This window comes from Balaenoptera ricei, chromosome 3 (assembly GCF_028023285.1).
Source record: "Balaenoptera ricei isolate mBalRic1 chromosome 3, mBalRic1.hap2, whole genome shotgun sequence".
In the NCBI taxonomy this organism is placed as follows: Eukaryota; Metazoa; Chordata; class Mammalia; order Artiodactyla; family Balaenopteridae; genus Balaenoptera; species Balaenoptera ricei.
In genome coordinates, this window is record NC_082641.1 from 77903543 (window position 1) to 78047721 (window position 144179).

The 144179-nt window shown below is 38.8% G+C and overlaps 1 protein-coding gene across 1 annotated transcript; it reads right to left on the reverse strand.

The window, feature by feature from the left end:
* Positions 1-16755: 16755 nt before the first annotated feature.
* ELL2 (elongation factor for RNA polymerase II 2) lies at positions 16756-91061 on the reverse strand. The gene is made up of 12 exons (XM_059916818.1): positions 90809-91061; positions 71645-71692; positions 47295-47416; positions 42374-42537; positions 34644-34903; positions 31437-31561; positions 31187-31274; positions 28855-29422; positions 26286-26352; positions 22808-22979; positions 20775-20819; positions 16756-20683 (listed from the first exon to the last, which is right to left on the reverse strand). The coding sequence occupies exons 1-12, from the start codon at positions 90953-90955 to the stop codon at positions 20567-20569; spliced, it is 1923 nt and encodes a 640-aa protein (XP_059772801.1). The 5' UTR covers positions 90956-91061; the 3' UTR covers positions 16756-20566.
* Positions 91062-144179: the final 53118 nt, after the last annotated feature.

Sequence of the window (144179 nt, forward strand, 5' to 3'; positions counted from 1 at the left end):
TATGTATACGTATAGCTGATTCACTTTGTTGTACAGCAGAAACTAACACACCATTGTAAAGCAATTATACTCCAATAAAGATGTTAAAAAAAATAAAAAATGTCAATCCCCATTTCATGTAGTGGGTCTTATGGGACCTAATTAAAATATGCACATAAGTCTTTCAGGAAACATGAGAGGTAAGAGTCATGCACTGTTTTACATATGTGAAGAGATAACCTTGTATATTTTGGTGTTCATCAACTTCATGAAAATAGATCGTGAACCACCACCAAAAATATCATTTGGTTTTAAAGACTGAATGTACTGGGTTTCTACAATTTCCTTAGGTTATTGGGGTGGAAAGGTGGAACCAGAGGAGGTAAACAGTTCATATTAAGGCAGATTGAGGCTCAGCAAGTCCCAGATTTCCAGCAGGATTGAACTCCCTGAGTCACATCCACTTTGGGTGGAAGATTCACTGGGGAGTGGGAGGAGCAAAAACCAATCTGTCAGACATGAGAAAGCCGGGCCTGACGATGGCTATAGAGTCCCTACAAATCAAAAATATTAAGATTCATTCTCCCTCAGCATGCATAATTCAAAATAAAGACTACTCAAAGCCACAACATAAATGTAAAAGACTCTCCTGTGGTAACTACCTGATTGATTAAAATATTTTTAATTTTTACTTTCTCTCTCTGTTGCTGCAGTCCTAAACACGTACTTGGTCTGCCTGTTAGCTACCTTAGCCCTCCTAGTGAGGTGGGGAAGGGCGGCTATGGAGATGGTCATTGGAGAGAATGGAGGTGCGAGGCTGGGGACGGCTCGAGAGCAGTGCTCTTGGCCAGTCACAGGGCAAACAGAATAAAGAGACACACGCAGCACGAACTCTAGAGTGGGTGGGTTTCAAAATGTATAGAGCAGTTCCTTGTAGGTCCCAAGCACTGGGTACTTAGTGTATGATTTACACACATTTTCTGGCTGGAAGGCTGGAGGCAAACAGACAGCTCATTAGGAAAATAACTGAAGAGCTAAATATAATGGAGGAAGTAGGCAGCAGATCCCAGACAGATGAGCACGGCTCACAGTCTGTCATGGGAGAGCAGAGGCCAGGCCAAGCCAATGCGTCTGTCCCTCAAAGGCCAGTCATTCTAGGGCTTTGTCAGACTAGGAAGGGAAAGGAATGTTTTCAAAGGGCCTTTTGTGGAACACACACAACTCTGGCCCCTGAGATTCAAATCAGGATCTGGAAACCTGTGTAGCAACCGCTTGTATGCACAATGCTTAGAAACCAGCCAGGGCCCGCCATCCTTTTTTTTTCCCCCTTTTCTCTTTATGAGCATTAAGGTTTCCCTGTAGTTGGGAAAGAGATCACTAAAAAACAAAACAAGATACAAATAACCAAAACCTGAAGTTATTCCCTTATTTTTGAATAAAATCAAAGAACGTCACATAATATTTTTTGTTAGATGTTATTCAGAAAACTATACAGGAAATATATTTTAAAAATTCAAGACATTATTATTTGTATCATAGATCATACTGCTTAGTGGGTAATGTAATTATAATAATAAACCAAACCTATGAATATATCAGCAATAAACTTGTTAAAAATTGAAATATAACTTAAAGTAGATTCTCAATTGTTTTTGACCTCTAGTTTCTTTTGCTGGATCCTATCTTCCATGTACATTATCATTTCTTTCTTTTACTTAGAATGGCCAATAATGCTTCTCTGTCCTTTTCCATCTTCAATGAGTGCTATAAACATTAGGAACTCTCTCAAGAAAACATGGGATTTGTGCCTATGTTTACAATTTTGCACCCCCCAGTGTCATTTAGTTTTCAATCAGCACACAGTTCTTGTTTGTCTTATTGGTTTTCCTAGATCTGCACCCTCAAGGGCTCTGGGCTCTTCAGATTTTGTGTTGTGAGGAGAAGCCCATGCCCCAAGGGTAGAAAGCTTAACCCCCTTCCCTGGCTGGTGCCCCACTTTTTAGTCTGGGGCCTATGGGTTTTCTGAGATTCAGTTTTTGTAACTGTTTACAGAGTTGTTTTGGACATCGAACAAAACAATGACTATAAAAGCTCTACTCAGATGCAAATTATGTGTTATTATTAGTAAAGTTTCTATTTTACTCCAAGACAGAGGAACAGTGGTAGTCATTCATTTGGTATTTCTTTTATTCCTGTCACTTGTTTTACATGTTTTCCCCATCTATTTCTGTCCAGGGTTCTCTTCAAATTTCGTCAGTTTAAAATGATGTTGTCATTATTGAGTCATGACTCTGAGTCAGCCATTGAGAATATGTATCAGCTGAAATTAAGGGAAGAATCATCTCAAGTCCAGTAGGACCTGACTATATGGAATCAACTTCTGTTGAAGACAAAGAACTGTCTTTCGTTGTAAAGTTCTAAGTAAAACTATAAGTCAGAGTAATAAGCCAGAACTTCTAGGGCAAGGGACTAGGGAACTCAACAGACAATGAATAAAGAGTCAGAGGGATTTACGAATAGCTGCAGAGGGCAGTTTTGAACCTGCAGGCCTAGTAACCTATAATCATCCTTGAAGACAGGAATATTGTAATCTCAGCAAGCTGAATAAAGGAGGCCAACCAGTGAATCAAGCCTATAGTTATGCAATGGCTTGCCTTGCAGTTCCGAAAGCTTGCTGACAATAGGTTCTCTTTCTCTCCACCCTTTCATTGAAGTTTCTTGACCCAGGAAGGTTGAACACCTGGTAGAAGCCCATGCCTAAATCAAATTCCATAAACATTGGTCATTATCGTCCATCATGTTTCAGTTGTGATTGATGTATTTATAAATCAGCGATTCAAATTTGTCTGTGAAACCCTAGTGCAGAGAGTCTCAATCTTTGATTTTAAGCCATAGCCCCTTTGGAAGTCTGGTAGGGCCTATGGACCACTTCTTGGAATGATGTTCTTAAAAGTATAAAACAGAATTCATAGGATACTAAGGAAACCAAATATATTGAAGAATAGTTATCAAACATTTAAAAAATGAGTGATACAGTAACATAGATGCTTCTTAATACATTAAATAAGATGTATTGGTGGGTTTAATAAGTACTGTACCTTCAAAGTAGTGATGAATGTTAATGATATTTCAAGGTATTGACAACAATGGTTGGTGACAAAGTCACAGGTAACTATTATGCTTTGTTGCCTATCTTCATAATTGAAAGAAATACTAAATTTCAGCTACAGGTTAGTGAAAATAAATGAGTGAGTCTTTCTCCCATCCAAATATATAGATCCCCGGAATACCATCTAAGAGCCCCCTGGGTGTCTGTGGACCCAAGGTAAGCACTCCCAGCAGAGTGGCTTCTTTGCTTCTGGTCCAAAGGACAGACACATGGACTAAGATGAACAGCATTACTTGTATCTTCTTGGTGTATCTACATATAAACCCAACTTTCACAGCTTCGCTCCAAATGGCATTCTTCTGTTTAATGGCAAGAAATAAAGGTGAAATTCATTTGGGAACTAGAGGGAATGTATACTTGTTTTGTGCTTTTGCTAAGGTGACCAGATATCCCTACAACAGCTGGTCAAGGTTTTAGAGTACGTGTCAAAATAAACTCTTAGAGTCATCTTGACTTTATGTGAGGGTTTCCAGGGCCCTTAGGGAAGCCAAGAAGGCTAGTAAAAAAGTGGGCTAACAGCACGATAAAGGTAAGCTGAGGCCCACATTAAGATGTGACAGAGGGCAGAAGCAGGAAGAGGCAAGGAATGTTTGGTCTCAGGCATCAAAATAAGCCCAGGTGGGGCAGTTTTGTACAACTTCAGCCCCGGGTCCCAGGCCTGGGGCAGCCGCACGGTGTGGGCCAAACAAGGTGTTTTTACCAATTTCACAGTGAACACATTTTCAGTCACTCCCCCACATGAGTAGAAACAAAAACAAAACCTACTATTTTGGTTTGGGGGAGCTAGTTTTATTTTAGGGGCTTAAAGGAAGCAAAGAATCTACTGATGTCCACAATTAGGCAATACTGATATAGAATGTATGCTTCAGGAAGCAAAAGGATTTAACAGATCTTAGAAGTAATATACTTTAACCTTTCAGTGACATAGGTTTTAATGTTGGCATCATTTTTTTTAGGAGATGTTGCTACAATGTTTTTCTTCTAATGTGTACAACTTTTGCAGTAAATTATATTGGCATCAGCCAAATTTTATATACATACATATACACATACATGTATTATATGTGTATGTGTCTATGTATGCAGATACATATAGTTTTGTTTTTGTATGTGTTACTGGCTAATACCTGGAGAAAGAAGCATCCCTTTTAGAAAATAAAGGATAGTAAATCAAAGGGATGATACCTGTGTGCTCATGTTTACTTACTCATTTGTTCCTGAGTCACACACACAGTATTTCCAAACAAATGTCTGAGGTTGTGGCACATCCTTTGATAAAGGTTGAGTCAAAACTGGATGAGGGAACTGCTATGAGTAGAAAAAAGGGAATTCAAGTTGTATGGTAGGTTTAGGAAATGTGGAAATGAGATCATATTCAGAGAACAAAAAATTTACTTCTGAAAATAACTGCGTTTCTGAATACTGTATCATCTAACTGGGGGACAGTACTCTGGGTGATGGAGGAACTGCCAGTGTCTCTGGGAGATGGACTTGGTTGGCTGAAGGCGGAGATCTGGGAGCAGCTGCTGCCCCTCATGAGAAGTGGGAATGCCAAGGGGGCAAGGGGGCAGCTTTCCAGGTTGGCCTCGCGGTTATCTGTGCCCTTTGTTCAGTGCATGTCCTCATAGCAGTCTGAGTGTGCCCTGTGGCATTCTCAGACTTCCTTTTGGCTTCTGTGTTTCTGAGAAGTGCCGTAGTCTCACTTTGGTCCCAGCTCAGAAACGCTCCAGCCACGCTAATACCATTCTCTGCACATGGGTGTGGTGACACTGGCCCATGGAATCCTCTCATTTTCCATCCCCTTTCACAGAAGGATAATGGTTAAAGTCCCAGCCATGGTTCTATCCAGGGATGTGGTCTCAAAATTTAACTATAGGAAAAATACTACCATGAAGTTTCCCTAGAACTCATCTTTGCAGTGTTTTAAATGGAATTGTGAAACATTTGGTGTCCCTTGTTCCCAATAAAAATGTGTTCCCTGCTTTTCTTTAAAGAAGCCATTTCCTTCCTGGAATATTTTTAAAAAACACACTGCACACGGTGTTCTGGGAGCTGCAGGAGGATTAAGAATGACCTTTAGCCAAGGAACCAGGCGGCACAACTACAGGAGATTTTGACCTATTTTCTTTTTTATGTGTATAATATTGCACCTCTATGGAAAACACTGGCGAGGTTCTAAACCAGCCTCAAGCAGATGCTAAATATTCTCAGAGAGATGGCCTTGAAATGGTAGAGAAATTGTCTAAATACACACCAGGGTAAGCCCAGCTCAAATCTGTTACAGGCATGTCCCATTCAAAGGAGGGGTTGGGATTTCTTTTAAAAGGACAGAATATAAGATAAAGTGTACATTATGATAATACCATTTCCTTACACCAGCTATTACTTGACAGTTTGAGGAGCACTTTCATGATTGTCTCATTTGATTTTTTTAGAGATAAGGTTAACAGAGCAATGATAATAGTTGCATTATACAATTATATAGCAGATGGAATTAACAAGGGCATAAGAACACTCATCTTTAAAAAAAAAAAAATCTTCCTCTGTGTTAAATAGTTAATATGACAGAACAGATATGGCAATGAAAGGATGAAGTATGATAAACAGAGTTAATTCAGAAAGGAAATAAACATTTATGAATCACTTACTATGAGCCAGGCACTGTGCAGGGACCTTGGCATGCATTATTCCACTTGATTCTGACAACAGTTTGGAAGCATTGAGTATTTTAACAAAGACAAAACTGACGATCAGAGAGGAGTGATTTCACTGACGGCGTAAAGTAATTGTACAAACTGAGAGGTGAGCCCATGTCTGTATTGTAAAGCCCATTGTCTTGTCATCATAACACCCTACCTCAAGTTACTTAGGATGAATGTTGCCCACCAATTCTTCTCTTTCCTTTTAACTCTTACCATCCCTTCAGAGGGTGTGATCACACTCTCCATAGGGCCTTTCATCATCATCATCACCATCATAATAATGGTGATCATTCACTGACCCCATTTAATGCATCTTACTATTGTTGCTTATAGATTTCTCATCTTACCCATGTTATACTATATGTTCTTTGAAAGTAGGTCTTGGAGTCTTACTCATTTTTATATCTTAAGCAGCATCTTACATACTGTTCTGCATCTAATATCTACTCAATAAAAATTTTTGAATGAAACTTAGTGAAGCAAAATGCTTGTAATCCAGGGAGCCTATTAACTAAAGAGTTTGAAGAAAAAAATAATGTTCTAGCTAAAGGATGGTAGTGTAAAGTTATATATTCTTTACCTCCTTCCATGAAACCTACAAAGGGGATGAAATTTAAAACGATAAAATTTTGATAGAAAAAGTCCATCTGCAATGAAACTAGGAAATAGCTAAAGTCTCAAATCACATTATCTGCCAAAAATAGTGAATCAGGACCGAATCAAGGGAGGCTATACAAAGCTGAAACACACCTTCTGGGTTCCAATTAGGATTCAGATTTCTCTCAAAGTGAGTGCTATAAGGGGCCCAGGTGCTGCTGTTTTACTCAGAGCAAGGACTGAAGGTGTGGTTGGGACACAAGAGAAATGCACCCTCTGGGGGATTGTTCTACATAGTAGAGCAGAGAGGATGGTAGACAGATGGAAGGATGTTATTGGGCAAGACATATTTATTTTTCCTCTAAATAGAATTCCTATTTAGGAGGCAAGGCAGAGAGGATGAAAAAGTGGTAATGGCAACCAGATTTGCAGTGGTTGATCAGATTCAAACAAGGAACTACAAATAAACAGAAATAACCAAACAAAAGATAGAGCCAGAGTCTCTCATGATCCTTACTGACATTGTGCTTGGGTGATCCACTCACTCGAGAGAATATGATGAATATGGCTAAAAACTGAGGAATCAGACCCAATCTGAAACCTGTAGCTGCCCTAACTTACCCACTGACTCCCCTCCATAACTACCTTCCTCTCCAAGCCAGGAGAGAAGTGCATTCCCTTCAGAGCAGAGTCTATGTTTTCATGTAGCCTTAGGCATACTAATAACATCAAAAACAAATTAAAAAAACAAACAGAAAACGAAAAGGAGGCAAGAAACTCAACAATCAGAATGCAGATGAAGATTACTGTTAAAAAGAACTATTCCAGCAAACCAAATCATCTCAGATGCGTATTTATCTCCACTCCCAAAGAAATAAAAGAAAAATACATCTTTTAAAAACAATTTGAAAATGGAATATAAGAGATCAAAGAAGAATAAGCAAAAGAAGTTAAAGTAAGCTGAGAGTTATGAAAGAAATTGAAGATAATAAAAACATCCTAGAAATGAGAATCACATTAGAACAGATGTTGAAAACATATTCAGCAAAGCAGAGGTCAGACTAGAGAGAATAAAATAGCATTTGCAGGATGAAAAAAACCTCAAATAAATGAAATTAAGTAGAAAGAAGATGACAGTTATTAAAGACAGCCAACATCCAGTCAGCATATAAGATAATGGTATCCCTGAAGTAGAGAACAGAAAAAATGCAGCCGGAAATAAAAACGTCAAAAATAAAATTAAAGAAAACTCTACTGATAAAAAGTATGATCTGACTCTGCAGATGAAGAGATTCAGGGGAAAAAAACTGATCACAGAATAATCAACACAATGACATGTAAGTCAAGTTACTGAAATTTAAGGACACTGTAAGAATTCCTAGGCATCTACGCAGAAAAAACAAATTTCCTAGAAGGGGGGAAAAGAGCAGGCTGACCTCAGATTTCTCAACAGAGGTATTCAATTAGAGAAAAAAGTGGACCACAAAGTCTAGTCAACCACAAGATGAATCCAAATTAAGTCTCAGGAAAGGGGAAGGCATAGTGTTAAAGGATGAGGTAGAGCCCAGAATTTGTTTACTATAGAGCTAAACCAAGCGCACATAAAATTACGGTTAAAAAACAGAATGTAACTATTGTAAATCCTAAACATATAAACATATAAAATAAACATACAATATAATATATAATATGATGTAATAGCCCAAAATTTTCCGTAGGGAAATTAACATTTTTTCTTCTCTCCTCATTCATAGCATCAAAGTTTGCTGAATTCAAGAAACAAAATATCCTTGATCACTTTTAGAAACTGATTCACAATATTTAAAATTTTTACATTTGTAAATTATTTCTGAACATCCTGTAAACAGTCTTTGTATTTTGAGCTTTTCTCATGCTTTAAGAGGATTTAGTGAGCGAGGCAAGGTAGGGATTGTCAGCAGGGATAGTGACTAAAACGTTAAACCGTTCAGTTGAAAAAAGAGCATTTATTTGGCTATTGTTGGTGATGATTTCAGTTTTTCCTTACTAGGAATAATCTGACTCTCAATCAGGAGTGATTAAATTATAAAATTATGATATAAACAGTGGAATACCATACCGTTGTTAAAAAGAATGAAAGAAGTCAACAGGGACTAACATGGAATGTTCAAGCAATGTTGTTAAGTAAAAAAATTAAGTTGCAGACCTATAGTTTGATATCCTGTTTGAACAGAAGAAAAAACTGTGCATGCATATGTACCGTTAGTGGCCCCCTCTGGAGCCTAAGGTAGGTGAGTGAGAACAGGGGTCTTCTACTTTTTATTTACTAGGTACTGTTTGAAATTTTTGCAAGAGTAGAAATAATTTTTTTTTAACAAAAGAAAAGACAAAGGACAAATTTTAATTTTTTCATCGAATGACCGTAACATTCATGGTCAGTGACTTAGAAAGATAATCTGATGAAACTGATTTGCTTAGAAGTGTCTTTTAAGATTCTGTTCCCACTCAGGTGGACACTTGGTCCGGCTCTGATGCCGTGCACCCCATCTCTGCGCAGAATACAGATGGAGGGGATGGTTGCAATAGTGGAGGAACCCTGGGAGCACCATCAGTGATCTGTGCAAAGGCCCGAGCTCAAGGGTGGTGGTAGCAGAGAAGAAGGCATTTGCAGAGCAGATTGAGGTATTTACCTGGTTGAAGGAGCCCAGGCAACGAGGAGTAGCTGGCCCAGAGCACAGCTAAGGAAATGGATATTTTACCTCCTGTAAAAAGAGGTTCGTTCACTTCAGTACTCTTAGAGGAAAAACAGTTTCAAGAAGGCAGAACATGAGTGGACTGTGAGGAGGCCTTACGGGGGCTCCTCTGTCGCCAGGTAAATCTTGGGGATCAGCACCAGGTCTGGGAGGGCAAGGCACACTGACAGGAAGTGGGGTGCAGTAGGGCAACAAGATTTGCATTCTTGTCCTAGAGCTGATACCACGTCACCCTCTGGCCTGTTCTTGGTGGGATGTCCCACTCCACGCTATACAGGGTTTAAAGGGAGGATCAATTGCGAACAGCTGAGAAAGTGCTCGGACAAGGCACAAAGCACTGTACATCGTAAAGTGGTCTTTAAGGAGGTGTTCACCTCGCCTCCCTGCTTTACCTCATTTTATTCCCAGAAGTGCTTTTTCAGCTTCCCCGTCCTTTGGGCATCTTTCTCTCACCACTCTTGTTTTGGTTTCCTGCTTGCCCACCGATGCCCTTGTTAGAGTCACACCACATGGATGGTTCCCCTGGCTGCTGACAACAGAGGTGACGGGTTGGTAGTTTTGATAGTACAGATGTTGTTTCTTTCTTCCTCAGAGAACCTGCCTCTAGCTGATAGGGCTCTATCAACGTGGCCAAGGCTTCTTACCAGAGCCCCAAATGCCTCCAGTGCTGGAGGGCACCTGCCAGTCGTGGCGCCCCGTGTGCACACTCTGCACCAGCCTCCAGCCTCAGGGGAGACGGCGGGCTCGCCGACCCCTGGGAGAGCAGCCACTGTTCCTCCCCAGCCCAGACCTTCCCACGGGAAAACTCACGGACCGCTTTGGGAGCCACTGGCTGCTAAACTGAGGTCTCTCTATTTTGGAAACTTTCCTCAGAACTTAGCAGCCACATGAGAAGGCCACCAGGAGAGAACCTCAAGTACCCAAACGCCTCTGATAGGCGATAACCTCCAGTGGTTCGCAGGAGGGAACCATGTCAGGGCGTCTCTGGGCCTCATCTCCCCAGAATTGCTTAGCAAGGACAAAGCAGCACCTGAGGGAACAAGTTCAACACCAAAAACGCCGGACCCTAAATGGCTCTTGTGAATGAGAAGCGATTTGCATAAACATGCATTCAGTGAGTGCTAAAGGCCTTCCTCTGGGGCCTTTCCGGCATGTTCTCTCTTCCTGGTACGTTTTCCTCTCTTCTGACTCCTCTCATCCTTCAAGTATTAGTTTCCATGCCAGTTCCCCAGGGAGGCCTTGCCCCATTCCCTCACTGCCCTATGTCCCCTTATTATTCATTCTCAGAGATTTATTTTGCAGCATTTACCACAACTGGAATCAAATAATTTGTGTAATTCGCATCTGTCCTGTTCACTGGTACATTCCCACCACCTAGCACCATGCCTAGTGCACGTAACTACTGGATGAATGCACCAGAGCTGTGACTGAGGAACTCAAGAGCATATATGACAGGGTTTAACACAGGACTCTTTCTGACAGCTTTGGATGAAGTCACAAGACAATAGATGGCATCTACCCCCATAACATAAAGCAAGATGCTGGGCTTGTAGAGGAGGTTATCAGAAAACCCAGTTTTGTTCCCCTTAGCTCCTGGCTCCACAACGGCATAAGGGCTTGATGTTGAGCAGTCAGCTGATGTGGGAAATCAGAGGGTTTGTATGGAGAGTTGAGAGCGTGCTTCCCCTCACCACAGGCTAATGAGAGTGGCTTCGTGGAGACCACTTAGATGTTGGCAAGGAGGCAGAGAAAAGGGAACCTGGCGCACTGTTGGCAGGAATGCAAATTGGTGCAGCTGCTGTGGGAAACAGTACGGAAGTTCCATAAAAAATTAAAAGTAGAACTACCATATGATCCAGCAATCCCACTTCTGGATGTTTATCCAAAGGAATTGAAATTAAGTTCACAAAGAGACACCTGTGCTCCCATGTTCATTGCAACACTATTCACAATAGCTGAGATATGGAAACAACCTAAATGTTTATAGACGAATGAATGGGTAGAGACAATGTGGTATATACATACAGTGGAATATTATTCAGCCTTAAAAAAGAAATCCTTCCATTTGTGAGAACATGAATGGACCTGGAGGACATTATGCTAAATGAAACCAGCCAGACAGAGAAAGACAGGTACTATGTTTTCTCAATTATGTGTACAATCTAAAATAGTCAAACTCATAGAAGCAGAGTAGAATGGTGATTACCAGGGCCTGGGGTGGGGGTGGGGTGGAGATGGGGAGGTGATGGTCGAAGGGAACACAGTTTCAGTTATGCAAGAGAAATAAGTTTCGAGATCCGCTATACAGCATAGTGCCTATAGCTAACAATACTGTACTGTATACTTAAAATTTGCTAAGAGGATAGATCTTCTGTTAAATATTTTTATCCCGTGCGTGTGCACACACACAAATAATGATAATAAAGGGGGCAAGAGGAAACTTTGGGAGGTGATGGGTACGTTTGTGGCCTTGCTGCTTTCACGGTATACACTTGTCCTCAAACTCATTGAATTGTACACGTTAAATGTGTACAGCTTTTTACATGTAATCATTCTTCTATAAAGTCAAAAAGAAAAAGAAAACCTGCTTTGTGACTCTGCAAGCTTAGGGGTCACAGAGGGGGCTGGAAACTGATTTACGTCTGAGAAACCTCCAGCCCTCCACCAGAGTGGAGGATGCATTTGGAGGTCACTACACCTGCACAGGTAGCAGGCCCGAAGTGCTTACTTTTGTTTGCGGCTGGGGTGGGAGGGTGATGAGAGACCAAACACCTCTAGTTGGCATATGCTGGCCTGGTTCTTCAGAAAAGGGCTCTAAGCTGCTAGTTTCCTGCCTGAAGAGGTCGGGGCTGTGCTGTTGGAGGGCCACCCCAAGGAGATGCCCTGAAAACACCCTGAGAGGCTGGAGCGCTCAGCAGGGTGCTGTCCCAGGCACCGGGGGACGGGCTCTGACTACGCCCAGAAGCAGCCAAGGGCAGATTTCAGAGGCGCCGTCAAATAGGCCCTCTCCTTCCCCTTATGCCTCCCCCCTGCCCTCTGTTCCTTCAGCCCTGGGAGGTGCCAAGAGGTGGGAGGAGGGGGCAGGGTGGCAAGAAGCACTTGGCTTCCAGCCTAAATCAGGCCTAAGCTGGAAGAGGGGAGAAGATTTAATTTTAAATGCATTTCAGAGTTTTGGCTATTACACCAGACTGGACTTACTAGTTCCTGAAATGAGACCTATGCTAAAAGTGACCACAGGACTTACCACCTAAAAGTAGCTGTCCTAGAGGAATTATGAGACTTGCCAGAGATCTCATCTCTGGGGACAGAGAAACAGCCACGAAAGTGGGTTTGTGAGATTGCCCTACCCAGTCCCTCTAGTTGGATGCAACAATCTCTGTTTCATCCTAATATAACCATGGTGTGTAGGTATTATCCCAACCTACCAGTGATGATGGAAGGAAGATTCAGGAGTTTAGGCAAATTGCCCTGGGTCTCAGGTTGGTAAATCTCAGAACCAGGTCTCAGCCCCCGGGGTGCAGGACTCCATGTTCCATTTTTGGCTCTCTACGCTGCAAGGCATTTTCAACTTTACTTCCAGACTTTGCATGTCTTGCTTGTAGGTCCCTGGTTCTGAACTGGCCTTCTCACTATTGATAAGCCAAGTCATCTTTGACCAAAAACAGAGGAGAAATGGTAATACGTGCAGGTTAACAGAAGGGAGGGGCCATAATAGATCATTCAGGTGAGAACAGTGAGTTAAGAGAAGGGAAGAGCAGGTGGGGAGGTGATAATTGGCTACCGCAGCAACAAAGGCTTGTCAACAGGGGCCGGGAGGGGAAGGTGGCACGAGCGGAGACAGGAGGAGCTTTGCCCACTGTCCCTAGTGCCCCCTTACAGTTGTTCTCAGCTGCAGAGTCTGTAGCTCAGGTGGCCATGAGAGCCCTGGAGACCCTCTTGGCACCCCTTTGACAAGGCTGCCTTAAATGAACTCTATTCCTTGGGAGGAGAAGGGAAAGCTTACAGGTGTAAGAGGGGGAGTCATTTTCACAGGAGACTTTTCCCCAAAGCATCGTAACTGAAATGAACGGTGTCAACCCCCTCCGGTAACTAGATGGCGAGAAGCACTTACAGACAAGGCTCTTTTAAAAACTCTCCCCTATGAAGACACGTGGAAAAGAGAGTTAATAGAGAGAATATTAAAAGTTAAGCTTTAGTCTGGAACAAATGCATCAGCACTGTAAGTTACTGGTAGCTGTGATGTTAAGAGGAGCTACTGTGGTGCTTGAAAAGGTTCACAGAGAAAACATTCTGCAGAGCAATCAGGAGCAGAGACTTTGAAATGCTCTAGGTTGTGTTTATCTACCGCAGGGACTCAATCACGGTTATGCGAAAATCTAATAGGCTTTTCAGTTCTGGGTGGCTGCTTGTTTGTCAGGTATATTGCTACAAAACTCTCCAAGTCGAAAAAAAGATGGAAAGAAATAATTAGAAAATAAACAGCCAAAAAATACACATAGAAAACTTACTAGGTGCCAAGCACCACTCTACATATATGTGATCACAACAACCCTCTGAGGCAGGTACTACCCCACTCAGGGTGGGAAGCTGAGGCTGGAGGGCTTTGCAGGCTCGGCCACGCTCTGCAGCCTGACTGTGCTCGGAACCGCTGGTGGTGTGACGCCTCTTGTTTGGCACTTTCCCCCTCCTCCCTGTCTTGTATCACTTGCCAGCAGTGGCTGCTGGGCTGTTCTCAGCTCCTCCCTTGGAAGAGTGTAAGCTCCTGGGGTCTCCTCCTGCTCTGGTGGGCTGTCATTTAAACATCTTCATTTCATCATCTACGAAATGAAGACAGTTGTTTGTTCTCGGTGCTGTTGACAGGCCCTGCTAGCTCTATCATTACAGGAATCCCAAAGTCCTTTGATTATCCTCAAAATGTCTACTGCTTGGAAGGTTATGGAAGCACTAGGCATTAAAAAAAAGGTCAAGAAAAGCACATGTCAAATTTAAAGAAACATCAGGCTAGAGACGCTTAGACTGCCATCCTCTACCATGTCCCTGAGAAGTGGGGAAATGAAACCAGAACCTGTCAGTTATGATAAACAATAAAAATAACTTTTTAAACCATTTCATTTTATGTTCCAAACCATTATAGACCATGTAGATGCTCATATTCCAGAGGTGCCTAGAGGTATGAATGCCAGTGTTGGAAAGAGCTGTACCCTTTGAAGGTGTGCAGTTAGTTATTCAGGGCAAAGGGATTCCCAAAGTCAGTCTGCCATCAGTAACTCATTCCTTAATCACGACTTCGGGAAGATAAAGTGGCAAGGCACACAAACCTGAATGATATAGCAGACTTTCGCAGTAATCCAAATTCTCTGGCCACATGAATTTTAAATGACATATATGGATAGCCTGCCTCATTCATTCTTTCAGTAAATTACTATCGAGCACCTTCTCTATGCCAGGCACCAGGCTAGGAGCTGGGGACACACTAGTGAATAAGGCAGTCTCTACTCTCATGGAACTTATTTAATTAATGATACAATTAGTATTTAATTATAATTGTGACAAATGCCGCAAAGGAGAAGTATAAGATGAAAGTGAACATATACTAGGGTGACCCAAGTTAGTCTGAGAGGTTAGAGAATGCTTCCTGGAGAAAGTGATGTTTAAGGGGGAGATCTTAGGGGTGAGGATGCCTTAGCTAAGTGAGAGAGGGATGGAGGGTAGAGCTGGTGGTACAGAAGGGTTACTGGAGAACCTGAAGGCAGGCCCTTGTGACTGGGATGGAGTGGGAGTAGCAGGAGATGAGACTGGTATCTCATGTGGTGGACTGCCTATCTCCACCACAGTGGAATTCTGTAAGCCCCCTGGAATCCATGAAGTATAGAAAGGCAGTCCGTCATTTCTTAGAGGCCCCAACTTTCGAACTCAAACATGGTGGCCGATAATGTGGGCTCAGTCTTTAGGAAGCACTCTTCTGTATTTCACAGACCAGATAAGGAATTCTTATCATCCTTCTCCAGATGCCCAGATTGTCCCAAGTACCTAATTACAGCAAGACAAACCAGCCTGGCCGCTCCACTGAATTAAACAGGCAGGAGTTGTAAATAATAACACATCTCCACCGTCATACAGCAGAATCATCTGACCCCAACTGGAGAATTAAGCAATCATAAAATATCAGAGCCACCTACTGCCACAGCCAGACTCCGGCCCCAATCTCAGAAAGGTAAAATGAGTGGGGCAGGTACGTGTAGGTCTACATCAATAAAACCCCAAACACTCCACCTCGAAAACTTAAGCAGAATTCTCTCAACCTTTGTCCCCTTTGTAATCAATCAAAGCAGACTCATCCTCACCTAGAAAAATAATGCTCCTCCCTAGTGCATGCAGCAGATGGCTGGTCTCAGAACCTCCAAGTGCTTTACAAACAATAATTGAGCCTCTGCCATACCCCAGTTAGAAGGCATATTTTCACTCTATAGCTGAGGAAAGGAGTTAAAAGACAAGCACAATGTCAAATGTCCAGTGGGGGAGGGCTGCTGAAATAATTACAACATTGGGAACCTCATTCATTCCTGGGGCTCCTCATAAACCCAACCAGAATCATGGCTGGCACTGAGCATTCTGGGTTTTTAATACTAGTGCTTAATTGAGGCTTGCTTCCTTTCCTCCTCCATTAGGCTTTCAGAAAACTTGTAGAAACTGCATGTTAAGGATCCAACTAGAATGTTCTTATATCTAATTCACACTGGATAGATACCCCTTAGAGCTGGAGTCTTTTACTGAGACAGCCTTTTAATATGAAGAGAAAATGATGTGATTCCACGACTATAACCCTGCTTCTTCTCTCTACCTGCACTGCCACAATCTCCTTCCAATAGCCCACTGTTAAGATGGCACACATTCGAAAATAAAGGACACACATGTTTTCTCAAAAAGTATTTTGGCCTTCCTTCAAATTTAGTTATCATTTCTGACAAAATCAACTCACTGAGAATAATCCATTAGGTATCACCCCAACACCCACATTCTAGTCTCCGTTGAATCAAAAGAGTCTAGCCCTGTGTGGTGTTACTGGACTTGTCACTTTGTGACGGTTACCCTAACCCTAAATAGGTACCAACATATGAATGGCAGTACGGAAAAGTGGTTAAGAACAGATACTGGAGTCAGGCTTCCCAGGCGCCACTGTTTACTAGCTGTGTGATGGACAAGTGTCTTAACTTCTCTAAGCCTCAGTTTACTTGCCTATAAAATGGGGATAGCAGGGTTGTGCTGAGGAGAAATGGGACAATACATACAAAGTGTGTAACTCACAGAAAACCCTCAATAAATGGTAACTGTGATTATTGTTCCCCTAGGAGATACTGCCTTTGGAGGGCATGTCCTCCACTTGTAAAACAGGCAGCAGGGGTCCTGGAGCAAATACCCTGTGTTCCCACTTCCTAGAGTCACCAACAAGTAATCTTCTCTGTCCCAGGAAGATCATTTACATTACGGCATCAGAGAGAACTTTGTTGCGGGATGTTTTTTTCTAAGACAAAATTAAGAGCCTTGAAATGAGACAAAGGAAAAACGAGTACCAGAATTGCAAAGTTAACATTTTTATTGAACTGAAATTGGTGTAGAACAACAGGGGCCACCACAGCTGCTGAGCTCAGTTAACTGAAAAGTCTCTGTGACATTTTACCTTGCTAACATGGTTTGGGTAGAACAACTGAGAAGCAGCGTAGATATATATGTATATATTTTTAACACTTCAAAATATTTTGAAATGAGCCTCATAGCCTTGTTCAGTTTTCAGGTTACAAAGAACATTGATAACATCTTCTGTTGCCTTCATTTAGTCGTGTCAGTTAATATCTTTTCCCAAAAGGTTCCTCTCAAAGCTGGCTATAATTTTTCCCCATCTGGTACAGAATAAAAGGATTTAGTAACACTTAGGCAAGTAATAAACAGTAAGAACTTTAAAAGTAGTAAAGGCAAAAACCACTCATACGTGACTCAACACTCACACGGCTGGAAAGACGATGAACTGGCTGAAGAGTTTCAGCCAAGTTCCAGAAACAAAGGACGCACTAGTGGAAGGGGTAAGGCAACCAAGCAGAGTGTCGGAACTGATGGACCATTTGTGTCTAAACCTCATCTCAACACCTTGCTTCAAACATGAAAATATGCATTTGTTTTACAGAATAAGGTGAAATATTTTAAGGGAAAAGAAAACTATTAAGGTTAAAAGATCAATCAGAGATGAAGGAAAATTAATACTGGATTTTTATAATCAATGCATGGAGCTATGATATCAACTGACCACACCAATTACTTTTGTGAGAGCAAGTACTGAACATCTATCACTACTTACAGTTGAGAGTTAACCCCTCTAAAGTATTCCAGGGGAAATAAATAACCAACGAGATAGGAAGTGAAGTCCTCACATAAAACAAAACCACATCTAGTTAATGTTATTTTGGGTTTGTATTAAATCAGCTGCTCGCTCATTCTGGAGTTAATTTATGGTTGTTGGTAAAAATCATCAAGAGTGCTTCAAATTATTTTAGATGAAATGTGATGAGCAAATAATAACAAACTCATTATCTCATCTTGACAATGCTATTTTACACTTACTATTTCTCTCAAGAAAACCAAAAAAACAAAAAACCAAATAAATTCTACCAGAGTAACTGATACTAAGTGGCCACCCATTCCTGCAGCAATTATTTGAGAGAATCTAAAAATCTTGCAGTAGGAGATGAAGAATGATTATAAATATCTTAATAGGCTCACGCCCATCTTTAAAAGAGATGCAGCCTTAGGTAATAGATGCAGAGATTCACAACTCTCAAATCTGCAACTGATGATAGATATACATTTTGCAAGGATCTGCCCAATGTACACAACAAACATCTAAATTAAGGCTTTTATAGGTAGGTGGTCAAGTCTACGGGTGTGCAATGCTGGATTTTCATAAAGCATCTCCAGCTTCCATTATTACCCAATTTGTAAACCAGAAGATGTGCTGATGTAGATGGGTAGGAGCTCCAAGGGCTAACAATTAGCCAACTGGAAGGCTTGCCTTGTTTGTAAACAAGTTCTAAAATAAGTGTTAGCAGTGAAACAACTGAGAGGGTGCCACAAATGATGTAGAGAGGAAAAGTGATTTGCACCTGCTGACAGGGAGGGGCTTAAAAAAAAAAAGCCAATAGCCGAACTTCTTCAGTTCAAGACTTTGAGATTTAGAGACCTAAAGGTTTAGCGTTACTTCCAAGCCAATTGTTCTCACACTTTAGCTTGCAAAATCACTTGGAGGATACTTATGAAAATGGGGCTATGTGGGCCCTATCCCCAGAGATTCTAATTTGGGTGATGCAAGTGGTCCAAGCACCTTGCTTTTGAGAAACACCACTCATAGCAAGTAGCAGCACACTATCTTTGATTAAAAGGCCATGATGTTCTAAGAAATGACACCCATGAGGTCATTACTTACAGACAAATCCCTCAGGAGACTCTACCATATGATATGAGGACCAAATTTATCCCCAATTAAGTTTCCTTTACTGCTTTTTTTTTTTTTTTTCCAACTGAAAGTTTGATATCAGTGAACGCTGAGTAATGATTGTACCAATTCTGAGGTAAAAGGAAGAGCACCAGGGATCTCAATGCTAAAAGAAAATCGAATTCCCTAGGAGGTCCATGCTACGCAGAAATCAAATTGCTGTGGTAATGTTACAGAGTTATAGTGCACAGGGTCTTGTTTCAGTCTTTGTATAGTATACTTTTGTATACTTTTACTATATTATCTACTCTTTCCTGTTAATGTTTTAGAAGAACTCCAAAGAGAAAATTTCATCTACATGCTCTCTCAGGTTTTCTAGACACCAACATTTTCTGGTTTACAGCGATACACAACAAAGTTATTTATTTTTTTATTGTTTTGGATGCTGGAGACAAACATCTTTATTAAAGATACCACCAAAATTTTGGCAAACATTTCAAAACATATTTGTAAACATAATGCTTCCCTTTTAAACTGGCAGCACTTTGAAAAACAATACGATAAGACAACACAACTTGAATCAACATTAGTTCAAAATCCTTATATTTTTGACCACATAACTTATGTTCCCACATGATAAAACAAATGATAGTTTAAATCAACGTCAACAGATAAACTCCATGAAATGAAAGTTTGTGCTGTTTGATGAATCACAGTATGTTATGGTTAAATATATCCACTCTTTTTTATATTCCTGGCAGCCAGGATGAAAAAAAAATCTTTAAATATACATTTCATGTAGGTAATAGCTTCTTTGCATATCTCTCTTCAAAAATACTTTATAGCAGTATATAAATAGGTTACCTACACGTTTAATTTTATAATTTTGCCCCAAACTATAGATCTGTTTCATTTTCATAACATATCAATTTTGCCCAACATTAATAAAGTTGACAAACTGTTGAAATGGAAATGCTTTTGTCTTCCACGATAGAAGTAGCAATTTGATAGGAAAAAAAAACCTACAGTAACACTCATCAGTTGTTTCACCTGAGCGTTTGGCCTACTGAGAGTAGCAGCTTTTTTCCTTCACGCACGCTCACATCCACACCACCTCTGCACACATACAGGTCGAGCACACGCTTTCAGACGCTGGTAGGCCACAGTGTGCTTCCCATTGCTCTAATCAAGTGGGAAGCAGTGTAGCTAATGATTAACCACACTAGGTACACAACTAGCAAACACCTTAAGGCAACCATTGCAATGGGGGTTAATTTGCAGGGCAGATTTACTGTTCTAGATCAAGTCAGACTATATATACACATGTGTATATAGATCTATACACATACTCACACACCTTTCTATTTCTTAACCCTCCAAAACAATGTTTTAAGTTTTTTTGTATTTTGTGCAAATTTCTAAATGTTCTACCATTTAAGGCAAAGAGTTCGTATTAAGAAAGGTCAGAAAATAGGCTTATGTTTATCCAAAAGCATTTCACCTTGTACATTACTGTTGTTTTTTTTTTTTTTAAACACACATAACTTTGAAGTGTGGACACTAGATCTCCAATATCTAAAAAAAAATCATTTCTAATGACAAACACAGTTTTTTAAGGAAAAAAAATTGATTTGAAGTACAGACACTGGATCCCCAATATCTACAAAAAAAATTATTTCTATTGACAAACACAAGTCTTAAGAAGGAAAAAAGGACCAGAAAAAAGCAGCTTCAAAAATGCAAGGAAACAAAGTAAATGGGGGTTGGGGGGGAAGGTAACTCAAGTTTACTAATACTGAAACTTCCAACAGGCAAAGTTTCATTTTTTAGAATTTGAGAGCAACTCATTTGGAATTTTAAATAAATAAGCTTAAGTTTATTCACATCTTCTGGTCCAAGCAGAGCTCTAGTGCCATGACTCTGCCTGCTGTTGGTCAAATTCACCTATTAGTCTTTTGATGTGAGCCAGCTTGTTATGAAGATACTCGCATCTGTATTTTTCTTCATGGTAATTGGGACTAGACTGTGGATGAAAACAACAGTGAGGAGTAAGACTGTGGAATTCATAACACTTCTCAACTAAAGGTCAGAAAACTAATAGTGATGATACCTACCTGTTTTATCTTCTGATATTCTTGTAAGACTTCTTCATGAACATTCTAGAAAATTAATAATTAGAAATCAGAAGAGAACTTTTTTCTTTGCAATGTAAACAGATAACACACAATTGGCAAGGGTGTGGGAAATATTAATGATGGAAATGTAAATTGGTACAGTCTTTAAGGAGGGCAATTGGCAACTGCCGTTAAAACTGCAAATGCAAAACTGACTCAGCACTTATACTTTTCTTTCAGATTTAATTGTGCCTGAGTGAAATGACACATGTACAAGGTTACTCACTGCAGCACTGTTTGTAAAGCAAAAGAAAGTAAACAAAATCTAAATGTCCATTAATCCATACAAAGGAGTACTAAGAGGCCATTAAAAAAGGGGGAAGTGCTTTATGTGCTTACATAAAAAAATTCTCTAAGATATATATTGTCTAGTGAAAAAAGCAAAGCACAGAACAATTTATACAGTTTGGTATCATTTGTTTATAAGGGAGAAATAGAATATTATATTCTAGGAATTGTTAATGAAATCTGATAAATCATGTATCATACCTTAACTTACTGGAACATAAGACAATGGTGCATCTTATAAATGATGACAGCTTAGATTCAATTACATATGGTATATTTGTGAATTTGCTTGTGTATATATATCTTATACTCAAACAGACCTCTGAAAGAATACGATGGAAACCAGTAATACTGATTGCCTCTAGGGAGGAAAATTGGGTGGTAGGGGAAGAGAGCTAACCCTTATGTACTACATAACCTGATGTACTATGGATCTAAGCAGTTTCCAAATGCTAACATTTATTCTGCACAACTCTATAATCACCTCACTTTATGGATGGGGATTTTTAGAATTTTCAGTCAAGTTAAGTAGCTTGCCCAAGGTCACACAAGTAGAGCTGGGAATCAAATCCAAGCAGTCTGGCTTCGGAGCCTGCTCCTAACCACTCAGCAATTCTTAGAATTACATTTTAGTTTAAATATAATCATGGTATACTGGTAAATAACTATATAGAAAAAAATAAACCCCAAACCATATCACTGACCTCTTGCACTGCCAACCACTCACTCCTCTGGTAAAGTTTTCTATAACTCTAGGCAGCTTGTTTAAAAGATTAAGGCCCACTAATAGAAGACACAATGAGTCTCTAGGGCACGGATGCTCTCGGGCTGTTTTCCCCATTGTGGGAAAACCCACCCCATTTTCTCGTGTAGGTTCCTGTCAGAACAACAGTGGGCTAGGATGGAGGCACCATTTGCGGCTGTGAAGTGTGACAAAGTTATCTGTCATACACAAGGAAGGAAACATACACTTATATCAATCCTTTGGCTAAGAGCTCTACGAACAATCAGTAGGCAGGTCAGGCTTCTACTGCTCTTTGTCAGCTGTACTAATATTACCACTTAATGTAGGCAAGTGAAAACAGATTAATACCTGTTAACAAATGGCAGTCTTGGGAAGCTGGAAGCACCATGCTTTTCTTCACTTAAACCCCAAACCTGAGTGGTATTAAGCCCCCTTTATATTCTATGCCAGACTGAGGTTTAAAAAAAATTTTTTTAAAAATGTACTTGAAATAGTAATTTTGGGAATTAGCACCAGATGTAAGAGCTATAGCCTGAGTTGAGTTGGTAATGCGGTCAAATATTTTGATGCCAAATCTTGCTTTTTGTTTTTCCTATTTTGTTGTCTGTATTTTTCTCAGTACACTACACATTATGTTACAGTAAGTATGTAAGTATATATTATACATTTTATACATATTGTATTATATGAAAATATAGTTTTTCCACTGGAGGAAATATAGGATCATCATGTTTACTTATTTTCAAGAACTATTTCAAATATTTATTTTCCTAGCTAATTTTAAAGGAAGGCCTTTAATTTTGAAGGCCAAAAGCTGCAGAGAGGCTGGTCTGCGAGAGGACTTGCTCTGAAGGCTGGGAGGATGGCTGGGGACGGGAAGGGCAGAGAAAGAAAGAAGGTAAAATATGAAAGTCAGTCCATCTAGGAACAAGTGTGTTACCTGATACTCTCTTGAGCCTGGAGAAAGGCGCTTTCGCTGTGCATCCAGTTTGATAAATCGTCTAGCCACAGTCTCCATCCTGGCATGCAAGGCCCTATACTCGTCATACTCAGCATTGAAGTCATCCTTGTAATTCTGGCGTTGCTCATAGGAGACGATAGCAATATATTTTCTAGTAAAAAAGACAAAAGATAAACGGAGAGTGGCTACAGAATAAACACGATGCAGAAGTCTGAGATTTAACACAAATATTTGGAAACTATATCTATGCGTGTTTCCCTAGACTGAATGCCACTCTGCCACTGCTTGCTGCTGCCTTGTCACTCCCTCAAAGACCTTCCTGGTAAAATTATCCCACAGGAGAGTTTAAGAACTTCGGGAAGAAGAATAAATGTGAAAAAAACATGGTGGCAATGGAATTAAAGTGCAACTAGAAGACAACACTTACACACGTGTAGCTTCCTAAACCTTTCTCTACCCCAAATAATTTACTACCATGCTAGCGGCAGAGGCCAACCCATCTGTTACGAGTCACATGGAAACAGAAGGATTGGAGGGGTAATGTGAAACCAGGAGAACGTCCCACAGTCACTAAGTGCTGAAGTCAAAGCTCTTTGTAGACCTGCTGCTTTGTTTTATCATTTTTTAAAAATGAGAGTTAGACCAGAAAAAATAAAAAAGGGGGAAAAAAGGTATATTTCTCTAGTTCTTTTCAAACACTTAATGTCATACTCTGTGTAACAGAAAGCCAGTTTTATACTATTAGTTTATTTTCTTAATAAAAAGGCCACAAATGTTTTACTTCAGGGTGTGAATATCTCTCGGGACCTAGTGAATGAAGGCCACCTTCCCAGAGTGTCAGTTTATTCAGTGGTGGTAAGCCAAAACAGCATTTTAATATTAAAGTTAATATTATTTGTTTTTGGCTCTGGGCCTGGGTCTTTGTACTCTGTGCTCCTGTCATGGAATGCAAAATTCCCTTGACTTTTTGAGATAAAAATTGAGATTTCAAAGCAATTTCAGGCAGGTGGCAGGAGCTTCAGGGTGCCCCAGTGGGTATACATATACTCTTCATTGTGGAAAACTTTGGGAGTTCAGTCCTTTCCAAAATGGTTTTAGACATTCTTACCAGTTTTATTTAAAATGCAATAGCACAGATGCCTAGTTGGAAATGTGAGAAAAGTGATGCAGTGAGCAACCTTAATGTCCTCATTAATATTTTTATTCATGCTGAGTTAGACAGTGTGGAGGTTCAATTTTCTAAGTGTAATTGAGACAGTGGTAGTATGCTGATTTAAAGCTGCCCTGCTAGTGTCCTTGCTATAAAAGGAAAACTACCAGCCAAGCAGTGAAACAGGCCTCTCTAGACATGGGCTGTCCTGACTGCAGACCAGAGAGAGCCCGGGGGAGAGAAAGAGGTTCCTGGGGATAAGCATACATAAGCAAAATGGCTAAACTGATCGTGAAACTCAGGTTCAATTTGTTATATAAAATATTTATCCCACTTTCTCAAAATCACACCTGAGGCCACACCCTCCATATTTTATTTAATAATTCCCTCAGGGAAAAGTACCAAACTGGCCAACAGTTGTGCTGCTATTATAGAAGATTATTTGGTTATACTGGCATTTTAATGAAAAGAATGTCACTATTTTTAATAAAAATTGTTATGGTTCTACAGCTGGCTCTTAATGTAGTGATGGAATAAAACGTTAAATACTTTGGATAATTCACAACCACAAGTAACAGAAGTATTCTTATTATATAAAAATTAGGAATACTGTGGTTAAGTATGAATTATTCAGAGGCTGATCATTAAAGGTTTTATAGTATGTCCTTTTGGTTTTCTTAAGAAACAAGTTTAAGTTCTGTATTTTTAGTGATTTTTCTGAAAATTCATGCTTTCTCATCATTTTAAGAAAATTTGCAATGTTTATATAAGATAGCTTTTGTTAAAATAAATTGCTCTTAAGCAAACAATCACATAGGTTATGTACTTTCATGATTTTAAAAGAGCTAGAAAATAACAAACATACAGAAATGCACTGAGGCAGATGCAGCAACCATCCGTAGATCAGTACGTTAAAAACAAGTTATTAAATATAGAATTAACTGCTTAAGTCGACAAAACACAGCAACACTGAATCCATGGGGGAAAGGTTAGAATCATTTTTCAGTCTCCCCACATGATTTTGTCCTATGTAACACGTATACAGCACTATTAGAAAAAAGAGAAATTCAAAATCCGTCATAAGAGAACGAGAGCACAGTACTGCGGCTGTTATTTGAGGGGGCCGACTTTCACAAGACTTTTCAGGAAACGCATTTGGAGAGGTGAACGCCCACGTCAGTGGAGCCAGGCACTGTCCCCCATCCAGCCCTTCCGGGGCCAACGCAGTGGCAGCAGCTTTTCCAAGCTCCCCAAAAGAACTCTAAAACCATACACCACCTCAGATGAGAGAGTGCTCAGCATGGCTTCTTGGGTTCCTTTTAGTTAAGAGATGATAACTAGCATTACGGTTTCATGCTATATCATTCCCCAATGAGCATAGCTTTCACCATTACTGTTAAGCAAAAGTAACACATTTTTAGTATAAAATGTTCTCTACTCCGGAAATGAACATTTCATGGGACATGGAGCGCTAAACTGCATAGTTTAACTTTGTCCACCATGGGATGCTACTGATTGATAGAGAAAAAAATGTTCATACAGCCCAGATTCCATTTCCAGTCTACATTTAAGCTATTTGTATATTTGTTCATTTTCAAAGCTATTGGTAGGCGAATCTGTTTGCTCTTTCACTCTCCATTTTTCCAGGCTTTTGCAACTTGATTATTTTCTTCTTACAGAAGCCTTTGAGTCTGTAAAAAAGCTAGAATTATGTGTCCAAGTTATAATTTCTGTGATAACCAGTTACAAAAAAGTCCCCAGCTCAGCACTGAGCAACTTGTTGTCATAACAAGAAAAATATAACCGGTATTAAAGTGAAATGATCAAATTTTAATGCTCTCTCCTCTTAAAGTTAATTTGACGGCAAAGCTTTATTTAAATAAAAATCCATCTGTCTCTACTTTGTGTTAACTGCAGAGGTTTAAGTACTTTATCACTAATAAACTGTCCCTTTGCGGGGCCCAAGTGAATGACTGTGCATTGATAAACTGCTTTGACTTTGAAGAGTCAGATCCCTGAAATCTTCCATAATCAAACGCTTGGCCTGGCCCCGGAACAAAGGACAGGCTTCTCTATACTTAAAGGCCACCGAACAGAGCTCACAGCAGGGATAGGCACAACCTGCTCAAGCCGACAAGGGTGGACTGGGGACGAGCAGGCTTAATGGCAGCCTTTCAGTTGCAGGGGTGGCTCCAGGACTCTATTTCTGGAACTTCTTACTTCTCTGATTTGCAAATCATGGGAAAAGAATTTGCAAACTTTCTAAAATTAAATAGTTCTCTCCCATCAGCAGACATCTGAACTTACATCAAATAATCTGGGAGTTCAATTGTTGAAGAAGCTTCCGTGGAGGCAGTGCAATCCTCTTTAACTCCTACAAAGAAAAAAAATTCAAGTGTTCACCAAAGGGTATGGTTACAAAATGCCTATAATTCTAAAATAGATCAGAAACATCTGGAACACTTTTCCTCAAATTCTATTCTTCCATCTCAATAAGCAATAGTGAGCAAGGAATACAATTGAACAAGAACAATAGAGGCCCTATGACCAGCGCCAGCAGAACCGACGCCAGGCATTGAAAGCACCCTGGCTACTGCAGTGTCTGCACAATAAAGGAATTCCATCTTAACCCAAGGTCAATCTTCTATTCTTTCAACAACAGTTGTGGCATCTGCCCAGCAATTCAAAGATTGTGGTGGCAGATGCAGCCAGACAATGGGAGATACAAACTTTACATCAACATCTACTTTTCATAGGATTCAAAGGCAGATAAGATAGTGAAGTCAGGTAGCAGACTATTTCGATGGCTGTATTTTTGCTGCTATTCTTTTTGTATGCAGACAGTGGAATTGGGCAGGAAGTTTTCCTATCAGTTTAAAGTAATTTAAAATAAGTTATTAGTGAACACCAATTTATACTCCTCTAATATCTAACCCTCATAATACTACACAGATTTGTTTTTAAGAGGACAAAATAAAGTGCCAGTTGCTCAGGACTACACTGTGATAGTGTAAAAAACCCTCAAGTAGAATTAAATTAATAACTCAAACCCAAACCCTGCCTGCTAGCAAAACATACATGTTCAATATAAAACGAGTGAGAATTTAATAATTTCTTGGTTTAATATTTTAAAGGACAAAGCACACTAAACAAATTATGCAGACTCTGTGGGCTTATTTTGTGTGCGTGCGTGCGTGTGTGCGTGTGTGTGTGTGTGTGTGTGTGTGTGTATTTGATTCAGGCTTAGGTAAAAGCTTGTTTTTACAACAGCCTGAGCCTTAAAGGAAAAGGCATCAAGTGCACATCACCTGGCTTCTCCTTTGTCACAGACACCAGATAAATTCCAGTAGAGCAGAGGATGTGGGTCTGAATCTATCCTCAGTTTGTGATAATCTCGATTGGCTTTGAAAGGTACTACATCCTCAGTGAAGGATTCAGAGACCAGGCCTGCTTCTCTCGGCTTCCAGCTCTGAGAAAACTTGAACCCTGCTATAGTTCTCAACATTCTGGGATCCAGTCTCTGACTCAGGATTACCACCTGATGGTGGGAAGTGTGGAGAGTGGGGCATACCCAGGAATCTGGCTTACTAACTCTGAACATGAAGTTTTATTACCTCTTTTTCTTTTCCTGATCTGGCAAATTCAAGTATGATAGTGTTTGAGGGAAAAAGCTTACACCTACCTCTTGGGCCACTATATACTACCATGCTGATCTACATATTTCAACAGATATGCTTTGACAAGCAATATACTCAATCCAGGTCAATAAAGGCACTGCATCATACTATTCCATAATCAAAGCTTCTCTCCTATGGTAAAAATGGTCAGTTAAATCTAAGGATTACAGACTTTCAGTACTGTGGGCAAATTACAGAAAGATAAAATTCCTTAAAGTCTAATCATTAAAGTACTTTTTTCTAAAGTTGTACTTTCCTGGGAAATTTTACCTTAGTTATGCTGGGTTTAAAATTGGCAGCAGTCCTAAATGATGGGTTTGGATCTTCTGTATGTTGGTATGCAAGATATTAAGTTCTATATATATATGAAATAAGAGAAATCTAATTGTGTCATTAGGTTTTAAAGATCACTACCCTCAGGTAAGCAGTCTTTCTACTGATTAGCTTTTCTTTAGAGGTAAAGCATTATTTTAGGCTTCTTTGGGTCTCTAGATATTTGGCTTTGAAAGCTTCCAAAAGCTTGAAATGGTTAAATTTATTAATAACAGTTGATGTTAGCTAACTAAAACAGTGTTCTCAAAATTGAAAAAAAAAAAAAAAAATCCCAAGATCTATCAAGCTAATCACCAACAGCCTTGCAGAAGACAAATTGCTTTCACTCTGAATGAAGATGATATTATGGATCTGCATATATAATTTTACCTTGCCTGCTTTATAAAGAATTTGACATTTCCCCTGTGCTATTATTAACTAAAGCAGGGTTGACCCTGCTTCTTGGTAAAGAAGGACCTGAGTACTTTTATTGCTAATTGTGTGTCTGGTTAAATCAGTTCAATAATGGCATATAATAGGTCATGTTGAGGTTGCACAATACTGTGACAGCTCTGGAAAAGCGCAACAAAGTTCACCTTCTAAAAGGGGGTCTCTCTGGAGGATGACAGGGTCATTTTCAAATGTCACCATCTTAAGAAACATAGAAACCATGTTTAATAGTTGGCTGAAAAGAGACAGAAAATGACTGCTGTAAAATGCAAGAAAAAAATTTGCTCAAAAGGACAATACTAAGATTAATAACTAAACGGAAGGTCATTTGATAAAAAAAGCATTACTAATTATAAACAGCATAATCTCACACTCAGGATAGTCCGCTCTTCCCATTCATTTAACCCATGTAGTTGGTTTTTACAAATGTAAAATACCTTCATTGGAATCCGGACTGGAGTTGTTCAGCTTGGCAATTTCCTCTTCTCTTTTAAGGTCCTCTTCCTTTTCCTCAATCATCTCAATGTCGTGCTTTTTTATTTGGTCCTTTTCCTTGTGTCTTTTAGACTTCTTCTTGGACTTTTTGTGAGACGAATGGTTTTCTTCTATAGGCTTTGGACATTTTAGTAGAACTGAACCAGGTGGTAAGGTTTCCAGAGAAGTCCTAGAGGTATATTTGTCTTGCTGGTCCTCATAGATACTACCGTTTTGACTAAAACTGTCAACAGGTAGGTCTTGAGTCCCCCGGCCTTCTGGAGTGCTAGGGGAATTGGAGTGAGAATTTACAGTCTGAGGAGGATTGGAGACAGGCAGGTGGGTTGAAGGCAGCGGTGGAGGCGTGGGGATGGCAGCGGCTGCAGGGGGCAGCGGGGGGCCTGCAGCAGATTTTTCACTGGTGGGATTCAAATGACCATTTAATGTTGGCGGCACTCTATTTGTCAGGTGAGATATTCGAGCTTTTTTATTCATTAAAGGATCAATGAAATCTGAATCTAAAAGCCGTTTCTGGGATGGGGGGGAACAGGGAAAACAGATGAGCCAGTTTGCACTAAAATTCAATACATGTGTCACTCGTTACTAGAAGAACAACTGAGTAATTTTATTCATACTTAAATTTATAACCAATTTAAATTCATTACCGGCGTTGTGTTAACCATCCTCCAAGCTTAAGCACAATCTACAATAAGTTTTCATGTCTAATGTAAAAAAGCAGAATCTGGCAAATATGTTTCTTGAAGTACTTATACTTTCTGATCATACAGACCCACCCTAAGTTCCTTGAGAGACTAGGCCAATTTATGTGGATTATACCACGCAGGAGTGTATTAAATAGAGGTGGCCTCCTTCCTCTGCTGGCCACAGCTGACCTAGTTATATTCAGTGAGAGGAAGAAGCAGTTTTTAACATTATTGGTTGTCAGAACCAACAACGGTAAGTACAGGGCAATAAGCCTACACTTACTTGATCTCTTCGAATGTGCTAACATGCTCCAGTTATACATATTTTGGCTGTCTTAAGATGGAAACAACCAGCACATTCAGAATAATTTCTCTACATATCTCTATCATTGCTGAAACGCCATCCAAGTTTTTTCTCCCTTAAATATATCTTTTCACTGGATTGGAAGGTAAGTCTGAATAACTAGTCCATAAAAATTATATGGAGTTACTATTTCAAAAAATTTCAAAAATCATGCTAATATTAGCCCAATCCAGCAACAACAATAACAGTATTTAAAATAAAAAGGAAAGTCAGATAGTTGAAAAGTACAAAGCATACATCCAATGTAATACTGTGGCTAAAACTTGAGCTTGAAAGAAAATAATAATCATCACATTAATTTATTCTGTGTTGAATTTAGGGCCACTGATCTCACACCCAGTACATAATTAGATCAGAGTATAAGTAGCTTTATAGTAGTTGGCATTTGAGGCTTCTGTAGACAACATACATGCAAGGACAGAATTGCTTTTATTTTGTTCCTCCTCTGTTCCTCACAATAGGTTTCTAACATTTTCTGACATGTGAATAACCTTTTGCCCAGGGCATGCTTACTGTTCCCCACACATCTGTCCTGTCTCCCTAAGCCTTGGGAGGGGGGTCCAGAGAGAGGAGCACTCTGTCAGCAGCACTGGGGTAGAGCGGTCTGTCTCACTGCCAGTCTCAAAGACCTGAGAGTTCAAGGTTGTCTGAGAACCAGGTGGGCTTGACCTCTTATGTTGCCCAGGATCTCCCCATCTTTTTCCAACCGAATCTTTTGGGGGAAACTCTAAGCTGGAATGGAGTCTCACTGGAATATTCTGACTGGGATCTAATCAAAAAGTACTTTAAGAAAACATATGGAAATAGCAGAGTTTTTTATTTGCTTATTTTAAAAACATTTTTACCCAAGAATATTTTTCTAGAACGTGCTTCAGATAAATTTAAATATCTTCTATTTTCTATATAATCTTAAGACTGGATATGGGACTGGATAAATCAGTGATCAAATGGAAAAGCAGATAGTCTTATAACAAAACGTGAACTTCAAGGATTGAAAATCAGAGTAGACATTAAGTACCTTGACTTAATGTAGTGTTATATGGTTAAAAAGAGTTCTGGGCTGGGAGCTGGGACCTGAATTCTAGAGTAAGCTCTGCCATGAACTTTGGGTAGGGAAGCTGTGTGACTTTTCTGGGTCTCATTTCTCTCACGTATAAATCAGAAAACCTGAACAAGGTGGCCCTAAAGTCCATTTCAGGGCTATGATTATATAATTTTATGCAATACCTGAGGAGAAGATGCAGCGTCTCTACTAGAACATACAGGAGATTCTGAACGGCTGGTGCTGGCAGCATTCTGAGATGGATTTAGTTTTCTGGAAAGGACACACATGTTCCAGTTAGGGGGACAATTTTCAAATGTTCATGATAGAAAGCCTACCCTTGCTTCTTTTTTCCCATCTCAACACTAAAATAACAATGACTATAATAATTACTTATTTGCATAATTTTTAAAGGAAAAGAAAATAAGAACGTACCTCGAGAGCACTGACTCTAATGACCGTCTGTCTATTTCATTATATCCAGGCCAATCTCTTTGGAGCTCTTTAAAAACATAATCCTTTAAGGTGTATGAGAGGTCCTTAGGATTCAGATTGGCTACCTGGTACATGGTTTGAAAAGAGAGCATTAGTTCTTTTTGCTATTTCTTAACCTAAAACAGGCAACCTTTTGGATTTATACTGAAAATAACTATATCAAATGGCTCCAAAGGGACTGCTAGCTTTGCATATGCCAGATCTCAATAAATGCTTTTTGACTTCATTTGGGGAATTAAATAAAACTTTATATACATAGTTAAATATTTTTTTCCTGGATGGCCACTGCATTTGTTAAACAGTAATCCTACATTATGCAAAAAGTGGAGGAAGATTTTCTTTTTTTAATCATTGTTTTTTCTAGTCAAAGGACTCCAAAGCAGTTTTCTTAACATCTTCATTATTTATTTCTGGCTATTAATTCCATTACTTTTGAGTTACAATACAAGTCCTTGATCACTTGTATTAAGTAGAAACCAAACAGTGCCCATATGTTGGTTTACAAACTTCCCCTTCCAGTAATCAACAGAAATTATCTCCTTAAACAGTATCAATTCTGATAATCTTGTCTGTCATCTTCTTGGCTTGCTAAGCTTGCTCGTTATAGCTGCCAGTTCTCCTGAAGAACCACTTTTTCAGTCCTTGAAATTCCCCCAAACCAATAAACGGAAACAGAAACCAAAATAACCCCCAAATTACTGTTATTATTTGCAAGTGTAATCTTTTCTTATCCCTTAACTACGGTTCCTTGCGCACCCAGGCCCAGGCTCCATTAACAACATGAATGTATGGATTCTGGGGCTGAACCAAGAGTCATTTTCAAGGCTGGCAGAATGGTATTCTTCTTTTCATTTCCTACTGGAATGCTCTTTTTAAAAACTTCACTTCTTTCTGTGTTTTTTAAAAGTACTATAAAATATAATATGATAGTTTATGCTTTTCTCACAGCTCAGCTGAATACTAACATTAATGTTGATATACAGTAGAAAATGATAGGCTTATCTTAAAATTCAAATTTGCAAATAAATTAACATGAGATACAACCAGATTTCTCAAAGTGGAATAAATACAACGATCTTACAATCCATATTCTGCTAGCTCCTAAGTTATAACTCCAGCTTCAACTGTCTCTAGACACCAGACTCTTATATATATGTAACTACCTACTGAATATCCATCTCCATTTGGATATGTCTAATAGACATCATCCAAATAGCATGTATGTAAGACAGGATTCCTGATTCCTCTGCATACTTTTGTTCCTTTTCCATCCCTCCCCATCTCAGTCAATGGCTCAATATCCATTCAGTTGCTCCATTTAGTTGGTCTGGGGCGAAATCCAGGAACTGGCATTTTAAAAAAGTTCTCTAAGGGGTTCTAATATGCAGCTAGGATGAGACTATGCTCTAGATTCTATCAAATAAACAACAGTAATGACACTCATATCCCACTTGCTCAGGAATTAAGTATACCTACACTTAAAAATTATATCTAGGGCTTCCCTGGTGGCGCAGTGGTTGAGAATCTGCCTGCCAATGCAGGGGACGCGGGTTCGAGCCCTGGTCTGGGAAGATCCCACATGCCGCGGAGCAACTCGACCCGTGAGCCACAATTACTGAGCCTGCGCGTCTGGAGCCTGTGCTCGGCAACGAGAGGCCGCGATAGTGAGAGGCCCGCGCACCGCGATGAAGAGTGGCCCCTGCTTGCCACAACTAGAGAAAGCCCTCGCACAGAAACGAAGACCCAACACAGCCATACCATACATACATACATACATAAATAAAAAAAAGAATGTAAGCAGACAAGAATAGCATTAAAAAATTAAAAAAAAAATAATTAAAAAAAAATTATATCTATACACATATTCATGATCACATGACTACTGACATACATCAATAACAGCCTCTGGGTGAACTGCCTCTGCCATCATTTTGCCCTCTCATCCTCTAACCTAGGAGGTAATTTACAACCTTTCTGGAGATTCAGTCACCAAATATTTTGACTTATAACCTGAACCTCCCCCCTTCCCCAAATAAAAAACTGAACACACACACACACACCTATACCCTCATCCTCATTAATTCTTTCATCCTGTCTCTTGAGCTCTTAAAATTGCTATGTGACTTATGGGTTTAAATTAAGTGTTTCCAAAAAGTGCTCAAATGACTTAATAAGATCCCTGAAATTGCCAAAGATACCTTGGGGATTGGTTAACCCAGAACTGGAGATTATGGTTTTACTCTTTCATGACATTTGGTATCATGTCTTGAATATAAGAGAAAACAGATGAAAAGGACTTAAAAATGTTATTCTTTGAAAAATACATGAAAACCTGCAGATTTATTTTATTTTATTTTTTAATGATGAAATTTAAGAACAACTTTGGAAATGTTACTGCTTTAGAAAAAAATAAAGAGAGCAGACTTCCATTTCTGGTGGACTTGAATACTAATCAACATTTATGACACAAAGTCATTCTAAAAAATACAGGGAGCTACAGTCTGATGAACTGTTGATTTTAACAAAATTACTTACTTTTATACTTAAGCTTGTGATTATACAGTAACTGATTAGAGCTAATACTTTACATATTCATATCCTTTAATGAAGACAGGTGACTGATTTCAGCATACCCAATGGTTGAAAAAGGCAGAGTATTACAGGCGAAAACAGCATGCAGGGCAAGACACATTCAAAACTATTTAGTAGGTAAAAATATTCTAGCTTATACTGACCAAAGACTGATAAAAACACATTGTATAACTTCACCTACATAAACCAATAAAAATTATGGCAATAGTTTAGCAGATTCAAGACTAAAAGCAGATAACCAAAACTTCGTTTACTTTTTTTTAATGGAATTTCAGGGCAAAGTTTGTTTAACCCAAATGAAGATAATGACTCGAAACTTGATAATTCAGAAGGCTCTAACTTATAAAACCTAGTATAAATGTCTACATTTCAATTAGTTTTTAATTAAATGTTTAAATCAAGATGATTTAACTTAATATTCATATACCATTGATCAAAACGATCCTGAAATTTCTCTACCTCAATAATAATAACAACAACAACAGAAACAAGCCTTCTTAAATGAACTCCCCAACAAGAAGGTAAGCAGAAGGAACTCTCTCCAGCTGTCCTCACCTGTTGCAGAATTGCTCCGAGGGAGTTCTTGTCTTTCTGATTGACACCGTCTTTCTGCAGTCGAGCTAGCAGCTCAGGTTTCTTGTAGGCCTTCAGTGCCAGTAAGTGAATCACCCTGTCCCGATATGGCCGCTGAGAAACACTGCTGCTGCTATGTATCTTTCGAATGGTATTTGCAGGGTTCATGGGGGTTGATCTTTTCCTCTCAGGCACTGCATCTGAAACAGCTTGAGGTGCTTTCCGAATTTGCACTCTTTTCCCTAAAGTCCAGTAGAAATGACATTGTTACACATTTGCGGGTGACAATATAATGAGCCTCTCAGTTTCCACAACTCTGATTTAGGTACCTCTTCATTCTGGAAGGAATAAAGACTTCATATTTCAGTTTTTACTTTATTTATTTATTTATTTATTTATATTTATTTTTGGCTGGCTTGGGTCTTTGTCTCTGTGCTAGGACTTTCTCTCGTAGCGGTGAGCGGGGGCCACTCTTCTTCGCGGTACGCGGGGGCCACTCTTCTTCGCAGTGCGCGGGCCTCTTCACTATCGCGGCCTCTCTTGTTGCGGAGCACAGGCTCCAGACGCACAGGCTCAGTAGTTGTGGCTCACGGGCCCAGTTGCTCCGTGGCATGTGGGATCTTCCCAGACCAGGGCTCGAACCCGTGTCCCCTGCATTAGCAGGCAGATTCTCAACCACTGCGCCACCAGGGAAGCCCCTCAGTTTTTACTTTAAAAAGATATGCAAACAGAAAGCATTCTGAATAAATGGCCTAAAATGTGGATTCAGAATTTTTTGACAGAAGCATTTATTGGAATAAATATGTATTATAAAAGTATTTTGGCCACTTAGCTATACACACGGATGATAATTAGTGACACACACCATAGCAACACACTGGAAATTTTAAGGTTGTAGGCATTTGATGTTAAGTGGAAATAAAGTAATCTCCATGCTCACCTGTGCTACTTACAGAACTTAAACCTACATATTGTATGTCATTTCGTTGGCAGATATGAATACAACGAATATGTGAAATGTGAAAAATACCTGTCTATCTCACTAAGGACACACTGTTGGCTGAGCTCAGTCATTAGCTTAATTTCACAGATTCAGAAGCCACAAAGAGGAGAGTCAGGCATAATTTGGGGTCAACATTCACCAGGGCATTCATGAGTGATATTCTTTTTCAACAGACATAACATACTCTAGGAGTCAAAAAGCAAAAACAAACAAAACCAACCAACCAACCAACCAACCAACCAACCAACCAACACAGTCTAAGAGGGCCAGACAAGCAGATCTCTCCTCTGTGGTGCTGAGACTACAAGGTGAGTTAGAGGAATGGAAAGTGGTAAAAGCAGGCATTCACACCATTTCTGCACAGGCCAGTGCCATTCACATAATTAACCCACTTTCTGCTTAAACTTAACAATGACAAGTGTTTGGCAAGTGGCTATTTCTAGAAAATACTGTGGGCTGTAGTGACCTGAATACCATATGGATGTGTGAAGCCATCAGTACATGGCTGGTCACTGACAATACCTGGTAACCATTCCTTGCTGAAGAAAGAGAGATTAGAATGAAATTGTATTAGACCCTCACTTTATGATTTCTGAGGTGAAATCTCATACGTCACTACTAAAGCCTCCAACTCTATGCCCATTGGTTAAAGAGGAGGAAGAATTGGTAATGGCATACAAGGTGGAACAACTGCATTAGGGACAATACTATCAATTAGAAACAATGGATAAGTAAAAGCAGTCTCTAAAGTGCTGTTGGCTTGGGTGAAAACAGCTTAATGGGGCAGGAGCTTTACTGAATAGTACTTCTGTCCATGCTGGGTTCCCAAGGCCTGGCCAGAGGGGCTGTTTGTTAGATACAATCCTACCTAAAGGAGAAAGGTCTCACTGGCTCTTATATTTCTTTACTATCTGGATGTAACCAATTGTAAATATCAGATCAAAATACTGCACAACAAAGGAACTCAACATTAAAGGGTCATTGCCCAGTGGTAAGAAAAGCTATTAAATTAAGGTACAATTAGAGCTTTGGTAATAGATTTAGATCTGTTTTCTGTGTTTTTCTTAATTCAGAGATAGTTAGATCAATGTCAGATGTGCAGGGAACTAATATTTATCTTGCACCGATTATGGGACGGGGGAGGGGCACTGTGCTGAGAGCTTTACACATACAAAGTCTCATAAAGTAACCTGATGAGGTAGGCCTTGGTCCTATTTCACAGATGAGAAAACTGAGGATTTCAATGGGATAAGCTCAAATAGTAGAGTGCTGACTTAGCATTTGGAAGGTCCTGTGATTAATACCCAAGTTTTCCTACTTGTACTTCTTTGTTGGAAAGGTTTTATGAGCAAATGCCTAATGTCTGCCCTTGCTTCATGTTAGGCTGCAAGCTTCCTGTAGGCAGTGCTATGGCTGCTTTGTCTATCAGCAGACCTAGATTTTGATGACTTGCAAAGTGAAATGACCAGCAAAGTGTCAAAGTGAATGACAGCAAGTAAACAAGCAGACAGCAGAGGAGCAGAATCAAGGTGGCCTGTCCTGTAGTTTTGCACATTACCAGGCTGCCAGTCTGAAGACACATTGAAATTTCTAAAGTGGCAATTGCAAACCTTCCAACCCACCACTTCTCAGTTGCAATAGTGTTAGCAAACAATACTATTTCCTTGAAATTTCAATAGGAATTTTTGGAAAGAAAGAATAGAGTTAGGTCAGACAAGTTTAGGAAACGCTATAAATTCCACACTTCCCTCCCCCTTGAAACCTGTTCAACTTCCACTTCCCCAAACCAAGCTGACTATGGATCCCTCTCCCACACTCCTCTCTGGGGAGGGGGATGAGCAGAGAATGGTTTTTAACTAAACTCACACACACCATGACTGGTCATTTAGAATGAATTCAGGCCAGCAAGGAAGGCAAATACAAATAAAAACAAAAACAGGACTATCACTGTGTTGCAGGCTGCCCTACCTCTTCTGTAGGTCTCACCAACCTCTGGTCCACAGTCTCAGGAGAGCCCCAAGGTCTCCTGAGTTTACCCCACCCTCCCAAAGTAGACATAGGGCTGCCAAATAAGGGAGGTTCACTTTGCCCTTAAAAGGGGTCAAAGTATGATGTCTGACAAGAAATTAGAATCTGGGCAGGGATGTGACAGCACTGGAGTCTCACCTGGGGCCTAATGCTAGGCTATCATTGGTCCATGAATCTCCTACCCACAAAACACTCACTTCACCTTTACCTCATTTTAAACAGCAAGTTGTAGAGTAACCCATTTCTTTCAAATGATGAAAGAAGAATCCAGCCACACTGGGCCACAGAGTTTTGCACAAAGATCACTTGCTCCCTGCCTCCCCATCAATTTGTGCCTATTCAACCAGGAAGGAGTCCTCTGATTTAAGGTAAGAATGGCTATAAATGAAGAAAACATTAGTACTCTAAGCAGTTACAGAATTGAGATGCTAAAGCAAAAAAAGAGCAGGAAAATGTGGTTCAAAGTGGGAAGAAGAAAGGCTTTATTTTTATTTTTTACATTTGCCTCAGAAAAGCCCTTTTAATAAAGCCTGTGGGAGAACCTAATTCTCCTCCCAGACCCAACTGCTAATCAATTCCCTGGGCTCCTTATATAAACAGCAGCAGCAGCGGGTCGGACAGAGTTGGGTAATCTGGGACTATATCTGAACCATTTTGTTTCATAACAAGGAGTCCACTGCTAGCTTCTCCATTTAATATGAGATGGTAAAAGTACTTAGCTCTCCATCTAATGACTCTGAGTAAACAATCTGAAAGAAAGGTGTTAAAACAGACCATCAGAAAGAGAGCAGGGACGGCAACCGTCTTCTGCAGTTGTTTTTCTGTTCTGTGGAACCTAACTAAAAACCCTGGCAACACTGACCCAAGGTTTTAAAAACCCTGGCAGGACCTCGACAGTGGTGTGACTCTGTCATGGTTAAATACATAATCCACTGCAATGGAATCCATCTCCACTACTTAGCATTTGAGATCACTTCTTCAAAAGGTCTACTATCGAAACATATATAAACAGTCATAGACTGTTAGAACTACAAAGGACCTTAGATGTTATCTAAGTTCAAAACCCCTTATTTTATTTATTTTTTATTTTTTTATAAGTTTATTTATTTATTTATTTATGGCTGCGTTGGGTCTTCGTTGCTGCGGGCTGGCTTTCTCTAGTTGTGGTGAGTGGGGGCTACTCTTCTTTGCGGTGCCGGCTTCTCACTGCGGTGGCTTCTCTTGTTGTGGAGCAAGGACTCTAGGTGCACGGGCTTCAGTAGTTGTGGCACATGGGCTTAGTTGCTCCACGGCATGTGGGATCTTCCCGGACCAGGGCTCAAACCTGTATCCCCTGCATTGGCAGGCAGATTCTTAACCACTGTGCCACTGGGGAAGCCCCAAACCCCTTATTTTAATATTTGAGAAAATTAAGGTCTCCGGATGTTAATTGATTTGTCCAAGGTCACTCAAACATGTACTAACATCAAAAATAAGGAGGATGGGGGGGAAAGTTGGGAAAACTGGAAAAAGGATCCTAGAAATTAGGTTGGTTGGGTTATTTTATATACCTAAATAGATATTAGGTATATAAAATAACCAAAATTTACAATTCAATAAATTTCCAGAATTTAGATAGGAGTCAGTGAGCAGACTTAAGATACTGGTAAACTAGAAATGATAAGTTTTTTTTTTTTTTTAAACAAAGGGGAAGGATTATAACAGCACAACAATGCTCATCATTGATATGAATGGCATAACTAGAACTGGAAATATTACTGAAGAAATAATAACAATGTTTTCTAGGTTAAAGCTTCTCCTGTGCTCCTCTCCAGGCAAAATAGGCCTTCCCCCACTCCCCGCCCCAAGCCCACTAAAGGGTCACAGAAGCTCACATTCCTGGTTGCCTAGACAAGCTGACCCCTAAGAGCACAGCCTTCCCTTCCTTAAACTGGGCTTGTGCCCTAATTCAACTATCAGAGGCCTGGATGATGCCACCACACCCCCCACAGTGAGACCAACATTATTCCTATTTGTCCTCTACTCGGGCTGACACTATTAAAAGAAACCTTCTCTGCAGAGGCTTCTAAGCTGGCAGAGGTCAGCTTTTGGTATCATTTTATATGATATATTCAGTTAAGAACTAAAGAGGTATCTCCTATTGTCTTATGAAAAAAACATAACTTGTTAATGAGGCCAAACTCTTATCATTTGCTACTTGCTGATACCAACAACTTGATATGTAAAATGGAGAGGTAATCATAACCCAGCTCATGGGGTGATTGTGAGATTTCGATGAATAACTACATGTAAAGTGCTAACCAGTGCCTTGTGCATCACAAGCACCCAGGAAGTGCTGAGTAATATTAGTATTGAAGGGTGACTGACTAGCATTTTGAAGAACTGAATGGGTCAGTTTTGAGATACTGAAAAAAGCAGGAGGATACAAACTGAGCTGCCTGGAAGGAAAGAAACATGGTAAGGGCCTGGCAATGGATAAAGTTAAAAGAAAAAGACCAAAACATGCCATAACAAAGAAGAGTAAAAAAATCAAAAAGAAACACCAGAAAAGCCAATCCGGATACTAGTCTTTTGCTCTACTGTATTCAGAATTGATTAGTCTTTTCTTAGGCGTAGTGTGTGCAGTTTGGAATTCTGAGGTGAAGAACTGGAGGCAGTCCAGAGGAGAGCAGTAAAAATAATTAAAGGCTTGGGATACAGGCCATATTAAGGAAAGTTAAAAGGAGCTGGGGTTACTTGACCTAGAGAATAAAGGGCTGAGGAAGTTAATGACAAGATTTAAGACCAGAGAGGAACACTGCTGTGATGGTGAGTAGCCCAGGGCACAGAGGACACAGCACAGAGGAGAAGGTTAAACAGAGCACTTGGCTGGCAGAGGTCACTGTGGGGCTCTGCAGGGGGGAGCATATGTGTGCTCTTCATAAAATGGCATAGATGTAATCTGGTTCAGATTTAAATTTAGATAACCTCAAATTCTATGTGGTCACTCTAAAAAATGTATATAAATTATTTGTAGTGCCTATAAGAAACCCTGCAAGTTCCAAAATTCCCATACCATTAGGGCATGTATGGTCTGCGTGATTCTGGGCGTTGAAAAGTCTCTTGTGTAAGCTGGGAATGAACTGTACTGACCCTATCAAAACAAACAAAAACACATGAACATAGGGGACGCCCAAGGATCTTTCAATGGAAAAGTACGGTGATCATCGCTAATTTTCAAGCTTTGGAATAAATCAAGGAGAAGGTTTTCAGATAGTTATATTGGAAAGAAAAAAAAATCATTTTGATTGCTTGAGTCTTCTATTCCTTTGTCAAACACACCAATTCGTCTTACTGTTTATAAATTGGTGGTATTGGACTTAAAAAACACTCTCAAAGCAATAGGGATAGCAAATTCATAGCTTGCACTTAAATTTAAGAGCAGCAGATCTTGTACATTTTAAAAACAATTTGAGATTTAGCCTACTAAAGTTAATTAAGTTACCTGTGAGAATAAAGAAGAAAGAAAGGAGGTTGGAAGTTGTTACCTCATTCAGCAGGAAAGAGAAGATGAAAAATCTCATTGCTAGTAACTTACTGGGCAGGGAATTGGGCCCCGTGGGTACAGATACCTGGGGAAGCCATGAATTGTTGTTAAACCAAACTAAATGTATCTAAGCTAAGCACCAAGTCCCAGGAGCACTGGCTCTGTTCCAAAGAAATACTTATTAAAGATACTAGTGGAGCTTCTCAAAGCTGAATGTATTGTAGCTGGGTCAGCATGGGAAAATACAGAAGTAGAATTATACCAAACCATGGAAAGATGTTGATTAAGGGATCTGGTTATTCAAGAGACTTTTTGTTAGCATTTACATTTTCAAATTAATATCCTTTCATCATTTACTATCCAGTGACTTGTGTTATTAAACTGACCGAGGCCTCATAGAGCTCATCCTCACTCTGGGTGATTCTCTCTATTACTGTTAATAGCCACTGTGAATTAACTCTTTAAAACTGTCAGGGTCACTGCTCGTAAAGGAGAGACTCATCTTGCTGGTCTGGTCTTAATTCCCCTTGATTTGATGGATATTTGAGTGAGCTGATGATAAAGGTGATGGGGGTAGGGCAGGTTCTTAATTAATGGAGAGATGAGGATGAGGATCCATAATTGAGATGACATCACAATTGAGGTACCAAAGAGGCATCACCCTAATGCTTTGCTATAAGCACATTTTATACTTTTGCAATAAAAATTCTTTGTTGTGCAAAGATCCTTTGAAATTCTGCTAATAGAAAACTCATAAGTTCTACTAATAGATTTTACTATAAAAATAACTCTCCAGAAGTACAAAATAAGAACTATACTGTCCACCACTGAAATTACATCATCCAGTGACAAAGAAAACACAACAGTACCACTATCACAATCTCACATAGTAAAGTAACTTGAGCAGATCCCAGTATTGTAAAGTAATAACAAATAGCCAATAGAGGATCTGGGATTTATGAAAGAAATAAAACTTTTCAATCTCTTCAATTTATCAGCAGTATGAAGAGAATAAATGACTTTTGACCATGTTTTTCAAAGTGTTCTGAAAACTAATTTCTGTGTTTTCGTTAAGTAATATTATCGATATTTACCTAGAGTGATCTTGAATTATTCCAATCAATCAGCAAGAAGGAGAAAGGTATCTATACAAACCTACATATGGTCCACCAGGTTTGATAACTTTTGTGCTTCGGTTGCGGGATTCCTCCTCTGCCTGGGTCATTCTTTCTCGTGTCATCTGATACGAGTCATTTGTTGCACACACTGTAATTTTATCTTGTATAAATCCCAGGCAATTGAGCTGGGATGCTCCAGAGCTGTCAGGTAAGATGGTGCCTTGTTAGATATGTCCCACATTTTGCATAATATAGGCAAGCAGAAATTGTATAATCCTAAAACCAGCAGCTTTAATAATAACTTTGCAATTCAAAATAACTAATATTAGTCATTTTAAAATGTAAAGCTTACTTAAAAATTTTTAAGTTTCTCCTCTTCATTTGATATCACATTTTTTTTTTTTTCCATATTCTGGATAGAATGGGTGAAATGAGATCTCAGAGACCAAATCCATGAAATGTTGAAAAAAAAAAAAAAAAATCAGTACTTGGAATGAAGACCAGAGTCTTCATGGGCACTGTAGTTCTACTGTCATTTTTAAAAGAATTACCTACCACTGATGTGAGAAATGTTAAAAGTTTACTTTTAATGGAACCATAATATGTATGCTTTAGAACTGACTAGATGAAACAGACCCACCATAATAATGCTTTTTATTTTTAATAAGCTATTAAGTTTAAGGCTAAAATACTGCCAAATATCATAGTCTAATTTATTACTATTCACCCAAATACCCTAAAAAATTGTAACTTTATATTTACCATTGTTAAATCTCTATAACATGATCTTTTGGTATAGCAAATACTGAAAAATACTGGACAGGAGATTCTTGCAGAAATATTAAAAAAAGAAACTTTTTATTTACACAATCACAAATATTAACACTGGCCAGGAAGACGGCTCTGTATTCAAAGTATTATGCTAATATTAGGGGATTATGGTAACAGTTACGCTAGTATTTTAAAAAGAAATTACTATGGCCTTAAAACAGACTAGAATGTAGAAGTAATGAAAATGTCACTACAGCTCTGATATTCTATTTCTAAACTTAATTGGAAGTAGCTTTGTTATGATGTTAAGAAATAAGGGTTGATAAAATTTTTGTAAATTGCTAATAACTGTCTGTACAAATGCTATTTTAAAAAAATCAGTTCGTTCATCTCATAAATATTTATTGGGCAGAGACTGTGCCAGGCAATGTGTGAGGTACCTGGGCTGTGACAAGGACTGACAGATGCGGTCCCTCCTTCAAGGAGCTCTCTGTCTAATGGGTGACAAGGATGAGCACACTGGAAATTATGATGCAGTGTGACAGGGGACAGGGAACCCCCAAGAAGGTACTTCACCTGGACTTGTGGGCAAGGCAAAGGCTTCCTAGAGGAAGTGGTGATTGAGCTGATCTAGAGGGATAACTAGACAAGGGGGAAGGACAAAAGTGTTCTAAAGGGATAACCAATATGTGCAGGCCCAGAGGGAACAAGGAGAAGGTTTTCAGCTTGACCAAAGAGAGCTGGCAAGAACAATTAGAGGTGAGGCTGAAAAGAGGGTATAAGAAGTGCATCACACAGGGCTTTGGAGGTCATAGTATGAATTTTGGACTTTTCCCCAAGAATAACAGAGACTGAAAACAGTGTCATTTATTCCGTAGAAAAATCAATCTGGATGAAGAACAGATTGGAAGGAAGGGGGCACTCTTGTGAAAGCAGGAGACCAGTTAGGAGGCTATTGAAGGATTACAGACAAGAAGCGATGGCTTGAACCAGGGTAGGGCAGTGTGAATGCAGAACAGTAAACAGATTCCAGAGATAGTGAGGAGGCAGCATTGACAGGATTTGGTCAGAGATTAGCTGGGGGGTGGGGTGGGGTGGGGTGGGGTGGGGGGGTGGGGGTGGGGTTTCGGGTGGGTGGTGGTTGAAGATTGTGCCCAGGTTACTAGGTGTGTGAAGCTGCCATGTGAGACACCGGAGTACAGGTGGGAGAGAGAAAATGAATTCAGTGTTGGACATGGTGACTTTGAAGAAGTAAGGAGCAGTCTCAGGAGGGAATGGACTGTGAATAACACTAATATTTAAAATAATCAATAGGAAGATAAAAAGACCACAGGAGACCAAAGAGGTAGAGGGAAATTAGAAGAGCAGTGTGTCATGGAAGCCATGGGAATAGAATACTTCAAGAATCAGAGAGTGGTCCACAGTGTGAAATGTTGGCAACAAGTCCAGAATAATAAGGAACCAATAAGCATCCCCTGGGTTCATGGGCAAGGAGGTAAAGGCTCTCTTCGGGGAGCATATTTCAGTGGAATGGTGGGGACTGAAGCCAGACTTCAGGTCCAGAAGTGAGTATAAGGGAGGCGGTTTTTGTTTTTATTGTCTTTTTTAATGAGGCCTACTTGAGCTGAAAAACCAGTGAAAGGAGGGAAAGGAAGGGGTAGAGAGGGAGGATGAGTAGGAAGAAAAGACTGCAGTAGAGAAAAGTCTGCAGTGTGAAGGTCTGGTGGCAGGAAGTTTGAATTTCAACATCTCCCCCTATTATTTACTAAGTAATTTACATAGTGAGAATAAGCTGAACCTATTGCCAATCACAATGAAGATACAGTTTTCACCATCCAAGGTCAAGAAACAGATCTTTACATGAAAACAAAATAGAGCTATAAACCCTGTGGGCAAGAAGGTACTCTCCAGAATTCTCCACTCATCCCTTTTGAACTTAGTTACCTTAAAAGTTTAAATACTTTGACATATGTGTATAAACGTTCCTACAGTCCTTCTCTAGCCTAGCTCACTGTTTCCTATACTTGAGTATGCATTACTTACAGAGCTGTATTATGTATTTTCACTAGGCCTGTGAATGGGCAGATTCAAGGAATTTTTGAGTGTGGGATTTCCACCATCTTACATATGAGAAAAGTGAGGCCCAAGGAGATTTAAAAAGAAAGATAAGAAAGGAGACTAGTTGATATATTTGTTTTGAACATCTATTTATGGAGCTCAGCCAGCACTGTAAGACTGGAAAATGGGTGTAAGAAAGCCCCTGCCCTTAAGGAGCTTGCACAACTGTAGGAGAGACAAGATATATGGAAAATAAAAAATCAAACTGAATAGAAAAGGTGGAGCCAGATTATAAAAAGGTTTTCTTGCCAGTATGAAAACTGGAACTCTGAGTGCTTTTGTTTTTATAATGGCAAATTTCAATTTATAGTCATACCACACTTGGATCATATGAATGTATTTATGACAATTTTCTCACAGTAATTGTTTCTTTTCTGTTGGCACATCATGTATAGTTTTGTAAAGTGACCTTAAATCTTTCTCCAAACAAGGTAGAAATAAACACACAGGGTATTTATGATGTAAGGGAGAAACCGTATTACCTATAATGATAGGCCTGGTTTTGAAGAGGGAATTAAGTTCCTTAATGAAATTCCTAATGGGACATAGTTCAATTTGATGTCAAAACGTTCTCACTATACTAAAATAATTCTCTTAAGACAAGTGTTACAGGTAATGGCACAATTAGAAATCGGTGTGCCCTGTGGTGTGTAAAGAACACTGAAGTAGGAGTTAGGAGAACTCAGTTCTCATTCAGCCATCACTAACCAACCAGCTATGTAACCTGTGAAGTGAAGGGGTGGAACTACACAATCACCGAGGACCCTTGTACTTGGTGATTCTATAATCTATTACAATGCTGTCCCACAGAAATTTCTGCAATTTAAAATGTTCTGTGTTTGTGCTGTCCACTATGAGAACCACTAGCCATGTGGTTATTTAGCCTATAATACGTAGTTAGTGTGAGTGAAGAAATAAATTTTAAATTTTATTTCATTTTTATCAATTGAAATGTAAATAGCCCCATGTGGCCAGTGGCTATCACCGTGGACAGTGCAGAAAAGTCTACAGAGTCTAAAACACATGCAATTTATACCAAAAAATATAAGTTTGGGGGAAGGCAATTTTTAGAAAGCAAAATTAACATATACTCAGGGAAAATGGCAGATTAAGATAAAGCAAAAAGTTATTTAGTCGCCTTAAATGGGAGAAGAAATTTAGACCTCTCTCAGTGAAGTGTCTTTTGTATCTCTGCCTCCCGTGCTCACTTGGAACACAACTTTCCCTTCCTTTCTCCCCGACACAGCAAGCACTTAAAGTTTCAAGTATGACACAGAGGAGAGATAGGGATGGATGGCCCTGGGGGCCTTGGGGAACTTTCAGCCAATGTCAGTGTTTCTCGGGAGGCTGGGGGCTCTAAGGCCTTGTCTTTATCCACAGGCAGAACAAACTCCTACTCGAGGGGCCCGTTCTTTAATCAGAAACAACCACAGCAAAGAAGAGTGAAACAAGTAGCTTATTGTTTACAGAGGACCTAAGTAGATAAGGGTTCCAATGGGTACCCTGGGCTATGGGTATGTATTTTTGTCTTCCTTCCTCCTTTTTTCCCCTGAAAATCAGAAATGACTGCTATACTGGGGTTAATTTCTAGTTTCCATTCTGCTGCAGAAAAAAGATTTTTAAAAACCTATCTTAAAACAAGCCTTGCACAGCGAAGGAGGAAGGGGATATATAAGACACATGTATATTTTCCTCCTTTATCTATGTGAGCTCTGAGGATACTATAAAGCACTCTTATTTATATTCAGTGAATAAAAACTTAAAAACCCCTCAAACTTGTCTTTAATTAACATAAACAAAATAAACCATGTTTTATAGGTATAAAATCTATACCTTAAAAATTCCTCAAGGGCAAGAATCTTAAAATTTTGTGATTGTATCCCACAGTGACAAATATAATTTCTAGCACATAGTATGTGCTCAATATTTCTCAAATAAATAAACGAGCCCTACAATTCAAGTCAGTAAATATTTACAAAATGACTACCATGTATTTTATTGTAGAATTAAAAAAGAAAACCCTCAAAGAAAAATCATTTTCCCTTCAGCATACCTTGGAACGCACTTACCTGGAGAAGGCTTGCTGGATGCAGTCAAAGCTGCCTTGAGGGTTGTCTTTACCCACATTTGACAAATAGAAGTTAAAGGTATGCACTTCATTGAGGGGATCATTTTTAGGGATTTTGACAAGCTAAAAGGGGGACAAAGAGAGAAACACCTCAAGTTATAAATTTGCTGTAGAATGATCTGATGACTGACTTAACTTTTTCAAGCGACATTCATTTTTTACTGAAGCCCTCTTGAGCATCTAAATTTATAGCATTTATATTACCAAATCATTCAAGGAATCTGACGAGCATGCTTGTAACTCACCACGTTCTTATTTCCATTTTCTACCCTAAAGTGTCAGTAATAATATCGGCTCAGTAATTAGTTTATAAGAGGAACCCCCTTCTTTTCAAACTAGAAAACGGTTACAGTTCACATGGAAGAGTTATTCGTGAACTTGCTAAAAATCTCTTCCTCTTTTGAGATACACAGGTTCTGCCTTTGGCTACATGACTCGCTGCTAAATAGCTTCTAGATATTTAGATGGTCTCGAGATAGAGTCCATATCCCAATCTTTTGCTGTCTTATTACATACACATTTCATTTTAATTCTTACTTCTTGAAGCAATATTTTTGAAGAATAACTAGCAGCATAAGGTGAATACCATAATTACATTCACACCAAAACGCAGCTGGGTGTTTCTCCCTGCCCTATGATTCTTGTACTCATCCTCATGTTTACAGAACAAAGTCAGCAGCCTACAGAGATTATTCTGCAGGGCACTCCAAGGCTGAGCCCTAGGCAACACTGTGGAACAGGCAGATGTTTCCTATGCTCTTGCTCAAGGTCTGGTTTCTCTGCTAGATGGGAAGCCCCATAAGTGAAGGGACAGGGTTACTCTCGATTACTGAACCCCTGTACCGGGTACATTTTCCTGGCACATAGGAGGAGCTTAATAAACATTTGTGAATAAATGAACTGGAAACGTCTGTCTTTCAACTGCTCCACTCTTCCCAGCTCCCAAGACCTTTCTTCCCTTGGGTCTGCAGGGGCCACCATGGTGTTAGAAGATAATTATGAATAGGATGCATTGGAAAGAAAGTAAAATATGACCTCCTACTCTCCAGCCTCCAAATACATGGTCTTGGCAATTTAGTAGACAAGCAAGGAGGGAGAAAGTGTTTTCTAATTCTCTTTCTTCTCCAAATCTGCCCTTTACATCAATGGAAGATTAAGACTCAGAGCTAACTGGCTGCCAGATATATATATATCTGGCATATATATATATATATATATATCTATATATCTATATATATATATATATCACTCATGAATATGCTAGTAAGCATAAGCGTGTATGAACTCTACTTGGCCCTGAGGACATCCTGCAACTCTGACTTGCTCACTCTAAAAAGACTCCTAATCTTTTATCTACAGAAAATAATTTAAAGCCACCAATTCCATCCCACACCCCTCCCCCTAAAAGAGTGAAGAAGGCTAAGAAGGGAGACAATTTGCAGTGTCTGGTACATAGCAGACATGCAATAAATGTCTGTTGAAGGAATGAACGAGCAAGGAGAAGAAAAAAGAAAGAAGTCAAAGGTAAACATCTTTTCAAAGGAGATTCATTCAGAAGACCCATGTAGAGCTTGAGAGCCTAAATTTCACCAAAGATGTTGAATATTAGATAATACTCCATAGATCCTCCATCACTCATGAATTTAAACTATCTTTGACTCCCTTTTTTTTTTTTTTTTAAGAAATTCACGTTCTTTTTTTTTTATTTGTTTATTTATGACTGTGTTGAGTCTTCGTTTCTGTGTGAGGGCTTTCTCTAGTTGCGGCAAGTGGGGACCACTCTTCATCGCGGTGCGCGGGCCTCTCACCATCGCGGCCTCTCTTGTTGTGGAGCACAGGCTCCAGACGCGCAGGCTCAGTAATTGTGGCTCACGGGCCCAGTTGCTCCGTGGCATGTGGGATCTTCCCAGACCAGGGCTCGAACCCGTGTCCCCTGCATTGGCAGGCAGATTCTCAACCACTGCGCCACCAGGGAAGCCCCTTTGACTCCCTTTTTAAATTAGTTCTAATTGCTAGGGTAACAAGCTTCTACATTAATTATCCACTCTATAAATTATATCTCTGGGGGGCCCTAAAGTTACTCTTTTATTTCCCCAAATTTCCCCTAGTTCTAAAATGCTGGAACTTTGTGAACAAGCCTTAATTTACTCTGTAAGTATTCATCAGGCTGTCTTATTGGGCATGCAAACTGAACACCCAGTCAGCAAACACACATTGGTGAAATGAAATGGAATGTTTTACTTCTTAATCCTATAGAGGTGGAGCAGAGCAGGAGCCAAAGGAATGCTTGTGTGAGATGCAAGGGAACAGCAAGTCTGTCCACAGGCTGGTGTAACAGCATTCACTGACGTCTGCTTTTGTTTTCCTAATAATAGCAGGGCTCTGCTGTCAGAGAAGGGATGTGCCCGGTAGCCCAAAGCTTCCTTAAGTTCTAGGACAGGAGGTAGACAGGTAATGTAGGTGTGAACACTTGAATGACATCCCTTCCTCAGCCATGACTCACTTAACTCCCATTCACCTTCCCCCTCAACTGTCCCTGTAGATCTGCAGAACCTGGTTGGGGAGATTTTCCACAGTGGTTGTAGGCTCATCTCCAGGCCAGGCTCTGGCTTCAGTTTAGGCCTAAGGTCTTCCTTCCTGTGCGGCTCAGGTCTGGGAATGCAGGAGCACTTTACGTATCAGAGTATGAAAGACTGTCCGTTTTGGGAGATTCTAAATTGTATTTTAAAAAAGTAGAAGCATATAGTTTTTTTGTATTTTGCAGGAGTGACTAGAGTCTGTACTCAAATTCTACAAATGTTCGGTATTCTTTCACTGAAAACTTTTAACTTAATTACTGGAGTCCTTAAGCTCAGACATCTACTAAACAGAGCATTTCATTCAGGAAAGTTCTTAACGAACCTTTATAATACTTAAATGTAGAGTTTTCCTTTCTTATCATCTAAATTGTGATTCCTCTTAAGTAACATTTACACTTCTTAAGGTGAAAGATTATCTCCCTATACATTTTTTTTCATTTTTAAACACACACACAGAATGTCTTTGTGTAAATTTGGAGGATTTAATAACAAAAATACCTTGTATGAATTAATTACTGTGCACACCACTCAAAGCATTAGGGTCTGGCCTGATGGTGGGCAAAGAAGACTTTCATATTCTTATTCTTTAAAAGAATCTTGAATAGAAAAAAAGCTATAGTCATTTAAAAAATATCATAATGAACAGAATAGGAAAGAATCAGATCAAAAAGAACCAAAATAAAAAAAAAATACACAACCCATGCTATGCACCCACTGAAGTGTTTGAAAGTTTGTATCCCACATAGATTAGAACAGCAGTTTTCAACAAGGGGCAGTTTTGCCCCCAGGGGACATGAGGTGTGGGAGGGTGCTACTGGCATCTACTGGAGGCCAGAGACAGTGCCCAACACTTTACAGTACACAGCACAGTCCCACAACAAAGGGTTACCCAGTCTAACATGTCAGTAAGGCCCAAGTTAAGAAACTACGGATTAGAGCTAGAGGTAGAAAAGAAGTCAGGGAATTCTGACTTTATTGACTTCTGAAAATTAATGAAGAAGTGGAGGGGGAAATGGTATCTTTAAAGAAATAAAAGTACCCGTTTAAGAAAAAAAGAGGTAGTATCATGGAGAATGACAGCAGGACTTCTCAGAAGTCTCTCCAACCCACTGTCCCACTCTGTGGTGTGTACGTGAGCAGTGAGCAGACAGGGGCAGGGGCAGGCATCAGGGCAAATTATGTTCATGATGGAACCCAAAGGTGAATCTTGATGCATATCATGGTATGTTTCTCCAACCGAGGAGCTGGGGTGGGGTAGGAGGTTAAGGAATGATGAGAACATGAAGCTCTGAGTTGCCACAACTAAGTTTCTACATCTCCTTTCCTCGGTGGTTTTCAGATCAACAGCAATGCAGATGGTACAGCCTGACCTAACCTCAGGCTTTTCCTGTAAAAGATCTGAGAGCAAGATGTTGCCTAGCAATATTCATATCTTTAAAATTTCAAAAGCTTAAATTATACGGTCTATAGATTTAGTATATCTAATTTCCTGAAGGAGATGGTACAAATTAGATACAAATTTTATTTGCATTAATGTCTGAATACATTCTTCAGAATGAAATGTATGTACAAAGAGTACTTATGTTTACAGCTGGCCTAACAGTTTGGCTCCTTGGGCAGAGCCTTAATGGAAAGAGCAGGTTGTGTATGACAATTAGGGCAGGCAGGAGGGGTGAAGGATTGGGGGCTTCAGAACTAAACTATGGGGGCCTCTGAGTGGACCAGAGCCTGTGGGACTGTTGAGGGTCACAGCTAAAGTGTGATCGGAGTCCCCACTTCAGAGACTAGACTTTCAGAGGAACTTGTGGATACTTATCGCTCCTCTCTCTAATATATAGGAACCTATTCCACAGCCTGTCTAGATAGCGAAACAGGAGTCAGTCTTTTCTTCCAGAATGGTTACGAAACATTTTCTGATAAACTGGCCTTTGAATATGGAATATGAAGAGAGGGAGTTAAAAATGAAATGACTGTTATTGGGGGGCCTAGGATCAGCTTCTGGAGACAGGGCTAATCACCATGGGAAAAGAAATTCTGAGGTCTGATTTGGAAACAGTCTTGGAGGAGCATCCCTTTGTATGATAGGAACTTCTCAATTTTAATTATAATATTTTGAGCTTTTCCTATAAGTCAGTGGGAATACCTTTATATTTAGCAACCTATGGTCTACTGGAAATTTTTAGCTAAATGTCTTAAGAATGAAATATTATTTTAAAAGTATCAAAGACTATGATTCCAAACAGTTTCTTATTCACAATGAAGAATATAAAAATATACTACCATGTTCTGGGCAACTCAAAATATATATTTTAATTTTCATTCCAAATATGAGAGCCTGAAAATCAAAGGCTTAGGACCACAATCCACAACCCTCCTCCCAAACTCCAGTCTGTCTTTGATAAAAAGCTACGAAGACAAAGTTTCAGGAAACTTTCAGACATTTATAATTAACATAAACACTGTATACCAAGATGTGTAAATCAAAGCTTCTAATTATTCTGAGACACAAGTTCAGGCATGTGGCACTGGGATCCTGCCTGAAAGGTCATTTCAATATCAAGTCACAGACCTCCTATTTACATAAGGATATAGGATAGAAGTGCAGTGTGCACATTGCTGCAAGTTTCTTCTCATAGAGGCATGCTAACATCTGCTTAAAAGCCACTGGTACTTTTACTGCAGAGGTTTCTCCACTGGACTGAGGTACACACTAGATTAAAAATAGGACCATCAAGGTTTTTTTTCCCTCATTTATTTAATATAAACACTTTGTTCTGTTGTGGGTATTACAAATGATTTAAACTTACATAAGCTTTTATTTGACAGCAATTCTATAAGTTTTAATATCCAGCCTTTTCTACTAAGGTGACTGCAAATGCTCAGTGAGATGTTCATGACCCAGCAATACCACAGAGTTTGACATGACAACTCTCGGTCCTTAAAGCAGACCTGCTGGCAGGGCCTTTGAGATCATCTAGTCGAATGTCTTCATTTTACAGATTTGAAACAGAGAAGTTAAGTGACTTGCTCAAGGTTACCTCTCTATTTAAAATTGTAACCCCTGTACTTCTGACCTCCTGACCCTGGCTCCATGTTTGTCTAAAACACTTAGTACCTGCACTACTTACAGATTTTGTTTGTTGTCTTTCTCCTCTGGCTAGAATATAATCCTTAGAAGGACAGAGGCTTTTGTCTGGTTTGTTCCCTGTATTGCCAGCATCTTGAATAGTGTGTGGCATAAAGTAGTCACTCCATATGTACTTGCAGAATGAATAAAAATGGTGATTAAAGCCTCAGCCAGGACTAGAACTGAAGTGTCTGCTTTCTTTCCACCAATATTATAAAGCATGTTGAAAAGTTTCCTTATATTAAAAAGGGGTTCTATCCTCAAATAAGTTTGGGAAATGCCATCTTAAACAAAATCATTTACTTTGCTGTAGGTTCTTTCATACTGAATAGCGGTTTCCCAATTTTTATGACCTCAGAACCCACTTCTTCCATTCCTATAGTATCTTAGGACGCCAGCCTGTCTCTTAATATTATTTGACTAAAATATCTATTATTTTACTATAGATAAACTATATATCTTAGTTTGGATACAAAAAGTGCTACAAACACTTAAACATTAGAATTCTCCATTGTTCTCAAATCCTCTCCTGACTTTTAATAATTCTGTAATTTCTGAAAAAAAAATAATTCTGTAATTTCTTAATAATCTAGAAAATTTGGTTTAGCTAGAGAAATGTATTGATATTTGCATGTACTGTTCAGGTTCCAGAGTTTAGGGACAGAATAAACCTAGAATCAGAACAGAAAATAGAAATCTCAACCTGAAAGCCGCAAGTCCTATTTTTCAAACTAGAGCTGCGGTTATGACTTTAGGCCTAACATTATGGGTTTAGGGAAGGAAAAAAAACCCTCTCGGATCAGTCCAGATGTAGAAACCAATGCTGCGGTGGAGGTGGGGGACTAGGGAGGGGAGGGGAGGGTATCTTTCACTGGCAATTGATCAAGTTTAAGTATTAGAGAAATCAGTAAGAGATAAATATTCCTATTGACAAGGAATGACAGGGAGTGGAGAAGATCCCACACATATCATAAACATCTGAAATTTCCACATGATAGAGGCTTTACTGAGAGTAGTGCAAAATGCTAAATTTATCTGCACAAAGGGAAATATTGGCAGTTATCCAAAAAACGCAGGCCATGTACCAATTAATATGAATAATTCAGGACAAAGTTAAGTCCATTTATTTCCTTGCATTCTTCCTCTTTGGCAAGATGTATAGTATTAAGGAAAAAAGTAAAGTAGTATAGCTTTTTCTATTAAGCTTCATGTAGCTCCTTAAATCCAGTAATAGAACTTCTTAACAAATTCTCGATGAAAGGGTACAGTAGGCCAGCAACGAGACTTCTTGGTTCTGTTACTTCCATAGGATATAGTCTTATCAGAAAACTCATTCCTTTGAATTGCATTCTCATCCCTAATGTATTCTTTTATATTTATGGCTGTTTTGGGGATAACATCATTGATGGCAACATTTCAAAACTAATTTTAATTGGTTACAAGTAAGCAATACCACCTACAGGAGTAAAGTGCTAATTTTTAAAAGTCAAATATACCCAAGTTGCTATATAACTGAAACTGAAAAAAACTGCCTTGAGTAATTTCTGGCTTTCTTAATATGGTTCTCTTTAATATGAAACCAACCTTCTAAATGTTGGTATATCCAGTAAGGTGACACTGATTGATTAATTTGTTCATTTAATTCATTTATTCCACAAATATTAACTGACTGCCTGCTGTGTCAGGCACTATTCTAGGTTTCTGTGACACATTAATGAATAAAACCACAAAGATCCTTGCCATTGTGGCACATATGTACAGAAATTCAGGAGCGAGATGATGAGGGCTTCCAACAGGAGATGGGGAGAAGTGGAGGAATCAGGATATATTTTGCACGCAGAGGCAGCAGGATTCCTAGACATACTGACTGTGAGGAATGAAAGAAAGAGAGAAATCAAGGATGATACCAAGGCATTTTCCCCTGGAAGAATGGAGTTGTTTGAGTGTGTGTGTGCCCCTATATATACATGTATGTGTATATATACTCATGTGTGTATGTATGTGTGTGTATATTTATTCTTGGATATGATGATGAGTACCTTAATGTAACTGAATCCATATTAGCTAAGTGCACTAAAATACAATTGACCAATGCTGGTTTCACTAGCTAAAAAGGGGCTTCAAAATGAGTTTTGTTATGACTCATTTTGTAACTTCACGGCCAAAAATTACTTAGAAGGGCCCAGGTGGCTGGGTGTAGTTGGCTGGTAGCTCAGTATTTCCAGGAAAAAGGGGGGGGATGACAGTTAGTGGCAGGGGAAAGATGCAAATAGCAGATACTAGAGAACAGGGAAAAGGTATACAGACTATGGAGTGTGAGAGAACAGAAAATTTGTATTTAAAAATGACTGCAAAATTGAGCTAAGTGCCAAAGTAGCTTTTAGAAGAAAAGTGAGAGAGCCACCAAGAGAATCTGAGAAGTTTGTTCAGATTTCATAGGACACATGTGGTTCCTTCCCAATAGACTTGGGCCTCACTCTCCACCTTGTATTTGATGTCTCCACTTCTTGTCTTGGCTTGCATTAGCTTATCCTTTGTTTAACACTCAGTTCAGGAGCCTTTCCCTTCCCCAGTGGGATGGGTTCCCTTTTCTGTCCCCACAGCCCCTTGGGCTCACTTCTACTGCATGCTAAGTACTTGTTTGTGTCTTCCCCCCCACTAGACTATGAGTTCTTTGGTTCTTTGGAGGCAAGGACCATGGTCTTACTTTCATACATATCTGGAACATGACAGATACCTAATAAATATTTGTTGGATTCATCTGAAGAAACTTGGGACTAGATTAAATTCACTCTGAAGAAGACTTATGCCAGGACTACTAAAAAATTAGAGATATAACTGAAATAGATCAGAGGAAAACCAGGGCTCTGCAGAGCAGGCAAAATAAACAGCGAAATGAAAGTAGGAAAAAAAAAAAGAAATCCCAAGCAGCATGCACTGTGTGGTACAAACATCAGGATGAAAAAGTTTTTTACCTCCTTGTGCTATGTTTAGCCCACAAACCTAGGTCAAGTGGTTGCCTGGTTTGTGGAACTTAAATTTATTATATATTATACATTTTTCTTTTTTTAAAAGTATCTTCATCTTTATAAAAATACTCACAGAATACTCTGGCCTTACCAAATTCCATTGAAAATATGATCCAGCGTCTTTAAAACCACTTTGCATTTTAAAGGACTTAGGGAAACCACACTAAATAATTCTAAACTTAGCAATTCTCCTGGTCAAGTAGGAAGCAGAATTTTGTTTAAAAAAATGGTTTGTTTCTCAGAAACAAAGCCCAAACCTGAATTCTACAAGGAAAAAAAAAATCTTAAGTATGAATGTCAATTTCCAAATTCATTGCTAATCTTCTCTCCTTGTTCTACTGGAGTCTTGAGAAGAGCTTTCTGTAATATGCCAGGAGGAACTGCTGGGGAAACGTGGGTGGACTAGAAGTCAGGTATGGCAGTCAGCAATGATTGTTTAAACCTAGGGAGGAAGGCTGGTACTTGACAGATGTGAACGCTCAAGATTAACATAAATTGGTAAAAGTGGCCCAGGCCTTAGATTTTGCAAAACACATGGTTTCATTCCAACTCAATCAATGTTGCCATGAAAACTTATAAGTTCAATAACATAAATTGTATTTAAGTCTGAAGAATATTTCCATATAGATTTGGAAATAAATTCAATTCTTAATTTTCTGTTTTCAACATCAACATCTTAAAAAACTTTTTTTAAGCTACAGAATGCTTTTTTCAAAGTAAATCTTATGGGGAAACCCACCATGTATTACAAATAGAGTCAGAGCCGCTCTGGTTGAGCGGACTGGGACTGGGACTGCTGAGGCAGCCACTGTGGTAACATCACAGAACCCAGGCTCTGGGGACCAAAGACACAAAACCATGGCTGCATGTTAAGGAAAGAGAAACAGCAACAACATGTACGATAGTCAGGGGATATCATTTTATTAATTACATTTTAGTCACATCTTAAATGACAATTACAAAAGAATGTGTATAAATATGAAGTCTTATCTGCCATTTCTTGATGGGAATTAGTGCCAAATATTTGAAGGATACCAAAGATAGGAAATGGTGTCCTTCTGCCTTATTCCCTTTCCTTTTTATTTTATTTTTTAAACAAAAAAAAATTGTTTTATTTATTTTTGGCTGCGTTAGATCTTCGTTGTGGTGCATGGGCTTCTCATTGCGGTGGCTTCTCTTGTTGTACGGCACAGGCTGCAGGCACGCAGGCTTCAGTAGTTGTGGCTCATGGGCTCTAGAGAGCAGGCTTGGTAGTTGTGGTGCAGGGGCTTAGCTGTTCTGCGGCATGTGGGATCTTCCGGGACCAGGGAGTGAACCCGTGTCCCCTGCATTGGCAGGCGGATTCTCAACCACAGCGCCACAAGGGAAGCCCTCCCCTTCCTTTTTAAAATGCTTTCTTTACTATTGGATCCCTTTGTATTTCCAGTTCTAAGTTGGGTATACCTCAATGGTTTGAGAAGAAAAAAGTGAGAACTTCTCTCTTACACACAGATGACAAGGGAACAGGGCAATCAAACCACATCTAGTATTCTAGATTACAGGCTCTGGAGCAACCCTGCCCAGTTTCCAATGCTGGCTCTGGAATCTACCATCTGTTACCTTGGGCAAACAACTTAATCTCATTAATTCTCAGTTTCCTCATCAGTAAAATGTGGATAATGATATTATTCACCCTATATGATTGTTGGAGTTTAAAGAGATAACTCATCTAAAGTGCTTGCAAATAATGATGCAAATAATGATCTATTCTTCAGCAAATAATGATGTATTTGATTTTTAAAGTAATTTAAAAATGGTAATGGACTGATAAGCGCCCTGTGGATAATCAAAAGTTGATAATATACTTATTCTGAATTCTTGGTATTTACAAAAGTAAGGGGCTAGAAACCTTCAAGGTCAAAACTTACGTATTAGCTTAAATAAAAGTCAAAGAAGCTATCTGGGAAAACAAACAATCCAAAAGACTAGCAATATTTCTAATTGTTCCAAACTCAACATACACAGAGATAAGGTACAAGAATGAATCAGTGGGCTTCCCTGGTGGCGCAGTGGTTGAGAGTCTGCCTGCCAATGCAGGGGACATGGGTTCGAGCCCTGGTCTGGGAAGATCCCACATGCCCCGGAGCAACTGGGCCCGTGAGCCACAATTGCTGAGCCTGCGCGTCTGGAGCCTGTGCTCCGTAGCGAGAGAGGCCGCGATGGTGAGAGGCCCGCGCACCGTGATGAAGAGTGGCCCCCGCTTGCCACAATTAGAGAAAGCCCTCGCACAGAAACGAGGACCCAACACAGCCAAAAATAAATAAATAAATAAATAATAATTAAAAAAAAAAAAAAGAATGAATCAGCCACAACAGGTGTCCATGGAAGGCTGAAAAATTACAGATGCCTGCTGCTACTCTAGAAGGGTAGCAAACACTCCTTGCTTCCCAAGTGCCCTATGTGTTAAAAAAAATGCTGCCTTCAGTAGCTACAGCACAACAAAGAAACAAAATAGAATTAAGAGTCCTTATGGAGCCACAACTTTGTGACTTTAAAGTACTCACTCTTCATAAATGCAAACAATATTTTAAAGTTTGTGGGGTTTTTTTGTGTGTCAAAGCTACAGATAGTTTTGAAAAATGAATAAAACCTATAGTATTCTAATTTTTATAGATCTCTTTCCAAACATCTACCCTGAAAATATGTTCCTAAGGTAGGGTCCATTTCAATAGAAAATTTATTTCTTTTCAGTTTTCATACGTCAAATTCACTTGTTGATTTCCTTCAAGCCTTCAAGAAGTTTATTTCTGATTTTACATTGATATGCACAGTAGATCAAGAACTAAATTAGAAACTGCAATTCTCATTCCTAAGACACTTAGCAGTTCTGATGTAAATAAGAGGGCCTGTGAAGTCTCTTAGATCAATTGATTTATTATTGTAAGAAATACAGGACAAAAATGATTCATTTTTAAGGATGGTATGCCTGGGCCACTGGCAAAGCCAGAAAACCCATCCCCTTCAAATAGAGAAAGAGACATGTTGGTAAAGAAAGGGTGAAGATATTTTACATATGAACAACTAAGGTAATTACTGTATTTTAATAATTTATATCATAAAACTGTTGATTGATTATCTTCTACATAGTTATTTGATTCTGCTAGGAGGCAGACAACATGGGTCCCTCTAGAACAATGAAATTATACAAGATCGCAAAACATTTTATCCTCTTGGCAATAATTCATTGCATTGCCCCTTAAAAAAGATAACCATATCACTAGGTTTCATGAGACATTTGGCTCCTCATGACTCAATTGCCTTAAATATTTTTGAAAAAAGTTATATACATAAATATATATTTTTTTTACAGATTCTGAAATTGTGAAGTTTAAGACTTTATCCAAAATTAATCCTGGATTCACAATTATCTTATTTTTCAAGTTCTCTAAGGAAGGAACAGAACACTATCTTCCTGAGAAAGTAAAACGAAACACCAAGCATCCCTAGTAGAAAGTTTTTCTTTACAGCCAAATACAAAACGTTTAAACAGCTGTGGAAATATGTCAGCATCATCTTACTGTTCAGTGGAAATGGAACACCTCAAGCTCCTGTCCCTCCTTCCTAATCTGTGAAAACTGACTTTAATGAATTACTAATACGAGATTAAGAGAAAACTAAAATGCATTCAGATTAGTATTAAGAAAGAATTTCTTAGTATTGATTAGTAGAGTATTACTATATTCATAAATACGGCTATGCCTTACATTCTCACTCTAAAATAAGATATCCCCAATACAACTTATTGAGTGATTATTAGACACTCTCAACTTTTTAAGTTCTATAAAAGACTGCCCTTTTCCTATGGCTGCTTAATTAAGTACCAACCCTCTAACACTGTGAGCCCAATTTAGCTATCTTTAATCAGTTCTCTACTGCATTCTGAGTTTTATTGCCTGAAGCTCCCTAGGAATCTTATCTTTTTAAATTCAACTGACTACTACTATTCATTCCCATAATCTATTCTTTCTAGACTGGACCCATTCCCAGGACACTTCACAAGACCACTGTTCCAAAATGTCAACTGTTAACTCAGAAAGGAAAGTGGCCTCTTCTCCCATGTTCTTGATAACACCAGCAACTCTGCCTTTACCTTCCTCCCGCTGGGGAGAAAGATCACAGATGGGAGAAAACTTTCTTTCCCCACTGATAGATGACAAAGCAACTCATTAAGTAGCTGACTAGAAAGATTTTTAGCTGGTGTCTAGGTATAGATAACTTCGAGACCTGCTTTCTCTTTTTCTTGTCAACCTGTTTTTAAACCTTGAATATTCAGCCTTTCTCCTAGATTCCTGACATATTTAAACTTGGCATCTCAAAACATTTCTTTTATGTTTATAGAACAATTAGAAAATATAGGGCTTCCCTGGTGGCGCAGTGGTTGAGAATCTGCCTGCCGATGCAGGGGACATGGGTTCGAGCCCTGGTCTGGGAAGATCCCACATGCCACGGAGCAACTGGGCCCGTGAGCCACAATTACTGAGCCTGCGCGTCTGGAGCCTGTGCTCCGCAGCAAGAGAGGCCACGATAGTGAGAGGCCCGCGCACCACGATGAAGAGTGGCCCCCGCTTGCCACAACTAGAGAAAGCTCTCGCACAGAAACAAAGACCCAACACAGCCATAAATAAATTAATTAATTAAAAAAAAAAAAAAAAAAAAGAAAATATAGATAAACAAATCTATCTCATTAGTAGGGTAATTAGTAAAGCAATGACATTCTGGTGTATAGCATTTCATTTTCTTTTGCAGATTTCTATTTGTGTTTGTGTATTTATTTTTTTAATTAGTATAATGGTATATATGATATCTTATTATTAATTAGGAAGAAGAAATGACAACTTCAAAAGTTTCCAACCTAAATCCATGGACAGTCTTGCCATTTACCACTTATATATTCTCTTATACCCATCAGGAAAATCTTTAGACAGAGTAACTTGACTACACTTAATATTTGGTATTTTATAATTTTTTGTTGCTACCATAGATGAGATCATTTTTACACTGAAACTCCTAATTGCTAGTGCTTAGGGAGGCCAGTGATTTTTTAAAATTATATTTATCACTTATTGGGCACTTTCTGTGTGCCACTTTGCTAAGCTCTAAGATAAGACTTTGGCCTAGGTGTTTTCACTTTAGGTTTGACATACAGCTAAAGAAATGGTTTAACAAACAATAAGAATTTCAAAATCTGCACCCATATACATACCTTCCCACTAGCTACCATACAAGAACTTTCTTTGCTCCTATCTAAAGCCTATCTCCTCTGAGCATCTAGACCCCATCTCTCCAACCTACTCGAGGACATTGCTCCAGCAAGTCTTGCTCTTTCTCATATCAACTTTTGCTTTCTACTGGATGACTCCCATCAGTTTATAAATGTTCTGCTATTTCTCCCATTTTAAAAGAAACACCTCTCCACTCCACCCTACCACTATTAAGCCAGTGGTTTTTAAACAGTTATTTCTGAACTGACCACCTTGCTGAAGGAAATCCTGTAAGTTTTTATAGTTTTTCACTTGGTTTATCTGCAGATACTGGCAAATTTGCCCCCACTTATCTATTATCCATAGCTTTTAGTTAATTTTCTTTTTCATTACATTAATGAGCATTCTCCAAACAATATTAAACTACAGAGATGAGAGTGGCCATGTGTATTTTATTGCTAACATTAAAAAGGATATTTCTGGGCTTCCCTGGTGGCACAGTGGTTAAGAATCCGCCTGCCAGTGCAGGGGACACAGGTTCGATCCCTGGCCCAGGAAGATCCCACATGCCGCGGAGCAGCTAAGCCCGTGTGCCACAAGTACTGAGCCTGTGCTCTAGAGCACGCGCTCTGCAACAAGAGAAGCCACGACAATGAGAAGTCTGCGCATCGCAAAAAAGAGTAGCCCCCGCTTGCCTCAACTAGAGAAAGCCCATGCGCAGCAACGAAGACCCAACACAGCCAAAAATAAAAACAAATAAATAAATAAAAATTAAAAAAAAAAGGATATTTCTGTTGTCTAATCACTAAGTATGCTAACTGGCTATTAGATTGATAAAGATAATTTTCATCATGTTAAGAAAGAATTCTTCTTTCTATTCCCTACTTAAGTTTTAATCCAGATTTAATATTGAATTTTTATCAAATGCCACTTTGACATCTATTGAAATATGTTCTGGTTTTTCTCATTTAATCCATGAAGATGACAGATTATAAATATACAAGTATATATGTTTATATTATTATATTTAAAGTTAATGATAATGAGAATTTTATGTAACATTTGTTTCTACAAAATCAATACAGCTTGTTATGAAGCTTGACGACACAGTGAACACCTGTGAATTCACTGTCCAACTTAAGAAAACATTAGCAATAATATATCTACCCATTGCTCCTCTCCTATCCCTTCTGCCTGCCTTTCTCTACCAGAAATAACAACTATTCTAATTTTTGTGATTATCATTCCTTTATTGTTTTTAATAATTTTATCACGTGTGTACCCACACAATATATTGTTTGACTTTGCCTGTTATTAAACTTTATAAAAATGGTGTCATACCATACATATGTAGTCTTCTACCCACTTAGAGTTTTCACTGCCATATTGCACAGAGCTCTAAGTCACTGCTTTTCACTGTTGCGTACTCTTCCACGAAATCAGTATGCCACTGTTTATCTCTATTAGCCTGCCATTGTTCTTAACTAGTGTGAACAAAATTTGGCAAAAAGGGCTTCAAATCCCCTAAGTGTTAAGAATTAAAAGTATCAACACTCATAAGTATTCACAACTAAACCAGTATTCTTAACAATTGAAAAAAAAAATAAGTCTTTAAATAGAGCTTTATAACAGAATTCCACTATAAATACACTTTTTGTCTTCTCACTACTGGACTGCCAAGTATAATTAAATACTATAAAATGTCCTTTGGAGCAGTTTCTTGAAAATCCTTTTGTTCCAAATCCCCCAATACCAATGTCTCCTGGACAGCTCCATCTTGATAGAACAAGGTATGGAGTTATTATCTGAACACCTCATGGACATCATGTCCCAAATTAAACACCCCATGAGTTCTGCCTCAGTCTGTTCTTTCATCTATTTTAGATCTTGAATAATGGCCTCACCATCCAACCAAACGCTCATCATAAATATGGCGCCATCCTCAACTCCTCTCTTTCCTTTCTCCCCATGCAGAAGGAATAACAAAGTTAAGGTAGCTACTGGATAAACACGTTAAAATGCAAATCTGATCACATGACTCCCTGGCTAAAATTTCTAAAATTAAAAAAAAAGAAGATGATCATCTTCTGTAGTGTTTTTTAAACCACAGACTGTGACCCATTGGAAGGTTATGACACTATTTTAGTGGATTGTGATCAGGATTCTTTTAAATTGAAATAGAAAATGTCAGAGTATACTGGTAAAGGATAAATAATGTGCTGTGAAACTTTTATTTTAGCTGTGTGAATGTGTACACTGATATCTGTAAAGGGTCACAATGTAAAATGTTTTTTCTTACTGAGACTTGTTACTAAATGTGTTTGAAAGCATCTACTGTAGTCAGTGGTCCCCTTCAGAAAATGATGAAAATTATGAACCTTCTCCTGAGAAGAGAATGTGTATATACCTACATATGTGCATATTCTTATCATATTCTTAATTATAGTGAACCTAGCTATTAGAATGAAATCTAGGGGGAAAAATCTTAAACGCCAGACTTCCAGACCTCATCATAGACCCCCAGGGAGACTTTATAGATAAGAAGCACTGATCTCCAAGGTGAAATTCAAGCTCCTTAAGAAGGTGGCAACTTTTGCCACATGTGCTTACTACATCTCTGAGACCTCCTTGACTGTCCTGCTTCCTCTTGCTAGCTGGGGAGATACTCAACAAATGTTCATATGAATGTCAGAATAAAATGCTCATTGAACATTTATTACAGGCAGGTAAATCAGTGTAGTGATGAAAACAGGCTCTGGAACTAGATGCCTAGGTTTGTGTGCCGGCTCCTTTAGTCACTAATTGTGTGAGCTTTTACAAGTGGTTTAACTTCAGAGCCATAGTTAGCACACTAGCAGAATGGGAATATCTGCTTCATGACATCCCTGTGAGGATTAAATGAGAATAATATACATAAAGTGCTTAGTATAGGATTCTAAGCATGTAATAAATATTCAATAAATTTTAGCTAAAATTATTGAAAAAAGTTGGAATCTGTAAGCAAAATAATAGAATAGATGACTGTGCATTTATGGTAAATACAGTACAAAGACTAGTTAGTGAGATTTGAAAATTCCTAGCCTGATAAGGGCAAATTCATTAGCCTCAAAGCATGTCTATGAGCTTTTTAAGTCTTTAAGTCAGTAAAACTCTTTTCTTCTAAACTTGTTTTCCAAACAAATTACTTTTATAAGTAAAGGTTTTTAGCCTAAAAAATCTGAGAACATTTTAATTTCATACTCTTGTTCCTTCCAGTTTAAATCACAAGAATAGTTATAAAAATTTACCTTCCCTATAAATTCTCCAGATTATCTAACACATGGAGCTAACAAGCAAACTAGTCAAGGGTGGGGTCAGGAAAGAAAACTTTTGAAAAGATTCTAGTTAGATAAAATCTTATTGCAGAATACAGGAACTCTCTAAATACTTCCACTGCATTGCTGTAGTTTAGGTGCCAGCAACTGTATGGCTATGTACCACTGCATAATATAAAATGCTGACAAACTATGACACAGTACTAATATGCTGTTGATACTGAGATACATTCTAATTCCAAAGACGTTAAATGTTAAAAAGAAAACAAGCCTTGGAATCAACAACATATAGTAATTTTGTTGTTGTTGTGTTAAATATTGTTTGAAATAAGATCTGGGGCTTGGACATATTCTGCTAAATTGTTTTTCCTGCTTTAAATTTTGACTTTTCTTTTTAATAGAGCTCTTATAAGCTCTTTAATAAAGCTCTTATAAGGATAAGGCCTTGCACAGAGTAAGAGGTCAAAAGATATTTACATACTGCTTGTGGCTCAAATTTAGGGGTGGGTTAGCTATAAGAACCATAGGTGTTATAAAATGGTTAAAGATTATTATTTTCCAAGCTTAAATAAGTGAGTGCTGTTAAGTGACAATGTCTGTAACATAGACAACTGAATTTCACAAGTTTCAGTTTTCGGTGGGAAACAAAAAGGCAAAGCCATCAGTGGCAGATTTTATTGACAAACAGATGGTGTCAGGAACAAGAGCTGGCATTTCAAGGTCTTATTTACCTTTGTCCAAACACTGTCTACCGTGGTGCTTGGTACAGTGCAAATATTCACAAATGCTTGTTGAATGAAGATAGTAAGCTTAACTGACTGCTAAGAATGCAGTTAATGGTATTTGTAGCAAATTCAGATTTAAATCATAGTTCCAATGGCTGCTTTCCAAAGTGACTGCAGTTTGGTGAAGGACAGAGCAGGATGATTTAGTCTTCAACTCCTTTATGAGTGTGTTTTGGGAGGCTTGTCCTGCTGTGGCCCACACTGGATGGAGCCTGTGTGGCGTACACTGAGATAGCTTCCTCAGGCAACACAACCATACAGTCAAAGTCACCCTCCCACCCTCACCATTCTGCACGTCTCCTTTATGTCACTGGTGTCTGTAGTGGTACCTGGCCATGATTTGTGAACTTAGCTCTCTACTCTTTTTTATTTAGAAACCCCACAGGTAATTCTTATCCAGAAAGAAAAGGAGAGCAGAGGTGGGTGGCAACATAAAATAGAGAAGTTGGTCAATAGCTTCAAACTATTATTCAGTTATTGTTTGAGATAATAGGAGTTTCCAGAATGTCAGCCCATACCACTGGCCAAATGACATTTTACATATATATACATATATATATATACACATACACACACACACACACACAGTATACTATATACATAAATTATATAATCTTTGATATATATCAAAGTTAAATATTTCTTTCAAATTGGGTAATTTACTATTGGATTAATACCTTAGTAAATTAACATGTGGTTAATGGGTTATAATTCAATGCAAATATGTTATCTACACATGTTAACCACTGTAATATTAAAAAAATTAAAACAGAACTGCCATAAAAGGATTTAATTTTAACACCTTTGTAGTATTAATTACATTCAGAGCTGAGTGTATAAAGGTAGCTGTTAGTCAGCAACCTTTGAGCAGACTGACTAAACACAACCGTTGGCAAAACCAGTGGACTAGCCAAACCAAAAACAGCAGGGGAAAGCAGAGCGCAGGCATATCATCTAAGAAGGAATGACAGTGCTGGGGATTTATTTTTATCTCTGCTGCTGTTTCAAGCAGATAGTTATCTTTGCTTCCCGAGTATCAAGTAGATTAGAGAAGGGTAGTCTGTGGGAAGTATTTTCAGGTGGGTTGAAATTGGCTACTAATTTCAAATACTGTATAATTTAGTTTTTCAAACCCAATCTTCTCTCCAGCCCCCCAAAAGGAAAATAAATAATTAACAAAATACTTCTGAATGCTTTGCTAAGTTTGGAAGTTAAGAAAAAAAAAAAAAAAGAAAATCCAACTCTGTTCTTTAGAGTTTATGGCTCTACTGCAAAAATTTTAACACTAATCAAGCCTTTAAAGTTAGCAGTTAAATGCTGATTTCATCTTCAGAAGGTCAGTGTGCCTTTTTGGAAGACGTACATCTAAAAGCTGTTTGACTGGCTGTGCCTTGCTCATTCTTAGAAAAGTGTGTGTTACTCAGTATTTCACAGGAGACATGACATGGTACTTAGAGACAATATTTTCTGTCCTCATCTTAAGGTTAATTTCTAAATTACATATGCAAAGCGAACTTCTATGTTTTAAAGCCTCTGGGATTGCTGAGTCTGAAGTAAGCAATTAAATTAGAGAGAATTTTGGAACAACATTCTCATAACAAATACTGAGTTAATACTGAGGTCTGGAATCCTATTTACTGTGACAAAGTTAACATTATTTCTCACTGCCCTGGGACAATCATTTCCTGCAAATGAGTCCCTGATGCCACAGGCAAGTCCACTCTGCAAGGCTGCCACAGGCCAACAGATGTGGCCATTATTTGCTGTTGAAAACGTTGCCATTTCAGATTTTATCTGAATTATAAACATACCACAGATCTACCTTTTTGTGTATGAGTGTGTACATAGATTTTAATAGACCTTCTGGTATTTTACATACCTATTTCCACGATATAATATTTTGCATCTACCAAAACCTTTGTTTAAAACCCTGATTCATACCAATCAGAAATACATAAGCCTTGTTCCTGAGAGTCCCCTGTACCTATAGAAGTTCTGAAAGGAGGGTTCTGGATAAGTCCTACATTATTAATTCTTTCCTGAGTATTAGTCTATATATGTTTGTCAGATTCTGAGTTCCCTGAGGGCACACCCCATGTCTTACCCATCCCTGTATCTTTGCACACAAAGCACTTAGCAAAGTACTTGGCACCAGTAAGGGCTAAAAGAATGTTTGTGCAATAAATAAGAAACAAACAGAACAATAAAGCTATTAGCACACCCACTGATTAGGCACCTGTTTATAGTTTACTGAATAATTATTTTAGTAGATAACTGCATCAGTAACAACTGCCATTACTTGAAAATACTGAGTTAACTTACTTCCAGTACCTCTCCTTTTACAGCTGTTTGGTATAGTGGGGAGAATTTTCCCTGGCAGAGTGAAGACCTAGACAGTAGTTACAGCTGTGTCTCCATCAGCTGTGTGTCTTTAAATAAGAAACTTTCAACAAACATAAAAATAAAGAGTAATTCGTTTTTAAAACTTTACTGAAACACACATTTTTGGAAAATTTTCCCCTGCCACATTTTCAGTATCCAGTTAAAATATGAGACAGAACTAACCTGATTTGGATAAAGCTTGCTCAACAATAAAGATGCAGCTTTTGGAAACCATGTGCATTATACCATTACACCCCTCTGAATGTTATAACTCGAACACCTCAATACTGTAGCCATGTGAATCTTACCAGCTACCTTTTCTATTCAATTAGAATGGTCTATAAAAATGTACAATCCTAGTAAACCTTTAGTTATGAGTATCCTAGGTATGTATTAGAACTGCAAGGATAATTGGTTGAGCCATACTCTTAAAAATCAACAAGGTAATTTTGGCTGATTTATTCAGCTCCTGATATTTATGAGTTTTGAAAACATAATTAACTGTTCCTATAGATATTTCCTCGTCTTTTCAGAATCCATAAAATGCCTTCAATGACCATTCAGTTTCCTGACTACCCTTTTCCACTAAGGGAAAAGGGTGAGATGAAGTGTGAAAGACAAATTTTCATTTTTTATGCTATAAAAGCTGCTGCCCAACTGTGATGATAAAAATCCAGGTAATCAATGATTCTCAGAATTTTCACTCTTTAAGAGCATATTGCTATACTTCGTTTAATGGTCCAGTCTGCATTTTTTTTTAGAAGAAAACTTCAATTTAAGAGAACATGTTCAGGGCTTCCCTGGTGGTGCAGTGGTTAAGAATCCGCCTGCCAATGCAGGGGACAAGGGTTCGAGCCCTGTTACAGGAAGATCCCACATGCCGTGGAGCAACTAAACCTATGCGCCACAACTATGGAGCCTGTGCTCCACAACAAGAGAAGCCACTGCAATGAGAAGCCCGCGCACCGCAACAAAGAGTAGGCACCGCTCACCGCAACTAGAAAAAGCCCGCGCACAGCAACGAAGACCCAACGCAGCCAAAAATAATAAATAAATAAAATAAATGAATTTATTAAAAAAAAAAGAGAACGTGTTAAGGCACAATAGTAAATATGCTTAAAAGTTAACCTGCCAAGACCCAAATTCTGACCTTCTAAAAACATTACAGAGGGGGAAAAAAATCCTATAATTAGTAACAAGGAACAGCATAAACATGCAGTGCTTAGCATCAGGGAAAGAGGAAATAATCTTAACGCTAAATGTTCACTTTTTAAATGATATTTTAACAATATTTCAGTTGTATTTCAAATATGTCTATATAGGACACTATCATGACAGTTAATGTATATTTTCAATCACATTTGATGTAAAGCCTGTAAATTTGTTAGACTTGCCACATTCTTTCTAGAGAAAGTTTCAAAGTGTCTGAAACACTATATTAAAAGACAACTAAAATTTCTCATTGGGAAAAACTCTTTTGTGGGAAATCTAAATTAAAACCTTCCAATTTAAAGTCCTAAACATTTTCCATGTAGGAAAACTCTAAGTATACTTCTTCAGATAGTTTTTAAAGCAATCAGCACCGGCAATGTTAAATTATCGTGGCTCTCAAGAAAAACAGAGGAACACTGTACAGAAGACCCTCACATTTGTGGCTCTGTGTATTCCCTGTGGGCTGTGCCAACCCACTCTCTCCCCAGTAATGACTCTTTGTTTTTACTAAGTCCCAAAGGGCTGGTGAGAGCGCTGCAAAGAGAAGGGGGGGAGGGGTGGATGGAATGCAGCTGCAGGCTCTGAAACAATGCTGAGTCCATATATTTTGTTCCCAGTTAGAATAATAAAAAGGGGACTGCAGTGGGGGGTGAGGGGATGGAGAAGACAGAATCCAGAATAAGCAAGGTAGGGCCAAGTATTCCATAGCTCTCATTCTGCAGCACCCCCTCCTCTCCCTACACTCATACTATCCCAACTCTAATAACCATTCATTTGGTTAAAAAGCTTATCTGTTAAAATTCAAACACCCATTAAGATTTAAACCTATCAGTCATTTATATCTAAATTACTTTTATCAGTGAACTATACTCAGACAAAGAATAGAGTAGGTAGAGAGAATGGAGCTTGCAAAGATAAACTGGGGAAGCATGGACACAAAGATAGGAAAGTTTGGGGGAGGTACGTAGGAGATTTCTGAAAGGGAGGTCCAAGGTTTCAAACAGAAACTGCCTGCTTTGTAAAGGTACCTAGGGCCTGGGGGGTAACTGGTATGCTACAGAAAACCATATTCCTTCTAAGACTGCTAAAAGCTACATGTTTCTGAATCAAGAGCTTGGAAGCCTGCACATATTGGTTCCTCATTATTCAGTCTAACCTAGTGCCTCCTAAGAAAATGTCTCTCACTTGCATTTCCCTGGCCTCCAGGTCCCAACTGGGAGAATAAAAGAATTAAGGGAAGAGGGAAGAAGCAGACACCAAACAAGGTGTCAGCTGCTAGTGAGGGAAAAGCAGCTCAAACCCTACTCTTCTCCCCTGGGTACTGCCCTCTCTTCCCAGATAACCCTTTACTGAAATGCATAGCCCTGCTGAGCTCAAGAAGTGAGGCCTGCCTCTCGAACATCCCTTCAGATATTGTTGATGCTATTAAAATTTGTAAGAAAATTCAAGAAGCCTCAAGTAAATAACTGACACTAATACCTCAAAAATAGTATCAGCATGCACTAGAGACTATCTAAAAAGCTATGAAACAAAATTCAGAAGAATGCTTGTTCCAATTAGGATCCCATTCATGAACACTCAGTTACTGGGGGGAGAAAAAAAAGGACTTCATTGTAAAGCTATCATGTAGAAGCAAACCTCTGACATCCACACACAAACATCTCCTTCAGGTTAGCATTCCACAAGATTTAGAAGTACTCTTAGTTGGTGTTGAATGATACAATTAATCTCTTGACTCTTGAAATGTTTTCAAGTTATAAAGTTTAGAAAGACTGTATTTATTCACATTGAATTTTTGCATTTTGTGACATAGACAAAAATTCACAAGTGTATAGATTTATAATAAACAGGAATATGATCTTCCCCCCTCAGGTTGCCTTTTCTCTAGAGCTCTAAAATCCATTTACAGATATTCCAAATCTCCATACTGTAGACAGTATATAGAGACAAATTCAGAAATGCATATTAATTTAAATGAAGGAATGATTGAGTCTATTTATTTTATTAATATTAAATAGTAATAATTATGAAATAATATTGACACTATTCCTGTAAAATTTATCATCTATTACAAATACAAAATTCATAGGTGCATTTTATTAGGAGTTATCATTTATTATACTTTTAAATCCAGCAATAAAATAGACAATACTCTGTTTATTCTGTGTACTAGAAAAATTCAATTTTCTATATATACATTTCATTTCTTAGTATGTACAATCAAAGAAATTAAGTCCATAGACAGCAAAAGTTTGTTAATATTAACAACAATCACATAATTGTAACTTGCCTGAAATTAATAATTCTTTATGGTTACTTAATTGTGGTAAACAAAATATAATCTCATAATACTATGATGTATGATACGCTTCAATAAAAACGTTAAAAAATCAATTATCTATGACTTGGAAAAAAACTACTCTCAATATCTATACCTGAATTACTTAGCTAAATCAAGAAGATAATTCAAGTCTTAAAGGTGTCATAAATTTACATTTAGTCACAAAGTTCACAAAATATGAGCGACATTATATTAAGAGGCACAGGTGAAAACAAATTTTAAGACGTAAATATAATAACGTGTAAGATTAGATTTTCTTGCTAAAACAATAAGAGTACTCACCCCTTGGAGCCCTTGGAACTGAATTGAAGGTCGAAAAGGAATTAAATTCTATTAAAAGAAACATAAGAAACAAACACGTCAACCTTGGTTACTGGGACACGGAACTAAATGATTAAACTCTAAATCTATGCACTTGGTCAGTGCTATAGTCTGTGAAAACCTTTTCATTACATACTTAGGTTTATATGTCATTATATTAAGATGCCTTGATAAATGATACTGCACTACTGACATTTCTCTGAATACACAACCGAAGGTATCTTTTGGCAGTGTAGCTAATCAGGTTTTTGAAAATGACTGACATGATTTGGCAAAAAATGATTAGTGTACTAATTCAATTCTACATGAAAAAGTATTATTGCTTAGTTTCTTGATATGTTTTTTAAAAAGGTAGGGGAAAGCAAGAGATAGTCAAAGAAACTTTGCAAAACTCTTAAGAGGATGCTAGAAATATAAAATTAAAATATTTGAGAATGAACTGTGGTTTCCATTTTCTCACATTTTACCAGAGATTAGTTTTTAGTTGAGGGTCAAACAGGTTACCAATTTTCTCACAAGATTCTCCCAGGAGAATATAATTTCTAGAACAATGTTTTGTTTTATTATGAGCTTTGTCCTGTTCATAATTTTTATATTTTCTCATAGAGTTGTGTATTTAGAACAAAAGCTGAAACTGTAAACATCTACCATAGTCTCAGGCATGATTTCCTGTACCTAAAGTCACCAGTATGGGGCTGGTTCACCACTATTGGAACGCTTTTCCAAACTTCTAACAGAAATTCATAGGGAAATCAGATTTGGGTAGCATTTTAATAGTAACACATCAGCCTGTAAACTATTCTTCATACCCTTGTATCCAAACCCAATACACAAAAACAAAAGCAGTGGTTTCTGGTCTCAACTCTACTTTAAAGAAAAATACAGAGGCACCCATGTGCCCCTCCCTCAGCCACTGCACATTAACTACTACCTACCAGGTACTTCCCAAAACTTCTCTACAGATTTAAAAGTTTACTAATCACGATTACAATAAACTAAAGAGAAATAAGGAAAGGATAAGTACTTTAAAAGACAGATCATCTGAATATAAAATCAAGTGGTAGCATTAACCATTCTATTATTATTTATAAAAATGGGTAAACATCTTCTTGAAGAAAACATAATAGATACTATTACCATTGTTCTACCACCATAAAAAGATAATTTAACTTTAGACTTATCAGCAGAATCAAAGCACTACTGGGTGACAAAATTTATTTCTTGGTGTGGGAGAAGTAGGTAACAATTTTTCATAGTGATTCATTCTAATTCACAGTCTTTTATGAAAATATAAAATACAGATTAACGCTAACTTGAATTTCCTTAGAGGGAGAAAACCTCACCCAAACCTACCTTCCATAGCTAAACCTCTACCTGAAGTAATGGTAGCTTGCCTGCAGAAGCCCTGGGGAGGCCCCCTTTGTGTGTAAGTAGGTGGCACTACAATTTAGGTAAGACAGGTCCAGGTTCTAGCTTTCTGAATATTTCAATCAGCCCTGCCTCCTGCTCTCTCTTCAAATCACAAACACTGAACATCTCCTCTGAGGCTGGTTACACTTTCCTCTCTGACTCCTTGCAGGCAGGTTATCTTCAGCTCACCACTGGAATTTGAACTTCTCTATCAAGTTCATCAATTCTTCTTGGTCAAACAAATGCTAACTTTCCTCAATTTTCAAATTGCTCACTTCTCCACTGGATGTCACTTGGAGACACCACTCCTCCTAGCTCTTTGATCATGCCTTTCACTTTCCTCTTTCTAGATCCAGTCTCTCTTGGAGGCTCACCCTTGCCTATTTGGTGATGACTCTGAATCTCTTTCCTATTCCTCAACTTGGCATCTCTCTGCAACTTGCAACTTATCACAGCCTAGGACATTTTGCATTAGAAACTCTCAATGACAGCAAAATTGGCAAACACTAAACCACCTCCGCCCCTCGCCAAACTGGCACCTCTTTGCTACTTTCTGGCAAGGGTGCTTCTATCTTGTTGGTTCTCCAGGTTCACAACCTTAACGCACAGCCTCTTCTCCCTCTCCCCTCACCGTACTTTATTAGGCAATCGCACACTGCTAGAATCACAGAATTCCAGGTCCAGAGGTACTCCAGTTGGTGCCCAGCCCCACCCCCCACCCTTAACCACAATGGGCCATGAGTCCCATTAATAACTAAGCTGGGACCAGAATCTAGGACTCAATCTTCCTGTTTTGCCATACTGTTTTTCTTCTACTATCTTGGGCTCCACACACATCTGTTATGGTAGATTCATGGGCACTTGCTCCTTTATGCCAGAGAGTTCGCATTTTAGTTGGAGAACATTTTTAAATTATTAAATATTGTACTAGGCTAAGTACTGCTGGGAGGTGCAGTAAGGATTCTCACAAAGGAGAAAAGTATGGGTTAGAAGAGATACTAGAAAAGAGAAAAGGCTCATGGAAAAGATGGCTCTTGAGTAGCAATTTTGAAAAGACAAACTCCAGGGAGAGGGAGTACCCTAAGCAAAAAAGCAAGGAGACAGGAATGGGTACTGTGCAGGCAGATGGCACGTCTTTTCACACGTGAAACATAACATAAAGGATGAGAATTGGACCTGGTGATCCCTGGCTAATCTCTCCTTGACCTCAAAATTTGTCTTCAGTTTTAGCTTCTATCCACTACAGAATAAATAGGACAGTAATTTAAATTTCAGACCTCATAATTTCTAAAGATTCATCACCCTGTGAAATAACCCTATCCTAATCCATTACCCCCTTAGGGATGGCCTTTAAGTCTTGTCTTTGACATGATAAACAACTGGAGGCTCTTCTGATTTTTGGAATAAGAAAGTGAGTTGCTGAAAGAATGAAGTGTTTCAGGGAAAGCAGCTCTTTCAGTCATGTGTAAGAAAGACAGAGAGAGAGATCAATTGGGGCTAGGGAAAAGGATTAGACATCAGCTCCAGGGGATGTTTTATTTAGGAACACTCTGGTGATAAAGGCCTAAATTAGTATGGCTTCATCTGGAGCAAACACGAGATGGTGGAATGAGCAGACCTTCCCGAGAATGAATGATAAAATGTGATGAAAGCTTGAATATCAGGCGTACACGCGCACAAAAGAAGCAAAGGTGGCTCAGGGCTCTCAATCATCATCTGGGGCCAGTCTGCCCCAGACTCCCTCATATTAAGCTTAGTCTCTACTTTGAAAGCTCCTAGCCTGTTTCAGGTCCCTATCACCACGCACCTAGACAAAGGCCTTCCTCCCTTCCTTCAATTCCTTCCAAAGGCTACTCATTCCAATAGCTAACAGAAGCTTTCTCAGATACCACCCTCAGCATGTCACATAGCCTGCAGTGGGTTCTATCAAAGCAAAACAAACTCCTCCACATAGAAAGCAGACGGTCCAACTATAGCACCAACCAATTTCATCTTCCACTTCCCAACTGTGGCTCAGCAGTGTTAACCTTTTTCAGTCTGTTTATTTTATAAACAATTTCCTCTCTATTTCTACCTCCTATCTGTTCTTTCAACCTGGCATACCTTCCCAAACACTATTTTGCCAATCCATACTAATCACTTAACATTCAAGCTTAAGATTAATTTCCTCAGCTAGGCCTTGTTTTAGATAAATCAGAAATCAAAGACTCAATGAGTTTAAGGACCCAATGCAGGTAAATGTGAAAGAGACTGGGTGTAAAGCAACAGGGCAGTGGCGAGTACCTGGGGAATGAATGCCCAACTGAGAAAGGACTCAAATTTTAAAATGTTAAACCTTTTTCTCACCAAACAAAACACTGCTGCCACCATTTTGCTAACTCTGAACTATGCCCACTTCAGCTACCATTAGCTATTGTTTTTTCCAGATGCCTGTGTCTATGGTACCACTACACTGGGGGTGTATTTTTTTCATAGGTTTTCTTACTCCTAGTTGTTATGATACAGAAGAGTCTAACACATATTTAACTTACAAGTATTTATCTACATTATGATAAAAAAAATATTATAAAATCACTTTGGCTATGTTCTCTTTATATATGCGGTATACAACTATACGCATTATATACTTTATAGATTACTATTCTGGGTAGTATAGACAAAACAATACCACTAATGCTTTACATCAACTTAGGGATTTTCAAGAGTAATTTGTTTTTTTTCAATAAATTTATTCATTTATTTTTGGCTGCGTGGGGTCTTCGTTGCTGCACGCGGGCTTTCTCTAGTTGCGGTGAGCAGGGGCTACTCTTCATTGCGGTGCGCGGGCTTCTCATTGCGGTGGCTTCACTTGTTGCGGAGCACAGGCTCTAGGTGCACGGGCTTCAGTAGTTGTGGCTCGCAGGCTCTACCCAATCTTTTGCCTCATGACCTGAATTTAGAACCTAACCTCCTGATATGCTTAGAGTTCTATCTGTATTGCTTGATTCCTCAACAAAAATGATAACTTGTTTTTGTTTACATAGTCTTGTAATGTACAGAGTATTTTTATATCCATAGTCTCAAGTGAGGCCTCCTAAAACCAGCCGTGGGTGGTAGAAAGGCATCATCATCCCCCATTTCAGAGGGAGATAAACGAGTCTCCAACAGGCAAAGTTCATTGCTCAGAATCACCAAGCTAGTGGTTAGCAGAGTTGGACCTCAAATCCAGACTTCTGAATTTCAAATACAGTACCCTTTCCTTATCTTGCCTCTGTAACAGGTTACCTCCTAGGGCTGAACATGAAAAGCACTTAAATGCTCCTTCAATTCTTCTGGCATTTTGTTTCCAAAGAAAATGAATTTCATAAAATCATTATAATTTCCAAGGTTCAGTTTCTGATTAAATAAAAACCAAAAAAACAACAGTTTTTTTTTTTTTTTCTGTAAGGACCATGTATAGTAAAGGAACATATATAAATATTTGTGTTAACATTTTTCATTAAAAAAATAAAACCCTCAACTATGGAGTGGTTGTGGGTGCTTATCCAAACAGGATAAACTAGGATTACTGTTGCTGAAAAACTCCTTTAAGATATCTAACAACCTAGAAGAGAAAAATACATAAGAGAACCTCAAATCCTTTATTGATTTTAATCCCAATTTTAGACAAGAAGATGTTAGGTACTATGCTACAGTTCTTGAATGTTTTAAAAAATGCAACAAGAGAGACAGCTAGAATGCTATACCACTTTTTATGCTTCTGACTACTGTGTTAATGGGAAAGGTACCCGGAATAAGTTCTAAGAGTCAATACCAGGACTTCCCTGGTGGTCCAGTGGTAAAGAATCCACCTTACAATGCAGGGGACGTGGGTTCGATCCCTGGTCAGGGAACTAAGATCCCAGATGCTGCGGGGCAAGTAAGCCGGAGCGCCACAACTACTGAGCTCACGCACCTAACGAGAGGCCGTGCCGCAAACTACAGAGCCCATGTGGCCTGGAGCCTGCGTGCCACAAGCAGAGAAGAGAAAACCCGCACGCCACAACTAGAGAGAAGCCCAAGTGCCACAGCAAAGATCCCGCGCACCGCAACGAAAGATCCTGCATGCTGCAACTAAGACCCGACGCAGCCAAAAATAAATAAATAAAATAAATAAATAAATAATAAATAAATCTTAAAAAAAATTGAACATTTAAAAAATAAATAAATAAAAGTCAATACCACTATAAGCAAATGTCTCAAGCACCTTAGTTTTTCACCTAAATGTTTTTTAGCCTAAGTTTAACTGCACAAACATAACCTCAACTCATTGTATATTTTTTAATGCAATCCAGTTTTAAAAGATAATGTAATTACAGGTGGCCAAATATGATATGGCATGTTTTAGAATAATGTTTAACTTACTAAGTACAGTTCCATTACAAATGGAATTTCAATAGGACTTCAACTTTTTGATTTTTAGCTTTAATTAAATATTTGCACCAACTAGCTCTTTTGAAAATCAAGTAACTCTAGGGTTTAACTGACTAGTACTTGAGCTATAAATAAGATAGTGATCTAGTATCTTCATCCATCCAAGAAACAATGCAGACTGGAACTGGCTTTGATAAATGCTTCAACAAGGTGATGTTTTATAGTCAAAAGATTCTGTTAAACTCTTGGTTAGTTCACTGATTTTAGATTTCCTTGAATTAACCCTCTGTATTTCTGAGAGAATGTAGGGCTTTCTTAAGCTTAGAATAAAAGTGTAGACAATACTAAAATGCTCAAAAGTTTAGTTCTTGATATCTGCCACTATAATAAGCCAATACTACTGCAATAAAAACTGCTCTATGACCAAAGAAATCTATGTCCACTTATTTCCAGGGACTATGCCTTGCAATATATAAGGACTATAAAAGTAATATGTAATTTACTAAGTAATTTTACTAAGTAATTTTAATTGTGCTGAGTAATATTAATTTCTGACACGATTCTTTTAGGGTAGGAGGGAAGAAGCAAAGCTCAGGTTTCTTTGGGGATAAATAAAAGAGAGTTACTTATCCTATAAAGGTTGTTATAACCATCTCTTGATTATTTACATAGTGCTTATCCATCCAAATTAAACCTATGGTTACTTTTATTCTATCAACCACTATTGGTTTTGTCAACATACAACCATAAGAAATAGCATTCTGTTCTAGAAAAGAGTGATTTCTCTAAGAAACACATTATAGAGATCTTTCTAATTTTATTCTCTAAGGTTAGAGATGTACTTGAAATATCTTCAGCTTCCCTTCTGAACCCATCATGGAGCTTTGACTCAACTTAAAGTTAACTCTTGAATTATTTAAAATTAACCAATAGGTATTTATTAAATACTTCATATTTTATTTGCGTACCTAAGCTGCATTATAAGTCAAGCTAAAGATAGTGCAAAAGGGGCTTCCCCGGTGTGGCACAGTGGTTAAGAATCCGCCTGCCAATGCAGGAGACATGGGTTCAAGCTCTGGTCCAGGAAGATTCCCACATGCCACAGAGCAACTAAGCCTGTGCACCAGAACTACTGAGCCCGCGTGCCACAACTACTGAAGGCCACACACCTAGAGCCCATGCTCAACAAGAGAAGCCACCGCCATGAGAAGCCTGTGCGCCGCAACTAGAGAAAGCCCACATGCAGCAGCGAAGACCCAAGGCAGCCAAAAATAAAATAAATTAATTAATTAAAAAAAAAGAATATTTAAAGATAGTGCAAAAAACAAAAATTCCAAAGTCAAATATAATTTTGGAACTTTGTGTCAAAACCAGAAAACTGTCTATAAATGGTGATGGGTCAGGTGACTGCTTTAAGTGAGATTGTTTTAGGAAATGATTATAGCCACCTAGTTACTATTTACTGAGCGCTTAAAATGTGTCAGGCCAGTGTAATCACTTTTACTATCACCTGTGGGAATTCTCAGAACACCCTTGTGGGGTAGATACTATTATTTCCACAGGATTCCACAGGTAAATCCTGTGAAATCACATAAGGTGACACAGCTAATAAGTGACCTGGAGCTCAAACCCTGGCCTGTCTCACTTTAAGAACTAAGCACTCTACACAGCTAGCCTCTCCTGCTCCTCCTTAACAAGTTATATAAAATGTGAAATATCTGAACGCTACAGAATTAAGAACTGATAAGAATCAATAGCTCTTTGGGGATCACTTTTTTGGTTTTGCACTGCAACTTAAGGAAAATATCAGACACTTGAATTTCTTTTCACTTATGCAAGTAAATAGTAAAAAGTATTTATGACTTATCCTGGGATACAATTTAAGATAGATCTTTCTTTCCTAAAAGAGGTACTATACCATTTAAAGAACTGTGGTTATAATTCTTTTATTTAAGAAGTCATTTAATTCTGCTCTTTAAAACATCACCTGATAGAGAAACCAAAGACTATCCAATAATTATATTTTAACCATGGTAATAAAAATAAAATCTAAGCAGGGAAAGAAGAGGAAGAAAAAAAAAAAGATGGAGTATAAGCAGGCAGTAGCACAGGAAATCAGTTAATCCTGAAATCAAATATACCCAGCTCTCGTCAAAAGCTGGTAATATGTTTAGAATGATAGTATGAATGTGAAATTTTGAGGTAATCCAAAGATACCTTAGTAAACGGTATCTCCTTCTCTGCCCCAATCTTTTATTAGATGCTCCCCCACCCCCCAGGGGAGAGAGAGAGAGGGAGTCATTAAGTTTCACAAAATCTAGTATTTTGCTTTGTCAGTCAATTCAACCTTACACATCGGAGAAACTCCTTCTCTGCAGATTTGGAAGAACCAGATTAAAGAGCATTTGGAATAAAGAATAATTTCTTTCTAGCCTTTACAGCATAGAAAAGAATGAAATATAAAGGAGATTCTCGAAACAGTAGTGAGAAGTCAAAAATCTAATTTAACACGGTCCTTGTTTTTAAAGATAGTTTCTGGAAAACTGTAGCTATCTGATGCAGGCCAAATTAAAAAACAAATTATTATTGTCTTAAACGTTACTATTTCATACAACTCTTTAAAGGAATATGGAAGGCAAAAATCCAAACTGAACAACCACCTAAAAAGTTAGTTACTGTGAACAAGCCCTTATAACAATATATGAAGCACAATATCCCATCATTTTTTTCCAAGAGAGCACTTAATGTGGACTTTGTAATTGTGTAATAAGCTTACATGTCAAATCTGATTATAAATACAAATGAAGATTTGTTCTTTGGGATCATGATCTCTAGTAAAGTATAAGGAGAAACAGTAAAATAAACTTGGATTGGAAGATGGGTATTATTTTTAAAATAGTAGAAATTTGTAAAATGAAGCATCTACAACAAAGGGAGCCATTAGAAGGCTTGAAACTTGGAAACTACATGATCACACACACTTCGTGTTTTAAAAAGATCGCTTTGGCTGCTGTGCGGAGAATGGACTATTGGGGGAAGAGTGGAAGCCTGGAGGCTGGATGGAAGTCCATGGCAGTGGTCCTCAAGAGAGATAATGGTGGCTGGGACTGGAGTGGTGGTGATGGATGAGGTTAGATTTCAGATTTTTGAAGACTGACAGAACTTGCTGATGGATCAACTAAGTCAAGAAAAGGGGAGATAAATCAAGGAATACTAGTCAATTACTAGTCAACTGGTGATGAGTACTGCCACTTACTGAAATGGGGAACACTCAGGAAGATGTATGTTTGAAGGGTGAAATCAAGAATTGTGCTTGGCAAAAATAAACTCAAAATGGATTAAAGACTTAAATGTAAGGCCAGACACTATAAAACTCTCAGAGGAAAACACTCTATGACATAAATCACAGCAAGATCCTTTTTGACCCACCTCCTAGAGAAATGAAAATAAAAACAAAACTAAACAAATGGGACCTAATGAAACATAAAAGCTTTTGCACAGCAAAGGAAAACATAAACAAGATGAAAAGATAACCCTCAGAATGAGAGAAAATATTTGCAAATGAAGCAACTGACAAAGGATTAATCTCCAAAATTTACAAGCAGCTCATGCAACTAATATCAAAGAAACAAACAACCCAATCCAAAAATGGGCAGAAGACCTAAATAGACATTTTTCCAAAGAAGATATACAGATGGCCAACAAACACATGAAAGGATGCTCAACATCACTAATCAGTAGAGAAATGCAAATCAAAAGTACAGTGAGGTATCACCTCACACCAGTCAGAATGGCCATCATCAAAAAATCTACAAACAACAAATGCTGGAGAGGGTACGGAGAAAAGGGAACCCTCTTGCACTGTTGGTGGGAATGTAAATTGATACAGCCACTATGGAGAACAGTATGGAGTTTCCTTAAAAAACTAAAAATAGAACTACCATACGACCCAGCAATCCCACTACTGGGCATATACCCTGAGAAAACCATAATTCAAAAAGAGTCATGTACCACAATGTTCATTGCAGCACTATTTACAATAGCCAGGACATGGAAGCAACCTACGTGTCCATCAACAGATGAATGGATAAAGAAGATGTGGCACATATATACAATGGAATATTACTCAGCCATAAAAAGAAACAAAATTGCGTTATTTGTAGTGAGGTGGATGGACCTAGAGACTGTCATACAGAGTGAAGTAAGTCAGAAAAGAGAAAAACAAGTACCGTATGCTAACACATATATATGGAATCTAAAAAAAAAAAAAGAAAAAAAAATGGTTCTGAAGAACCTAGGGGCAGGACAGGAATAAACACGCAGATGTAGAGAATGGACTTGAGGACACGGAGAGGGGGAAGGGTAAGCTGGGATGAAGTGAGAGAGTGGCATGGACATATATACACTACCAAATGTAAAATAGATAGCTAGTGGGAAGCAGCCGTATAGCACAGGGAGATCAGCTAGGTGCTTTGTGACCACCTAGAGGGGTGGGATAGGGAGGGTGAGAGGGAGACGAAAGAGGGAGGAAATATGGGGATATATGTATATGCATAGCTGATTCACTTTGTTATAAAGCAGAAACTAACACACCATTGTAAAGCAATTATACTCCAATAAAGATGTTTAAAAAAAAAAAAGGAATTGTGTTTGGGTCTGTTAAGTTTGAGATAACCTATTAAACTTTGATAAAGAGATCAGGTGTTGAAAATTAGTGCCTGGAAATGGAGGAAGGTCAGAGCTGGAGATAAATATTTGGAGGTCGTTAACATATAGATGACACTTAAATCCATAGGACTAGATGAGCTCACCTAGGGAAGTGAATAGATAAAGAGAAGGGAACTGGGATCTCCAACTTTCAGAGGCCAGTCAAGCAGAGGATAATCAGCAGAGGAGACTGAGAAAGAATGGCCAGGGAAGTGGGAGGAAAATCAGGAAAGTGTTTCTAACAGGAAGGAGTAGTCAACTGGATGGCATGATGCTGAGGTCAGGTAAGACACGAACAGAGAGATGACCACTAGATTTGACAACAAGGGACCTAGTCAGGTGCAATCTCAGGGATGTGATGGACACAACCCAACTGGAGTGGGCTGAGCAGAGGATGGGAGATGAAAAAGCAGACACTATTTCTCAGACACATCCTCAAACATAATCCTCTCTTTAGGTGTCCCCTTGCACAGAGACTTTACTGTATGTATGTGTGTATGTATGTATGTATGTATTTATTTATTTTTAATGTCTGCTTGTTTCTACTAAGGACGAGCACTTTCTGGACCATCCCTGACTTATTCAACTTTATATATCCAGTGCCTAGTACTATGCCTGGCACATATCAGAAGATAAATAAACATTGGCTAAATGAATAAATGCATATTTGACAGTTATAGTTATAATTCCTGTTCCTACCTCTTAGTCTTTTATTAAAGAAAAAACATCTCAAGACACTCAACTGAGTTTTTACCACATGGATGTGTTTTCTGGCTATCTGAGGCATCATGGTTTCCAACAATGAAAACCAAAAGCCATGATACTAAGTAAATGTCTTTTAAAAATCTGCTGACACGTAAATTTACAAGTAAGCATATTTAGATCCTAAAGTATCTCAAAGAATCTTATTAGAAAGTTCATGCCTGGCTCCACCCTTGAACAAGCTCAGTCTTCATGGGAAAAGTCTTCTAGCCAAGGTTATCTCCATGGACCATGAACCAAGTGCCCATAACTAGTCCATGACAATGTATATGTATAACAGAAGCTTCATGTACTCATGATTATTTTTTGGTTTGTTTTTCACAAACTGTCAAACAAAAAAAAGGGAATCAAAACACCAAAACAGAAGTGAAAGTAATCTGCAAGTGAAAACACTGACCCTTGCAAGGCCTTTAGGAATCATTTAAAAATGATGCTTGAAATGTAAATCCAGGCACATTATAGAGAGTTACTTAATGTTTCAATAATCACTTGGGACAGAAACCATGGAAAGTCTGATCTTCATGTTAAAATCAAATTCAATTTTCATATTATCTGTACTCTACGACAGTCTTAAGTGCAATTTATAGAGAACGTTATTGGATAAAGGAAGCCTATAAAAATACAAGCAAAATTTGAAAATCCCTGTTCAAAACCAAAATTTCTTCCACCTAATAATTTCAACTTCCCCCAAAACATTACCAATCCCCAAAATTTCCATCCAAATGGAAAAGTTTGAGACATGTAAATATAGCATTGTTCTAGTCTAGCCTCAGACCCAAATATACTTCTCAAATATGAAACATCTAATCAAACCTAAGTCTCGTCACCAAACAAAAGACTGAGTGAACGTTCACTAAAATGGTACTTTATCTCCCCCACCCCAGCCCACCCTCCCAACTGCTTCTGATTTCCCTTTTTTCTACTAAGGGTACTCCTCCTAGTGCTGATGGCTAGAAATTTCAACTTAACCCTGTTCCTTTAAAATCTGTTATTAAATTCTATAGATTCTATTCATCTGTAATGTCTTGTCTCCCACTAGCATCCTAGTTTAGATCGCACTCATCTCTGACCTGGACCACATACTTCCTCCTAACTTGTCTACTGCCTTCCGGATTCATCTTATACTCATCATGCACACTGAGGCCAGTATAATCCTAAAGCATTAGCTCAAATCACCTTAAATTTCTACTCAGTGTCTCTCCAGTTTTGAGAGAATAAACTCCAACCTGCTCCAGTCTCCCTTTCCTCTCTTAAATCCAACTATATTTTCTCCTACACTCGAGGTTAAGTGGAACAGGGTCTTCCTTGCAATTCTCAAAGCCTGCCTTAGCTTTTCTACTGCTGTCCTTTCCTTTCCTGTGCCATTCCTTCTGCTGGAGATGTGATTCCCCCCATCTAGTCTCTGCCTGTTAAACTCCTGTAAGACCCAAAGATGTTTTTTATACCAATAACATATAGGATCCCCAACAAGAAAGAAACTTATGCTATTTGTCTAACAACCTAGTTATTATTAAACTAGTAGCAAATGCTCTGACTACTGAGTTCAATTCAAGGTGCTAATTTGATTCATGAATCTTTACGGAGCATATAGTCTAATTAATAAGATTCTCTCTTTTTATATCCTATATTAAACTGCTAGCCATGAGATTCCAGGTTTGGCCTTTGCTGGCAAAGTATCAGTGGACACCCTTAAACCAGTTCTTCCTAAAGATTTAATGTGGCTCTAAAGAGCCATAATGCCACAACCAAAATAGATAGATAGGTAGATAAACTGAAAGGAAGGGAGGGAGGGAAAGAAAAGAAAGCAATTCTCCTCGGTAAACCTGACCTGATTTATGCCATATTTTTCAGCTTCAATTTGGCTGTAGAGACACAGTCATTAATTTATTGTATTCTACTCCAGACCTGCTTTTCTAGATTTCTGCATTAAGTCATGGGAAATGTCCTATGGAGCTGAGGTATGAGGGAGTCAAATGTGCTGTGGTTATATACATGCTCTTTTCTTTATTCTAAAACTCAGCTCACCTTACCTGAAGAAACGCCCATATCATCACATTTTAGAGACATCTTCTCAAATACTCCAAACACATTTGACCCAAACTGGCAAATAATTGGGCTGAACTCTGGTGCCACAGTCCTGAGCCTCTCTGTAGTCACTGCAAGTTGTTAAAAATGACCCAGCAGTGGTTCTCCTGAAATTCTCATTTTCCTCACTTTGCCGGCTTTATCACAAATTACCTAATAAGCGCTATGAGCACAGCTTCCATAGTTTTTTACAAGTGCAAATGGAGCAAATGGAAAGGTTGGATCTGGTGACTGTCCTTGATAAGCTTTCCTGTAAATCATTCCGAGAATTTTACACCCCTTTCCTTTTAAATTCTTTTCTTGAACATGTTCCAATCCTTCACATATGTTCTTTCTTTCTCCTCTCAGTTCTGGTGCCAAGGTTCCCTGTCTATCTCCTTAGGCAATCTGGCTACTGCTTTTCACTAGGAGGAGCACCCTTCTTTGCACTGAACACCTGATCATCTGTAAAAACTTTTCAAACACTTATTGCAAAATGGGGCACAAACTTGACTTTACCTGATAAAAAGCATTTTAATATCAAGTTCAGCCTGAAGATGGGTCTAAGTTAAAGTCAGTAAGATTAACTTACTTTAATTAAAACTGGCTGTATTTAAAAACTGCAACAAAAGGAATCTGCTAAGGCAAACCTCATTGTTTTACTTAGTAAACATGTCAGCAGCAGTGACAGCTCTGTGCTGACAGGTCTGGATGCTTGAGTGGTGCCTTAAGGAGAACAGGGTCTACTGTATTTGTAAAAGCAGATTATTGAACACACATGTACACACTCAAAATTGTTTGAGGGCAGGCACAAAAAGGAAGAGATAGGAAAAAGTAAGGTATGAGTCTTTTTGTGCCTTAAACCACAATGAATCAAATGCTGATACGTTTACGAGGTAAAAAGAAAGGAAAGGAGAGGATATCTCCTACTCCATGACCTGTGGGATCAGTGATTTTATAAGATCATGGAACACATTAAAGGGAGCTATTGTGAAGGACAGTAACTTTAGAGGTTTAAATAAGACTTTATGCTTTGACTGGAAATAACAGTAACTAGTAATACTGAAAGAGACTGAATTCCTCATGCAAAATGAAACATAAGTATATTTGTACAAATTTTCAAAACACTATCATTTTCCTAGAAGACACTAATCAAAGCAGGGAAATTTAAAGCCAATAATTGGAGTTGGCAAGAGAATGTGTTAACAGAATCCTTCTTAAAGTCATCTGCTTTCTCATCTTCAGGCATAGAGAATGAATGGCCCCTGCTTCCAGATGCATCTATGCAAGACTTTTTATGTAATAGTTGGATAAACATGACAGTATTATTTGAGCCACCATCTTTGAAACTTCGAGTAAACATTAAAAAAAAACAACAGGCTCAGCAATGAGAGAATCTGAAAAGAAAATTTTGGTAAGATTTTTGTTACTACCAAATGAGTTACTCAAATGTCAAAATAACGCCAGCTACACATTACTGAAGGAATTGGCTATAATAAATTTTAGAATTTTGAGGTTTAATTTGAAATAGTTTTAGGATACATTTGGGAGAAATATGTAATTACAGTAACATATGCTCATTTAAAATATGTGGGGCTTATATAGACCACAAATTCAGACATCAGTTTAGAATGACTATAAAGTTGTAATACATGATTTTTATTTAGTAACCTGTACCTTCATTCAAAATAACCTACCTATAGTAAAAAAAAAAAAGTAGTTTTGCAATATATACTAAATATCTGTATAAGTATTCTGAGTTCATTCTGCAAACCATGAAAATAACTTTCCATTTAACACTTTTTAAAATATAATCAACTTGAAACTGTCTCTGTATTCAAACTGAGTGAAAAACAACTTTTAGGAGATATTTACTCCAACTATAACTCCCATTCCTGGAATCACAATGTCTCTATCCCGCACCCCAATCTCTGTTTAAAAGGTTCCCAAGTTCGCTTTCCTCATTTCTTCTCTAAAAATAGAAAACTTGAGTAATGAAGGTCAATTAGGTTTGTTTGTCTTTTGAAACAGTGAGGAATTGTTTCTAATTAAAGATTCTGTTTCCATGAACTCTAATAAGTTCGGATACTTGCTCAATTATATCTAAAGAACATCTGTATTTAGCCTAAGTCATAGTTTCCTAAAATTCTTAAATTTACCTCCCTGAAGTTTTAGGTCAAGTGGATTAATTTAGGAGAGTAAATCCAATGGACAAAATAATCTGGATAAAAATAACTCTCTGATGCTTAATTTAGGAAATTAACCTGTTGAAATTTCTGGCTCTTAGAAAGTCATCAGAAGAGGAGGCATAACAGTCATAACATTGCATGGGCCAAAGCCACTTGGAGGCCACTTGTCAAGCATCAAGCACCTTCCTATCTAAGCACAGGAATGGTAGGGGCAGTTTTATATGAGAAGTTAAAGCCATCCTGCCCCCCTCCCCAGGAGAGAATAGAAACTTCTCCCTGACTAGCCAATGCATTCCAACATTTTTCCAAACGCAGCTACAATTTAAAGTTAGGAGCCCTAATTTGATAAGGGTGGAAAGTGAAAGCGTAAAAGACCAAGTATGTATCCTTCTACTGGAGGATAAAAGCTCGGCCATATGCCCACTGCTGGCAACTTTACTGTGTTGATGGGGGAGCCCTGGTCTGGCCCTAGTCAGAAGGTGGGACACTGAGGACACACTGTGGGAGACTTGGCTGAACACACCAGAGGATACTGTAGTAAGTTCCAACAGTACCTCATTTGTTTCTTCTGTCTCTTCCCACTTTTCAGCTGTCTGAAGTTAACAGTCCCACCCCAAATCCTGCTTTTCCAAGCCCCTTAAGCAGTGTTTCTGTGGCCAAAGTGACAGTGAGACCTGGGGACAGGAACTGGTTAAGTCAGAAACAAGGCAGTGTCCAACTGCAATGGCGAAGTGAGCTTATTTCTTCCTCCTCTCCCTGCATAGTACTGCTTCTACTACCAACTTTTAGAAGAAAAGGAATCCACGGACTATCTCAATCTACCTGGGTCCAACTCAGAAGGGTAGAGGGAGCTGGCAAAGTCTTCTCCCTTTCCCTTCTCTGCCTCTGTACAGATTGACTAGACACATTAATTTGCATGCACAGAGATGGAAACAGATGGTAATGATATTAATAGGCAATAGAAGTAGTCAGGAGCAAGGAAAGCCATTGACTTTGGTACCTTTGACTGTAAAAATAAATAACTTAAAAAAAAATCAAGAACTAAGTGGTGGGTTGGAAGAGGAAGAATTTTTGATCTGCTGTTTCTTAAGACAGTGGAATATATGTGGGGCTTTTAGAATCCAAGCATTCCAACTTTAATCCCAAGCATGTAAACACTAAGGTGTAGGAGGCAGAAATGAAGGGAGAAAAACAAACAGCATTCTCAGTGAGCACCGGGGGCTTCTCTGTCACCTCACTCTCCCCGGGTACCATCCCTTCCCTGTGTGGGCCTCCTCACCCACCTCTTCCCTGTCAGTGTCTGTCAATCTTGTTGTAATCAGCTGTACAGTTCGCCAGTTGTCCCCCCAAGGTGGCTGGCTGACCTACTGTCCCCAGAGATGCCTCTCCCCACCCCTGTGTGTCAGTCTTTATCTGCTCCCTGGGTCTGTTTCTGACGGGAGGTTGGCCTCCTCCTGCTGGCTTCTTCCTCTCCGGTGTTTTTCTCTGTACATACCCTGACCTACCTTCTTCCCACTGTCATTCCTTCCCACACCCTCCCCTTGGAACAGGCAAGCTTATCTCTCCATCTTGCAGGGCTGAGTTTCTCTCCAGTGTCTGCCCCTGTGTGCCTCTGCCTGCCTATCTGGCTTCCCCCAGATGGGCCTCCCACTCCATGCTGGTGCTGGTGCTGGTGCTGGTCTCTTCCCTTCAGATGCACCTGTCTGGGAGTAGCTACTGACACATGCAGTTTTTATTTCTTGTATTTCCTCGCATTCCTATTGCTGCGTGACTTCCCAGTCATACATGAGACCCTTTTTCCCTGAGACTTCATGGTGTGTAGGAAAAGTATCTTTCTCCCTGTGCATGCACTCCTCCCTCCACCTCCGAGTCTGAGTGTTTTTCGCCTATGTTTCTCTGGTGGGTAACACATATGCCCTGGAATGTACATCCATGTGTCCACTCAATTCTGTGAGTGCCATCCTGAGGGCATGCTCATTTCTGAGTCTCTCCTGCTGTTTACATGTACACTATCACGTGAGCTCATGTACTCCTCAAGCTGTGCACAACTGTGTGCCTCCTCCTGTGTGCATGCTTATGTAGGGGCCCCCTGAAGGTAAGTCTCCCTTGGCCCAGGTTCACACCTCTCCTGCGGTTTTGCCTCCAACTCTGGGCCTTCCTTCCAAGCATTTAAAGGGCCTGGCACTAGTGGGAGCTCAACAGATGTTAATTCCTTTCTCCACTTTTATCTGAATAACTAGGAGCATGTCCAGGTGTCCCTCTGGCCCTCTGTGCCTGCTTTATGAGATCAGTTAATCGGAGCGTGTTTCCTTGGCATGGGCTCGGCTATTTGTCGGGATGCCCCGTGGGTTCTCTGCTCCACGGACGGTCTCTCTTCTCAGAGTGACTGTTACCGGTCGCTCATATGGTATATCCCTCCCCTTATGCGATGCGTCCACTCTGCCTCCCTCACCCATTCACAGTACTGCATCTCCATAAACGGCTTCCCCAGGCACTCCGGTGGCGGCGTTTCTTCGCTATGCCTCCCACTCTCTCCCTCACTTTTTTTTTTTTTTTTTTTTTTTTACGTGAAAACGCGTCCCTGGGTTTGTCCTCCAACTGCCGAGTACGTGAGAGCCTTCGCTGTGCTCGAGTTGTGTGTGTCCTCGGATCTCTCTCCGGGACGCGGTGCGGGGTGAGAAACCCGAGTCCGCCCGGGACGCAGTGTATCCCCTCCCCACTCCCCGCCCCGCCCCCGCCCCTAGATCCAAGTCTCCATGTCTGTGAATCCGCCTCAGACGCGAGCGACGCGTCTTTCGGGTATGAGGAGCCACGGAGACTCTCTCTCCTCAGTAACCCATGTCTTTGCTCCCGGGTGAGCGCTGGCTGTGTGTGGCTCTCGCTACGCGGTGTTGTGTCTCCGGGAACGCGAAGCGCCCGTGTGCCCGAGTCTCTGGAAGTGTAAGGTGTGTCCCTCTCCTCCCTCATACGCGGAGTGTCTGTGCCTCAGCCTTTCCGAGTACACGGTGTGCCCCCCGCCCCGGCCCCATACGCTCAGCGCCTGTATCCCCAAGTTCTTGCGAGTACAATGTGTGTCCCACCTTCATACGCGGAGCGCCTGTGTCCCGGTCTCTGCTGGTCCGCGGTGGTACCCCCAAAACGCGGCCGGTGAGTGCCCGCCGGTCCTCTCGGGTTCGTTACCCGGACGCTGCCCTCCGCCCCCTCCCCCACCCCCCACACGCCGTGGGCAGAAGAGCCATCTCACTCGTCTCCCTGTTGCCTTTCTCCCTCACCGGGACAGAAAAGGCTAGAAAACCCGGGCGCCGTCGGAAAGTCCCGCAGCGGCTGCGCAGCCGAGCCAGGGCTGCGGCTGCCTCGGCCCCGCCGCCAGGGGCCGCCCGCCCGCCCGCCTCCCAACGCCCAGGCGCCCAGCTGGCCCGGGACGGCGGCGTCAGCGACCCTGCCCGGCCCTGCCCAGCCCTGCCGCCGCGGGCGCTGACGGCAGCCTCGGCGAGCCCCTGCTCCACCGGCCCCGAGCCAGGTGTCGGGGGCAGGGAGAGGCGCAGCGGAGCGGCGAGGGACGCCCTCTTCCTTCCCAAGCCCGGCCAACTGCCCAGCTCACCTTGTGGCTCTGGTAGGTCTCGAGCGCGCGGATCGCCGTCTCGGTGAGCTTCACATGCAGTACGGTGGTGTTGTCCTGTCCCAGCCTCCCGCACGACAGCCCATAGCGCTGCTCCTCCCGCAGGCCCGCCGCCCCCCCTGCCGCCATCTTAAACTCCCCGGGGTGCCGCCGCCGACGCCAGTCGGGCTCTAGCCTCCACTGCGGCCGCGGCTGCTCGGGCTTCTGCAGCCGCCGCCACAGCTACGGCCATCCCGCTGCTGACGTACTGTCATATACTGCGCGCAGCCAGACCTCGGGCTGCCACCGCCGCCACCCGCCCCACCCTCCGGCCTCGTGCCCCGCCCCGGGCTCGTCTCATTGGCCCCGGTCCCCTCAGAGCCGTCCTCATTGGCCGCCCTCCACTCTCACGGGGGCGGAGCCCAAAGTCGCTGGAGTTTGCTCCCGGGACGGGACGTCCGAGAGGTAAGAGGCTGACGTCGAGGTGACGCGCCAAGTTAATCACACCTGACGTCACGTCTGGTCGTCTTGGCCCACTGGCCGCTATTGGCCAGGCTGGTTTGGGGGATCCCCTGCTAATTGGGTGTCCAGATTGCCTGGTCTGGTTACCTGGGGTAGAAGCCCCGCCCCTTGGGGGTATAGTAGTAGAGAGCCGGGAGTGTAGGGGAGAGTCTCTTCCTGCGCTGGTGGTCCTTGGAGAGGAGGATCCCCACCCCGAATGTGAGGCCAAGTAAGGACTTCGTCCCCCGACGGCTGCGTTAGTTTGTGGAGTAGGATGTGTGCGTGTGAGGGAGGTCGCTGTAGGCGGAGTCACTGGAGAGTCTCTCCTCAAAACTCATTGCTATTGCTGAGCGACCGAAATAGGGGAGGATGCCCTTCTCCGTCATTTCACCCTAAATTTGAAATTAGTGAGTTGGCCCTTGGTTTTAAGAGTTCTGCTAGATTGTGTGGAGCATCTTAAGTACAACACCATGCCTAAAGGTTAAATCCCTTTGGTGTGGTGGGCATAGTACTAAAGAAAACGGAATTTAAAGGTTTTTCCCACGCCATGCCCTGTTGTGATCCCGGAGAAGCGGTATTCCGTTCCGTTGGAGTTCGCCATAGGAGCAGGGTTGTGCCTTTTTATGGGACTTGGAGCGGCACTTAGGATTTTCCTTTCAAAGGGCAGTAGAAGAGTGTAAGTGTCCTTGACCTAAATTAAGAGAAACAGCGACATCATTCTTAGGTTCGTTTGAGTTCTGTCCATTTCATTTGACAGGGGTGTGGGAAAAACCTAGAGTTTAAGCTATTGATGTTAAGCGTAGGAGATGGGTGTGTGAGGGGCTGCGGAGGCTGGGCATACTTTCCGGTCCTCGCGATGCTCCATGTGTAGGCGTGGCTAAAGGAGGAAGCCTAATCAGGAGCCCTCTTCAGGCAGGGTGTGGAGGGAGTGACAGGCTTCCCGTCAGAGGGGATGAATTAACTGGGTGATCAGCACCACCAGATAAAAACAAACCTTTCAAAGGCTTGAAACTGTTGCAAGGCAGTTTTTAAAAATGATTATTTTTTTTTTAATTTGAGACGATTTTTGTTTTCCTCAGATTGTAAAACCTTGTTGCGTTTTACAGGGATTCCCCAGAAAAATTTATAGGCATTTAATCAGTATTTCCCATACTTTTAAATTGGATAGGGCTATGATTTTCCAGAAAGGTCCAAGTGAGATTTTTTTCATGATTCACCCCCTCCCCTTAATAAATTCTCTAGCCTACAATGTACACTACCTCTTGATTCAGATCCTCAAGCATTGTATGTGTATAATACAAATTACAGAACGAATTCTCCTTCCACAGAATATGGGTTAAGTGGAAACGCCTGTATTAAATGTTGTTCCATCACAGGAGAGCATTTTTAAAATTGATTTAACTTCAATCCGCTAGATTCGGCTAGCTGTTAAGGCGTGATTAACACTTGCTAATTTAGTTTACTAGAGTGTTAATTATCTTAAATTCATTGAATAAATTAAGGCAATCACAAAAAAATTTTTTTAAAGTAATCTTATACTTGAATTATTCTTTTCTCCTGTTTACTTTGCTTTTTGATAGGGAAGGACTGACTGACCACATATCTAAAGTTTTAATTATTTGGGGGTGGGGAGGAGAGTTTGACCAGAACAAGTAAAACCTGTCTACCATTGCTTTTCTGGTGAAGGTGGGTAAATCCCCGCCCACATGGCATCTTAACTTGGCCTCCTCTTACTCAGAACTTCTGATGACATCCAAGGGGTGGGGGAGGAGCAAGGGTGGTTTTCACTGCAGTTTTTAAATGTCTGACCCGCAGCCCCTTAACAGAAATTGGTTTTCTTTTCTTAATTGTGGTAGGAAAATTTTTCTCATGCTGTATTTTAGTGAGTAACCTAGTCTTTCAGTGAGTAATACAGTATATTATTGTAGTGAGTTATTGTTTGTATTTTTCCTCTTTTGAGCATTTCGACTATTGAAGGAAGCAATGAACATGTACAAAACAATAGGATAATCTAGTTGTGTGTCTCTTCATTGCATAGTACACATTATGCCTGCCTGAATCAAATGGGCAAGTTGTGACGCTGATAAGTTTAATTCCTTCTCAGGAGGCTGGTGAAAGCTGCTCTTTGGGAAGTTTACCACTTTATAGATATTTTCTGTCTCATTATTCAGTTTAATTAACAATTATTGAATGCTAAATAAATGTAAAATACTGTGGAAGATTTAAAAAATAAACGGGGTAGTCTCTTATTTAAAGAGATCTTCTGTTTGAATATGGGGAATGAACCAACAAACAAAGTGATTAGAGAATTAGTAAGTGCTAATTTGGGTGGTAGTGTTTATGAGCTTAAAACTTCAAAGAAAGGAGAAGTCTGCAGAAGTTTTGTGGCGGTGTGGAACTTGAACATTTTTTGAGGGTTGAGTAGATAGATTCTAGATAAGTAGAGGTGGTATAGATGGGGAGAGGCCAACTAAAAGTGATCTTAATGACCATTCTAGCTAAACTCATTCATTTTACGAATGAGGAGACTGAGACACTTAATTTAAAAGCAACCTGCCTAACTTATTACAACCAGGAGAAGCAGGGTCTGAATCAGCTCTTTCAGTGTCATTCTAGTCACTATATACACTGCGTAGCTATTGTTTGGACTGAATAACTGAGAAGAAATCTGTCTTATATGATAATTCAGTGGAAGAAAAAAGTGGAAAGGAAGTAACCTTGTTCAGGACTTGCTCCATCCCTGATGTCTAGCATGCGGTGCAGAGGTTGTGTGAACATCAAGGCCATCGCTGGTCTTCAAGTGCTGGGCCACCCCTTATTCTGGGTTGCCACGTATTTAATGAGCATTTCTTACTTATCCTTTGGAACTGAGGTCACCAGTTCAGATGCCTTCAGGGACCATTAGGTACCCGAAATGAGTGAAGTGGCCAGTTTGCCACAGGGACTGAAGGTGCTGGACTGTGGTGAGCTGGGGGTGTTTAAAGGGCTCAGTGATTTTCTGGTTTGGCTGATTGTTGCCAGGTGAACCTGCAGGGACCCAGTGTTGTCCAATCTTCTAATTTTTCAAGAAAAGCTGTAAATTGAAGATTTTTACATGGGCTTTCTGAGTTTATTTGTTGGCACCTTACTAAAAATGTCAATAAACGTTTTGTGGACGTTAAAAAAGTCTCTTGGCCTGAGTTAGCCCACAGCTTTCTAGTTTTCAGTCTCTGCTTTAGTGCTTTTCAGTGCTGAAGGCCATTCTGTCTTATACACGTCTTAGTAGTTTTGTGAGTTATTTCTTAAAGCCACTTAGATAGTTTCTACTAATGTCTTAATACAAGGCAGTGGCTTCTGTTATGAAAAGAGAACACAGATGTTATGGAGTTATAGCTGAGAAGCAAAAATCTCCTCCTTTCCTTGGACACAGCTGAAGTAGGAGCTTGATGGTTTAAAAGGAACTTCACTAAATGTTCATAGAGAATAAAAGTGAAATACCTACAAAAGGGACATAAATATTTGTTGCCTAAACACAAATTTTAAGCTGAGCAATTGTTGTGTCATGTGTGATTGTTTTTTACTCCATTCCATTCAAGTGTAAGAAATGTCATATTGCATTATTTATCATCATCATCATCATTATTGGTAAATCTGGCGCTGAGCCCCCCATCTCTCTGTGTGGTAGAACAATAAATCTACAGGTGTTACAGAGGTCCCAGAATACATGGGGAGGGCTCTCTGGTCTATGTCCATTGGTGCTGGTATAATCCTTTAGAAGCTCAAGAATTTCCCTTTAGGAAGGGTTTAAGATTGGGTGCATGGAAGGAACCAGGGGATGTGAATTAAAACTGGGTTTACATAGCAAACACACTGGTTTTACTTTAGATTGTGTGTTTATATGGCCATTGCATTGAGGGTGGCGTTGATAGGGATTATGAGAAGGGAGGCTGAACTTTCCCTAGTCACTACTTAGCACTGAAACATTTATGATGGTGGTCTATGTGATTTCCTGAGAGGTATAGCTCATCTGGGAACTGGGGTACTAGGTCCAACTCTCCTCTCCAGGTGTGTCCTTTCCTGGGGAGCTGAAAAGACAGTGGACTTGGGCTGAACCCTTCCTGGGACTGGCAGCCTCTTCCCCTTCCCAATCTTGGGGGAAGCTATCCCAGCTCTGGACTACTCTCTCTATAGTCTCTTAGTCTCCAAAGTTCTTTCCTCCTCCTAGGACCCTCTGGTTCTTTTCAAAAATTGTAATCTGGGAGTAAGTATCCCCCTGCCCCCAACCCCCTCTCACTTCCTCCCCTCCACTTCAAATTCCTTCTTTCTCTGGGTGTTGCTGTGTAGAAGGTGAGGTGGGCGGGGTTCTCTCTCATTCTCTCAGCTATATGGAAAATACAGCTCTGGCTTCCTAAGACAGAGATACCCAGTCTTGACTGACACTTTTCTGGGCTTCTCTCCCTCTTTGTTCCTTGCCTTTCCCACTTGAAGAGCAGTCTCTAGGAAGTTGTATGTCTTTGGAAGCAAAATGACTTTGGTTTAATTCTCCTGCACACCAATAAGACTCTTTCCCTCTGTACTGACTGAGAAAAATGTCCTGTCCACAGAATTGCACAATATAGTGACCAAAATGTCCTTTTCTCCCACATGATAATTGTTTTTGTGGCTTTTCAGCATAGTGCAAAGTGCCCTGAAAGGTGTCAAATAAGCTCTGAGAATGAGAAGCGTGGTAAAGAGTGACCTCACAACTCTTTAACTGTTTCCATGCTGTTTTGTACTGAAAAGGAGCACATGCATTTCTGAATAAACTGAGGAAGTAGGAAGATTAGATAGGGCAAAATGCCTGTTCAGCTTTTCACTTTAAAACATGCTAATAGTGGACCAAATGCCATCAACATCTAGAACAATATTGATAATTAATAATAGCTTGAATTCCTGATGGGACTTTGCATTTTAAAAACAATTAAGTTATATTATCTCTGTGAATTTTCTCTGTACTCCGTGAGATAGTCATTGTTTTATACTAATTTTACCTTTAAGGTAACTGAGGCTCAGAGAGGCTGTGGTCACCCGATTGGTAAGTGACCGAGCTTGGTCAGAACCTAAAATTTCCTTTTCCAAATCTAGCACTTCTGTCTTTGAACATGGCTCTAAGGTCTGAGGAATTACACTGAATGTGTCATGTTGTCACAGTAAAATTAATAAAAAGGAAATGGTTGGTTCTACTTTGGGGGGCAGCTTGGGGGTTGGTTTTGTTGTTGGTCTTTTTTTAAAAATTTTTTAAATTTAATTTTATTTATTTTTTTATACAGCAGGTTCTTATTAGTTATCTATTTTATATTGTTGTTGGTCTTGAAAGAAGGACTTAAGTTCATTTGAATCACCCCTTCCACACAAACACCAAATATTCTGTTAAATAGTTAGAAGGTAAATAAAATGTTTCATTTAACTTTGGTTTATTATAGCTAACCTATTGACTTTAGTGAGATTTATGAAAGCTAATTCTATTTTTATGTGTGGCATAGATAATTTGTGATATATTGGAACCCTTGGTATAACAAATGTGTGCACAGGTGCCCATTTAAAATGCTCATCTTGGGAATTCCCTGGTGGTCCAGTGGTTAAGACTCCGGGCTTTCACTGCCTAGGGTGCAGGTTCAATCCCTGGTTGGGGAACTGAGATCTTGCAAGCTGCATGGCACAGCCAAAAAGAAAAAAAGAAAATGCTTGTCTTATAATTTTAAATTATAAGGATTTATACTTGTTGTATCTTTGCTTTTATTGCATATTGTTCATATCTATGATTTATTTGATAATGAGTCTTTGGTCAAAAGCACAATCCCCAATGATATCACTTGTTCCAAAAGCAAAATGCCACTCACTTTATAGCATGGTTTCCAGAACGTATTATGGTAAAAAGTAGAAAATATATATATCACACATATGAACACAGAAGCTTTTCTGTTTCTACTTAGAGAATTAGAATTGCATTTGCCCTGATCCCATTTTGTTTTCAGTCAGCAGTTTATTCAAGTATCATATTTATCATCTTTGATCTTTTGATCTGTCATGGCTTTCGCTGTTGCTTTGGATTTTGGAAATTTAAGGACCAACATGACCCTTATAGGTTACAATATTTACAGAATTCGAAACAGGGCAGCGTAGTCTAACAGGGGATGTAAGATATGAGAATAAGGGATATTAGATGAGAAGCACCATTCAGGCACTAATTCCTAACCAAGGGGGGAAAGTGGCGGGGGGAGGGAGAGGTGATGAATTGGGAGATTGGGATTGACATGTATACACTAATATGTATAACATGGACAACTAATAAGAACCTGATGTATAAAAGAATAAATAAAATAAAATTTTTTTAAAAAGTGATTATTTGCAAAAAGTATTTAAGAGTAAGAGATAGTTGCTACCAGTAGTAGTCACATATTTACTGAATAAAGTTTCATGGCTGTACATTGACTGTTGTCCATCCTGAGTGGATTAAAATTTCAGTCCAATTGTAGGGAATATTATATGCCTGGAAAAGGAAAGGAATACATTTGTCTCCAAGGGTTGATATGGTTGCATAGTACTGCCCCCTTCAAATTGTTATAGCAAATTAATTTTAATGATGACTAATTAACAGAAATGTGCTTATAATCTGTAATCTGGGGACTTCCCTGGTGGTCCAGTGGTTAAGAATCTGTCTTGCAATGCGGGGGACGCCGGTTTGATCCCTGGTTGGGGAACTAAGATCCCACATGCCACGGGGCAACTAAGCCCGCATGCCACAGCTACAGAGCCCATGCGCTCTGGAGCCCTCACACCACAACTAGAGAGCCAGTGCACCGCAACTACTGAGCCCGTGTGCATGCCAGAACTAGAGAGAAGCCCATGCACTACAATGAAAGATCCACGTGCCACAACTAAGACCCGATACAGCTAATCAATCAATCAGTCAGTCTGTAACCTGGTCTTGGAAGCAGGGCCGTTAACTGAGAATGAGAAGAACTGTTCTCTGATTCTGATTCTGTACCTCTTGATTCTCTATCTTTGCCTTGAATAAATCACTTCTCTTATGTGTAAGATTATTTTAGGTAATTTAAATACTCCGGTTATTTGAATTGTGATAGTTCTCTTCAATATTTCTCAACTGAGGGACTTCCCTGGTGGCGCAGAGGTTGGGAGGCTGCCTGCCAATGCAGGGGACGTGGGTTCGAGCCCTGGTCCAGGAAGATACCGCATGCCACCACAACTACTGAGCCTGCGTGCCACAACTACTGAAGCCCGCGTGCCTAGAGCCTTTGCTCTGCAACAAGAGAAGCCACCGCAATGAGAAGCTCGTGCTCCGCAAGGAAGAGTAGCCCCCGCTCACTGCAACTAGAGAAAGCCTGCACGCAGCAACAAAGACCCAACGCAGCCAAAAATAAATAAATTAAGAAAAAAATAAAAAAATAAAAATCTTAAAAAAAATATTTCTCAACTGAGCCAACATAAAAAATATTAAAAGTATAAAGTATGATTTGATTTACCTGCAAAAGAGTATTAGCCTCATATTGCAATATAAATGTATCAAAATCAATATGTTGTACACCTTAAGCTCACACAATGTTGTATATCATTTATATATCTCAATTTAAAAAAAAAAGTATTAGTCTCTAACAGGGATAGTCACATTTCTTAAAAACAACAGTCCAGAATGTTAATGATCTATTGTAACTCTGACCCGTGGTAAAAAAAATGGTACTGGAGTCAGCAGATTGTATTAAACTTCAATAGTATAGAAAGCCAAGCAGCACGATTTAGCTTTGTCAAATGTTGACATTTCTTGTATTCTGCATGGAGGAAGAGGTCTGTCCTATGTAGATTTTGAATTGATCAGTATCTTTGCTTCATTTTTAGTTTCCTGAATCTTTAAAAAAAAATGTTTGTCTTGTGGTTTTAAAATTAACCTGTTTTTTACACACTCACTCTAAGCATATCGGTTTGAATAGATCAATTGAATGCTATTTTTGACTGTTTTCCAAAACAGAACATAATTTGTGATATATTGGAAATTTACTTTAAAAATAGAAAATTTGAAGCATGTCTTGGTTTGCAGTGGCAATTCCAGAAGGTTTGCTGTAAAATATTCAAGTGTTAGCTCAGAATAAACTCTTTAAAATTTATTTTTAACTTACGTACAGTAAAATTTACTTTTGTTTTAGACAAACAAAATAGTTCTATTACTCCCAACAAACTCCCTCATGCTGTTCCTTTGTAGTCAGGCACTTCTCCCCTCCCTCTTAACCCCTGACAACCACTGATCAGTTCTCTATTCCTACAGTTTTGCTTTTTCAGAATGTCACATAAATGGAATCATACAGTATGTAGCCTTTTTGGCCTGGCTTCTTCCACTTAGCATAATGCATTTGAGACTCATCCATGTGGATGAATGTACCTGTAGTTTGTTTCTTTTTATTGCTAAATAGTATTCCATTATGGATGCATCACAGTTTGGTTATCAGTTGAAGGATGTTTGCATTCTGTCTAATTTTTGGTGATTCTGAATAAAACTGCTATAAATATTCACAAGTGCTTTTTATGTGAACATGAGTTTTATCCCTTTGGGCAAATACCTAAGAGTGGGATTAACTGCATATAGTAAGTGTGTATTTAACTTTATAATAAACTGCAAAAACATTTTCCAAAGTGGCTATCCCATTTCCTTTTTATTTATTTATTTATTTTGGAGTTTGGGCTTCTCTGTGTACTTACCAACACTTTGTGTAGTCAACTTTTCATTTTTAATTTTAGTCATTCCAGAGGATGCATATTAGTGTCACATTGTGGTTTTAATTTGAATTTCCCTAATGACTAATGATGTAGGGTACCTTTTCATGTGCTTATTTGCCATTCTTATATCTTCTTTTTTGAAGGGTCTTTTCAGATCTTTTGCCAATGTTTAAAATTGGGTTGTTTGTCTTCATATTGTTGAGGTTTGAAAATTCTTTGTGTAATCTGGATACAAGTTCTTTGTCAGGTATGTGATTTGCAAATATTTTCCCCCAGTCTCTGGCTTGTCTTCTTTTTTTTTTAAAATTTATTTATTTATGGCTGTGTTGGGTCTTTGTTTCTGTGCCAGGGCTTTCTCCAGTTGTGGCGAGTGGGGGCCACTCTTCATCGCGGTGCACGGGCCTCTCACTGTCGCGGCCTCTCTTGTTGCGGAGCACAGGCTCCAGATGCGCAGGCTCAGTAGTTGTGGCTCACAGGCCTAGTTACTCCGTGGCATGTGGGATCTTCCCAGACCAGGGCTCGAACCCGTGTCCCCTGCATTGGCAGGCGGACTCTCAACCACTGTGCCACCAGGGAAGCCCTCTGGCTTGTTTTTTAATTCTCTTAAAGTATCTTTTGCAGAGCAAAATGTATCATTTTGCAGAGCAAAATAAGTTTTTAATTTTGATGAAGTCCAATTTATCAATTTTTTTTAAAGACAGTACTCTTAGTGTTAAATCTAAGAACTCTCTGCCTATCTGAAAGCCACGAAAATTTTTCATATGTTTCCCCTAAATGTTTTACATTTACGTTTAAGTCTGTGGCCCATTTTGAGTTAATTTTTGTAAAAGATATGAGATAAGTGTCTAGGTTCATTTTCTTTTCCCACATAATAAATTTACACCATTTGTTTAAAAGGTGGTCTTTTCTCCATTGAAATGCCTTTGTACCTATGTCAAAAATCAGTTGGCCATAGTATTTATGTGGGTCTATTTCTGGACTCTTTTCTTTATTGATCTATGTGTCTATCCTTTTCCCAATACCGTACGTTGTCATGATTATTGTAGCTTTACAGAATTAACTTTAAACACCTCTGCTATGAAGAAACAAATTCTCTATAGCATTCTAGTCAATTTCCTTTTAAATCTTATTATCTAAGCAAATGGATTATCTCTCAACAATTTCAATGTCTTTTGTCTTCATTCAGCTTATATATTGATTATAAATTCAGCATGGGCTGTAGCCATACTTCTTATATTCCTTCCCTGGATAGAAAAAGACCCCAGTGGACTATGACATTTAACTAGAGCTTTCTCTGCATCACAGTCTAAATGCAAAAATTTGCGAAAGAACCATTTACTAAGCTACTACCTGCAAAACTTCCCTAGATGGGCTTCCCCTCCTCTCACGGGCCCCACCACCACCGAGGCTGAGCTGCCCCGACAGTGACACCCTACCACCCAATTGACGACCAGCTTCCTGTCTGCTGGAGTGGCAGTTGGTGGAAGCCAGCTGTTATGATTCATACCATTTAAGACTTCTGCCTTTTGAGAAGTGACGCTAATAGAGCCATGCTGAATGGTGTCTGATTGGGAGAGTTTTCTTTATGAAAGAGGTTTGATTTCTAGTGCCTAAGCAATTGAACTTTTTTTTTTTTTTTTTGACAGGTACGTTTCAATTTCTAGTTTCTGTGTGAGCTCAGTTAGATAGATAAATGTTGTTTTCATCAAGTGTTTGTACTTGCTGTATTTCTTCCTGAAAAACAAACGAGCATGGAAACTTCTGTAATAAAAGGTTCTTGCGTGTTACCAATTCTTTAATAGTTTTATAAGTTTTCAGGCTTCTGATATTCTCCAAAAGGCAAAAAACTCTCTGCCCATGATAGGATTACACTTTGAATTTGGTGAAATAATTCTCATGTGCCTGAGGGGATAGCTTCATATATCTTGTGGACATGGTCTTTCTCTTAGGCTGCTGAACCCAAAATCCTGGGTTTTTTGGTTTGTTTGAGTTTTTTGTCGTTTTGTTAGCTCAGATAGACTTATGAATATTATTTAAAAGCAGAATATTTGTTAGGAGGGCAAAGAATTTTGCCACCATAGGGACAAGCTTTTGTGCCATTCAGTCAGTAAATACACTGAAAAGAACAATATAAGAAAAAATTTTAAATATCGTTAAGGGAAAAGTGTACTGGTTTTTATGTGATACCCCAAATTAACATTGTCCTTTAGAGAAACAGAGAGAGCATGATGATGAAGGGAAAAGACAGTGATGAAGTTTGGGTCATACCGATCCTAGTACCAGTCAAGACGTGGGGAGGGAGCCTGTGTGCAGCAGCCTTGTACAGGATGGGCCAGATTTCTCTAGGGATGCTGATGGCATCTTTGCTACCTGCTGAATCATGCCCCTAAATATGAGAAAGTCAAATTGTGACTGGAATTTTTCTAATACTAAGAAGTGCTGATTTCCTATAGCCAATTAAAGTTGTGCTAAAAGTTCAACATTTTATAGCATTTGGTAGTAACAAGTGATTTTTAGCTTTGGTTTAGTGATACCCTAGGGCAGAAGTTCTCAAACTTTGAAGTATATAAGGATCCCCTGGGGAGCTTGTTAAAGTTTAGGTCCCTAGACTCCAGCCCTGAAGGTTTGGATTTAGCAGGTCTGGGGAGTGGCCAAGAATCTGCATTTTAACAGCCTCACTCTGTTTGGCACCCTGAGTCATCTCTTAAGAAGTTACAAAATTCTCTTAACAAAAACTATTGTCACTCAACTTAATTTTTAAAATACTATTTCACTTAGAACAAGTAGGTGTTATGAAACCTAATGATTGATCTTCAGAGTTCCAAAGCAGTTAGCCATAATAGTTTAGATTCCCTAGGTGTGAACTAAGATGTAACATGCAATGAGCAGTATACAGAAGCTTACTTTAGATTTCTTTCAATTATAAGTTATTAGTTACACAATTTCCATTTCCAGGTCATCTGTGCATCCACAGATGGTATTAGATAAGAGAGGTAGACCAGGCATAGATACCTAGGGAATGTCACAAGGTTCTTAATAATCATTTATTGCCTACTGTGCCCTTAATGATGTTGCTCAGGATCCCATTAAGTTAGCTGTGAATATAGTAATTGGTCCCTGGACAATAGCCAGAGGGTGTTGAATCCTGTGTCTCTACCCATTCTGGTCATGTTAGAGACAAGATAGAAATTGTTGCATATAATCCTTTCTGGGGACAAGGCCGCCTGTGCTCCAAAGGAGATTTCTTAAAACACAGCAAGAGTCCCTAGAGAGTCTTCCTCTAATTCAGGCAGGCACTTATGACCTACTTTTGAAGGTAATTTGAAAATCCCATCAAACACAAGCAATCGAAATCCAGCTTCTCCACAAGGTATTTTGTAGACCTAACATTGCATCCTTTCTATCTGCTCACACCAACAGCTTGAATATATTTTGGTTAGGATTTTCCCCTCCCTTTAATGATAGTTAGGTAAGATGGAGAATTTCTAGTTTCTGGACACAATGCAACTGCACAAATGAATATGATATGATGTAAATTGGTTCTTCCTGTATGTAACAAAAGGAATCAGATGTGTTGGCTTGGTGTTCAAATTCAGACAAAGTTCTGCAGATTGCAGAATGATAACACCCAAGCCAGAGGTTCTTTCTCCCTCCTTGGAAGCCCCATGCTTGTGGTTTATGTAGTACCTTCCGAAACTTTTCAAAGCACAACTTTGATAAGGCAAAAAAGAGATTCATAGAATCTTCCAGAGTTGGAAGGTACTTTTAAGAACATCCAATCCTATCTCTTACCTAATTTTTGAATCTCATCTTGCTCTACTTTAACTCTCCCACTTAATTGTCAGCCTCTTAAGGGAGAAGTTTCTATTTTACTCATGCACTTTTATTCAACATGAAATTATATTAATAATCAAGTTTAGCTTCTTGAGAAAGAAGGCTTCATTTTGCACAGTTGGCCTAAATAAATATTTGTGAGCTTCATCACTAAGTTGGCTTGTTTTTCTCATTCCCTGTTTTCCGGTTGCATGGGTTTGGCCGCCACATTTCCTCAGTTTAGATCCCTGCCCTGTCACTTACTAGTTGTGTGATCCTCGGCAAGTTACTTATCCTCTCTCTGCCTTAGTTTTCTTTTCTCTAAAATTGCACTCAATAAATGATAGCGTTATCCTGATCACCACCAGCCAGACTATGCTGTCCTAATTTTCATTGTTTCAAGGTGTCTTTTACAAAATTTATGTCATCGCCTCTATTTTACTGATGCTTTTAGCTCTCCCTAAAGTCAGTCTGCATTTTATACATTTATTCATTTCTGACTGTTTCTTCTGAGTATATATATCCTGGGTAAGAATTATATGGCAGCGTTCTAGTCTTTGGGAAGATAGCTTGAAGGGTTGCGAAATTCATAGCATAACGCAGGTTGTGATGCGGCCTGGAATGATCCTAGACCTGTCGCTTACTTCAGTTTACCTCCTTAAGCCTCAATTCCTCACAAGTAAAGTGGAGATGATGATAAATTGTACCTGTGTTATGAGGTGTAGTATTAAATGATTATGTAAAAGCATTCAGAATGGTGACTAGTATATAAAATAGATTGCCATGCCTAAGCCCTTCTCTAAGAGTCTGATTTAGTTGATCTGGGGTTGGGCTCAGGCATCTGTATATTTAAACAACTTTAGGGGACTCTAAGGTGCAGTGAGGATTGAGGACCACCAGACTGGATTATTCTCAAAGTCTAGCCTCATTAGCAGTGTTACCGTCTTAAATGCCTGTGCTTCCTTTCCTTCCGTCTTACAGTTTAAGTTCTGTCTAAAAAATACTGTGGGAAGACAGAAGTTATTTGAAAGCTGTTGAAAGTAGGACAAATTAAAAGTTACAATTATTTAGTTAGTACATACTGAATATACTTTATTATTGTAGGTTCCCCATAATTCTAAGACAAGCAGTTTTTCAATTGAAAATATCATAAGGAGTTTTTAGGCTGCTTTGACTCACTGCCCTACAACATAATATGGAAATCACTGGTTTAAAAAAAAAACAAACTTCGTGATTCAGTTAACAGAGTCAGGATATGTATGCTCATGTAGAGCAGCGGAGTTAATTAATTGGGTGTTTGGAGTCTGATATGTTGTAATAAATTGGGTTATCAGGTGGTGACTTAATTGGGCTGTTGAATGAATTAGCACCCCTTAAATGTGGGAAGTTCATACTTAGCTTTATCACTCCTGTTAGTGAACGGATGGCTGTATCCAAAAGATCAAAGTACATTTCTGAAAAAAATCCAAGTAGTTCGTATCAAAGAATAATGAGTATCAGAGGCATTAGGGCCCTATCATGTAATGTTGCTAATGCCCCCTGTAATATTGACTGCAGACAAACGAGGAAATAGTAAGAGGAAAACTAAAATCACAGGGTAATTCCATACCCTAAAACAACCATTACTAAGAACTTTCTATAAAACAATAAATAATAAATGATGTGTTATTTCTGAATATCACTTTTTTATTCATAAATAAATTATGGGGAAGAGTTGAAAAAGGCAAGGATTTAAATTTATTTACGGAAAAAGTGCAGGATTCCAAAAATGCTTCAGAGGAAATTAAGTTCACTAGTGATCTTTTAGGGCGTGGCTCAATGAGTAATTATTTTATGAATGAATTAAGGAAGAACTAAACATATAGGAATATAAATATAGTCTCTAAAACCTTAAGTCCTTTCTTTGTCTCTCTCTTCCCAGACTTATTCCAAAATCCCACTTTTATTTTCTGTATTCTTCCACTTGGGAATTTTAATTTTTAAAAGTGGAAGAATATTTACTGCTGATTATGTCTTCTTTTCTTACAATTAGAAAATACGGAAGCATACCTGGGTACAAGTAGGCATAAACAGAAAGACTAGGGAGAGCTGTGCTTACAATTCTTGGTGCTGGCTGATGTTTTCCGTTTTGGAAAGTCTTCTTTAAAGAGAGGGACAAGCACACCTTATGTTGCTGAAGGATTCCTGGAGCCATCTTACAATGAAGGCTGCTTTTGGTACCCATTAGAGTTCACCACTGGGCCCAGGTACTTACCATGCAGGTGCTGAAAGTTCATTTTTTGATTCCCAATCCCTCTGCGGCACTGATTACACAATTTGCCAGGCCTAGTACAAAATGAAAATGTGGAACCCCTGTTCAGAAAGCAAGAAAAGTAAAATATAAAGCTGTTTTCTTTCTTCCACAGTCTTTCCAATTTGTAACGGTGTTTTTATTTGCTATTTAATGTTTCACATCTGCAGGCATAGGGCCACTTAACCTGGCAAACGCAGATTCTGAAAGAGCCCCATCCTGTGACTAAGCACATATACCACCCACCAGCTGCGGGCATCCCCCCTCCACCAGCCATGGGACAGACCCATGTCCTGGAAGGAGGCAGAGAATTCTTGCCAGATATCTCCCTTACCCCTGGGCTTACTGCCCGCGGGAATCCATGGCGGACGGGGGACCGCTGAGGGTAGTGCCACCTCCATGCTGGAACTTGCTAAATACCTTGATCAGAGGTGGGTGAGAGGCTCTCTTTCACCCACAGGTACATTGTGAACACCCTGTGGCACTGCCAGTCTGGGACGGGGATGCCTGCCACATGCCTCACCCTGAGATGTCTCAGGGAGCTATGCAACCCTTCCATCTATGCTCAGACCCCTGCTGGGTCTGGAGTTCAGTAGTAATAGCTGGGTGAGGACCAGGGGGGTTGGGGTGAGGGTTCTAAAGTGCCAGGGCAGCTGAGAACCCATCTCAGTGAGGCAGGGAAGTGGGCTGGTGGGTGAGTTGAGGCTCCAAGCTCCTAGTGCGTGGGCTGTGGTCTCATAGGACTTCACTTAAAAAACACAAAGGCAAAGATAAAATTATTAAGAATTTCAAGATAGAGTATTAAATCTCATGGCGGGGAGGAGGGTCTTCTGAGCTAGTACCCTGTGTGACCAAACTGGCTGAACACCAATGAAGCAGGCCTGGACCTCTGGAATAACCTTTCTGACACTGAAATGAAGAAACTTTTTTTGAAAGAGTGAGAAATACTTGAATATGACTTTTATTTCTTGTATAGCAGTGCTTCTAAACTTTAATGTACATATGAATCATCTGAGGTTCTTGTTAAAATGCAGACTCTAATTTAGTAGGTCTGGGGTACGGCCTGAGATTCTGTTTTTCTACCAAGTTCTCAGCTGATGGCCAGAGCTGGTCTTGGAACCACTTTTCCACCCTCTCCACCCCCACCATTAAAACATTTTATTTGAAAATAACTGTAGACTCACAAGAAGTTGGAAAAATAGTTCACAGACTCCTATGTACCCTTCACCCAACTCCCAGTGGTGACATCTTGTATGTAATACAATAGGTAATAAGATTGTAATATAATATCAAAACCAGGAAATTTACATCATATAATAATGTTAACTATACTACAGACTTGATTCCATTTTCATCATTTTTTACTTGCATACATTTGCGTGTGTGTGTGTGTGTGTGTGTACGGGATGCAATTTCATTCCATGTATACATCTGTGTGCCTACCACCATAATCAAGATATGGAACTGTTCTCTCACCACAGAGAAACTTCTTCATGCTACCCCTTTAATTCATGCCCCCCAAAGGTGTATACAGTACATTGGAAATTCTCAGTAATTCATATAATCATAATGCCTATTCTTTTCTTATAGTGAGAATTGTCTCTAGAATGCAGCAAACCATGAGGTGGCAGTTCCAAGTTCACTGAAGCAATGAAGTAAGATGAAGCTTAGGGAGCAAAAATAACACTGGTCATTTGAGGGAAATACAACATTCCTTGTCCTAGTACCATCCACTCATCCTGGAGTGTGCCTTGCATGACCAAAGTCAAATGCAAATTTGGGAGAATCATTTTACTTAAAGGGGCCATGATGAAAATAAGAACCAGATACACCCAGTTGAGCTCCAGGACTTAGTACAGAAATTGATAAATATTAATTGATAATGATGAAGATGTTTGTCATCATAATGTTCAGAGGACTTGCTAATTGCCTTATCTGTGTATCAGACAGCCTCCAACTTCACACATAAAACTTGTTACCTAAGAAATACCCTGTAAAAAGGCAATATGTATCAGAACTTTGGTAGATATGACTCATAATTATCAGCAGTCCCAAGAGACTATGCCTGCTTCTCTTTGCATGTTGGTGGTATAGGCTAGTGGTTAAGCATATTACTCTTATCAGCTGTGTGACCTTGGCCAAGTGACTTAACATCTCTATGCCCCAGTTTCCTTATCTGTAAACTGAAGATGTTTGATTAGAGGGCCTAACTCAGGGCCGTTGCAAGAGTGAAGCACTTAGAACAGAGCCTTACAGAGTATAAATGCTCAGTGTCAATTAATAGTATCATTAATATTAGGACTGGGACAGCCTTGGATATCATCTCCCAACAATTGCCCCAAATTTTGCTTCCTTCTGTCAAAACTATTAACATCAGTGAATTTTATATTGAACATATATAGATTTTAAAGGGTAGATGTTCTTTTATATGTAATGCTTCACTGTACAGACTAAGGTTAAGCACATAGGCTCTGGGTTCAAGTCCCAACCTGTACTAATTACAGACTAATTGTACAGCTTGGTCAAGGAACTTCCCTAAGTCATAGTTTCCTTATCTGTAATCAGGGGTGTTAGTAAACAGTACCTTAAACTTGTTGTAATGATTAAATGAAGTAATTCATGTAAAGTTCTTGGTATATAATTAGCACTTTATTGATATTAACTTTTTTTTTTTTTTTTTAAACCAATTCCTGGTTTTCTTAGTAAGTGTAGATAGCTCACGAAGTTCCAGGGGTACTTGGGAGAAGTGACTTTAAACCAAATATAAAAGAGCATTTCTCCAGCCCAGTGACCTGTCATACCTTGAGGACAGAGGACTTGGAGCATCTAACAAAGTAGATTTCCAGGTGCTGCAGAGACTAATTGCCACCCCCCCCTCCAATATCCATCCTCTTCTTCCTCTTAGTAATTAAACCCTGCCACTTCCAGTGTTAGGAGGGCACATGGCCAGTAGAGCCAGAAGCCACCTATTCCCAGCTTGCCTTGTAACTAGCTGTGGCCATATTTTTCTGGGAATGGAATGTGCACAACTTCTGCACTTCCTGACAAATTGCTTGCCCTCTACTTCCTTGCTTTCCCCTTCCCTCTGCTGAGAATGTGATAGCCCATGGACATGGTCAGGCACCAGCTTCTACCGTACAAGCAAGGCCATGTCCCAAAGATTGGCAGAGTAACAAGACAGCATTAATTTGATTCCCTGGACAGCTTTGTGGAATAGAGCTGCCTTCTCCACATTGGCCAGCCTGTGCTGTACTGAACTGTTAAATGAGAAGAACGTAAACTTCTATCTTGTTGGTACCACTATATTTTGTAGTCTCTTGGTTATAGCAGTTTAGACTGTATCTCAACTAATTTATCAGGCCCATCTCCAAAGATATTGAATGCTGGGAAATGTGCATTTTAATAAGATCCTTCAGTAACTGTGGTGATAGCAATTTAGGATTATACTTTGAAAAACACAACACCAATGTGCTCTAAGCAAAATGTAAGTTTTGGAAAGCGGTCTAGAATTTAGAAGACAGGATCATCCCTTGTTAAAATTTTATTTTATTGGAACTGAAATTTGTTTAAGAATTCTGAAATAATTAACATGCCACCTCATTTCATTTTATATTAGCAGTAAGATTACTTTTTGAGTTAAAGTAGTTGATTTGTAAAAATGAATGCCCAACGTGTTATTTATAACGTTATTCATAATGATCAAAAAGAGTGAAAATAATATGGTATTTATCAGGCCATTTGTTCAAGTCTATATCATGGAATTAAAAGGATGAGGTAATTCTCTATATATTGACTAAGATTCCCAAGATGTGTTAAGCTGAAAATAAATAAATATTGCAAATAAAAGAAACAAGACACAAAAGAATACATATGGTATGACTTCATTTATTTAAAAATCTAAAAATAGGAAAAGTTATAGTCCTTAATGATGTATGCTTAGGTGCTAAAATTAAAAAGAAAAACAAGGAATTGATTACCCTAAAAGTCAGGATAGTGGAAGTCTTTGAAATGGAGGGTGGGAGAGGGTAGTGACTAAGAGTCATAAAGAGGGCTTCTAAGAGGTTGGCAATGTTTTACATTTCAATCTGGGTGGTGATTGCAAGGGGGTTCACTTTGTTGTTTTGTATACTTATCTATGTATATACTGATTTCACAATAAGAACCTATTTCATGTCTACATTAAGCATATATATATTTTATATATATTCAAGTGTATATTGGGCATATATATGCATATGTGTGTGTATATGTATGTGTATTGTTGTGTATTCATAGAAAATTTCACAAAGGGAACACACACAGAAAGAACTATGGGCATTTTTTATTCCCATATTTGGGTAGTGGGACTGTGTGATAGAGAAATTTTTACTTCGTATTTTACAACTTGCTTTTTACCATAATTTGCATTTTCTCCATAATCATGTGTTACTTTGTTTTAAAATACTCCCTCAAATATTCTATGTGCATATGATCATTCCATTTTTATATGCTTCTGTATTATTTGCATTTTCTTCATAATCATGTGTTACTTTAAAAGTACTTTCTCAAAATTTGCATATGTATATGTCTGTGTATACATATGTGTATACATATTTATATATGCTTGGAGAGTTCTGGGATGATATTCGTAAAATTCTCTATGTGGTCACCTGTGAGGGGTGCACCTGGGAATAATGCATTAAGAGAGGGGAGAATTTTCACTTTTTACTTTATATACTTCTGAGTTCTTTGAATATTTTCTTTTACAATGAATATGTAGTACTTTTAAATTTATAGCACACACCCAAGGTGGTATATAGTATATTACAGCATATTTTGTTTTATAGGCAGAATAGACTTGAAGAGATAGAAAGGGTTCTATTTAAAAATGTGTCTGACTTGGCTGGGGGCAGGGTGGGAGTGGGGGAAGGCTTGTCTGTAGGAAAAGATACCATAGAATACAAACCTACACTCTTACTCCAATACATAAATTCCAAAGCCTCTGATAATGGACTACTCTGATGGAATCTTTGAAATTAAACCACCAAGGTAGGAATCCTCAAAACCAAGCACAGGTCTTGGCCTATGGAAGGTAATCAAGTGTTATTTGTTGAATTTATTAATAAACAGTACAATGTTTAAGTGATATTTCACTTGCTAAACTTTCATTGCTTGGTAATGCTATATGCTTTATAATATGTTAGGTATTTTTTTAGTAAGAGGATTGAGAGGTGGAGAACATTATTGATAGGATACAAGTGAGTGATTTAATCTGCTTTTAAAAGCATAGGATACTTTTCAAATTGTTAATTAACAATGATACTGTATCCTAATTGTTCTGTGAAGCTCAGGGTAAGTGATCTAAAATTCAATAGGAATGACTTAGCCAGACAAGAAAAATTCCCTTGAAGACGAAATGTATTATAGGGAAACAGCACTAGAATTAGTCAAAGCTCTGATACTGAAACTCTATGTGTAGTCTAGGTAGGTTGAATACTTTTTCGTTGATAATTAGATATTGCCAACAAATGATAATCAATAATAATGTTTTGTTGGCAACAGAGGCAATCAAGTATAGAGATGCAGAAGTGAGCTACTCACTGAAATAGAGCTTTTTTCAAATAACGTCCAGCACTGATATAAAACTGCTGCTACTCAAACAGTAGCAGTGATCCACATGTGGCTTCTGAGCACTTGAAATGTAGCTAATCTGAATGGAGATGTCTTTTGTCAAATACACACTAGATTTTGAAGACTAAGTTTGAAAAATAGAATGTAAACTGTTAATATTATTGTTAAAATTTTAATGTTTTAATATTGATTACATGTTGGGATGATAATATTTTGACTGTATTGGGATGAAATTATTAAAATTACCTTCACCTGTTTCTTTTTATTTTTTAAATGTGGTTATTAAAAAAATTAAAATTACTAACATGGCTCACATTTGTAGCTCATTTGTGTTTCTGTCAGACAGTGCTGGTACAGAAGGTTTGAGTTCAAAGTGAACCAAGAACCAGCGTTTTCACCTTCCTTATTTTCCAGACAGGGAAAAGCATCCCAGGGAAGGAAGTGCTTTGCTCAAAGGCATAAAAATGGTTGGGAAGAAGTGAGGAGTAGAGCCTCCATCTTTTGATTCTGTGTCTCCTGTTTTCTAGCTTTTACAACTGGCCCCTAATAGAAAATCTGAGGCTGGAGAAACAGACTCACTACACACCGGACACAGTGTTCCTTTAACCTTTTATGAGCTAGACAATGATTTTTTAAAAGTTCTAGGTATTTGGAATAGGATTGAGGGTAGATAGCGGTTATAAGATTTTAACACTTTATTTTTCATACTTTTGTGTTATTTTTAAGCCTTGGGCATATATTACTATTAAGAAAGTGGGGGGGGGGCTTCCCTGGTGGCGCAGTGGTTGAGAGTCTGCCTGCCAATGCAGGGGATACGGGTTCGAGCCCTGGTCTGGGAAGATCCCACATGCCACGGAGCAAATGGGCCCGTGAGCCACAATTACTGAGCCTGTGCGTCTGGAGCCTGTGCTCCGCAACAAGAGAGGCCACGATAGTGAGAGGCCCACGCACCGTGATGAAGAGTGGCCCCCGCTTGCCGCGGCTGGAGAGGGCCCTCGCACAGAAACGAAGATCCAACACAGCCATAAATGAATAAATAAAGCACACCTAGTATAGTGTAATTTTAAGAAAAAAAAAAAAAAAAAAAAGAAAGTGGGGGAAAAGGCCTGGAGTGGGGACAGGGAGTGAGGTAGGTGTAAGATTCAAAAGAAACCTTGGCTTATAATTCAAGTCTGGAGATGTTTGAAGTGGCTTTTTTCTACCATTATCTTCTTTCACATCTCTAACATCCTTAGCTAATTCTTTCTGCTCTCTTTGGGGTGTTTTACTTTTTATATTACTAAAGCAAAATCTACTGGGACTAATTTTTGAATCTGCAGCTGTAGCTCAAAAAACCTATGTTTTGTAACTTTTGTAAGCTGCAGGCCACAGGAATGATTGGTGTTTTTGTCTCAAGAGAATTCAAGTCCTGCCTTCTAAAAGGCACTTGCCAACAGACTAGATGTTTCTATTTGAAGCCATTTGCTACAATAATCCTTGAGACTTTTTTGCTCATTGCTTTCAGAGCTGTTCTAAAGGCAGATTCTTAGAACACAATTTCATTTAGCTTCAGAACATACACAGCCTCCTTATTGGCACAGCTGTGCTGAGTTCCTGAATGAAGAGATGATTCCCATAGTGCATTTTATAGCCATGCACCATTCCTAAGGATAATTTAAACCACAAATTATTTTTATTTGTTATTTCTTTATTGTAGGAGAGAGAAGCATACTTGGCTAGTCTGAAAGGTACTGTTTACAGCAGCATTTTCTATTTTTGTGGCAGTTTCCTTTGCATTGTTGACTTTCTTTTCAACCCCCAGAACGCAATTTAGTGGTCTCCTAGCCCAAGACAAGGATAAATGCAGGTTTCCAGTGCTTATTAGGACTCTTGGAGTACGTATGAGTATGGTATAAATTCCTCTGTTCAACTTTTGGTCAATATTCTCATTTTCTCTTCTTATTTTATCACTTTCAAGCCTTTACAACCCCTGAAACAAAAAATACAGGCATGCCTAAGAGATTTCACAAGTTTGGTTACAGATCACCACAATGAAGAGAATATCACAATAAAGCGAGTCACACGAATTTTTTGGTTTCCCAGTGCATGTAAAGGTTGTGTTTACACTATACTGTAGGCTATTAAGTGTGCAATAGCATTAAGTCTATAAAAACAAGGTACATACCTTAATTTTAAAATACTGTATCTCTGGACTTCCTTGGTGGCTCAGTGGTTAAGAATCCGCCTGCCAATGCAGGGGACATGGGTTCGAGCCCTGGTCCGGGAAGATCCCACATGCTGCGGAGCAACTAAGCCCGTGTGCCACAGTTACTGAGCCTGAGCTCTAGAGCCCCTGAACCACAACTACTGAGCCCGTGAGCCACAACTACTGAAGCCCATGCACCTAGAGCCCGTACTCAGCAACAAGAGAAGCCACAGCAATGAGAAGCCTGTGCACCGCAACGAAGAGCAGCCCCCACTCGCTGCAACTAGAGAAAGTCTGTGCGCAACAATGAAGACTCAACACAGCCAAAAATAAATAAATAAATAAATAAATTTATTTAAAAAAATAATAAAAATAAAAGTACTGTATTTCTAAAAAATACTAATCATCATCTGAGCCTTCAGCAAGTTGTAATCTTTTTGCTGGTGGAGGGTCTTACCTTGATATTGATGCCTGTCTTAAGGTAAGACAGCAATGAAGTTTGCTACATCAATTGACTCTTCCTTTCACAAATGAGTTCTCTATAGATTGCAGTGCTGTTCAATAGCATTTTACCCACAGTGGAACTTTTTCAAAATTGGAGTCAGTCCTCTCAAACCCTGCCTCTGCTTTATCAACTAAGTTTATGTAATATTTTAAATTCTTTGTTGTCATTTCAACAATTTTCTCAGCATCTTCTTCTACCAGGACCTGCTTCTACCACAGAACCTACTTCTACCAGGAGTAGAATCCATCTCAAGAAACCACTTTCTTGGAGAAGTTCCCTGGAGGCCTAGTGGTTAGGATTCAGTGCTTTCACTGCGGAGGCCCGGATTTGACCCCTGGTCAGAGAACCATTACACATGCTGCACAGAGTGGCCAAAATACCAAAAAAAAAAAAAAAAAAAAAAAAAAGAAACCACTTTCTTTGCTCATCCATAAGAAGCAACTCCTCATCTGTTCAAGTTTTTTTTCATGAGATTGCAACAATTCAGTCACATCTTCAGGCTCTAATTCTAATCCTAGTTCTCTTACTATTTTCACCACATCTGCAGTTACTTTCTGCACTGAAGTCTTGAACCCCTCAAAATCATTTATGGAGGTTGGAATCAACTTCTTCCAAACTCCTATTAAGTTGATATTTTGACTTTTCCCATTAATTACTAATGCTCTTAATGGCATCTAGAATGGTGAATCCTTTCCATAAGGTTTTCAGTTTACTTTGCCCAGATTCATCACAGGAATCACCATCTATGGTAACTGTAGCCTTATAAAATGTTCTTAAATAATAAGACTTGAAAGTCAAAACTACTTCTTGATCCGTGGGCTGAAGAATGGATGTATTAACAGGTATGAAAACAACATGAATTTCGTAGTACATCTCCATCAGAGTTCTTGGGTGACCAGATGTCAATGAGCAGTAATATTTTGAAAGGAATCTTTTATTTTCTGAGTAGTAGGCCTCAAAGTGGACATAAAATATTCAATAAACCATGTTGTCACCAAATATACTTTCATCCAGGCTTTGTTGTTCCCTTTATAGAGCACAGGTAGAATAGATTTAGCATAATTCTTAAGGGCCCTAGGATTTTTGGAATGATAAGTAAACATTGGCTTCAACTTCAAGCCACCAGCTTCTTTGGCCCCTAACAAGAGAGTCCTTTGAAAATTTAAAGCCAAGCACTGACTTTTCCTCTCTGGCTATGAAAGTCCTACGTGGCATCTTCTTCCATTAGAAGGGTGTTCAGTGTAGTCATCATTAATGTTCTTAGCTAGATTCTCTGGATAATTTGCTGCAGCTTCTATATCAGCACTTGCTGCTTCACCTTGCACTTTGGTGTTATGGAGATGGCTCTTTTTTTTAAAACTCATGAACCAACCTCTGCTAGCTTGAAACTTTTCTTCGGCAGCTTCCTCACCTCTAGCAGCCTTCATAGAATTGAAGAGAGTTAGGGCCTTGCTCTGGGTTAAGGTTTGGCTTAAGGCAGGGGTCCCCAAGTCCCGGGCCATGGACTGTTACTGGTCCACGGCCTGTTAGAAACGGGCCGCACAGCAGGAGGTGAGCAGTGGGCGAGCAAGCAAAGCTTCATCTGCCGCTCCCCATCACTCGCATTACCGCCTAAACCATCAAACCCCACCGCCACCTCCATGCGTGGAAAAATTGTCTTCCACGAAACTGGTCCCTGGTGCCAAAAAGGTTGGGGACCGCTGGCTTAAGGGAATGTTGTGGCTGGTTTAATCTATCCAGACTACTAAAGCTGTCTCCATATCAGCAAAAAGGTTGTTTTGCTCTCATCATTTGTGTGTTCCTTGGAGTAGCATTTTTTTTTTTAATTTATTTATTTATTTTCGGCTGTGTTGGGTCTTCGTTTCTGTGCGAGGGCTTTCTCTAGTTGCGGCAAGCGGGGGCCACTCTTCATCGCGGTGCGCGGGCCTCTCACTGTCGCGGCCTCTCCCGTTGTGGAGCACAGGCTCCAGACGCACAGGCTCGGTAATTGTGGCTGACGGGCTTAGTTGCTCCGCGGCATGTGGGATCTTCCCAGACCAGGGCTCGAACCCGTGTCGCCTGCATTGGCAGGCAGATTCTTAACCACTGCGCCACCAGGGAAGCCCTGGAGTAGCATTTTTAATTTCCTTAAAGAACTTTTCCTTCGCATTCACAACTTGGCTGTTTGGCACAAAATGCCTAGCTTTCAGCATATCTCAGCTTGCAACATGCCTTCCTCACTAAGCATAATCATTTTTAGCTTTTGATTTAATGTTTAACTCTTCCTTTCACCTGAACCCTTAGAGGCCATTGTATGGTTATTAATTGGCCTAATTTCAATATCATTGTGTTTTAGGAATAGGAAGGCCTGAGGACAGGGAGAGAGATTGGGTCAGTGGAGCAGTCAGAACACACACAACATTTATCGGTTAGGTTTGCCGTCTTAAGTGGGCACGGTTTATGATGCCCCCAAATAATTACAGTAGTAACATCTAAGATCACTGATCACAGATCACCAAAACAATTGTAATAATAATGAAAAAGTTTGAAATATTGTGAGAATTACCAAAATGTGACAGAAGTGTGAAGTGAGCAAATGCTCTTGGAAAGATGGCGCCAATAGACTTGTGTGACACAGAGTTGCCACAAACCTCCAATTTCTGTAAAATACAATATCTGCAAAGTACAATAAAAGGAGATATGCCTGTAATCCTGCCCTGGAGACTGACGTCATCTTCTCTACCTACTTTTGTGAGTCACATGCAAAGGTTCTGAAGGGACTTTTTGATTTGATTTTTTGAAAAGTTATTTACCAAACACATATTCAGATATCTGAACCCATCCAGAAGCTGAGTAATCTGCCTCTGGAATTCCAAAATCTGTTTTCATTAATTTCACAGTCATAATTTTAAGCACCTACTATGTGCAAGGGTAAGGTTACCTCTGTTAAATATAATGTTGACAGTTCATCGTATCACAAGAAAAACATTTTTGTAACTATGTTTGGTGATGGATGTTAACTACGCTTATTGTGGTGGTCATTTTGCAATATACAAATATTGTATCATGTTGTACACCTGGAACTAATATAATGTTATATGTCAATTATATCTCAATACAAAAAAAAAAAAAAAGAAGAAGCAACCTTGGCAGAGTGAAAAATGCTGCATAGAGGCCCTTGGACCACTCCTGAGGACTTTGGAGCAGTAGAAAGAGGGGATGGAGAAGGTGAAGCTGACAAGTCTGGAAGAGCCAAGCATTCCCACCACTAGAAATAGTCAAATGCTGTGCACTTCCAGCCTTTGTCTGTCATTGGGCTTCTGAGTTGCTGAATGGGGCTTTAAATCCCTTAGCTGAGCTTTCCTGACCTTTGCTTGTTTGCTCTCCCTGTGGCACCAAAAGCTGCAGCATTTACATATAAACCCATACCTGGGCCCTGGTCTCAGCTCCATCAAAGCACCAGCTATATGACCTCACCCTAGCTCAGAGTAACTGCTTTTAGTCATTAACTTTGATCTGCAAAAGGAAGGAATGGGACTCTTTTTAGCATTAAACTGTTAACCATGCCTAAGAGAAGAGGTAAAGGTAGAATTTCATCGCAGCTCCCTTTTGGAAATTGTTGTCCACTACCAGGAGGCCTTGGTCACACCAGTGGTGTTGCACAGTGGAAGTTTCAGAGGTATGCATGTGCCTGAGCCCTGCCCCTGACAAATTAAATAGAAATTACTGGGTTATGGGACTTAGGGATGAGTATTTTTGAAAAGCACACCAGCCTAATATCCAGCCAGTGTTGAGAACAATTGGTAGTGAAAGCATCAGGCCTTGAGAGGGACAGACATGGCTGGAAAATCCAGAATTTACCACTTAGTTGTAAAGCCATGAGCAAGTCACTTATTCTCTTTTAGCTTCAATTTCCTTATCTGTAAAATGGGGACAAAATTGTACCTTCCTCAAATGTAGCTTTGTAGCACATAGTAGATACTCAGTGAATGGTAGTTATTGAGATGAGTCTAGAGCTATTCTGTCCAAATGATTGTCATTAGCTATAGGTGATTGTTTAAAATGAGAAAGTTAAACAGTTTGTTTCCAAGTCCCACTAGCCACCTTTCCAGTGCTCAGCAGTCACATGTGGCTAATGGCTACTGTATCAGACTGAGATGTTAAACATTTCCTTCATCACAGAAAGTTCTTTAGACTGCAAAATGATAGCCTACAGGATCTGCTTCACTAAGAGCTAAGTTTATTTAGAGAAAATTCATTTTTAATTCTGTTCTGGAAAACCCACTACATTTGTTTCTGTCAGGTAAACAGCAGGCCTTCTGGCTTGAACAGAGTAGTGAAGGAAATCCAGGAACCAGCTCTTCTGTGGAGACTTTTTTTCTTGTTCTTATATACCTGTAAATGAGTTTACCTAGAAGTAAACAAACAAGTGGGAACAGCTAATCGATTGTTCAAATAAGAATCTCTCTTCCTCTCCCTACCCCACAAGCTCTGAGGCCCACTTAGCATTTAGTCCATTTTTTGAAGTAGAACATTAACTTTTTCCTGCCCTATTTTTAAGTACCACAGGTACTATTAGTGAAGCTGTGTGTGTGTGTGTGTGTGTGTGTAAATGTGTGAGTGTGTGCATGCATGCATGTGTGTTATGGAAGAAGAAGGGGCAGAGGGGGAAGAAAGAATTAGCACTGGTAAGGGAAGTCACTAAATATCCGTCAGCAGGAAAAGAAAGGCCATAGATAGGATGTGTTTTATGATATTATTATCAGTAATGTTTATTTCAGGTATTTTGATATATCTTCTATTCTAAAAATTCTTTAGTGTCATTTTGATTTGCCCACAGTGGGTAAGAGCACAGGCTCTGAAGTCAGACCTCATGAGTTCAAACCATGTTCCAGTATTTAATAGTTGAGTGACCTTAAGTCTCAGTTTCTCCATTTACAAAATTAAGATAAATGTTAGTATCTACACCTCATGGGATTGTTTCAAGAATTACATGAAAGAATACATGTAAAGTTCTTAGTACAATGTCTAACACCAGATAGATGCTAAATGAATTAAAAAAATTATTTAGAGAAAAGAAAGGATATTTTATTTTCAGTAAACAAATGATATGATGCTTTTAACTACAAGTTTAAGAGATATATTCCTCACAGGAGTTCTAAATCTGTTTGAAAATGTAATGCTCTTAGCCCTTTGTCATATCTTCTAGAATGAATAGGCCTCTTTGTTTCTCAAAGAACATTTATAGTTTCTGTGTTACATAAATGTTCTACTTGCACTACTGTACTTGTTTAGTTAAGCACAGGCCTAGCAGCTGGGGAAGTGTCAAAGTCTGAAGAGCAAATGAATTGTTGATTTGAGCTACTGTCTGTTAAAAATTGCTAATAAAACCAAGCAGTCTTACAAACAAGGAAAGTAGTGTTTCTTGAAGGCAAAGGGACCACAGCCTACCTCTTAAATTCACTTTGTATTTGTTTTGTCTTCCTGCAATGATGTTTTTGTTGGCAAAATTACTTTATTATTTTTTAAAATCTGAAAACATGGCATGTCTTTTGGGTTTTTTATTATGGAGATATTTCACACTCTTTGGTTTTGTTATGCAGTGTGACAGTGTGACATACTTAAAAACTTAACTCCTCAGTGAGTGGAAAGTGTTATCACTTATTTTTAGTAAGGAAACTCTATTGGTTCATATAGCTGTTTTCCCAGCTGATATAACATAGCAGATTGGTGCTGTTTGAATACTGTTAATTGCTGAAAGTTCTTAAACTAGTAAATAGGCCTGATTAGCTGGAATCCAAACAGTAACCCAAAGATACCAGACAACTTTTGATAAGATAAACACTCTACTAACCTTATACATTCCCTTTGGATTATCTTCCAATGGTATGAAATGTTAAACTAAAATTTTGTTTTTATATTTAGAAAGACTTCAGGAAAAATTGTTTAGGATATTTGAAACCAAGTTAAAAGTTGCTATGTCCAATGTATGATTTAGTAGATAATTATTAGTAATTCTGGCCCAGTATCATTTACTTCATGACAGCTGAACAGTAAAGGTGAACCAGTTCATAACAGAAAGTCCTGATTTATAAGATCACATTGTACCCTGTCATTTCTGTTTGGGCAATTGCAAACAAACAGTAGTAACTCTAACAAGGGAATGATGAGCTTTTAATAAATAAATATAATATAGGTTCTTTATTAGGCATCTTAAATCTCAAAACTAAAAAGCTTTCTAGGATAAAACTCCACTTTTACTTAGCATTTGAAATAGTCATTAGAAAAACAACTCTAAAATTCCTTCCATTTCCCAGGTTCTAGAGCATTTATATTAAAATTAACCTTGTTTGAGGTGTTTTATTTAATAAATTTTAAATTGTTTTAATTAAATATTGCTCATGTGAACCATGCCATCCCCTTAACCCTAGAAATGGAGGCTGGGACACAACAAAAATGACCAGAATGTGATATCATACCCAAAGAGTCAGGAGACAATCAGTTTTAGAGTACTACCAACTCACTTTGCGTACTTAGACAAATATTTTAAACTCTCTGTGCCTCCTATTGATAAGGAAATTTTCTTATCAATGAAGTACAGGGGGTCAACTAGTTTTCTAAAGTTTTTTCCAGCTCAGAAATTCAATAATAAGGTAAATTTTTTTAAATTGAAAAAATTTTTGTTGTTTTCTTGCCTCACTATTAAAAAATAGCAAATAAGAAGAAGAAGAAGAAGAAGAAGAAGAAGAAGAAGAAGAAGAAGAAGAAAACTACTACAGTCTTACTATCCACCATTAAAATTATGGCATATTAACTTCTAGTCTTTTGTTCTATGCTTAAAAAAAATATATAGTTGAACTCACAGAGCATATACATATGCTTAATATTATAATACTGAAAGCTTTTCATAAAATCATTTTTATTTAATTAATTAATTAATTTTTGAAGTATAGTTGATTTACAGTACTGTATTAATTTCAGGTGTACAGCGTAGTGATTCAATATTTTTATAGATTATACTCCATTTAAAGTTATTACAGGTTAATGGTTATAAATCCTTGTACTGTACAATATATCCTTGTTTCTTATCTATCTTATACATAGTAGTTTGTATCTTTAATCCCATACCCCTAATTTTCCCCATCCTCTTTCCTCTCCCCACTGGTAACCACTCATTTGTTCTCCATACCTGTTGAGTCTGTTTCTGTTTTGCATATACATTCATTTATTATTTTTTAGATTCCACATATAAGTGATATAGTATCTGTCTTTCTCTTTCTGACTTATTGCACTAAATAAGCATGATATTCTCTAGGTCCATCCACATTGTGGCAAATGGCAGAATTTCATTCTTTTTTATGGCTAGTATTCCATTGTATATTTATATACCACATCTCCTTTATCCATTTGTCTGTTGACGGGCACTTGGGCTGCTTCTGTATCATGGCTGTTGCAAATAATGCTGCTGTGAACATTGGGGTGCATGTATCTTTTTGAATTAATGTTTTTATTTTTTTCTGGATCTATACCCAGGAGTGGAATTGCTGGGTCATATGGTAGTTCTATTTTTTAGTTTTTAGAATCTCCATACTGTTTTCCATAGTGACTGCACCAATTTACATTCCCATCAACAGTGTCCAAGAGTCCCCTTTTCTCCACATCCTTTCCAGCATTTGTTTTTTGTAGACTTTTCAATGATTGCCATTCTGACAGGTGTGAGGTGATATCTCATTGTTGTTTTGATTTGTATTTTCTAATAATTAGTAATGTTGAGCATCTTTTTGTGTGCCTGTTAGCCATCTGTACATCTTATTTGGAAAAATGTCTATTCAGGTCTTCTCATTTTTTGATTGGGTTGTTTGTTTTTTTTTTTTTTTTTTTTTTTTTTTTTAATTCAGACAGAAAGTCACAAAAATTATACTCATCCTCATCAGTTCACTCAGTCCCATGTAATTAATTTTTTTTTTCGTCTTGATCTTTTGTTAGCACTTTTATGAGTTCATCAGTTTTTCATTAGAGTTCTGAAAATGCTTATTCATTCAGTTCAGCAGTACAGTCCGTTACCAGAAACCTGTACTTGTCAGAGTCTTTTCCATGTATTTCTTGAAGATGAAACCCTTTTATAGGAACATATTTGCAAAATCATCAGAGTACACCCAGAACTGTCTGTAAATGACAAAAGACTTAAAAATGACCACGGTTAAAGATTTGATGACAGTTCATAATAATGCAGTTGACAAGAAAATTAGTTATTTCTGAGATATACATTTTAAAGTAATAACTAGGATTATTACTTATAACATTATACCAGAACATATAAGATTTTTAGAACTTTCATGTAATGTCTGAAACATTTATATTAACATATTTCCATACATATTTCCATACAAGTACAAATATAAGATTTTTAGTAATTTCATGTAATGTCTGAAACATTTATATTAACATATTTCCATACATATTTCCATACAAATACAAATATAAGATTTTTAGAAATTTCATGTAATGTCTGAAACATTTATATTAACATATTTCCATACAAATAACCCAATGAAAGTTTAGTATTAGTTGTTTTGTTTGTTTTTTTATACTGCAGGTTCTTATTAGGCATCAGTTTTATACACATCAGTGTATACATGTCAATCCCATTCGCCCAATTCAGCACACCACCATCCCCACCCCACCGCAGTTTTCCCCCCTTGGTGTCCATATGTCCATTCTCTACATCTGTGTCTCAACTTCTGCCCTGCAAACTGGCTCATCTGTACCATTTTTCTAGGTTCCGCATACATGCATTAATATACGATATTTGTTTTTCTCTTTCTGACTTACTTCACTCTGTATGACAGTCTCTAGATCCATCCACGTCTCAACAAATGACTCAATTTCGTTCCTTTTTATGGCTGAGTAATATTCCATTGTATATATGTACCACATCTTCTTTATCCATTCGTCTGTTGATGGGCATTTAGGTTGCTTCCATGACCTGGCTATTGTAAATAGTGCTGCAATGAACATTCGGGTGCATGTGTCTTTTTGAATTACGGTTTTCTCTGGGTATATGCCCAGTAGTGGGATTGCTGGGTCATATGGTAATTCTATTTTTAGTTTTTTAAGGAACCTCCATATTGTTCTCCATAGTGGCTGTATCAATTTACATTCCCACCAACAGTGCAAGAGGGTTCCCTTTTCACCACACCCTCTCCAGCATTTGTTGTTTGTAGATTTTCTGATGATGCCCATTCTAACAGGAGTGAGGTGATACCTCATTGTAGTTTTGATTTGCATTTCTCTAATAATTAGTGATGTTGAGCATCTTTTCATGTGCTTCGTGGCCATCTGTATGTCTTCTTTGGAGAAATGTCTATTTAGGTCTTCTGCCCATTTTTGGATTGGGGTGTTTGTTTCTTTGATATTGAGCTGAATGAGCTGTTTATATATTTTGGAGATTAATCCTTTGTCCGTTGATTCATTTGCAAATATTTTCTCCCATTCTGAGGGTTGTCTTTTCGTCTTGTTTATGGTTTCCTTTGCTGTGCAAAAGCTTTGAAGTTTCATTAGGTCCCACTTGTTTATTTTTGTTTTTATTTCCATTACTCTAGGAGGTGGATCAAAAAAGATCTTGCTGTGATTTATGTCAAAGAGTGTTCTTCCTATGTTTTCCTCTAAGAGTTTTATAGTGTCCAGTCTTATATTTAGGTCTCTAATCCATTTTGAGTTTATTTTTGTGTATGGTGTTAGGGAGTATTCTAATTTCATTCTTTTACATGTAGCTGTCCAGTTTTCCCAGCACCACTTATTGAAGAGACTGTCTTTTCTCCATTGTATATCTTTGCCTCCTTTGTCATAGATTAGTTGACCATAGGTGCGTGGGTTAATGTCTGGGCTTTCTATCTTGTTCCATTGATCTATGTTTCTGTTTTTGTGCCAGTACCATATTGTCTTGATTACTGTAGCTTTGTAGTATAGTCTGAAGTCAGGGAGTCTGATTCCTCCAGCTCCATTTTTTTGCCTCAAGACTGCTTTGCCTATTCGGGGTCTTTTGTGTCTCCATACAAATTTTAAGATGATTTGTTCTAGCTCAGTAAAAAATGCCATTGGTAATTTGATAGGGATTGCATTGAATCTGTAGATTGCTTTGGGTAGTATACTCATTTTCACAATGTTGATTCTTCCAATCCAAGAACATGGTATATCTCTCCATCTGTTGGTATCATCTTTAATTTCTTTCATCAGTGTCTTATAGTTTTCTGCATACAGGTCTTTTGTCTCCCTAGGTAGGTTTATTCCTAGGTATTTTATTCTTTTTGTTGCAATGGTAAATGGGAGTGTTTCCATAATTTCTCTTTCAGATTTTTCATCATTAGTGTATAGGAATGCAAGAGATTTCTGTGCATTAATTTTGTATCCTGCAACTTTACCATATTCATTAATTAGCTCTAGCAGTTTTCTGGTGGCAGTTTTAGGATTCTCTATGTATAGTATCATGTCATCCGCAAACAGTGACAGTTTTACTTCTTCTTTTCCAATTTGGATTCCTTTTATTTCTTTTTCTTCTCTGATTGCCGTGGCTAGGACTTCCAGAACTATGTTGAATAATAGTGGTGAGAGTGGACATCCTTGTCTCGTTCCTGATCTTAGAGGAAATGCTTTCAGTTTTTCACCATTGAGAATGATGTTTGCTGTGGGTTTGTCATATATGGCCTTTATTATGTTGAGGTAGGTTCCCTCTATGCCCACTTTCTGGAGAGTTTTTATCAGAAATGGGTGTTGAATTTTGTCAAAAGCTTTTTCTGCATCTATTGAGATGATCATATGGTTTTTATTCTTCAATTTGTTAATATGGTGTATCACATTGATTGATTTGCGTATATTGAAGAATCCTTGCATCCCTGGGATAAATCCCACTTGATCGTGGTGTATGATCCTTTTAATGTGTTGTTGGATTCTGTTTGCTAGTATTTTGTTGAGGATTTTTGCATCTATATTCATCAGTGATATTGGTCTGTAATTTTCTTTTTTTGTAGTGTCTTTGTCTGGTTTTGGTATCAGGGTGATGGTGGCCTCATAGAATGAGTTTGGGAGTGTTCCTTCCTCTGCAATTTTTTGGAAGAGTTTGAGAAGGATGGGTGTTAGCTCTTCTCTAAATGTTTGATAGAATTCACCTGTGAAGCCGTCTGGTCCTGGACTTTTGTTTGTTGGAAGATTTTTAATCACAGTTTCAATTTCATTACTTGTGATTGGTCTGTTCATATTTTCTATTTCTTCCTGGTTCAGTCTTGGAAGGTTATACCTTTCTAAGAATTTGTCCATTTCTTCCAGGTTGTCCATTTTATTGGCGTAAAGTTGCTTGTAGTAGTCTCTTAGGATGCTTTGTATTTCTGCAGTGTCTGTTGTAACTTCTCCTTTTTCATTTCTGATTTTATTGATTTGAGTCCTCTCCCTCTCTTTCTTGATGAGTCTGGCTAATGGCTTATCAATTTTGTTTATCTTCTCAAAGAACCAACTTTTAGTTTTATTGATCTTTGCTATTGTTTTCTTTGTTTCTATTTCATTTATTTCTGCTCTGATCTTTATGATTTCTTTCCTTCTGCTAACTTTGGGTTTTGTTTGTTCTTCTTTCTCTAGCTTCTTTAAGTGTAAGGTTAGATTGTTTACTTGAGCTTTTTCTTGTTTCTTTAGGTAGGCTTGTATAGCTATAAACTTCCCTCTTAGAACTGCTTTTGCTGCATCCCATAGGTTTTGGGTCGTCGTGTTTTCATTGTGATTTGTCTCTAGGTATTTTTTGATTTCCTCTTTGATTTCTTCAGTGATCTCTTGGTTATTTAGTAACGTATTGTTTAGCCTCCATGTGTTTGTCCTTTTTACGTTTTTTTCCCTGTAATTCATTTCTAATCTCATAGCGTTGTGGTCAGAAAAGATGCTTGATATGATTTCAATTTTCTTAAATTTACTGAGGCTTGATTTGTGACCCAAGATGTGATCTATCTTGGAGAATGTTCCGTGCGCACTTGAGAAGAACGTGTAATCTGCTGTTTTTGGATGGAAAGTCCGATATATATCAATTAAATCTATCTGGTCTATTGTGTCATTTAAAGCTTCTGTTTCCTTATTTATTTTCATTTTGGATGATCTGTCCATTGGTGTAAGTGAGGTGTTAAAGTCCCCCACTATTATTGTGTTACTGTCGATTTCCTCTTTTATAGCTGTTAGCAGTTGCCTTATGTATTGAGGTGCTCCTATGTTGGGTGCATATATATTTATAATTGTTATATCTTCTTCTTGGATTGATCCCTGGATCATTATGTAGTGTCCTTCCTTGTCTCTTGTAACATTCTTTATTTTAAAGTCTATTTTATCTGATATGAGTATAGCTACTCCAGCTTTCTTTTGATTTCCATTTGCATGGAATATCTTTTTCCATCCCCTCACTTTCAGTCTGTATGTGTCCCTAGGTCTAAAGTGGGTCTCTTGTAGACAGCATATATATGGGTCTTGTTTTTGTATCCATTCAGCCAGTCTATGTCTTTTGGTTGGGGCATTTAATCCATTCACGTTTAAGGTAATAATCGATATGTATGTTCCTATGACCATTTTCTTAATTGTTTTGGGTTTGTTTTTGTAGGTCCTTTTCTTCTCTTGTGTTTCCCACTTAGAGAAGTTCCTTTAGCATTTGTTGTAGAGCTGGTTTGGTGGTGCTGAATTCTCTTAGCTTTTGCTTGTCTGTAAAGCTTTTGATTTCTCCATCAAATCTAAATGAGATCCTTGCCGGGTAGAGTAATCTTGGTTGTAGGTTCTTCCCTTTCATCACTTTAAGTATATCATGCCACTCCCTTCTGGCTTGCAGAGTTTCTGCTGAGAAATCAGCTGTTAACCTTATGGGAGTTCCCTTGTATGTTATTTGTCGTTTTTCCCTTGCTGCTTTCAATAATTTTTCTTTGTCTTTAATTTTTGCCACTTTGATTACTATGTGTCTCGGCGTGTTTCTCCTTGGGTTTATCCTGTATGGGACTCTCTGCGCTTCCTGGACTTGGGTGGCTATTTCCTTTCCCATGTTAGGGAAGTTTTCGACTATAATCTCTTCAAATATTTTCTCTGGTCCTTTCTCTCTCTCTTCTCCTTCTGGGACCCCTATAATGCGAATGTTGTTGCGTTTAATGTTGTCCCAGAGGTCTCTTAGGCTGTCTTCATTTCTTTTCATTCTTTTTTCTTTAGTCTGTTCCGCAGCCGTGAATTCCATCATTCTGTCTTCCAGGTCACTTATCCGTTCTTCTGCCTCAGTTATTCTGCTATTGATTCCTTCTAGTGTAGTTTTCATTTCAGTTATTGTATTGGTCATCTCTGTTTGTTTGTTCTTTAATTCTTCTAGGTCTTTGTTAATCATTTCTTGCATCTTCTCAATCTTTGCCTCCATTCTTATTCCAAGGTCCTGGATCATCTTCACTATCATTATTCTGAATTCTTTTTCTGGAAGGTTGCCTATCTCCACTTCATTTAGTTGTTTTTCTGGGGTTTTATCTTGTTCCTTCATCTGGGACATAGCCCTCTGCCTTTTCATCTTCTCTATCTTTCTGTAACTGTCTGTTTTTTTCATATTGAGTTGTATGAGTTGTTTATGTATTTTGGATATTAACCCCTTGTCAGTTATATCATTTGCAAATATTTCCTCCCATTCTGTAGGTTGTCTTTTCATTTTGTCAGCGGTTTCTTTTGCTGTGCAAAAGCTTTTAAGTTTAATTAGGTCCCATTTGTTTATTTTTGCTTTTATTTCTTTTGCCTTAGAAGACAGATCCAAAAAAATGTTGCTATGATTTATGTCAAAGAGTGTTCTGCTCATGTTCTCTTCTAGGAGTTTCATGGTTTCAGGTCTTACATTTAGGTGTTTAATCCATTTTGAGTTTATTTTTGTACATGCTGTGAGGACATGTTCTAATCTCATTGTTTTACATGTAGCTGTCCAGTTTTCCTAGCACACTTGTTGAAGAGACTATCTTTTCTCCATTGTATATTTTTGCCTCCTTTGTTGTAGAATAATTTCATAAACATCATTATTAAATGGCTGTGTGAATATAATTATTTCTTTTCCTATTGGACATTTAAGTAGTATCATTTTTTTTACATTATAAAAAAATGTTTTAGCGAAAATATTTGTATAAGGGTCACTCTTCTGTCTGACTCTATTTAGCATTGTTTTCACTGGATAGAGTGTCAGAAGTGGAATTACTAGGTCAAAGATAATAATTTTAATGCTTTTTGTGTTCCAAAAGAGTTAACCAGACTGTATTCCCATTAAAAATATATTACTCTATAGAGTTATGCCCATTCTACCACAGTGTGGGCAGCATTGAATAATTTTACCAAGATTTTAATATTATTCTCCCATGTTTGATCTTTTAGGATTTGAAATTTCAACCAAGTATAAAGCCATCAATTTCATATAGTCAAATTCATTTGCCTCAGAGAAAAAGTCTTTTTCATGATCACAAACTATCTATTGATTGTTGGTGAACTTTAAGATTGCAGGTTGGGTCAGCACAGATTGTGATTATGACTCTATTATAAGGGTATTTTAAGGATAATAATATAAATTTGTCTGTCCACTTTTCCCTGTCTACCTTTAAAAAGTATTTGAGGCAATGTTGGGCTCTGTTTTCAGTAATGGCTGGGTTAGATCTTACTGAACTGACCTTATTCCGGTTAACAACTGTAGACTCTGGAACATGTGAGTAATAATAATAATAATAATGTAGCTACTTGAAGGCACAGGGCAATGAACAGAAGCGGGCAGATCCTGGTAAGAAATACATTCTTAGAGGAGATGAGAGAAATTAAAGAAGACCTAAATAAGTAAAGAGATAAACCACGTCCATGGGTTGGAAAACTCCACGTCATTAAGATGGTAACTCTCCACAAATTGGCATGTGGAGTCATTGCAATCCCAATCAAAATCAAAGCAGGCGGGCTTCCCTGGTGGCGCAGTGGTTAAGAATCTACCTGCCAATACAGGGGATACAGGTTCGAGCCCTGGTCCGGGAAGATCCCACATGCTGCGGAGCAACTAAGCCCGTGCGCCACAACTACTGAGCCTGCGCTCCAGAGCCCGCAAGCCACAACTCCTGAAGCCCGGGCACCTAGAGCCCGTGCTCTGCAACAAGAGAAGCTACCGCAATGAGAAGCCCATGCACTGCAACGAAGAGTAGCCCCCGCTCACCACAACTAGAGAAAGCCCGCGCACAGCAACAAAGACCCAACGCAGCCAAAAATAAATAAAATAAATAAATAAATAAATAAAAAATAATCAAAGCAGGCTTTTAAAAAGGAAATTGACTTCAAGGTTAACATCATTAGTGATGCCATGTGGATGGTAGGTCTCTCCTGATATTATGTGATGAGAAGTACACTTAACCTCTGTGGCATTCTTTTTGAAAACCTATAACCCCAGTCTAATCATGAGAAAATCATTAGATAAACCAAATTGGGGGGACATTTTACAGAATACCTGACCAGTACTCCTCAAGACCATTAAGATCACGTGTGAAAAACAAGGAAAGTCTGAGAAAAAGAGAGGGGAAATGTGATGACTGAAAGCAATGTGGTATTCTAGATTGGATCCTGGAACAGAAAGAGGATATTCATAGAAAAACCAGTGAAATCAAAATAAAGAGTTTAGTTTAGTTAATAGCAATGTACCAATGTTGGTTTCTTAGCTTTGACAGATGTACCACAGTAATGTAAGATGGTAACATCTGGAAACAGAAACTGGGTGAGGGATATATGGGAGCTCTCCATACTATCTTTGCAAGTTTTCTGCAAATCTAAAATTATTCAAAAATAAAAAGTTTATTGAAGAAAAAAAGAAATTGACAAGCTTGTTTTAAGATGCATGGAAAGGCAAAGGACCTAGATTAGCCAAAACTTTTTTGAAAAAGAAGAATGAGGTATTTAGACTACCTAATTTCATGATTTATTATAAAGCTACAATAATCAAGACTGTGTGGTATTGGCATAAGGATAGACATGCGGAAATGGAACAGAACAGAGAGCTCAGTAATAGAGCTCCATTATAAGATCAAATGAGTTTTGAATAATGTGCCAAGGTAGTCCAATGGGGAAAAGGATAATATTTTTAACAAATGGTGCTAGAACAATTGAATATCTGTCTGGAAAAAAGGAATTTTGATTCTTACATTAACCTTACACAGGAATTAACTTGACATGAATTGTAAGCCTAAATGTAATAGCTAAAGCTATAAAACTTCTAAAAAAATAGTAGAAAATCTTTGTGACATTGGGTTAGGCCAGTGGTTCTCAACCAGGGGCAACTTGTCCTTCAAGGGACATTTGGCAATGTCTGGAGACATTTTTGATTGTCACAATTAGGGTGGGGAGCATGCTATTGGTATTTAATGAGTAGAGGCCAGACATGCTGATAAATGTCCTATGACGCACAGGACAACCACACAACAAAGAATTATCTGGTCCAAAATGTCAATAGTACGGAGGTTGAAAAAGCTTGGGTTAATCAGAGTTCTCAAATAGATCACAAGAAATCAGAATCATAAAAGGAAGCAATTGACAAAATTGACTTTATGAAAATTTAACACTTTTGTTCCATGAATGATGCAGTTAAGAAAATGAAAAGGCATCACAGACTGGTAGGAGGTATTTGCAAAACATATATCTGACAAAATGCTTGAATTCAGAATATATAAAAAACTCTTATAACCAATAATAAGAAAAAAAACAACCTAATACAAATAGGCAAAGGATTTGAACAGATACTTCAAAAAAGAATATAAGAATATGACCAATAAGCACATGAAAAGATACTCAGCATCACTAGTCATCAGGGAAAAGCAAATTACTACACATTTGATAGAATGGCTAAAATTAAAAAGCCGTCAACATCAAGTGTTGATAAAGATGTGGAGTAATTGGAACTCTCATACATCGCTCTTGGGATTGCAAAGTGGCTCAGCTACTTTGGAAAACAACTTGACATTGCCTTATACAATAAGCATTTACTTACCATAGGACCCAGCAGTCCTACTTCCTAGGTATTTACTCATGAGAAATGAAAACATATGTCCATACAAAAACTGTGAGAGTATGTGAATGTTTATAACCACAGTACTCATAATAGTCTCAAATGAAACAATCCAATTGTCCATCAACTGGTTAATGGATAAACAAGTTGTAGTATAACCATACTATGAAATTCTATTTAGTAATTAAAAATGGAATGGAATATTGATACAAAATAACATGGATGTATTTCAAAAATCTTAAGCTAAGTGAAAGAAGTCACAAAATTATATTCTGTATGATCCACTCATATGAAATTCTAGAAGAGGTAAAACTGTAGTGATGGAAAGTAGATCAGTGGTTGCCTGAGGCTGGTTGTCAAGGGAAGGGATCAACTGCAGAGAGGAAATTTTTTTGGGTGCTGGAAACGAGACAGGCTGGGGCCTGGGACTTGGGACCCTTTGCTGCAGAGCTTGCACCTGGACAAACGTCTCTTCCAGCAACAATGTATAAAGAAACTACAAGGGACAAAAAATAACTGCATGCATGTGCAGTTGGGGCAAATTATGGACAACAAGATACAAAAAGCCCCCCAAAATCCAACTGCCACTTCTGAAGAGCTGGCAGCAAAAACAGGGTGTCGGAAGCAAAAGTAGGGTACTGTGCATGCCCCCTGCACTCAACACCAGCAAAGGGGTGGGCAAACCTAAGCCACCCCTTCTGGCCTGACCCCTGGACATACCCCTATCCTCACCCCATATAAGGAACCAGCTTGCATCCCCCTTGGGGAGCAAGCAAAGGAACGTGTTACTTGCTTTCACTACCCCCTGCTACAGCAGGGGCCCCAGTAAAGCCTTGCCTGAGTTTCTTGTCTCACCTCTTATCAATTTCTGTTGATTGGGGAAGGCCAACAACCCTGATCGTATCAGAAATGTTCTATAACTTGATTGTGGTAATAATCTACAGTTGATTATACGCAATTGTGAAAACTTATCAAACTGTACATTTAAAGGGAGTGAATTTTATGTTAAATTTAACCAATAGAAATATAAACTTAAAAAATAACTTGAGACTTTGAAATTAATAACATGCTAGTAAGAGAATATGAACCAAATAATAAAGGAAAAAAGTTAATTATACCAAAAAAAAAAAAAACCAGCTAAAGGTAATTATTGCAATTGAGCAGTAAATTTAGCTTCAAGGTTTCTAGTAGATAATAAAAAAATGAAAACTGCATGTTCTATATACTTTTCATTATGTCATAAATGGAAGAGTATTTGCCTGTCAGAAGACTACACATTTTTACAAGCGGGAGAGTAATTTTATGTGGGAATCTTCACATAAGAACGTTAAGTACCACACTGGGCAATATTTTCTAAAGGACTTTAAAAAGTTAGAAATATTCTTCATATGGTTGACTCTTATAATGACCATGAAGAAACCTTTTTTTTTTTCTGGAAACAAAAGTAAAGTACATAGCTTCCCATTGTTCAACCCCTTGGAGCAGCTTTTTGGATGTCAGTAACCTGATCAAGACAATTGATATGAGCTCAAGAACAAAGGAGGTGTGGTTTAAGCGCACGGAGAAGGAGTGAGGTATGATCTAAAAATGAAGCTTGTAGGTGTCGACAATTTTATAAGAATAGAACACCCACCCCAATGGAACTCATCCCACCCCACATAGGGTTTTATATGCTTAAATGTTTAGACAAGCATGGTGTTGAATTCCTGAATTTTATATCACAAGCAGAAAAGACAAGTTCCATTGATAAGTATCAATAGTTACCTGCTGCTTCTATAGAACTTTAATATGAATCATGTACAGTGTTTTAATTTGAGCTGGTCTGCAGCCTGATAAGGCTGCCAAGTTATCTTCAAGGTATAACCTCAGATAATTACATTAGTTGACCTGTTGAATTATTTAGTATTTTCCATCTGAGTGCTGCTAAAATTTGTAGGTGGAAAATGAGTATTTGGGTCTTGGCATACATGATACTGGATTATTAATTTCTGAAGCAATTGATCAACAGATTCAGTTACTTCTTGTGGTCTTAGGTCGTTAGCAAAGGGGAGGATTTTTGCATTCCCATTTACTGTGCCAGTTCAGATTGCTTAGGCATTATTAAAGGAGAGGGGACTTTGGAAATAGTTATATTAAGTATTTTGGGGGGTTAGACTCTCTGCTGTGAAGTGCTCATCCCTTCCTATTCCAAACACTTCTGCAATTGATTGAATGTTTATGCCTCTCCAAAATTCATACATTGAAATCCTAATCCACAAGGTGAAAGTATTGGGAGATGAGGCCTTTGGGAGATGATTAGTTCATGAGGGCAGAGCCCTCTTGAATGGGATTAGTGCCCTTATGAAGGAGACCACAGAGAGATCCCTTAGCCGTGTGAGGATGCAGGGAAAAAGACAGTCTATGAAACAAGAAGTGGGCCCTCACTAGACACCGAATCTGCTGGGGCCTTCGTATTGGGCTTAGCATCCAGAATTGTGAAAAGTAGTATATCTGTTGTTAGTAAATCACCCAGTTTATGGTATTTTTGTTATAGCAACTGGAACAGATTAAGACAACCTCCTACATTCTATGCAAAACTCAGATCTGGGCAATAAGAGTACTGCTTACCCCTGGCCACAGTACGAAGCAGTATAGCAGAGCGGCTAAAACCCTAGATTCTGGAGTTAGACTCTGTGATAGACATATGACATTCATAGCAGCTCCAAATCTCTTGACCATCCACTCCATGTTTTGATATTTCCCTGCATTGTGAATTTCACCTTCCCAAGGTAGCATAAAAACAAAACTAAAAAGCTACATTTCCCATTCTCCCCTGTAGCTAGTGTCTAGATATGTGGCTTGAATGATACCAGTTTGCTGCATCAAGGAAGACCTTGACTCAGAAGTGAGCTAAGGGAGGAAACAGCCTGGTCACAAGGCATCATTCTACTGGTTCCAGAGTGGATGGCAGAAGCCAAGTCTTTTTAGGATCAGCAGTGGCAACAACAACTTGATTCATCCAGTTCTTGAGTGTGATGCTTAGAGAATCCTGAGTAAGACAAAACTTCAAAACTGGTTGACCCAGCTTAAGGTTCTAGCTGTAAGACCCAACTCAAGTATTTCCTCTATGATACTTCTCCTGGCTCTGGTGGATCAATTTCATCCTCCTTTGTGTCCTCCTTTAACAGTGATCATTATTTTCATGATATCAATAATTTTACAGTGGTTTCTTTGGAGACTGTTTATTCTAGAAGCTTATATGTAAAAATTATCATCACTGAAAATATTATACAAGAGCACTCTGGCACATAATTACCAATGAACCTAATGGAGACATCTGTTATTCTACTGTGTTACATTTGTTTGTGATGTGGGTCTCTCTAGGAGCACAGCAATGATTCTTATTTTGTGATAAGTACATTGTTATTATGGCACATGTCTGATTGTTATTACTATTGAGTTCTACAGATCTGTATATAAAGTACTGCATTTCATTAAAAATTAGGCTTTCAAAAAAAAAAAGATCACCTGTAGAGCTTGTTAAAATGTGTATTCCTGGGCTCTACTCACAAAGATTCTGATTCATTTCTCCTGAGAGGGGTCCAGGAATCTGCCTTTTAAAACTCTTCAGGTTATTCCGATGCAAGAGGTCCACTGACCATACTTTTATAAACACTGAACTATACTTGAAATCCTTACACATCTTTCATCCTTATTTATCTCATTCATCAATGTTAGCCCAGTGTCTGGTATATTGTACGTACTCTGTATTTGCTTAATAACTGAATTTGTTCATTGCATGATAAATAGTAAAGGACAGAACTATTGAAAACAGTGACACTTTACCTGTTTTGTTCAAAATCTAAGAATTCTTTGGAACCAAAGAAGCAAATTAAGTAATATTTTTCCATACAGTGATTCAGCAGCTTCTCTAAGGGTCAAACTTCTGGTTCAGTGGGTTTCCCACTAAAGCCAGGATTCATTTTCCATGCATGGTCAAACATAAGATACTACATACTGATTTTTGATTCACATTTATCAGGGGAAAGCATACCCTCTGACATGTTTATCACTTAAGAAGGTGTCTTTTTCCAGAGCTTTAGTGCTTGTGTTCTGGCAGGACTTCCCCTTCTCTTGCTCTTCTAGCCCTCCCCTCTGTGGCACCATCTCTGGGTGACAGGAGCTTAAATTTGAGAAAAACAGCATTTGTGAAATAGTACCTTCTAAGACACAATTATTGAGGATGTAGAGATAACAATCACAGGGCTCAAATGAAAGCTCAGTTATTTGCTCTTTCTCTGCCTGAGTTTGAGTAGTTAGGCATGATAACAGAGCCAACAGCAGGTGAACATGGTTGGGCAAAAAAAGAGGAAGATCAGGAACAAAGATCTGTAGCTCACAGCACTCAGAAGAGAGGTACTCAGCCACTGGCCCTGGTCAAGGAGGTCTTGCACTGCTCATTTCCAGGTGTGGGAGTTCTGTCAGGCAATGTCTCATTTGGATGACACCTGTTGCAGAAAGACTTTCTCAGTTTTCTCCCATCCACATCCAGTAGGATCTTGCCATCCTCAGAACCTCTATTTCATAGTTGTTTATGTGAATCCTATCTTTTCCGTCCAACTATCAGCATTCTGGGGGCCAGGGACCTGTACTGAATAGAGGCTCTATAAAAATGTGACTAAGCCATTGTCAAAGGACACATGTTTCCCTGTGAATGGAAGGACTGGGGCAAGTGTGCTAAAATATACTAAGGGATTTTGAGAGAGCTTTGGTGAGGGGGTGGGGAAGGGTAAGAATCTTAAAGATAAGGAGAGTAGAGAGCTTCTAGTAATTGGTGGTATATCCGTGTAACGGAATACTAAATGACAATGAAGAGAACAGTCTTTTCAAGGGATATAAGTGGAGCAGTGATCCATTCACTTGTCTTTTTCAAAAACAACATAGAGATATATATTTTACGTATCATAAAGTTCATCCATTTCAAGTGTATAATTCAATGGTTATTAGTAACTTTACCAAGTGGGGCAACCATCACTGTAAATCAGTTTTTGAACATTTTCATCCTCCCAACAAGATCCCTTACACCCATTTGCAATTATCTCCATTCCCATTCTCAGGCCCAGGCAACTACTAATCTATTTTATGTCTATAAATTTGCCTTTTCTGGATGCTTCATATAAATAGAATCATATAATATGTGGTCTCTTGTATCTGGCGTCTTTCTCTCTGCCTAATGTTTTTGAGTTCGTCTGTGATGTAGCTTGTGTTGATAGTTCCTTCCTTTATCTTGTTGAATGGGATTCTGTTATATGGATATACCACATTTGTATACCTAGTCACCTGTTTATTGGGAACATTTCTATGTCAGGCTTGGTGGAGACATGTTTTTATTTCTCTTGTATAGATATCTAGGAGTAGAATTGCTGGTTCTTTTGGTAGTCTTATGTTTAGCTTTGAGAAACTGCTAAATTGTTTTTTATAGTGGATGCACCATTTTATATTCCCAGTAACAATGTATGAGGGGTCCCGCTTCTGTACACCTCACCAACATTTGTTATTGTCTGCCTTATTTATTATAACCATTTTAGTGGGTGTGAATGATATCTCATACTTGTTTTAATTTGCATTCCCCAATGACTAAAGATGTTGAACATCTTTTCATATCATTATTAGCCATTATCTATTTGCATATCTTCTTTAGTGAAATATCAGCTCTTATATTTTGCCCATTTTTAAGGGAGTCATTTGTCTTTTTATTATTGAGTTGTAGGAGTTCTTTATATAAGAAGATGAAGGATGTAAATCCTTCATCAGATATGTGTTTGCAAATATTTTCTCAGTCTGTAGCTTGTCTTTTTATTTTCTTCATGATGTCTTTTGTAGTGCAAAAGTTTTAAAGTTGGTTGAGGTCCAATTTATCAATTTTTTTGTGTTTTTGTGTCTATCTAAAAAAAAAAATCTGCCTAATTTAATACCTTAGAGATTTTCTTCTATTTAGCACTTATATTTAAGTCTAAGATCCATTTGAATTAATTTTCATGTATGGTGTGAGGTGAGTGTCTAAGTTCATCATCTTGCATGTGAATATTCAGTTGTCCTCATTTGTTTTATAAACTGACATCTACTGAGTGCGTGGCTTTGGGGTAGGCACTGGTGATATAAAAATGAATGATATAATTTCCAACTTTAAGTACAGTCTAGAGAGGTATATGTACATAACCAAGGAGCATAAAACAGAGGGACACACCAACTCAAGATCTGGTGACTTAAAGAAGAATGACTGAGGTAAAATCAAGCGGGTGGCTTCAGGGAAAAAGACCTGTACATATTAGTTTAGTCTAGTTTAATGGTTTCAGCTTGTTTGGTGTCTGAACACACTAGTTTGTCACCATCTGTTTTAAGACATATCTCTAAAATTTTATGATTATTAAGAATTCACATAATGATGTTTGCTAATGATCATTAAAAAAAAAAAAAACTTGATATGCTTAGTGTGGGGACTATAGTGATATTTTAGAATTGACCACATACCAGGCTATGCCCTGAGAACATGTCTCCCAGGTACATATTATTAAAAAATGGCTGAAAACTCTTGTTTAGTGTATGAACATTAGGGATCAAAAAACTTAGTCCTGAGATTCCCATTAATGGCTTTGTGTTGTTGGAACATTACTTAACATCTCAGACTGTCAATTTTTCTTCCATTATAATGTGGCAGCTCATTTCTAATGTCTTTTCCTTGGGATGCTCTATTTGCTCGTTCAGTCAACATTTATTGAGTACTCACTCTGAGCCAGGCACTGTTAGGCACTATCAAGCAAAGGTAAGACAAAGATGCCAAATAGAGAGGGATGTGAAAACAAATCATTAAAAGATTATGTTGCACATGTTATGCTAGTTCTATGATTCCCTGGGTCTAGAAGTGCATTCTTTTGACTGAGGAGTTAACTGGGGAGAATGAAGCAAGAGGGAAGATGACCCAAGGATCAGGTTACAGAGCGTGCTGTGCAGGAAAGAATTCACATGTCAGACGTGGGACAGGAATTCCTGCCTATACAGTTGCAACCAAACTTTGGACAATGAGATTTTTTTTTTTTCACATTGTGGGAAAAAGATATGTTTATTTCCCTAAGAAAAGTAAAAGAGAAAGATATATAACACTTGGGACTATATAAAGAACTTAGCAGATATTGGGTATCCAGTTCTCTTTATTGCACTGAAAATTATAATGGCTATTTTTTTTTTTAATATTTATTTATTTATTTATGGCTGTGCTGGGTCCTCGTTTCTGTGCGAGGGCTTTCTCTAGTTGTGGCAAGTGGGGACCACTCTTCATTGCAGTGCGCGGGCCTCTCACTATCGCGGCCTCTCTTGTTGCGGAGCACAGGCTCCAGACGCGCAGGCTCAGTAGTTGTGGCTCACGGGCCCAGCTGCTCCGCGGCATGTGGGATCTTCCCAGACCAGGGCTCGAACCCGTGTCCCCTGCATTGGCAGGCAGATTCTCAACCACTGTGCCACCAGGGAAGCCCCTATGGCTATTTTTTATGTATCAGGTTTTCCCAAAGAGCAAACCTACAGTATAAGACATTTTGTTAAGAAGTATGTTTTTAATATATTTCAGGAACATGAATCTGCTAGAAATCAACTTCATGCCCCCATTCCCAAGACTTGCCTTTCAGATTCTGAGTCACATTCTCTAATACATTTTCTGAACTTCCTTTTATAACTACAGCACCTTCAGACTTGAACCTAAATAACCTAATAATCTTTCATGTAATGTACAAGACACTGAGCCTATGACTTTTGAAGCTTTTCAGACCAGGAGAGTCTGTGCTCCTTTGTCTTAAGTTCCCCTCTGATTCTCCTCTCTTTACCTCCACACACTTCATTTTCTCTTCTTTCAATAGACAGTCTGGGGCTGCTTATATGCGAGTAGTGGAACTGTTATAAGAAAATTAAGCTAACATTACATTACATTCATTTAACTCTATAATCTTTATTTGGTAGATGCACCATTTAGGAGCAAGTGTTGTTCAAGTGTACTTATATATACCTTAATTATACATTGTGTTTTGAAAAGGCCTTGCTTTGGTCTATTAAGAAGCTATGTTACAAGTGACAGAAATCCAACTCAAATGAACTCAAGCAAAAAAGAGAATTTATTGGCTCTTTTAACCAGAAAGTCCAGGTGTGGAACTGAATTTAGCACAGCTCTATCTAGAGACTCAACAGAACTCCTGGCTCTCTTGCCCTCTGTCACTCAGTTCAGCATTCCTCGGGGTATTGGCATCATTCTCAGACAGATTCTGTGTGTGTGGTAGTTAAAGATGGCCACTGGCACCTCTAGACTTATCTGGTCTTTATAAGTCGAGATCAGAGAGAGAGAGATCCTGTATAATGGATCTCATCAGGATACCGTGTTGGTCCTGTGTGAGTCATATGCTCACCCTTTGCACTAACCTCTGTGAACAGCAGAAGTAGGTACAAAGATTTGCTGGCCTAGGAACTGTCCCAGCTCATGAAGCCAGAGCCGAGTGAGGCCCTCTGATTGACAGCCTCCAGATCCACATGGGGTGAAAGAGGAACAAGTGCCTAGTGGATGCTGGGCAGACACAAACAACAGATGTCCACTGCATTTGGTAAGGTGTTATTAAACACTTCTAAGTGAAAGGAGCACTGGCTTTCATTTGCCACAAAAATGCAAAGCTGCTATTAATAATACTGCTGCATTTATTTATCTTTGTAACCATCTCAAATATTCTAGGGATCTATTTAACTCATTCTCTCTTAATCTTTCTTATGGTAATATAATACCTTTTCACTGAATTAACATGCAGTGTCAATTCTTAATATCAATTTTTGAATTTTATCAAGTTTTTGTAAATGTTCCCATTGTGATTGCTTGCACAGACTGTGTTTATTTCACAATAAAAATCACAAGTGTCCTAGTTAAGAGAGATCATTTAAGAAGTGGTTCCTCTTTGATAACTTAAATGTGTTGATGGTGTTTGTTTACCTAGAATTAAAAAAATTTTTCTGAATGGAATTTGTCTCAAATTCTTGCTAAAGACTAGAAAACAGTTTTTAATTGACCACCGTTATAAGCTTCAAGTAAACCACATTTCCCTTGTATAGGACATTTTCAATTCTCAGATCTTGACCCTGATAAACTTTCTGATGGGGGAAAATTCCAAAACACATATGAAGGAGAGAAGTACATTCAGGCGTTTTAAATAGCAAGTCCAAATACAGTAATCTTTTTTTTTTTTTTCTTACTCATAAATTAGGACAGCTCCAGCTTTTAAAATAGAGTGAGAAGAAGGGGTGGCATACATACAGAACAAACCAACATTTAAATATAGCACATTAGAATTCTTTGCATATCAAAGACAAGCAATAAAATGTAAGTTGATTTTGGCTTTAGAAAACATGTTCGATGTTGGCTGGTTATACCACGTTGCTATCCTCTAGAGCTTGGCATGGGCCCTCTGTCACAGGAAGAAAGAAAAGGTGAAATCATTACAAAAAGGCCCTGCTGTATTGTTATCATTAAATCTCTTTGGACTATGTCCAGTGTAGATACATTATATACAGAATTCCTATGCATGTGGTTAATTTTAGCAAGAGCATATCTTGTTCCCTCAATCTACTGGCCATAAAATGAGAAGCATTATGTGATAGAGTGACTTGTTCTTAGGAAATACATACTGAAATATTTAGTGGTAAAGGGCACGATGTCTCCAACTTGTTCTCAAATGGTTTACAACAATAATAACATGATGTTCTACTATCTAAATGTTTAATAATTTATTTAATCAGTCCTATGTGGGTAATTACATGTGAAGGCAGATGAGAAAACTGGATAACTTCAACTCAGGTGCCTGGGTTTTCTTCCAGTAGCTTTATTATTTGGCTTGAAATGCTATACATTCCAAAATTTTAGACCCTATTCCAAAGACAATATACATGCTATTAGAGTTAATAATTGAGTTGACTATATACTTAAAATATTACCTCAAATGACTTCTGATAAAATGTGGGAATGGTGTCATTAATAGATGAGAGATTTCAACACCATTTTAGAAGATAGAAAGCAGAGAATAAGATGCTAGAACCTAAGCCTTCCATTTGAAAAGGCCCACTGAGTGCCTAGAATAGTGAATGAAAAGAGACCCTTATAAAGCAAGTCTTCATAAAATTTTAGCACCCTATGATTAAAGAGAAAATGCTGGAAGACCAGGTCATGTGTCATAGGTAACAGAATGGCATAGTACATCTTAGTAGAAAATTTGGAAGGTAGATGACAATGAAGCAATGCCACTAGAATTCTTAGAAAAATTGGTTTTCACCCTAGAATTTTGTATTCAGCTGAGCAATCAATTGTAAAGGTAAGGACAATTTTAGATAAGTGAAGTTTAAAAAAATTAACCTCCCTTGAGCCTTTTCTTAGGGAGCTACTGGAAGATCAAGCCCAACAAAATGAGGGCACAACCCAAGAAAGATAAAGTCCCAAGGCCCAAGAAATGTGGGATCCAACACAGGAGATTGGTGAAGGAAGTCTCAGCTTTGCATCAAACCTAGAGAGCCACCAGTTGCAGACTGGAGCAAGAGGGTAGGACTTCCCTAATGGAAGTAGGGAAGAAATGAAATGGATGGATTATCTGATAACACTAGACTGCTCAGAAAATAATGTTGATAGGTCTGTGATAAATCTGATGAAGCATTTGGAAAAAATTGTCAAAATTTCTAATATTGATGAACTAAGGAATTTCAGTATAAATAGGTTACTTAGAAGCACAAAGGTTAAATAACTAGAGAAATTAGCTATACAGATGAAAGTGATTATTCATGGGGAAGAATACAGCAGGGTCTGATGATTTGATTATCAGCTTTTTAGTACCATGTGATTATATTATCAAGTATATCAGTTATATTGATTAAAAATCAAGTGGAAATAAAAGCAGTTCAAACTGAAATAAACCATTGAAAGATGTTAGGGGAAACTGGGTGTGGGGTATATGGGAACTCTGTCTTCACAATTTTCCTGTAAATCTCAATCTGTTCTGAAAGATAAAGTCTCAAAAAATTTAATTGGAGAAACAAGAAAGATGAAACAAAGAAAAGAGTACAATATAATATGTACTCTATCACATATTAAATATAGTATAATTAATGAACATCCAGATATACAGAAAATAAAATTAATTTTATGATTGATTTTCAGAACAATTAAGATAAAATATTGCATTATTGTTTTGGTTTTTTTTAAGTTTTTTTAATTTATTGATTGATTGCTTGATTGCTATGTTGGGTCTTCGTTTCTGTGCTAGGGCTTTCTCTAGTTGCGGCAAGCGGGGGCCACTCTTCATCGCGGTGCGCAGGCCTCTCACTATCGTGGCCTCTCTTGTTGCGGAGCACAGGCTCCAGACACGCAGGCTCAGTAGTTGTGGCTCACGGGTCTAGTTGCTCCGCGGCATGTGGGATCTTCCCAGACCAGGGCTCGAACCCGTGTCCCCTGCATTGGCAGGCGGATTCTCAACCACTGTGCCACCAGGGAAGCCCCTGCATTATTGTTAATAAATATTTTTAATACATCTATGTCTTCTATTTTGAATCATTCAATATTGCCAGTCAGTTTATTCTTCTTCATGGAAACATATATTTTAAATAATGAATGAATCCATGTTTAAGATTAAGTGACTAACATTTTCTTTTCGTCAGTGGATTACTATAGTTTTGGATTATGATTATTTAAGTTCACTTCTTCTCTCCCGTTTAATCATCCTAAATCACTAAGAGTAGACCACCTTGGAAGCTGTGTAGGACTAGTTGGGGGTGGGGTGGTCAGTGAGCGTATGTGGCTAGGCAACATCTTCAAAATATTGCGCTATCTGTTGTTGAGCGTTTAGCTCCCCCATTCCTTTCCATGTGTTTGGCTAAATGGTAGACTGAATTCATAGGAATAAAGTGATTTATCTGCTGATCTACTGGTAGAGTGGGGCTTAGAAATCAAGCTTCTGATGACAGGAGCAGGAGTGTAACTGTCCCAGGGCACCAAAGATATGTGCTGTTTACTGTTGCTGTCATTGGAACAGGCACTAAACTTGCAGGCATAAACCCCAGCACAGTGAGACTGACTTTGAAGCAAAACCATGGTGAGCTTACAGTGCTTGCATTGGGCTCTCTAGCAAGTTTTAAGGCAGGTTTACTTATTTCCTTACTACTTTCTATACTTTTAAAATCCCTTTTTATATTTTGAGAACTAGACATTGCAGGAAACTTGTCTCAAACCTTATTTTCTCTCTGTAGATCCAGCGGATGAAAATGACAGCCCTGCAATAGCTAAATATCTAAGCTTTAAAAATGTTTTAAAAGCCCTAATTGGCATAATAACCTGTAATTTTCTTCTCTATTTTGGCATTACCCATTTTATATCTTGCACTTCCAGTTTCCCTCAATCACATAATTATCAGATATTCTTGTGGATTGCAAAAGATGGTTTTGATGTCATATTCTTCAATTAATTGACCAGTTTGCTTCCATTTTCTGTAATCTCTTGTTGCTTGGGCTTCCTGCCTGTGGGACATAGTTTAATTTGTAGTACCCTTGAGGCCTTTTTCCTTGATTTATTGACTTCTATACTAGTTCCTGATCCAAGTGAGAAAGCTTAGAGGTGCTACAGAGAATGTTTTTCTCACTGTATGTGCAGATTAAGCTTCC

Bases quoted from the DNA above. Each gene is read 5' to 3' on its own strand.
- ELL2 (XM_059916818.1), bottom strand. From the start codon at position 90,955: ATGGCGGCAGGGGGGGCGGCGGGCCTGCGGGAGGAGCAGCGCTATGGG. The intron at 34,904-42,373 runs GTTTGTATAGAT...ACTGGACTTTAG, and splicing joins ACCTGGTGGACCATATGTAG to GGAAAAGAGTGCAAATTCGG. The intron at 31,275-31,436 runs GTACGTTCTTAT...TGTCCTTTCCAG, and splicing joins TTAGAGTCAGTGCTCTCGAG to AAAACTAAATCCATCTCAGA.